General features: G+C 46.8%; 1 protein-coding gene across 1 annotated transcript; it reads right to left on the bottom strand.

Moving 5' to 3' along the window:
• Positions 1 to 21,917: 21,917 nt before the first annotated feature.
• Positions 21,918 to 94,562, bottom strand: DDHD1 (DDHD domain containing 1). The gene is made up of 13 exons (XM_074149259.1): positions 93,845 to 94,562; positions 77,618 to 77,791; positions 69,190 to 69,291; positions 62,409 to 62,537; positions 60,521 to 60,668; positions 49,426 to 49,532; positions 48,823 to 48,929; positions 36,077 to 36,339; positions 34,036 to 34,111; positions 29,044 to 29,193; positions 27,497 to 27,749; positions 25,827 to 26,000; positions 21,918 to 22,468 (listed from the first exon to the last, which is right to left on the bottom strand). The coding sequence occupies exons 1-13, from the start codon at positions 94,560 to 94,562 to the stop codon at positions 22,287 to 22,289; spliced, it is 2,583 nt and encodes an 860-aa protein (XP_074005360.1). The 3' UTR covers positions 21,918 to 22,286.
• Positions 94,563 to 106,455: the final 11,893 nt, after the last annotated feature.

Genomic DNA, 106,455 nt, shown 5'->3' with positions numbered 1-106,455 from the left:
GTGCGTTAATAAAAGCTTTCCTAAACTCGCTCCGGGCGGAGTAAACCAGGTTTTACCCATAAACAGCGCGGAGGATTTGGGCTAAAGTGACTTGATGATCTTAAAGGTGTCTTCCAACCAAAATATGATTATCTGATTCTACGGTGCTGCCAGAGGGAAATCGGGTAGCGCTGCCTCGGACGGTGGGAGGACGGACAGCAGATGACCTCCCCCTCCAAAATCCTCCCGGGGCCTTAATCCCCATCGGTGTGACCCCCCCCCTCTCCCTCCCTGCAAACTTGGTGGCTGGAGCATAATTTACAGGGCGAGGGCTTGGGAGGGCAGGGGGGAGCTGTAACAACAAAGCCTTCACAGATTGTATCTCGGTGTTCTTCCAGCGGGGAAACAATAGGGCAATAAATGGAAAGGGTTACTCTCCCTCTCCCAGGGCTTTGGACGAAGTTCCCAGCTGATGCAATTCAACACGGCTCCGCCGCCACCGGAGCTGGTAACCTTTTACTACAGCTGATTGCACGTCCTCCTGCTTCCTCGCCCTCTTAAAACTGTTTGCGGAGTTTCTCTTTTCCCCCAGGAGGGGAAAAAACCTTTCTCTCTCTGCCCTCTCCATCCCGGCCGGGGCTGGATGCCACCATCCTGGGGTGGGGGGGTTCTCCATCCCTCCCAGCGTGGGTGTGCGGGGAGGCGGGCGGTGGGAGCTCCAATGCTCGGCCGAGACGCAAAGCAAGGTCAAAAATGCCCCGGCGAAGCTCTGGCGTCAGAGGCAGCCAAGCATCCCGAGGGCTCTTCCCACTGTTTGCAAGAAGTCCTCGCTCCGGCCGGGCAGCAATAGCCAAATAAGGTGCGGAAACGGCGCCGGCGGCTTCCATCGGGACAGGGATGAGACCTCACAGAGCTGCCGGCAGCGCAGCTCCCGGCCCCCCGCTCCTCCTGCCTCAGCGCCGCCGGAACCGGGATGCTTTTCCCCGATGGAATGGACTCAACCGGGCACCTTGGGGAAAAGGGTTACGAAGCTGAGAGGCTCCTTCCCCGTGGCGGGTTCATTCGACTCGTTTTGCCCTTTTTTATTTATTCAGGATCTTTTATTATTATTTTTTGCTGTTGTGGGGTTTTTGGTGGGGTTTTTTTTGGTTTTTTGTTTTTAAACTGTTGTTGAAAGCAGTTGGTTTTCCTGGAGCTGCAGGCAAGCCGGTCTGACTGGCTCTTTCCAGGGTGACCAGCCATGGGAATCTGCCCGGTGCATTTGGGTGACGGGAGCTGGAAAAGCTGCAGGACTGAGCACCCGTCTCCATATACAGAGGCAGAGAAATTCCCCAAACAAAATTCCGTGTAAACAAAAGCTCCATCTCCTCAACTGCTCCAGCCCTAACCTGGTGGTGGGCACAGCCCCTGCTCGGTCCCCGTCACCCCTCTGGGTCACCCGGCTCTCGCTATTCCCCGTCTGCAGCTTCTTCCTTAACAAAGGTGAAGTTTAAAAAGAAAACCTAAAACAGGAGAAATGCAGATGCCTGTTTTTTCCCCCGGCGCTTTTTGTGCCTGACACCTCCCTGCCCGTGTGCTCCTCTACAACCCGCTGCCACCGGCACCGCTCCTTTTCCCAAGGGGTTTGCAAAGCTCTTTTTGCTTCTCCCTGAGTTTCACTCTGAGCTCTTTACAGACATCCCTCGAGCCATGGGGCGCTTGGAGCCGAGTCCCTTCGAAAAAAAAAAATGTGCTACTAGAAATAAACTTGAACAGCAGCACAAACCAACTTATCACCTGTTCCCGCATCTCCAGCACCGCGTAACGGCAGGTGAGGGAGGTTCAAACCACCTGGGTGGTTTCCTCCATGTGTCTCTTCATCTCCTTCTGCCTCCAAGCATCTTTTGGACGTAGCCAAGGTTCACTTTTCCCGAATGACCATTTCCCAGCAGAGGGAAGGTCGCGCTCCTGGCAGAGGAAACGTGCTGGGTAACTCCGCTTCCTTGTTTATTCCTGGCCACATTCGTTCTTCCCCGATTTTGTCATTTCGGAAATGTCCACGTGACTTGGCTTTTTCATTTTTCTGAATGTATGTGCAGAGTAATGAATCTCTCACAGATAACGTGTTGTCCAAACGTGCAATCGCCCGGTATCCACATAAAGTTATTCAGCATCCTTGCGATGGAAGGACGGGTAATATTTGGGATTAAGGTCTTGAAGATGCACTTGAGATGTGGAGGTTTAGTCTTTCTAGATTGTAGTAATTCCCTCTTGTGATCTCGCATGGATTATTCAGCATCTCCAGACCTCGCTGCCTCCTTTAGGACAGAGCTCCAGCGATGCAGTCCCACCGCTTTGCTCATGCGTAGCCTTCCTCCAGCCCCATCACCTCAGCTGGATGAGACGTTTCCTTCTGATGAAGGAGGGCAGAAGAATTCCCAGGACTTCATCTCATCTTTGTCCGTAAGGGGGTCTCAGCACCCTTTCCTGGGCGGGTTCATAGCTGGGGGTGGTGTTTTTAGGTTTTCCCACTGGCTTGTGGGGACAACAGAGGTGACGGCAGGTATCGGAGCTGGAGGGACGTGTGGGCTCCAGGGCTGAACACAAAAGGCAATGCTGCATATCTTCGCAGAGCCTGAGGGCCAGGAATAGGTCTGTAGACTCAAGTCCTCGTGTCTTCAGGATGGGACGTTTTTCCCAGTTACTCCAAGGAAAGCTCAGGCAACCTGATATGGAAATGCAGCTGGGTGCTCCAAGCAAGAGGTACTGATGCCAAGATGGGTATCCTTACCTAAAATGAGAGCCATGGACCTTAGGAGGGCCATGTGGCTGGCTCTCTCCTCCTGATGGCCAAGGACACATGGGATGAAGAAGATTTGAGACTGTCACAGCCATCTGGCTTGGTCCCTTGTGCCCAAAGTTTACAAACCACATCCCTGCAGCTGGAATAAATCCTAGCTTGCAAGAGATAGCTACATTCAGATAAGAGACACGAAGCCAGAGCGAGCTACCTCCTCCCTTGATAAGTGAAGCCAAGGTTTCGTTGCCCTGCAGCTACAAAATCACATTTATTTCCATTCTGCATGTGCCTACCATCTGCCGCGATGCACCGGAGTCTGCTAGGCTTGTGCCGCAGGACAAACCCTGCCGCAGGGCTCTCCTCTGGCCCCTCTTCACCTTTTTTTTTTTTTTCCAGGAATTGGGGTCCATTAAGCTTTTGAAGCCTCAGGCTGGGAGGTTTGTTTCCCAGCCTCTTCCTCCGCAATCAGCTCTTCTCCGCTGGCCCTCCTGACTCGACGAGTGTCAGGCATTAGTTTCCTGTTGACATTAATCCCCGTGCCGACATTTATCTTTTATCCTTTTTCTATCATGCGGTCGTGTCCTTCTGATGTTTCCGGTGACCTCCACCGAGTGTGACTCCTGCCTTGGCCCAGAAAGGAGGCAACGTGCCCCAAATCATTCTCTCTGGTTGTCCCCAGGGTCAGAAGGGTCCTTGAAGTTTGTGCCTGAAGGGGCCAATGGGTCCTGGAGCACCCTCTTGACATCTGGGAGTTGTTAGCAGAACACTTGAAGCCATGTGATGGAGAAGTTGGATAAATCCCAGGTAAATTCTCTGAAAAGCTGCTTTCGGGGCTGAAAATGTCCTTCCAGCTCCCTGCCTGGTGCTGAGTGTCTCACAACAGCCATGGACCCCAGGACCATGCCCAGGAACCCGTTCCCATTGCTGACCTTCCTCTGCATCGCCCGTGCCTGGCTCCTGGGTTTGGTACCCCTTATCATCCTCACCTTGGACTCTTAATGTCACCTTGTGACTTGCAGCAGCGGATTACGCTGCTCTGCGAAGCCCGTGTTTTACTAAAGGATGGGGCAGAAATGCTGCACAGGGAGGCAGGAACATGTCCCTCCCAGCTGCTGCCTTCCCTATCCATCTTTCAACCAGCCCCAGGACCCCCGGTGATGCTGGACCATTGCCTCCATCCAGCCCACCGTCAAGGTTTGCAAATTCTTTTGGCAAAACCCATCCCAAACGTAGCTTTCCTTGGCCACTTGCACCGGCTCTCAGAGAGTGCTCTTCCACGGATGCTTTGCATGGGGCTGTCAGCAAGCGGTCAGTGTAATTCATTTTCAAGAAACCCAGGATGGAAAATGCTGTGTTTTGATGAGGTAGTCCCAGAACGGGATCGCTCTGTAGAGTTTTTTGGCTAAAAACGACTTTGAAGTGTACTTTACCGCACTACTGATTTGCACTTGCCCATGAGAAAGGGGGTAACTCCAGCCTAAAGGTTCAAATATCTCATAGCCCTCCTGTACTCCCTTAACATACAACATATTAAACCACTTTCTATTGTCCATCAGATATTTTGAGCCTCTGCCACTCCCGTTCTGGCTGTTCTCCACCTCCAGAAAGCCTCCTATTCATTTGCCTTTACAAATACAAAGTACAGGCTGGAAGGCTGAATTTCTCCCATGGAGCTGGGGCTCAAAGAAAACCCAAATGTCATGCAAGGCTCAGTCGCCATCCCTGGAGCTGGTGACTCCGGGGTGTTAAAAGAAACACCCGGTGTCATTTATCCGCTGCTAGTCAGCAAGAAGAAAACCTCAAAAATCCCAAATAATTCATCTGATGGCTCTGACACCATCATCTGCAGAGCTGGCCAGCAGAAAGTGTCTATTTGGAAGTGATTTACTGGGAAGCAGTGGGAGAAAATAAAAAATGAAGGTCCTCAAATCACACAATCAATTATTCATAGCTGCTATTCAGGCCGTTTCTGGGAAGCCGCTTGATGGGAAGTGGAGCTGCGGGAAAGCACCCTACGCTGGCACCCAGCGCCCTGTAGATCTGCCCAGGTTGTGAAGGAGGGGAGGGAAATAGCCCCCAGCACCCTGCAAACCCCCTTCTGGTGCGTTTGCCGGCATCCCCGAGCGCTAAAGCATCAACCCCCAACCCCACCCCGAGCCCTGACATCGACGCTTCCCGTTATCTCTCCAGCCCCAGCTCTCCCCTCCCCAACGGTCCGGGGAAACTGGCTCCCAGCCCGGGGGTTTCTCCTCTATCAGTGCAGGGAGCAGCCGGCGAAGCTCGTTCGTCACGCTTCGTTAGGGGGCCCGAGGGCTGTAGGGCATCCCTGAGACATGCCGGACCATCCCCCCCTACTATGGACAGGCTCTGGAGTGGGGTCGAAATCACCCCAAGACACGTTGGGGTCAAAGACAAAGCCCAGCGAGAGCAGATCCGTGTCCTGCCCAGGCCTGGAGGTTTCCCCGCACCAGTTTTAATTCATTGCTTGAATCCCCCCACCCCGTGAAAAATTTTGCTCAGGATAAGATGGACTCCCCAGGGGACTCTTTGACCCCACAGCGTTGCAAAAATCACCAAATTGTGAAATAGAGTAGCAAATCCAGCCCTGGGGACTGGCTGTCCAGTGGTGCTCAAGGGACATGAGGATGGGGAGGGACTGGGATGATTCTCCCGCTGTAGAAACCCCAGAAACCCCAGCCTGGGCCACCCATCCCCTCTGGCCAGCACTGGGATGCTCCATGCTGGCTGCACCACCCGTCTGCTTGGTGCCAGTGTCCTGGTCCCCACCCCGCGTCCCCAGAAAGATGCTCCGAGATGGGTTTATTCTTTATCTCCCATCACCAGGGGTACAACAGCAGCAGCTTGGGGGGTGAACGGGGAAACCCAGACACCCCCTCACGATATGAAGAGCAAACACCGGTAGGACACACTCATGGACCTATTCGCTCCCAAATCCCATGAGCTGTGACACACTTGTGGACCAATTAGCCCCCAAAACCCCACACCTCCCCTTTGTGGGGCATCCTGAGAAGGAGCTACGTGGCCCTGGACCTCCCCGGGATGACCTGCCCAAAGCCCCCAAGCCCAGCTAGAAGAAAGGAGAGGCTGGCAGCGATGTCCCTACAGAAATACCGCCACTTTGTTCCCATTGTCTGATCCGAAAAACATCCAAATCCTCAGGAATAAGGGACTCAGAGCAAGCCGCGCCGGCGCAGGGGGCTGGGAGTTCCTCAAGGCTGCAAAGCCCCAAAGGCCAAACAAGAATAGCAGCAAAGCCCCATAAATCACACCCGTCCTATAAATCACACCCTCCCGATAAATCCCACCCCTGCTGTGGGAAGCTGGAGGAGGAGAAGGAGAAAGGAGGAGAAGGAGAAAGGAGGAGAAGCGAGGAGAAGGAGGAGGAGGAGGAGGAGGGCACCAAGGACGGAGCCGCTGGAGTTTGGCCGCCTTTTCTCATGCGCTGCCAAAGAACAAAAAGCTCTGAACGAGGGTTTTTATCGAGACACACGTCAGAGCTCTGCGCAAGCCGGGCTGATAACAGGCACCTGAGCAAAGGAACCGCCGCGAACTGGGCACCGGGGGCACGTGCGCCTCAGGAGGGCATTTGGCCACGCAGCCCTGATGGAGCCATCATACCGGGCAACTTGGTCCTGTGTGAATCACCCAAATTTGCCCCAGACCCCAGGTTGTGGGTGGAGGGGGAAGAACCGAGCATCGTCCCCTATGACCGCTTCACTTGGGCATCCCCACAGCCCCCCCAGACTGCTCTTCTGTCTTGTTTTTAACTAAACACGAGCGTACCTCGACTCTCCTTGCTGGGTTTGGGGTGTTTGCTGGACTTTCCTGGGCAAATCTGGGTACAAATGGCTGCAGCCAAGGAAACTGCGGTAATTTTCTCCCCATTTTACAGATGGAGATGCTGAGGCTGGAGATGGGATGGTGACCGACAACCACCGAGGATGTAGCTCCTCGCTGCTGCCTGGGTTCTCTGGTGTGGTTTGGTAGGATGGAAAAGCACAACCGCCCCCGTGTGAGGGTTTGGGTCAAAAATAATCCCAAACCACTTCCTTTTTCCAGGAAAATAACGCCAGGAGGCTGCAAAGAAGCAGGAGGGTTAGTGCACCAGTGGATGCTGGGCTCAGATCTCCCGGCCATCTCCATGTTTCTCTGCTGGGGTTTGCTTTGGCTCTCGATGCTGCGCTGAAGTTTTCTGAGCTGAATCAAGGGATTTGAGGAACATCAAGCAGAAAACAAAGGCATCTATTAAAGGGGGAGGGGAGTTGAGACCTTTTACTTGCCTCTCAGACACTCAAGATGCCACACGTAGCTCCAGTGGCCGAGCACGTTTGGGAGCCTGTTGCACCGGGGGAAGGTGGAGACGGAAGATGCCCCGGCAACTGGATGGTTTTGTGCTTTTTCAGCTTCAGTTTTCACCGGAAAGGTCAGATGGAAGCGGGATGGTAATGCAGATAGTGCCGGAAAAGTAGAGACAGAGCAGATCGGAGTGGTTGAATAAAGTAGATGTTATTAAATCTGTCGGGTGGAATGAAACTTCCCCTCCGAGCAGAGCGGTCTAAGCGATGGGCAGTTCCCGTAGGAAGGAGAGGTGAGATTTCAGATGGTCAGGAACGGGCAAGGTGGGGGGATTTTGGGAATTCTCAAAACCCCACCAAAGCACAGAACTGTGGTGCTTTGTGAGCTCCTCGAAGACACACAGTGGTCTGCAGCCAAGGGCACTGTCCTCCTATATTTTCTGGCGCAGCCCCGTGTCACCTGCAAACTGGGGACAGGCAAGCTCAATGGGGTCCCAGTTCATCAGCAGTTTGTGGGGAGACAGGATGCTGACCGACGAGGAAAGATTAAAAGAATTGAGGCTGTTTACCTAGAGAAAGAAAGACGGCAGATGACATCTTCAGGTAGATAAAAGAGGGTTTATCTGAAGAGAGAGGGATGGAAGAGGGAGGAAACTCTGTTCCCAGTTTCCACAATGGAGAGGCAAAAAGCAATGTGCAAATCACTTGGAGAAAGGTCCAGGGAAGATCTTTGGGGAGGTGGTTTAGGTGTAAGAGAGTGAGGGAGGGGAATCACCATTATCAGAGGTGATTATCATTTTTAAAGCTGAGCCAGAAAACATGTGTCCCGGGTGGTCTATGCGCCTGCTCCGTGCCAGTGGGGCTCTCCCACCTTCTCTCATCAGTAAAAGCTTTTGGCGGCCCTTTGCTTAAACTGGAGGATGCTGGAGTTGCCGCCTGATCCAAAGAGCTTCATTCTCTCCAAAAGACAGGTTTGAAATTAGTGCCAGGCACAGATTTGGTCCAGTCCCTGCTTGCAAATAAATCTCTGGGCTCCACTGGATGCCGAGTCCAGCACTGAGGATGCCCCAACCCCACCATGCGCTGGAAGGATGGCTGTCCACTCGTGTCCTTGCAGCCCTGTGTGGCTGTGACCTCAGGATGGAGAGCACATGGCCGCTAGACCATCCCATGGACCAACAGAAACACCAGTGACACAGCCCAGGTGGGAGAAGAGGGGTGGCAAGCACTGGGGGACCTGGACCCTTCATCCCCGCTGCCAGAAAGCTGGTCTGGGATCGCTCCTGAGGTGTGACAGCACGATACCCACGGGATCAGCCACGACGGGAGAAGGCTGGTCACATCTTGGACCTGCTGCTCCCTGGGGAAAGGCCACGACAAGATTGTGGTGCGTGTTTTGCAGCCTGGTTAAAGCTGCAGCTCTCGTGCAGTGGCCACAGCGAAGAGTCAAACCCAGTCACTAGGGCAAGAAACTGCAGAAACCAGCTGGGGCTTGGAAAAGAATGAAAAAAAAAAAAAAACCAACCAAAAAACCAGCCAGAAACTAACCCGCCGCATTGAGAGCTGACTGTAAGCGACGGTTGTTTAAAACATGGCAGAGTATCAGAGGGCTGGAGGAGCTGGATGTGTGTGCGAGAGGAAGGTAGTCGGAGGTGGGTGCCAGTATTTTCTGGCAGCGTTGGGCTGGAAATATCCTTCAGCTCCTTAGATAGCGAGCCGGAGATTACGATGCGAAGGAATGCACTGCGAGCTGCTGCTGCGCACGGCCGTGGGAGGGTGGGAGGAGAAGCCAAGCCCCATGGCAGCGTGAAAGGAAACAGCCTGGAGACACGCAGGGAGGAGGAGAAAATCAGGTCAATGCTCTGAAGTGGCTGAACAGGGAATCGGGAAGCTCTGGGGAAGGAGACCGGTACAGGGGGAGATGCGTCAGGTGAGAGGAGGTCTCCATGGCAGGGAGATCATAGAACTGTGGAATCACAGAATGGTTTGAGTGGGAAGGAACCTTTAAAGCCCATCTAGTCCCACCCCCCTGACACGAGCAGGGACATCTTCAGCTAGACCAGGTTGCTCAAAGCTCTGTCCAACCTGGCCTGGAATGTTTCCAGGGATGGGGCATCTCCCACCTCTCTGGGCAACCTGGGCCAGTGTCTCACCACCCTCAGCATCAAAAATTTCTTCCTTATATCTAGTCTGAATCCACCCTCTTTTAGTTTAAAACCATTACCCCTGGTCCTATCAAGATGGGGTGGTGGTTATTCCCCATGTGGATGTCATGGTTTCAGCTGGGACCGCTGCTCTGCAGGTGGCACAAATGCAGCAAGAGCCCAGGACCCAAACCAATGAGCGGGAGAGAAGTTTAGTGCCACCTTCTAGGGGTTGGACGGGGGCACTTGGCAGATTTGGGATCCCAACCCAGGCCCCCACTGCCCTCCCATCTTGGCCTGTCAAGGTTTGCCACGACCCCACTCCCCCAGGTGCTGGAGAGCACAGTAAAGCATTTATCACCTCATTTGGCTCCCCAAAGCTCTCTGCTTTTGGGAACCCCCATCTCTATCCGACAGCCCAAATCCTTAGACATCTGCCTGGCATTGCCCAGACCCTCGGGGGTCTGTGGCACCCCACATCCAGCACTGTCCCCCCACGCTGGAAGCCGTGCAGATGGGGAAAGGCAAGTCCCAAACGCTTCTCCTCGGCAGGGAACCAGAGGGAGGGGAGGTGATGCAGGAAAGCGTCTCAGCTCCGTATTTGAATGCACAGCTGGGAAAAAGATATTCCCAAGACCTCACTCGTTTTCCCAACTACACGGAAACATGGCAATGGAGAGGAGGAGAGACCTATTTTGGCTGACTCATGTGCTTTTCCTCCCCAGGGGGCTTTAACTAAGGTCCTGAGAAGCCACTGCTGTTTATACAGAGCTTGCAGCCTCCAGCTCCTTATTTTACTCACTTTTAAATAACACGAATGTTGGGCTCCATCCATTCCTTTGGGAGATTTCCTTTTTTTTTTTCTTTTTTAAAGGCAGAGTCCAGGAGATGTGCTTCCAGAGTGTTTTTTCCAAGCACCAAGTCCCCTGGCCCTCTCTGCTGGGCTGTGGCGTGGCCAGGCTTTGCTTATGCCTCTCCGGTGTGTTTTGGGCACTGGAGGTGCTGCCAGCTGAGCAAAGATGGGTTATTCCAACATTTGTTCCTTGTAGGAAACACCTCTGCCTCCCCCTCCATCTCCCGAGTGATGACACCGGATGATGACAGCGCCAGGCCAGGAAAAAACAGCGATAGCAGCACTGGAAAGAATAATAAGAAAAAAAAAAGAAAACCCACAGAAAAAAACCCACTCAAAGTTCTATCAAATCGCATGGGAATTAGGCACCATCTTGCTCAAGTCACTCCTGGATCTCAAAGGAGAAGTTACTGAGGCCTTTTGGATAACCAGCATATGGAGGGTTGGTTATAAATGACGTGTCCTTCCTCGAAGAGACCCCAGCATGAAGATGGGACTTGTTGCCTGAGTCCTGGAAGCAGGGCTGGCATCTCAGGTAGCTTTGCCATGTGACACCACAACTGCCACCTTTTGCACCCAAACGGCTTGTCGCCTCAGTGTGACATCCCAAGGGGCAGAGGGAAGAGCAGCTCAATGCTTTGAGAAGGGACAGGGAGGATCTGACTCCCAATTTCTTTTCCCTGGGAGAGATGCCAGGATCAGGCAAAGCCACCCTGTGGTACCGATTCACCCTTGGGTGTCTTCTGCCATCAGCCCACCATGCCCTTGCGTGTCTTCTGCCATTGACCCAACACCCAGGGACATGCTGCTGGAGAGTCACTCAGCTGGAATAGCTTTCTCCGTGGCATCACACCAGTGGAGTCACTGCCAAGAAAACTCCCAGCGTGGTCAAGCCCGGAGTTAACTTTCCAGGCAAAGTTGTAGGAAACGAGAAGGGCTACAAGGGAGAGAGCGGAGGCTGGCGCGTTCCAGCTCTCCGGCATCTCAGAAGATGAAACAGATGGGGATTGTCCTGCGAGGCAGAGCAGTTTTTTTTGGGGGGGGAGGGGGAAGAAATATGCTTCTTTGCTTCTCAGCTGCTCCAGAGATCATGGGTGACATTTCCAGCAGGGCAAGGCACGCTACACGGTCATGTCCCAGCTAATACAAGGAGTACATGGGCTCGTTTCCAAGCCTTCTGGCTTTGGGCCAGTCACTTAACTCCCGGCATCTCGGTTCCTCTAGCTGGAAAAAAGGCGAGCTGTTCTTCCTGGCCTCTCCTGGGATGTTAGGACTTCTGGAGGTGAGGATGGGGTGTACACCTACAGCCCTACCACAGCAAGCTGTCAGTCCTAGGGTGTGATGGATGCTGGTTTTCAGGAACCCAGCCCCACGCTCACAGGTGCAAACCTGTTTTCTGCAAGGTCAGGTTCAGGAAACGTCATTTGAATGATTGATGGTCTGCTTTTTTTGGGGGTGGAGAGCTGTTTCCTTCTTTTGGCCAAGCGCTGGAAACTACCCACTGCTAAAGACAGGATGCTGGGAGCACTGGGTTGACAAACACCCATGCTCCTAACTTGCCCTCTCTGAGGAAATTTGGCATCAGCGGTGAAGAGAGGTCTGGGGGAGGCCTGAAAGCAATGTTTAAAAGAAGTGAACTGAAAGAGGGGAGATTTAGATGAGATATTAGGAAGAAATTCTTGACTGTGAGGGTGGTGAGACACTGGCCCAGGTTGCCCAGAGAAGCTGTGGCTGCCCCATCCCTGGAGGGGTTCAAGGCCAGGTTGGATGGGGCTTGGAGCAACCTGGTCTGGTGGGAGGTGTCCCTGCCCAGGGCAGGGGGTTGGAATGAGATGATCTTTAAGGTCCCTTCCAACCCAAACCATTCTGTGATTCTATGATAAATCAGAAAGGGACACGGTCTGTCTGTCTGTCTGTCTGTCCCTCTAAGCTACTTTGCAGCCAGCATCTCCCTTCCTTAATTTAAATCGCTTTGCAACCAGATCAAATGCCAAGTTCACCCAATCCAGAAGGGAGATCTCTTCGAGATTCCCTTGGGCTTTTCCTAAACCCTGTCGGGCATCAGAACAGGACTGCCCGACCTCTGAAAAACCCTTCCTGGGGCAGGAGAGCTGCCAAAACATGCAAAGCACCCAAGAACCAGGTCGGCATCTCGCAGTTCCCTCTGCTCTCCGGGAGACCCGAACCTCTCCTCCCAGGAGCTGGGACCTCGCAGAGCCGATTCGCGAAGCGAACTGCAAACTCGAAAAAACCTTATGTCAGGAAGAAGTCCCAAGGCATCCTAACCAGAAACATATTTGGGGAGTGAGTCAGTGGAGGGGGAAGCAAAAAAAAAAAAAAGAAAGTTGCACCCTTTTACTTGATGAAAAAAGCATATGGCAACAGCCAATATTGTGAACAACATTCCCCAGTCCGGCAACCGAGCCAGAAAGACAACTCATGACTCAACCGTTGCATTTCATCCAAATCTAAAGAAAAAAAAAAAATAAAAATAAAAAAAAAAAAAAATCTCATTCGGGAGGGGTATCTTCAGGGAGAGTCAGCAAGAACCCATTTAGGCGTTTAATTAACTAAATTGTTTGGAGAGGGTAAAATTACTGCGCAGAAGCTTTTAGGCTCATTGGAAAGCCCTGATTTAAACACAGCTCAGGCGGCGGGGAAACAAGTGCACTCTGCAGGCATATATAATGCACAGAATATAGATGCATCCACGCTCGCGTACACAGGCGTTCTTTCCCCAGCCGCCACAGAATAAACTCAGGAGGACCTTAACGCTGAGACAGAAACAGCTTGCATCCAGAGCTCCCGCTTCCCCCAGAAGGCTGCGAATATGTCACCATAAATCATAAAGCCAGGGAGGCCAAGGATGCCATCGCGGTTACGAAATATCACTAGAAATCGGCCAAACGTTTACTGCAAAACCCCCTACGACTCCGATTTTTCTCTGGGTAGCCGGACTAAAAGAATGGGAGGCGTTGCAGGAGGCAGGACCGGCACGGTCTGCAGATGTTTTTTTCAGGCGCTGCGACTTGCAAGGGCTACTCGGAATCAAAATTCTCCCCAGACTTTCTTGACAGTTCCCAAGACTTTGCGGTTGCAGATGTCAGAGCTGTAACGCTCGGTCAGCCCAGTGACATTGGGAAAGAGAGTGAATAATCCCTAGAAAGTCACCCGGCGATGCTGGGTGGGAAGTTATCGCCTGCAGGAGGTCAGACAAGATGCATTGGTCCCTCCTGACTTGAGCCATCCATCAGTGGCCAGGTTTGGGTGGCTGTGGGCAGGGAAGGGAAGGCTGGTGTTGCTGCAGCGTGGAGCTGCAGCCCAGGTGCTCCTTAGAGAAGCTCCAAGGCCAGGTTGGATGGGGCTTTGAGCAACCTGGTCTGGTGGGAGGTGTCCCTGCCCAGGGCAGGGGGTTGGAAATGGATGACCTTTAAGGTCCCTTCCAACACAAACCGTTCTATGATTCTAGAGGCTGCCCACCAAAAACAGCCTCAGGAAGGGGTTTCAGGACCTGGAGACGCTTCTGGGAGATGCCACCTGAGTGGTGGGTGCCTTGCAGGACTGTCCCCAGGCTGAGTGTGGTCACCGGGGCAATTCAATACCACTAGGAGAAGCCTTGCCACGGCAACGGTTTGGGTGAGCATCCAGTTCGGGTGTGAAGGGATCACTCAACCCCTTCAAGAATAAGAGGGTGCTGGGGCAGGCACAGGACCGAGCCCCTCAGGGGAGAAAGGGGGCTCTCATGCTGCTCGCTGACATCCGCGTCTCCTGATGGCAGCATCAGGCTCCAACATGTGTTGAACACGTGCTGGCTGATACTCATCAGGCTGCTCCACAACCCTGCCAAGCTTCGCCTTGATTTAATCAGCGCTTCTTCTGCCTGGGTTTTTTTTTTTTCCTTCCCCCTCTCCTTCCCCTCCTCCCCCCATCCCAAAGGCAGACGCGGTTCTCTCTGACACGAAGAAGATGGCAGGTTCCTTTCGTGACAGGGGAGCACGCATCCCTGGAAGGAACATTTCTACCCTCTTCCCTTTTCTGCAACCGCCACAAAGCGGCCTCACCTCCCTCCCTTCCCCCTGCTGATTTTTAATACTCCAGTTTATATGAAAATTGAAAAAAAAAAAAACCCAAAAAACCCACCCCACACTCAATGGCATGCAAGGGGCAGTCTGGTGAGCATAAAGGAGAAAACTTGGGGCTGTCCCATCTGAACATCCCGCTTTGTAAACACAGAACATTCAGCTGGGAAGGGTTTTAAACTGCAAGAGGGGAGATTGAGATGAGATCTCAGGAAGAAATTCTTGACTGTGAGGGTGGCGAGACCCTGGCCCATGTTGCCCAGAGAAGCTGTGGCTGCCCCATCCCTGGAGGGGTTCAAGGCCAGGCTGGATGGGGCTTTGAGCAACCTGGTCTGGTGGGAGGTGTCCCTGCCCAGGGCAGGGGGGTTGGAACTGGATGATCTTTAAGGTCCTTTCCCACCCAAACCATTCTATACTGTTTCAGCAAAGCACACAAAGCTGAACACCAAGGCCACATCCGAGATTTAAAGATTCCTTTGCCAGCAGCATCTCACCTTACAGAAAGCACAGGGACGAACCGAAGGACCCGTCGCAGTCCGGTAGCACTAAAACTCGTTGGGGAAATCACTGGGGGGAACGTAGGGGTGGCATCGCCGGGACACGCTCCTGCGAGAGACCAGCTGGGAGATAAATGGTGTTTATTTTGGAAGCGGTCTGCTCTGCTTCGCAAATAGGTCTAACCATTTCCTTACTGAAAGCACACCGAGCAATGCCGAAAGTACCTTAAGTTATTTTTAAACTTAAGTATTGGTTGCTTAAAAGTAATTCTGAATGTGAAAATAATTTCTGATAAATCCGGCAGTATCAAAGTTATCAGAGCAGGACACTGGCGTTTTTAGATGGAAAACAGGCATGCTCCTCATTTGGCCCTTCCGCACGACGGAATGGGAGTGGGGCGAAGAGGTTTGTGCACGTTTCAGAGGGTTCTCTGCATCTTGCAGAGATTTTTACCATTTTGCATTTCCATGCCGACGCACAACCACCCCGGGAGGTGGCGGGGGAACCCACATCCCTGCCCAACCAAAGCAGAGGGCTTGGGGTAGCCCCACAGCAAACCCTGGTCGGGGGGAGCCCCTCTCCCTCCCTGTGGGCTGGATTTTGCAGCACCGTCCAACTCAGCATCCGGGTTTCACGAGCATCACCGCCCCGAGACCACAGTCATTGACACCACCCCAGCCATTGCCCACCCCCACCATTCCCAGTGGCCTTTTCCACTGTTGAGGGTTAACTGAAATTGTCTCCATCCCCAGCCTGCTGGGTCCTTACCCTGCAAAACCTGGATATTCCGAGTCCAACCCCCCCCTCCCACCCCCAGTGCATGTAGTGACTCAGTTCTGGAAACACAGGCTGTGAAAATACACCCGAGACGATGCGGTCCCTCAGCCTTTTCCCGATGGGAGCACAAACTCCTTCCCAGTTTTGGGAAGGCGTGAAAGACAGCGGTAAATGGAAAGATACCACAAATTCAGAACCAGCAGAGCTGCTCTCCTTTTCCCCTCTTCCCGTGGCTTCAGTTTCCAGCCCCTCTGGGCTTTGCAGGCAGGCGGACATGAACACCGCCACAGAAAAACCAGGACTCAACCACAGTGTGATTTCTCCATTCTGGAGATTCAAGGGTTCATGGCTGGCCAACTGGCAACCTAAAGGCCAAAGCCTTTTATCCCCCTGCCCCCTAAATCTGTATTATACATATTCATCTAAGAAAAGGTAGGAAGAGCAACAAGCGCTAAAGGCGCTCAGAATATGACCCCAAACTCACCTAAATCAAGGGAAGACCTTTGTTTCATCAAGGTTGGGAGAAGATGCATAAGCAGGACCACGCTGGTAGCTTGAGGTGGTTTGTCACGTTACCGGTTATATCATATTAGAGAGAAAAAGATCTGGATTCATAAGGCACTGGGTAAGATTAATTTCTACTTGAAACAGCTATTTTGAGTTCAAAACCCCAAGCTAAAGGAGCCTTCGTACAAACTGAAGGAATTAGTAAAACCCCAAAAACCTGAGATGCTTTGGCACCAACAGGCTTGAAAATCGTGTTTTGAAGTGGAAGTCAAGGATCTTCTTTATCAAGGAGAACAGTGAAATGTTAAGACCCTTTAAGGAGCTGTTTTCTAAGTATGGGACCACTCCGAGATGAGACGTGGACTTTCAAGATGATATCGAAAGCCACAGAACCAGCAAGAAGCACAAATTGGATGTGGTGTCCTCAGAGCTCGAGTCTGTGGAGAAGGCTCCCATGTCCATGCTTACAATCGATGAGGCACCAGGGAACGGGCAGAGTAGCTGCAAGAAATGCTATTTTATTTAAGAAACAAAGAGAGGACTTAATCTGTGGCAGATGCCCACAGAATTGTCAAAGGAAAAGCCTGTCTTTGGGTAAGTCAGCGAGGATTTCCAAACCGCAAGAGATTGCTCCTGGGACATCTCATGATTGCAGGGGACTCAATGGCTTCTCACTCTCGAAGGGAAAGGATCGGCCAAGGTCTGCCACTCAAGAGCTGCTGCAACCGCAGCTGGGGAGACAGGGCATTTTTTTGGGGAAAAAAAGCTGATGTTGGAATTTTCTTTCTAATGGGAGCAGAGAGCACCGACCTCCGGGGCGATCTGGAACTTTGAAAGCCAGGCACTCCTCTCCATGGATTAGGACATCTCCTCTTATTCCTTGGAAGAGGAGACCGTGTCAACACTCTGCGAGCTGTGCGGGCAGTTTTAAGCGCTTCTGCAAAAGGCACGCAGAGAAAACACAAAACGTTGTGACATCTGTAGCAAAGCGTGGGTCAAACGGGCCTTCAGGGCGGCAGGAGAAACCCAAGGAGCAAGGAACCGGTCTTGGGAGAAGCCAGCCCCAGATCCACACACCAAAATCCACTGGCAATGACAGAAAATGCTTCCTCAGCCCCAGAGCGAAGCTGACCGATGGGAAACACAAACACAGAGAAGAGAAAACACGCAAACCCATCCCGAAAATCTAAATACACCCACCCGGGCTTCCGGGAGAAGATTCAGGGATCACAACTTGGGCTTCAAGTGGGTTTCAAAGTTCCACTTCAAGTCTCCAGGAGGCACAAGGTCAGGCTCAAACACTCGCGAAGCAAACGGCAATTCCAGCGGATGGAAATCAAAGCAGAAACGAAAACCGGACGCTTCACAAAAGGTGGAATGTGTAAGAAATGAGCTGTGCTGAAAAACGCCCGTGGAAGAGAGAGGGAAAAGCCAAACCAAGAGAAAAGTTTGCTTTTGTGGAAAATGATTGGTCTGGTGGGAGGTGTCCCAGCCCAGGGCAGGAGGCTGGAACTGGATGATCTTTAAGGTCCCTTCCGACCCAAACCATTCTATGATCCTATGATTAATAAATGCAGATCAAACATGGAACGCGAGAAGAACGTCAAGGCCAAAGTCCATCGGATACACCAGAAAACAGGTTTGTCGCACGGGTGACGTTTATTTAAATAAAGATTTTAAAGCTTTTCGCAAGATCAGCCAAGATAATCGGCACCGGCTCTGGGGAAGCAGTGAAAAGTGGTCACCACACATGCAGATGGAGAGCAACCAGTAAGATAACGTTTGGAAAAAGGAAAATAACTCAGTATATCTAGATGATGGATGATAGATTGTGGCTGCCCCATCCCTGGAGGGGTTCAAGGCCAGGCTGGATGGGGCTTTGAGCAACCTGGTCTGGTGGGAGGCGTCCCTGCCCAGGGCAGGGGGGTTAGAACTGGAGGATCTTTAAGGTCCCTTCCAACTCGAACCGTTCTATGATTCTATGATCTTTAAGGTCCCTTCCAACCTAAACCATTCCATGATCCTATATGTGGCCACCTATTGCTGGGTCTGGGTGTGTAAACGCTCATTGAACCCCTGAGGGTCACGGATTGTAAGGTGGAGATGGAGGAGGTGACCCTGTAAAAAGCCCTGGGTCCTGGGCTGCCTAGGGAAGAGTGTGGCCAGTAGGTCGAGGGAAGTCATTCTCCCCCTCTACTCTGCACTGGTGAGGCCACAACTGGAGTATTGCATCCAGTTCTGGGCTCCCCAATTCAAGAGGGATAGGGAACTACTGGAAAGAGTCCAGCGAAGGGCGACAAAGATGATTAAGGGATTGGAGCATCTCCCTTATGAAGAAAGGCTGAGAGAGCTGGGACACTTTAGCCTGGAGAGGAGAAGGCTGAGGGGAGACCTTATCAATGCTTATAAGTATCTCAAGGGTGGGTTGAAGGAGGAGGGAGCCGGACTCTTTTCAGTGGTTGCCAGTGAGAGGACGAGGGGCAACGGGCACAAGCTGGAACATAGGAGGTTCCACTCAAATATGAGAAAGAATTTCTTCACGGTGAGGGTGACAGAGCCCTGGAACAGGCTGCCCAGGGAGGGTGTGGAGTCCCCTTCTCTGGAGATTTTCAAGCCCCGCCTGGATGCAGCCCTGAGTAGCATTCTCTAAGCAATCCTGCTTCAGCAGGGGAGTTGGACTAGATGATCTATACGGTCCCTTCCAACTCTAAAAAAATTCAGTGAAATTCAGTGAAAATTCAGTGAAATCACCCACACTCCGACTGCTGAAGAAAAATTACTTGCGGAGTCAGAAAGCTCCAAGCTAATAACGGAAAAAACAGGAAACAAGGCATTTAAAATAAACTTGCTGGGCAGAGGGCACACAAATATATGTTAACTATCTAACTGCAAACAGTTGACACAGTGATTCATGAACTCAGCTCCAAAAAAAAACCAATCCCCACCGATTTAGAGGTGGATAATGAGCACCGGGACGAGAGAAAACCGTGGAGGAGGAAGAGGTGGCAACCAGGCGTAATATATATACACGGGAATGTGAAACATTCAGTTCAGCCTAATGCCCCTAATTAGGAAAGGAGATAAAAATAATTGAAGTTGGCCAGCTTGACTATCATGGTAAAATAAAGCAAAGGGCCTCTACCTCCAGAAACACGGGCAAGAAAAGCAGAGAGCGACCGTATGCAGGGGAAGGGAGGTTGCGGTAAAACCCATGAGAGAGCAATTAGGAGCAAAAGGAAGGAATTCAGTAAAAAGAGGGGGAAAAAAAAGAATAATTAAAGCTGGTTATCTGCCAAAATGACCTCGTAGCAAAAAAACTGTAAGCGTCAAATTTGGATAGAGTGCTCAAGGCCAAGTTTCAGAAAACAGCGCGGTATCAGGCAGACGACCGACAACGGCGCAGTACGTTTCCCTTATCTCGGTTTCTCAAGAAAAACCACCAGTCAACACAGCTTGTAAAGCTAAACATCATTCTTGCAGAAGAAAACAAGTCAGTAATTGGAAGCCAGGACATTCCAGCTCTATATTATGCCACGAACCATCTGACCAGAAAGTTTTGAGCGTGAAATTTCGACTCCAGCGTGCAGAGACGTGACCCTACTCGAATCTTTCTTCCACTGCGGGACAGAAAACGGGGCAACCCTTTCCCTAACAACTTCCAAATTCAATTATCAAATAGTATTTTTTAACTTTGCAGGAGGAGAAGAGATTTTTTTTTTTTTTTGAGGATTAAGAAGATGAAAGCCTGCCCGCAGCGCGCTTAACATCTTTGCACATTAGAATAAATGGAGATTTATTCTTTCGAGGTGTGTTTTATCTTTGTAGTTAAGCTTGGAGATTAGTAGATGCTCCATGAAGGTACAAATTAGAACAGAATCGTACACAGAGACGTCCACTAACTCGGGGAAAAAATGCAAAGTGATGAAAAGGTGTTGGTCCTTATTATCCCTTTTCCTACCAGGAATATGATTTACTTCTCAGTTCTGTCTTCTCCCTGATTTACCAAGGGGTACGGACATAAAAGTAGGATCCCATCCCTTATATGGAGAGCAGTCAGCAAGTACCAGCATGTTCCGATGCGAAGGGAACAGCTATTCCATAAATCTGAAACATGTTCTGGACAACAGCAGAGTTTACACAGACCACAAGAATTACAGGAATTAACCCCCTTTTGTTTACAGCGTTTAAAAAAGAGATCTAGTGTGGATCCAGTAGTGTAAGGGGATATCACGGCAGTGACAACTCACAAAGGACCGAAACACAAACCATGCACATTTGGAAATGTTTTGCACGTTCTAAATATAAAAGAAGATCCTCCTTTTATGTTCAAGTTCTCCTAATTAGGAAAAGCTGATTAAACAACTTATCTGGAGAGCCAGTAATATAAACACAAGCCTGTTTTCTGGAGCAGAAGTGTCAAGCTGCTTTCTCTTAGAAGGTTATTTTAATTTTTTATGGTTGTTCACCAACCGAGGTAAACGTCAGGCAGGAGAGTGACTGACAATTCCCCGAGGATAGATGGATTTTTTTTCACAGCTCCACACTGAAGCGAGGTCCTTTATACCATCTGAACATCTTTGCTGGGTATCGGTGTATTTACAGCAGTGCTGTTCCTGTCATCTTCTCCCCTTCCCATCCCCTTCTGCTCCTCCCTTCCCTTTCTCTTTGCATTGTTTTCCCCCCCTTTATAATTATTCCTAAATCCGTAATCCAAACATACAGCCCTAGCTCCCAATTCCTTCTTTATAATTATTCCTAAATCTGTAATCCAAACATACAGCCCTAGCTCCCAATTCCTTCCCTGTTGCACCATGCACCAGGGACACAAGCCACAACCCAAGCAATATTATTGGGGAAAACAGCCACCTTTTCCCCCCAGAATTTCGGAAAGGGTCATCCAGGTGGTTTCCACATCTCCAAGCCACCAGCTGATGTTGCCGCATCTGTTATACACCGAGAACACCACTATTCACCAACGCCACAGCCTGATTATTATTATTTTTTTTAAACAAAAGTTTAGATCCTGCAGCTCCCACATATGCCACACAGATCATAAATACCTCAGCCGGAGGCCACAGATCTGATACTTCTGCTCCAGAGCCTTCCGTGCCTGGCGATGACCTTTTAAGTGTTTCATCTGGAGAGAATTCCCTTTCATCGCAACCCTTTTCTCTTGACTTCTCCTGAATTAATTTCAGATACAAACCTCATCCAAGCTCTCACCGAGTTCAGTTTGTGCTGCTCTTATTTCCTCGATAGGATCCCTGCACATAAATATACATATATTTTTTTTTTATACAAATGCACACGCACACAAACATACATTTAATAAAGGTAAGCAAAAGAGAGCTGGATCCTCTGCAAACCAAGTCTAATGTGAGGTCAAAACCTTCACGTGTCTGAGAAACACTTGGACACTTAAAAAAAAAAAAAAAAAGGCAGTTACTTACCTTTGAGAAGAATGTGACTGATGTCATTTGTGTGAAACCACAAATATTTATTTTTAATGAAAAAATACTTAAAGTGTGCCACAGTGTCCATATATTCATTTGAATAGTAGTACAAAGATATGTATTTCTGAGAAAAAGTCTTAACACTGTAGAAAATAAATGTGGTTCTTAAATTATGTCAAAAGAAACCAGTAAAAAAGTAATGTTTTATACACTGGAATAAAACGAAACAATTAGAGATAATAATAAATTATAATTACAGTATTTCAAATATTTGCTTCATGCTTTTTTCAGCATTAGTTTCTAAATGTGTCACGTATAATACACCCTCAGGAGCCGGCTGTCAGAATGGTCTTCCAATGGTACTGTGGATAATAGGATGTGGAGCTGAATAAAGTCCTAGAAAAATGACACCACCGTTTGTTATTTACTGATACAGAAAACATCAGAACATGGCAGTTTTAGGTTTGTATCTAACATATATTTTTGTTAATGGAAATTAATTTAGCTTTTTTTTTTTTTTTTTTTTCTTTTTAAATCAACTAATCTTTTATACTTTAACGAACTAAACAGCAATTATGGTCATTAACAAGTATGTCACCCAAGCACACTGCACAACCGTGCTTACGGGATGCTACACGTCGTATCGGCTTTTATACAGTCAGAGTTCACAAGAATTTGGAATCATTTCAGGTGTAATTAAGCACTGCAAAGTGTTTAAAACTATAAAGTGCTTTCAAATACAAATCATTTTTGCTCTTTAGAAATAGGAAAAAACCCAAACATGCATTTAAACCTGAAACCTCCATGCCATAAATACCACAGCTCAGCAGTACAACGTCAGTTTTGTGCCATTTTGTTTTAAAATTTCCTTTCCCATCCCGCCCCACCCCCAGTCAAAAATTCAAATAGCGTCTAAATTGGATTTGTCGGGATCTTCTTGGTCGTGTTTGTACATGAAGGTTAGAAGGAAAAGAGCAATATCCAGAGATGACCAATAGGCAGTGTGCGATGTGACTGCGGACCAGTATCTGCTCTCCACGAGACCTTCCCTGAGCTCGAAATCGATCCTGTGCTCCAGTTCCGCTGGAAATTGAACAAGAGGCAAAAATATTGTTAGAATTCACAGAATCATAGAATCGTCCAGGTTGGAAAAGACCCTTGGGATCACTGAGTCCAACCATCAACCCCACTCTACAAAGTTCTCCCCTACACCATATCCCCCAACAGCGCATCCAAACGACTCTTAAACACATCCAGGGATGGTGCCTCCACCACCTCCCTGGGCAGCCTGTTCCAGTGTCTGACCACTCTTTCTGTGAAGAATTCTTTCCTAATGTCCAGTCTAAACCTACCCTGCTGGAGCTTGAAGCCATTCCCTCTCGTTCTATCGCTAATTACCTGTGAGAAGAGACCAGCACCAACATCTCTACAACGTCCTTTCAAGTAGTTGTAGAGAGTGATGAGGTCTCCCCTCAGCCTCCTCTTCCTCAAACTAAACGGTCCCAGCTCCTTCAATCGCTCCTCATAAGATTTATTCTCCAGACCCTTCCTTCACCAGCTTCGTTGCCCTCCTCTGTGCCCGCTCCAGCACCTCGATATCTCTCTTGGATTGAGGTGCCCAAAACTGGACACGATTCTCCAGGTGTGGCCTCACCGGTGCTGAGTACAGGGGGGACAATCACCTCCCTAATTATAGATCAGCAGAAGAAAAAACCCCACCAGCACGTTTTTCCATCGGTTTTGGGTTCCGCTTCTACTTGCTGTATATAAAATGCTCCCAATATCTGCGTATTTACATTAATAACAGTACACTCACCTAAGTCAACTGTGATTTTTAATAATATATTCATACATTTTTTACACACATGCATTTAGCACAAGCCTAAGAGTGGTGCTTAGTTCGGGGGCGGGGGAGAAGGGAGGGGATGTACCAAACTAAACCTAAAGCTTGGAAAAAGCTGGCATTTTATAAAGCAGCTGTTTTCCTTATAGTAACTATATAAATACATTTGTTTATGCTCTTTCTGATAACTACGCAGAAGCATCCAGCGAACGTTGAGGCCCCGCTAGGAAACACCGACTTTCAGGAGGTGGACGCTCAGAACTTTCCGAAACAAATGGATATTTGTTGCATCTTTAGTGGCCGTAACGAGGAGACTACACCCAGTATCGCAAGCCCTTTCTGAAAACCAGCCGTCCCCCCTACACGGCACTACCCCTTTCAATTTCCAGATTATTCCAACTATATTTCAGCAGTTCTCCTCTCGGTTCAATGGCGGGTTTGATTAATACCACATTCAAAGCAATTTTCACTGCATGTTTAACTGGGCCAATGGCTACCCCATTGTTAAGGCACTTTAGCGGTTAGAGCATCTCTACGAGGAGCAATAGAATAAAAGGGACAAAACTGAAAGCCTGCTTAGCTACAAAAGCCGAAACCCCATATTGAGTAAAAAATGCAGCCGTTTATCAAAGCCAGTTTCAAGGAATTTGAATTCTTGGCTCAAGGAGCGGGTGAAGGGAACATCGCACAAGCACTGCCTCGACAGCTCTCGGGGAACGACGCGTCCTTCCCCAGGAGCAAACCGAGGAGAGGGAGACTGAGCCTTCCGATACCAGGAGATGACCGCAACCATTTCCATGAAAACACATATATTCCAAAACCCCGGTGCCCCTGCAGGAAGGGACGCCCCGGACGACTCTAGGACAGGCCGTTACAGAAGCTTGGGCAGCAGCCAAACCCCACCACAAGCCCAGCGAATACTTTGGCCATGGATTGCATCATTCCTGCACACAGGCTGAGAGAGTTGGGGGGGGTTCAGCCTGGAGAAGAGAAGGCTCCGGGGAGACCTTAGAGCCCCTTCCAGTCCCTAAAGGGGCTCCAGGAAAGCTGGGGAGGGACTCTTGGTCAGGGAGGGGAGCCATAGGATGAGGAGGAACCGTTTTACACTGAAAGAGGGGAGATTTACATGAGATCTTAGGAAGAAATTCTTTATTATGAGAATGGTGAGATCCTGGCCCAGGTTGCCCAGAGAAGCTGTGGCTGCCCCCATCCCTGGAGGGGTTCAAGGCCAGGCTGGATGGGGCTTTGAGCAACTTGGTCTGGTGGGAGGTGTCCCTGGCCAGGGCAGGGGGTGGAACTGGATGATCTTTAAGGTCCCTTCCAACCCAAACCATTCTATGATTCAGCTCTCAACCTCACTGGCCACCGCTCCATGTCTTCCCTCTACAGAGCAGGGACGGGCTTTCAGCAGAGAGGGATGCGCGAACCATGCAGAGGCCCTTGATGTGCCAACCCCCACTAAAAGGACCTCATCCGAGCTCCACGATACTCTCTATCACACTACTCTGTTTTCCTCGGGTTTAAAACAAAGTCTCTGTCCTCACATACTGACTCAGGCAGATTATCTGCTGAAATTAGCAGCGATGAATGGACGGCAACGTATCATGTGAACGCTATCACAAGATACAACATACTTGTGACTCCTTAGATTGCAAAAAAAACCCACCCAAACCAACCCCGCATTGCAACAGTGCCAATGAGAAGTTTGGAAATATCATCAAGTATGAATTTCTGTAAAGGAAGTACCTATGTTTTTCCAAAAAACCAGCTGCTAAAATTTCACTTTCTGTTCTGGACGGTTCAGATCAGGACAAGGGCAGCTTCTGTTTCCAGTCATACATGCCTTTAAATCCAGATTGCTTCAGGATTGCAAAATGCATGGGGAAATTTAAATAAATATTATGATAAACTTAAATATTTTACGATAACTGGTGAGTGGGATTCTCTGCAGCAATTATATTGCTTTTCCTAGTGAGAGTCTAGGAACTAGCAACAAGCGACAGGACAAGAGGAAACGGCCTCAAGTTGATCCAGGGGAGGTTTCGGATGGATATTAGGAAAAATTTCTTCACCGAAAGGGTTGTCAAGCATTGGGACAGGCTGCCCAGGGAAGTGGTGGAGTCACCATCCCTGGAGGTATTTAAAAGCCGGGCAGACGTGGTGCTGAGGGACATGGGTTAGTGATGGTTTTTGTCAGTGTTGGGTTGATGGTTGGACTCGATGATCTGAAAGGTCCCTTCCAACCCAGACAATTCTATGATTCTATTATATGAACTACTGATATGAAGATCTCATTAGCCAAAACTCATTCGCGCATATAAATGTGTCAGTTGTGTGTATGTATATACAAACACATACACAGATAAACCTCCTTTGAAAGAAAAAAAGGATCAAAGGGAGAACAAAGAGTCAGTCCTTAGACAGTCTTAACAGATTCAAAAAGCAGGAAGGGATTCAATTTTTATCACTTTAGAGCAAACCAACAAAATTAAATAGGGGCATATGTTGTTAGGGTATTTCCAGCCTCCCACAACATACAGCTGGAGCCCACCAAAGGTCTTCTTCCCACGGGGTGTGCACGGTGGACTCCTCACTGACCTATGGGTTCCAGAAAGCCCGAGCTGCTGTGCGACAGCGGCGGCGTCCCAACAGTTGTGGCCTTCTTCTCGTCCCCCTCGGCTCCCTCTTTTCCCGGCTCGGGGGTGGTTGTACTTGATCGACCGAATCTGGAGAAAAGCATCCCGCCGAGGCCCTTCCCGATACTCGCGGCTCCTGCGTTCGGCACGGAAAGGGAAAAAAAAATAAAAATAAACCAAACACGCACAAGGGCAGTTAAATCAAACCGCAAATTAAAAGTCACTGCAGCACCCATCAATTAGAGTTGAGTGACAGATAAAGGAAAACACTATTCATGCTTTTCGAGGGTGGGAACGGCTTATCTGACTTAAGCGTACGCTGGTTATCGTGAGACTAATCTGGCGTACAAGCAAAAGCTATAATTTGGAAACTGTAGTTAGGGAGAAAAAAAAAAAAATAATACATGAGAACACTTCCGCGGCAAGAAACCTGGTACTTTTAAGGATATGTTGCAATTCCCCTTTCATAAAAAATCTAAGACTAAGACAAAAATGCTTTATAACAATATATAAATAAATATATAAATGCTTTATAAGCGTCCAAGGCCAGGCTGGATGGGGTTTTGAGCAACCTGGTCCGGTGGGAGATGTCTCTGCCCAGGGCAGGGGGTTGGAACTGGAGGATCCTTAAGGTCTCTTCCAACCCAAACCTTTCTGTGACATTGTTAGTACCTTCTGCACTTAAAAATCCCCTCGTGACATTTAAGACTCTCCTCCCATTAAGGGTCCTTATGTTGGCATCACCCTTACCGCCTTTTGGAAATGCTTTATCGTCCTTTAAAAGGACTATTTTGGTTGCTCAGGAAGAGGGGTGTGAAAGTTAGGAACAGATCTGTCATGTTTTCTCCTGACTTTGCTGCCACCTTATGGACAAGATATTAAAGTTACTATAGGAACACAGCAAAAAGCAGCCCTGCTCTGAAATACTGCCTATTTCCACTTAAGGACAAAACTGCTTTTATATACTTTACTTATTTGATGGAGAAGATTCCTGGCACTAGGTCACATTAGCCTTCTTCCAAATCCCCACATAGAGAGCTAAAGAAAAGCCTCGAGTCAACAAAAACAGCAAGTGTACGCTCAAATATAAGCTCCAGTGAAAGTGAATTTAAGCTCACTTAAACCAGGGCTTATTTTAAATCAGAAAGCCAGAAGGGGACAGACTTCATACTAAACCAGCCTGACTTTCCTATTGTAAAACCATGACTTAAATGGAACTGTAATGGTTTACATAGAGTGATTTTTCCTCCTATTTGCCAATACCAGAAAATGTAGTCACAAAACAAGCTTTAAATTATTTCATTTTTTTTTTCCATGAAGTACAGTGGAAACTGTTAAATCACCAGGATGTTACTTCAATAAGGCAAACAACAAGAAGGCAACAATAGCATAAACTCCCTGACCCACATCCTCTCCCCTGCAAGCCTTGACTCCCGTGTACGTAAACTGTCTTTTCTTCAAAGTAAATGTTAATTGGGATTAAAATAAGCCGTACGTCTACAGGGAACAAACCGAAGCAGCCAGGAATAGCTTGCTTACGGCTGCACCTCAAACAGTGACGTTCTACGAGAAGGTCCTACGTAAAAAAATAGTAATAATAATACAAAAAAAGAGGACATAAAGAACAATTACCTAATATACTTGCTTTGCCGATGTTTGTTATAGACTCCCCGTAGTGGCGTCGAACCATGACGGGTGAAGTAGTTGGGCTGGGTACAGTCGAAACGCTTTCGCCATCAGTAACTGAGGTAGGTTCTTTTGTCGGGTTGAGAAAACTTGGCTTCATGTGCTCGTAAGGTAGAGGGTTTGCAGTGTTGTACCAGTGGATCTGGACAGGCGAAATGTTGCTGTAGTGCTTCAGAATTAAAGGTTCTAATCTATAGGCCTGCAAGGGTAAATCAGAAAAGAAAATCCTGGGCGTCAAGACTGAAAAATCACATCCCCATCCCATACAGAGTCCTCCCCAACCTCAAATCCAAAATATCTGTAATGATTGAAGCCTAGAAAGTGACAGAATGGTGGCGTTATGTTCTGGTTCACTTTTACTTTCACAGCCTGGGAGATGTATTAGTTGCTTAGCTGCTCGTGAAGGGGGCTCCAGGAGAGATGGGGAGGGACTCTTGATCAGGGAGGGGAGCCATAGGACAAGGGGGAAAGGTTTTAAACTGAAAGAGGGGAGATTGAGATGAGATCTCAGGAAGAAATTCTGTACTCAGGGTGGTGAGACCCTGGCCCAGGTTGCCCAGAGAAGCTGTGGTTGCCCCATCCCTGAAGTTGTTCAAAGCCAGGCTGGATGGGGCTTTGAGCAACCAGGTCTGGTGGGAGGTGTCCCTGCCCAGGGCAGGGGGGCTGGGGTTGGAACTCGATGATCTTTAAGGCCCCTCCCAACCCAAACCACTCCATGACTATGATTTACACACGTTGCTATGAACACACAAGTTATTCTTAACATATGTTTGTTGTTACGCATTGACAGAGCAAATTTTATCTACTGTTAAATGGATTCCGCAGAACACAACAGAGAGGGAGGAACCGGCTACGTAAACATTTTGTTTGATGACTCCTCATCGATCCCTGTACACATCATGAATTGGCATGCTTATTAAAAAAAAAAAAAAAAAATCATTCTCTATCGATTCTTTATTTTTCTTTGTGTACTTAGATGTAGGAAAGCATTCTTGGATGGAAGGAGAGGGCACAGCTGTGCCAATACCGCCCTCCCAAGCACTCTCCCACCCACGAATCTGTTACTCAGGACTCTTGGGGAAAAAAATACTGTCTTTATTTTTCTGCAGTATCTTGTAAACTGCTTATGAAGCCTTTTTTAACGGCTGTAGTATCTTCGGACAGGTGATGTGTAATGGAAGTCAGGAAGTTAAACACAAGTTGGAACTTGACTGAGAAGGATTATTTCTTATGTCTTTGGAAAAATAAAATAAAAAAGCTGTGCTTATAAATATGAAAAGAGAGGCAAAGGATGTGGTATTTAAGGCAATTTTTTGTAGGAACTGTCATTCTACAGTTACAAAAAACAAGACATTGTACAATAATCATTAACAAATAGTCCTGTGCTGGAACATACTTGTGTTGATTCACACGCTTTGAAGATCACACATTATCACGCAGCTGAGGCTTAAAAGCAGACAGGGTAAACGCTTGCAGTTGCAATTAAAACTCACCACTGGATCTGTCGGATGAAAAATATTTAGTAAGCGGTTACATATTGTTCTGGGCAGAATATGGTCTTGACTACCGCTGTTTCCCGGACGGATGCCACGTAACGCCAAAAACACTGCTAAAGGAGATCCCATACAGAAGAAATTCTCAACCTAAGGAGAGATTTCACCCACATTAGTAAGGATGGAAATAATGCATTCTAACATGGCTGGATTTGAATCCTCTCTTTCAACTGACATATCATTTTCAACTGAGGGACTCCATAATAAGTTCAAAATGGGGAAGGCCACTATAACATACATACGATAACATGAAGGTTAAGTTTCCCATTTCCCTTTGCTGTGAGAAGAGAGTGGTGCTACATAGTTGGAAAATGGAAAAACAAGTCGGATATTTGAACTAAAAGAGGTCTACCAACACTGGAAAGGCCGGAGCAAAAAGAATTTGGAAGCCGCTAAGGACACGTGATGAGTTTCACAAGACTGAAGTCCGACTTCTCATGAAACTTCCCGAAACTTCCCACACCTCCTAAACTTTACCCTAACCAAGTCCTCCATGATTTGCTTTGCTACACACACCCACCGAGGGAAGCAAAAAGATGGGCAGAGGTGGTGCTTAGCGATGTGGTTTACTGACCAAACGTCAAACTCTGTAGTCAAAAATACTTTTGTGAGTTCAAAATTACTTTTTAAACCCTTCGAGTATTTTCTTACGCGAAAAACAAACGTTACCATTATCAGACCTTCACTGCATCTTTCCCGATAGTAGTGCCAAGTTTGCAGAGCACTACAACTGGGCAACTCCTAACGCTCTGCTGCTGCTTAACCAGCAAGAGAAAACCGCTGCATTCTTGCCGAGTGCACGGGGAGGACGCTTGGTTTCCCATGTGCCTGCATTGTATGTCAGCGCATGGAGCGAGGGTGGAGAAATAATGGTCCGTTTCATCTACCAGATGCCAGCACCGCACAAAACATTCCTCCTCCTCCTCCTCCTTCTCCTCTGACTTGGCACCGGGACCCCACCTCTTCCTTCCAAAAGAATGCGCGAGTCCCAGTTCAATGGAAAAAAAAATAATTAATAATAATCTAGGTCTTCAGCAGAGCTATTCGATGTCATATGGTGCAAAGCCCTGCTGTCATCTACATTGTCACTCCAGCCTGGTGCAAAGCTCCTCTCCTTTCTTATAATCAAGCTTTACACAGACCCTGACATTTTCACAGTTTGGACAAAAAGCCTTCTCATCTTCAAATACAATAGAAACAGATATTCACAGTGCAGTCCTTTAAACCGAATAAATAACCTTTAACCCTGTCCATCTGATATTCCTGTCTCGAGCATCTGAAGCACACAATTATGCTATTTCTGCTTCAGAAAGAAATCAGAAAGTGACTGCCAGCAGATGCCTAAAAGGTATTTTCCTTGATTCACCTTAGGCCACTCTAGAGCAGGCAAAAATCTCTAAAGGTAAATAGTTTCAGTGGTTACATGGCTTTTGCCCCATCATTTCTCTCGATAAACACACGATTAACAGCACCCACAGACAGATGCTCTCTTCTCTCTTCTTTCTTCGTTCTATGATTCTATGTGGATGCCCCATCCCTGGAGGTGTTCAGGGCCAGGCTGGATGGGGCTTTGAGCAACCTGGTCTGGTGGGAGGTGTCCCTGTCCATGTCCTGGGGGTTGGAACTGGATGATCTTTAAGGTCCCTTCCAACCCGAACCGTTCCATGATTCTATGATTCTATGATTCTCGGAGGGCACTGTTCTTTGCTATGTATTTTCTTACACACACAAGCCTCTCAACACCATCTTCCAGCTCTGGAAATGCTTACAAAGACGAAGAAAGCACTCAGTGGGTACCTTAACGGGGGGCATCAGACCAATACCAAAGCAGTGAGCACTAAAAATCAAAAGCAAGTCTTCCAAAAATAAAGTCCTTTAAATTGCAGCCATTAGACTCCGCACTGATGCAAAGCGGCTGAAGAGAAGGCTGACGTGCCATGAAAACTACTGGGAAGGGAGGACTCAAGTCTTTCTAGAAAGCTTTTAGTAATTTTGGTGTTTCTCCTAGAAGCAGGAGTGGGGCACTTCACATACCCTCCTGTAAAGGTTTAACGACACGACCTTTCAGGATAGCACTTTCCTCCTGGGTATGATTCACAAGCAGAAGACTTAATGAATTTATTTGTATTTTAAGCAGAAGCCGAGCCAGTCAGTCATCCATTCACCTTAAGACCGCAGCGTTTTAAAAATAATAATAATTACAAAAAAGAGCTGGCTGAGCCAACAGAAGTGAGGCAGCGCAGCTGTGCTGGGCGTAGGTAAGCGTGGGGCACAAACGCCTGTTGTTCAGCAGCGATGTTAAAGCAGAAGACACAGAAGGTGACTACAATTTATGTTTCTGTGCTGCCTTTCAGCCTGGAGGATCCCAAACGTTCTTCCAGAGCGAGGAAATACCACCTCCTGTGGCCAGGAATGTTCTGCAGCCTTAGCAAACAGAGGGAATAGAGACTTATACTGGTATTACACGAGGAATTTAATTGGGCAGTTGTGTGTTAAACTACTACGGCACACTTCTGCCTTCAGCTTAAAGGCCTCCTCCTCTCAGATAAGGCTGCACGTCAGCATCCCATTAAGCTCTCGTAGTTCTCGTACATGTGGTTAAATCAATAGTATCTTATAAATAATTTGTGATAGTTATCAACACGAACATCACTGTCAGATGATGCTACAGAGAAACCACAAGCTCAAGTACAAGCTGCAGCTTCTTACAGAATAGTTTCTGTAGCCCTGGGCGAATGAGAAGTGCTAAGGGATCCTGAAGCACTTTCGGCCAGCACGTTGTCAATTCTAGATTTAAATGAATGTCCTTTTCAGTACTAGGGAGCAGCTGTGGTATATCCTGCCCTCCTCTTCCCCGGTGTGACTGAAACTCATCCTACAAGATGCTTATTTTCATGCACTGCAGAGTCATAAAGAGGTAGGTATCGCACCGTTCCCTGTGTTTTCATGTTCTTCAGCCCCTTTAGCCTTTAACTCCAATTCCTCTTACATAGCTGTCTTGCTGACAGGGAGAGCGTTGTGCTTCTAAGCTCTAAATTTACTACGGAGGGGTTGGCTTTGCTTTTAACCCACGCAGCTCCTATTAATTTAGCAGTTTATTCACTTATGGTATCTGGAGAAGTAGAGGAAGAAAGACAAAGACACCTCACCCTCCAGTTCCCATTCTGGTGGCTCATCCAATATATTATTAGTGTACAAGAGACTCCGTATCTTCAGCTTTGGTTGTGTTTTTTTCCACCCCAAAAGGGTCAGTCAATCGCACAGGTAATTTTCTCTAATATTAAATGCCCACCAAGTTAGCTGCTGTATTTATTCTTGCACTTTGTCTTGCTAAAAGTTACCTCTGTGCTTGCTCAACATCAAACAAGCTTAACTCTGCAACCTGGTCTGGTGGGAGGTGTCCCTGCCCAGGGCAGGGGGGTTGGAACTGGATGATCTTTAAAGTCCCTTCCAACCTAAACCATTCTATGATTCTATAATGTAGGACGAGTGACTCTGTCTCATCCTGGGAAGCTTTAATTTGTTTCAGTCCATAAAAGAGGCAACACATCGACAGTGGCCAACCTTTTTCATTCCAGCTGTACATCCCGTTTTGCGGTGTAATAGAGCTGAAGGAGATGAGGGACCAAAGACTCCAGTCTCCCGCGTCGCACAGACCAAATTAATTAGCGGATCAAGCATTTATGGTGAATAGCAACTCATGATCAAACCAGAGCTCTGGCCTGCCGTGAAGAGCCAAGGTGCGGCAGTTGGTACCTACAAAGCTGTTAGTTCTCTTTCAACGAGCTGGAAATCCTGCCTTGGCAGAAGCACTTTGTCATCACGTTCATGGAAAGCCTCCCTCTCTCTCTCTGGAGCTCGCTACTCAAGCAATGGGAGTCTCTCGTGTAAAGCTTCACAGAAACACAACATTTTCCTTTCATCACAGCTAAGAAAAAGGATGTGCTGCAATGGAAAATTACCTAGCAGTAATTTGGATTGATACAGCCCCTCTTTTCTTTCCCCTTTCTTTTCCCCTTCTTTCCTGCTCCCTCTAAAAAGTATCTGCTCAAAAAAAAAAATCTTCAGTTTAAACACAACGGAGTGAAGAATAATCTTTCACAGAGCTGGAGGAGTATCAGCCAGACTCCAGCTTCCTTGATGGTAGAGATAATAGCGCGATACATGCTTTTAAGCAGTGATGAAAAGGAGAAGGCTATGACAAATTGAATTATGGTTAGTTTCCTCTTTTTTATGGCTCAAGATTGACCTTGGCTTCTAGGAGTCCTTCTGAACTCAGAAGGAAAAAAAAAAGGCAAGTTAAGAAACAATAATCTATTTTGTTCCCATCTATCATGTCACATTTTTTCTGGTTTAATATTTTGGGATATGGTCAAGCAACTCGAAAGTGTTGCACGTCCCACCAAGAAGCTAGAAAACGCCTTTTCCCAACGACAAGAAATTCTAGCAATTTGTACAGCTGATTAGCAAGCAATCTATTTCATGAGACTAAGAGTAGCTCATGCTAAATGTCAGACCCGAATAATTTGGAAGGAAAATCCACTGCTGGAGGAAATTCAAATCAGATTTGCTCAGAGATGTGACATGGTGGAAGTAGTCCCCAAGGAAAATGGATTAGTCAGCAAAGCAGAAGTGAAATTGTTTAAGATATGTGATTAATGTAATTTGCCAAACGGCTTTTACCTTCCCACACGGTTGTATGTGTGTGTGTGCAATATATTTACATATAAACATATATATTTGTAATGAATAGTAATATACTAATACAGTAAAATATTGACAGACATGTATACACACTTCATACATTAAAATTATTCTACCAATATCATGTCTAGGGAAATGGGGGGAAAAAATTAAGTAGAATAACTCATATTGCAGGTGCATTTTCACAGCAAGTAGAATATTCAGTAAAATCCTCTCGAACATACATACCTTAAATTTTAAGACCGGTGGTTTTGATATGGTGGATGCCTTTAACCCATGTAACCTCTCTTCTATCTCTCTCAACCTAGAAAATAGAGATCTTTCTGAGATCCAATAAAAAACGTAGCCTTAACCTCTCTGATCCAAACAGGCATTCCTGTGGGGTCCAAAAGTTTTGGCTGCTGGGAAGAGAGAGTGATGGTGTCAGTATTTCTCGGAGGCATTCCAGCTGATTAAGAAGCAGTGTATGTGACACCCTGTTTCTCCGACCACAGAAGGAATCAATCAAGACATGATGGTTCTCTTGTTCACCACCCCAAGCATCTGCCCACCCTCCTTCCTTGGGAGTAGGTGACTCATCTGTTTTCTTGGTGCTTTTTGCAGCCAAATCACCTGTCTTGGTTTGTTTTTAGTTTCTTTGTTTTTTGGTTGGGTTTTTTTTTTTTCGGTTGGTTGGTTTTTTTTCTCTTGTTAAAAAAATCCAACCAAAGCCACAGGGAAGTCCGTGGCTCAAACATTATGGAGTTCTGTACTGTGGCAGAATATCTGCAGGACAGTGTCCCACCCTTTCAATTATCATTAAAAAAGGTTTTTCACCTGTTCTTCTAGTTAGCCTGAATTAAAAAAGCAGCTACAATATAAAGCACTCATACGGACTGGTAAAACTGTCCCCAATCCCAGCACGAGACCATTTTTCCCTCTTCAGAGCAGGAAAACACCATCCCCTCGCATTCCACAAAACCTTTATGCAAACAGATACTTTAAGCTTAAACTCTGCTACCCTGAATAGAAAGAAGCGAGTCGGGAGCTGAAACTTCCCAAAGACTTGCCAGTGCTTTCAAAAAAGTTTCTACGCTTTAACAAACGTGATTCAGCCTTAAAAAAAGAAGGCACACAGAATTCTTGTGAACTGCTGTCAAAGGTTCCCGAGCCACAACCTCACACGCTCTATGTATGTTATTCTACAAATATTTACACACGCTATAACACACCCTACTCAGGCACAAGCATTTCCAGAAATCCACTATGTGTTTGCCAACATCACAACAGTAGAAATCCAGAATTTACAGGATTTCAGCAGTATATTTTCTATCATTTCAGACTAAATTGCCTTAAGACAGCTCAAGAAACGGAGAGTCGCTCTTCCTATACAGAGCTGACGGTGTCAAAGGATATTTGGATTACTGTGGATGGAACTTGAAGCACTTTGGAGGAAGCCTAAGGAGCTGTAGGGCAAGACTGAAATGCTAATTTTTCCCTAATTATACGCTAGCGATATGCCTGAAGGGTCATCTTACCACTGCACAGCTTCATTAGGTTTCTTACTTCCCTTCTCTCAGCAAGACTGCACTTTATCCAGCCTTGGAGCTGATAGAGATGTACCAGTCCCTAATTACACACATACTGATTCTGAGCACCGCAGGAATTCCGATGCTGTATTAATGCTTCCAAGGTGCCACCAATACTAAGGTGGGTTTCAAGAAAGAACCAAAAAGAACCGTGATCATGATTTATCCTCATCTCCCACTGGAAAGATTGAAACTCAAGCTACTATTTTTAAATTCTCTATCTATGGGTGTCTCATAGCACCTCGATATCCAGGTTAGAAGAGGGAAGTGACCTTAATACTGTGGAGACATCACGATGATCTAAAGGTCCCCTAACTCTGAGAATCCCCACCAACACTTGCAAGGCACTGGAACGGAGATCCTGTTTGTCACGGTGGGCAGCGCTGCTTCACGCTCCCAACAGCACAAACATTTCTAGATGGCAGCAGCAAAAAGCTGGTAAATGATCCACCATGGACAAGTAACCCTATCAACCCAATCACAGCAATGACAACATCTGCATCCAGCTGGTGGAGCTCAATTTCCAGGCTGAGCCTAGGAGAGAACTTCTCATTTTCCTCTGGAATCTTAGGAATTTCACTGCTCGGGTTCTGCTCAGTATTATTGCCCACCTGCAAGCTACGGTGGGTTCTGGAAAGACTCAAAGGGCGTCATCTAGGGATGTGGTTTTCTCCTTTAACAATCAGAACTGGATGCATTACCGTTGTTTAGTTATGTAAAGTTCTTCAAGTAAACGTTGCTCCTCATAGCTCATCCAACGGTCTTCAAGCTCCTCCTCCTCCTTCTGCAGCAACTGTTCGTAAAGCCTGACCGGGTTCCAGCCAGTCATGATGTCGTAGGTGATGACACAGCCCAGCGAGTGGGACACAATCGAGACTTTCCCTCCTTTCTCCTCAAATTCTGGGTTCCGGGAGCAAAAGAGTGTGTAGAGCCGGTTCAGCTCCTGCTGCAGCCCTTTCACCAGCTATTTCAAGAAGGAAAGGAAAGAAAGTTTAATATCAACATCTTATCACTCCTGTTATGTTCATGTATGTTCAGGTACTACACTGACCAGCTTCTTGAGCATCTATCTAGGATGAGCACCATGGTCTGTTCACTTGGGCTGGGAAGATCATTGAATCATAGAATGGTTTGGGTTGGAAGGGACCTTAAAGATCATCCCATTCCACCCCCCTGCCATGGGAAGGGACACCTCCCACTAGACCAGGTTGCTCAAAGCCCCATCCAGCCTGGCCTTGAACCCCTCCAGGGATGGGGCAGCCACAGCTTCTCTGGGCAACCTGGGCCGGTGTCTCACCATTCTCATAATAAAGAATTTCTTCCCCAGATCTCATCTCAATCTCCCCTCTTTCAGTTTAAAACCCTTCCCCCTCGTCCTATGGCTCCCCTCCCTGATCAAGAGTCCCTCCCCATCTCTCCTGGAGCCCCTTTAGGGACTGGAAGGGGCTCTAAGGTCTCCCCGGAGCCTTCTCTTCTCCAGGCTGAACCACCCCAACTCTCTCAGGTGGTCCTCACAGCAGAGGGGCTCCAGCCCTCCAATGACGAGCAAAATCATGGTGAGCAGCAATGGTTTGGTTGACTGTCGCTGACTCCAGTGGTTCACCTCACCCCTCCAGATCCAGTAGCAATCACCACACAGGACTTGTGGTGACCCTACAACTGCTACACTACACTGTCCATAGCATTATGTTGAAAGAAGCCATTAAATAAATGACAGCTGTGCGTAAAGTACTTAACAGCATCCTCGGAGGTGAGCAATAGCAAGGAACTTGGATTTCACTAGTGATCCATTAGCACCACAGCGACTATTAATACAGCTGTATGTCCATTATTGCTTGTTTCTCCCCCAATTTCTCTACCTTTTCACAGCACCAAATGTTTCAGCTCCTTTTTTAACCCAAGGAGGCTGGAAGGAGCCCGAGCCACCCATGATCTGGAATCAGCTCACATCTCTGCCACAAGCTCGGCACATAATCCTAGACAAGTCATACTCCCTCTTCTCCATTTATCAAGGCGAGGCAACATCATTCCTACCTCACTGCGGGGGACTGGGGAGATAAATCCACTAAATGGGTTGGAGGAAAATATCCTCAAATTGCTTTTGGACCTTCGGAAAGCACATTTGAACTCGCCAAGTCTTTCATTATTCTGCCCACCGCTTGGCTACAAGAAGATGCAGCTTTTCTGTCCTACTCCCCCCTCCCAGCACACTGCACCTATTGGAATTTTTTCTGAAGAAATCAGACTAAAACGGTGTCACTAAAGAATAAAAAGCTTCATCTCAGGCAAAAGGAAGATGTAGGAGGAGAAAATGCACAAATGAGACAGGCCGAGCCAGAACTTGAACATTTGATATAAACAACGTTAAGAAAACAGTTTTCTGGTTATAGGTTTTTTAGGGGGAAAGGTTTTTTGAAAGGTTTTTTTAGGAAGGTTTTTTGGGGGGGAAAAATCAGGAATGCAACATGTTTCTCCATCATCATAGACTAATGCTATTGTACTACTGCAATAAATGTATATTGGTCCTATGTTAATTGAGTCTCTGGGAGGCTCATCTGCTTCAAATCCTGCACGAGGGTACATACGCATAAAAATGTTCAGATTGACAGAAAGCATTTTTTAGGGAGAAACGTTGAAAGCCGTGAGATTTAGGAAGGAGGCGATACAAAAAAAAAAAAAAGGCAGGTTTGCTTGTGAAACCCAGCGTGGCAACTGAGCAATGCTCCCGGGCTACGGCACAGAGGAGGACAAACCAGAAATTGCAAATCATTCCCTTGTTAGCAACAGGAAATTAAAGCTCTACAACATGTAATTTGAGCATGATTTTTCAAGAGGCTGAATCATCACTGGATATAAATACGAATGGCACCGGGGCTGTCAGTGTTTGATACACATTTTACCGAGCGAGGATCCACACAACAAACCCCGTGCCTAAAGCAGCGCGAAACGACGAACAAAGCCTTGCAACCGCTTGGAGAAATAAGTTATCGTCATTCCAATTTTCGGAGTATTTTTTGACTGCGACGCTGCCTGCTCCTGCGCTGGGCTCTATCCAGACCTTGGGCAGTACTTTCACGCGTGAACAAACAGGCAGAGGTTTTAGCTGGACCAGAAAATAGAAATGAGGACCCAGCTTTGGCTGACTGGCATCTTCTCCGTTTAAAAAAGGTTTATGATGAAAACGCACAACGAAATAGCAGAGATCTCTTGAAATCCAAGTGTTTTGGGATTCCTGCCAGGAGCTCTGTGAAATGAGGGAACGCCAATATCCAGCAGTTTGCGTGGCCGGCTGCCGAGGTACCCTCCGAGGGAGCCACCACACATCGTCCTGACGTTGGGGACCTGGGCAGGGAGCCCAGGACCCCCAGCCACACAGCAGATGCTCTGGATGGAGGGTTGGCTCCTGGTTTCAGAGTGAAAATGCCAAGGAAACTAGTGCTGGACTGCTCATGCCTTCCAGCATCCCTCTCAGTACAGCAGGGAGATGAGTAATGCCATCTTGTATTAAAAAAAAAAATCCTAAATAAGCTGTATGAATATATCTCAGTGTCCCCAAATTTTTTCTCTGGTGGGAAAAGTAAGATGCAGGACAACTCAAAGGCTTCCCTCGGTTTCTTGTTGCATAAAAGCTGTTTCTCCCAATGCCCTGCCCAACTTGCTCAACAGCCCTGTACCCTACTCTCCTGTACCCTATTCCTGCACAGCCTGTTTCCCTGGAAAAGCAGATATCTTCCAGGAAGAACGATACTATATCAGTCTCCCCCACAGCCCATAAGCACAGAGCGGGTAAGAAATCTTCTGGCATCACGGCATTTCATTACAAAGGTCTCATTCTCTTGCAATCCAGGGGCACAAGATAGAATATTCTCGCAAAGTCCTGATTGGACACCGAGTCCAACCCTGTTTTTAACTGTCCTGCTCCTTAAAAACACACTGTTACCGAGAAGTTCGGCAAAAACACGGGCAGCAACTAAAAAACTGTACGTGGATTTCCAAATACTCCAAATCACTGGGGTCAACTAACTTAACTGTAGAGCAGAAGGTCTGCTGTAGTAAAGCCTCCAGATTTCCAGGCACTGCGAATGGTCTGGTTCGCTGCTATGACAAAAACCAGGAGCCCTCCACCTGCAGTGAACGCTTACAGATGTTTTTATTTTGCCAACAGTTCTGTATTAGAAGCTGAAACGTTTGGTATATAGTTTAAAAAAAAAAAAAAAAAAAAAAAAGAAAAGAAAAGCATATTCATTTTAAGCCCCAGCTAAAAAATTATTTGGTTAAGCAGTATATGAAGCTTAGATAATATTTAGTCCTGATTTGCTTTCTTAGTCTTATAAAACATACAACAGTGTAACCTGTAAAAGAAAAGCTTGGTTTGAAAAAAAAAAAAAAAAAAGGGCTTTAGTCCAGCAAGTGTACCTTCTATACCTTTTATACACCTTCTATAAACACCAATTAGCTTTATATTTGTTAAAATCAGTGACACTTTTCATTGAAATTAAACATGAAAAAAATATAACTACCTTATCAAATTGTCTCTCCTAAATTGCATCACTGTAATTAAAAACAACGTTTTAAGAGCTGATTTATTTTTTTTTTTTTAATCCGCAGCTTGTCTTTTTGCTCACCCAGAGCTTGCTGATGGCTTCTCCTGCTCTCACTGCACCTACATCCAGTGACTTCCCAATTAAAGGAGCCCTTTCCCCACTGGTTTCCCCAGTGCTTCTGCCATCCCCAAGCCTCACCGCCTGCCGGTCTGTGATGTGCTTAGGAAGCACCTGCTTTTTCTGCCTGAAAACAGGAAAGCAGGAACCATCCGGGGGGGGAAAAAAAAAAGGTTTAATAGTAGAATGCAACATGACCAGAGCTCGCTCTCTCGTTCCATCTCCCCTCTTGCCTCCTCCCTCCCAGCTCCCACCTTATTTTGGGGACCAGGGGGACTGGACATTCAGAGAACTGTTTCTGAAGCCCCCGCAGCAGTGCTCTTCTCTGGCAGCCCCTCCAGCAGGGCATTTGGCAGGGCTTTCCCCACAAGGAAATCCCAAGCACAAATCCAGGCTGGGCAGAGAATGGATGGAGAGCAGCCGTGAGGAGGAGGACTTGGGGGTGTTGGTGGATGAGAAGCTCAACACGAGCCAGCAACGTGCACTGGCAGCCCAGAAAGCCCCCCACATCCTGGGCTGCATCCCCAGCAGCGTGGCCAGCAAGGAGAGGGGGGGATTCTGCCCCTCTGCTCCGCTCTGGGGAGACCCCCCTGCAGTGCTGCCTCCAGCTCTGGGGCCACCAACAGCAGAAGGACATGGACCTGTTGGAGCAGGGCCAGAGGAGGCCACAGAGATGGTGGGAGGGCTGGAGACCCTCTGCTGTGAGGACAGGCTGAGAGAGTTGGGGGGGTTCAGCCTGGAGAAGAGAAGGCTCCGGGGAGACCTTAGAGCCCCTTCCAGTCCCTAAAGGGGCTCCAGGAGAGATGGGGAGGGACTTTTTACAAGGGCATGTAGTGATAGGACAAGGGGTAATGGCTTCAAACTGCAAGAGGGGAGATTGAGATGAGATCTCAGGAAGAAATTCTTTGCTGTGAGTGAGCAAAGACCCAGGTGGGGTGAGACCCTGGTGAGACCCTGGCCCAGGTTGCCCAGAGAAGCTGTGGCTGCCCCATCCCTGGAGGGGTTCAAGGCCAGGTTGGATGGGGTTTTGAGCAACCTGGTCTGGTGGGAGGTGTCCCTGCCCAGGGCAGGGGGTTGGAACTAGATGATCTTTAAGGTCTTTTCCAACCCAAACCATTCCATGAAAAAGGCTAGAGTTTCCTTGAGTTGCTGCCTAACCCCCATTACCATCTCCTAAGGCCTCCTAAGGCTTCTCACACAGACTAAACAAGCTCAAATATCTCACAGAAGAATACATGTGGCAGCAGTCAATTGAGTAGATGTTTTTTTTTCCTGTACAGCTGCTCCCACAAACGCTGCTCCGGCTGCTGATCTGCTGGCTGCTCCCTCGCCCTCACCAGTGAAATGCAGCACGCTTACGTGTCTCTTCCTGAACAGATGAAACCACTGTAACAAAGGGAACGCTTCCTATTTCTTCAAAAAAATAGCCATATCAAATCCCTTCCTCCCAGCTGACCTTTCTACCACAGCATTACTTTAGCATCATCCCGAGGACACTGCAGAATTTGTAAGAAAGGTACAGAAAATCTTCCAGCATTTCTATTTCCTTCCCCAGAAAAAAAGTCCTTTCTCCCTGTTCTGATTTTTCGGGAAAAATTTCCTAAGCAGCTTTCGCAGACCAATTGTTTCAGTACGAAAGTTTAGTGCGGGATTAAAACGCTAGGAGCCTTGTAGATGTCCCACTGCGGATACTCATCGATACCCAGAGAAAATGAAATGCAAATAAAGCAGGACTTTGCGATGCCTGAAGCCTTTAATGCAAAAAAAAAAAAATAAAAAAATCTCCAAGCCTGGTTTCACGACAGGTCATAATCGGGCACGTGAAGCACCTCACAATTCTCGTGCTGGGGAGAGAGCCCTCAGGTACTAAATTTCAGACCTGCTCCACAGACACTGGAGACACAGCCTTTATACAGTTTGCCAGAGCAGCATCCAAGAAATGGATGCTTTTCCTACATGTTCCAGTCTGGTCCCAAAGGGCAAAGGAGAAAGTTGATTTCCAGCAGTCGAAGATCTCAGCAAAACAGGGGGAATGGAGAAAAAACGTCACCGGACAACTCAGTAGATGCCGTACGGTGCTGTTCCCCTGTGAAGCTCTTCTAGGAACGTGTTTCATTTTTGTTTCATGGAAAGGAGATGGATTACTAGTTGCCTGAAGCTCCCTTTATCAGCTGAAGTTTTGCCAATAAATCTTCCATGCAGGAAACCCAAGCCCGCAGGATCAAGTTGCTCAGAAGTCATCAAGCTTATATTCTGACAAATTGAGGTTAAACGCTCTACGCCCTTCACTAACCAAACTAAAGGCAGCGTAAGGAGAGGCCTTTGTGCTCAGAGCACCAGCCTGACAGCCGTGCAATTCCAGGGGAAGCCGAAAACCAAGCTGTTGACCAAGGAACGGGTTGGTGGACATGATGGGGCCAAAAATCCCCTCTGCTTTCCAGTAACAGCATCCTGTGCTGAGCTGGAAAAAACCCCAACCTTTAAGTCCCCGGCACCGGCAGCCAACCCAGCTGTTCTGATGCAGAAGAAGCTTTGAGGGACACCCACATAAACAAACATCCCTGTTTCTTGCAAAGCAGAAGGACGTCAGCTGTGTGTGTGGTGGACAAACACCTCCTGGACCTACACCAAGGAGATCCGGGCAGGAGGAAGAACTTCCTTCCCTGCCCATTTTTGCGGGCAGATCGCTGGGGTCAAAGGGGCTTTTCAGTGCAGACCAAATGTACCGGGGTAGAAAATGACATTTTTCCCTCAATACGCAGGAAATGAGGGTTTTTTTTTTTCAAGAAAACAAGGAATACAATCCCGTCCCCAGCTGGCACCCTGAGCTCAGAAGTAATGCAGAACTCACACTGCTCTTGCTCAAATCCTCAATGACCCACTTGCTGCCAAAACTTGGATACAGCACCCCAGTCCCAACCTCTTTGATCCATCAAAGCCAACAAAAACACTTGCTCTCCTCTTGGCCTCTGGGAACCGTCCTCTTCTGAGGCCGCTCTCAGCTCTGACCACCCCTTTGCTGTCTCTCTGCCATCTCCACAGGACCCTCACCCACTGGACAATCTTCTCACATGAACAGCTTGAAGCCCAAGAGAAAAAAAACCTCAAAAAAATAGCAGACAGCTACACATGAAAAGGGAGTGCAGGAAACCTGACCTCTGCATCCCCCTCCAGCTTGAATAGCAGGACTGTTTTTACAGGCTTCGTGGGAAAGGAATTTCAAGAAGATCTGAGGAACAGCGAGTTTTGCAAGCAGCTCCCTCCAAATGTCAAGAGAACTTCAGGAGAAAGGGCAAACTCGTTTGAAATTCAGCAACCAGGCACTAAGAAGGTGTGCGAGCCAACTGGAGGTAGAAGGAGGCCCTTCAAAGCCAACGGAGGATCCGCAGCTCAAGGACGGATTGTAAAGGACCATGAGGAAAGCAAAGACAAGGAGTGTTTTCTTCATGTGAACCAGAAGAACGTGCCAGCACACAACGCAGGGATGGTGAGACTGCTGACCCTCCGGAATACAACGGTTGTCATGCTCCCTGACGGCATCACTGATGGATGCCAGAAGATTGTCACAACAACAGATGAGAGGCCAGAACGGGATTTTAGCTGCGTGAACAGACTGGAAGGGCTGCGTGTCTTAGTGATGTTACACAAAAAGGATCTGTGGATCCGACCAGAACCGCGTATCTCTCTCAGCATCTCTCTTGCTGTTGAACAGTTGAGTCTAACCCATTTCAGCCTGGAGAAGAGAAGGCTCCGGGGAGACCTCATAGCAGCCTTCCAATATCTGAAGGGAGCCTACAGGAGAGCCGGAGAGGGACTCTTTGTCAGGAGATGTAGTGACAGGACAAGGGGTAATGGTTTTAAATTGGAAGAGGGGAGATTTAGATTAGATATTAGGAGGAAATTCTTTCCTGTGAGGGTGGTGAAGCACTGGAACAGGTTGCCCAGGGAAGTTGTGGCTGCCCCATCCCTGGAAGTGTTTAAGGCCAGGCTGGATGTGGCTTTGAGCAACCTGCTCTAGTGGAGGTGTCCCTGCCCAGGGCAGGGGGGTTGGAACTCGATGATCTTTAAGGTCCCTTCCAACTCTAACCATTCTATGATTCTGTGATTCTAACCAAGTCACTGCGTTCAAGACTAAGTTCAGGTTCAGGCAGGTCCAGTAACCCATCATTTTATAAAGCTGCAAATACATTCAAGGACAATCAAATGAATTAATCGAGCCATGAAAGTGCTGTCAAGCAGATCCTTGGCTATTAGGTTCAACAGAATAAGCAAAAACAGTGTTAAAATAGTCTCAGTTAAGAACTTCCTGCTTCATAACCCTCTCATTTTCAAACACGCATAAAACAATTGCCTTTTATTGCTGAAAGGAGTGCATAAGGGAAGGACATTTCCAGCTACTCTGCTCTTGCGAGACCCCACCTGAACTACTGCCTCCAGGTCTGGGTCCACCAAGAGCAGAAAGAAATGGACCTACTGGAGTGGGTCCAGAGGAGGCCACAGAGATGCTGGGAGGGCTGGAGCCCCTCTGCTGTGAGGACAGGCTGAGAGAGTTGGGGGGGTTCAGCCTGGAGAAGAGAAGGCTCCGGGGAGACCTTAGAGCCCCTTCCAGTCCCTAAAGGGGCTCCAGGAGACATGGGGAGGGACTCTTGGTCAGGGAGGGGAGCCATAGGATGAGGAGGAACTTTTTTACACTGAAAGAGGGGAGATTGAGATGAGATCTCAGGAAGAAATTCTTTGCTGTGAGGGTGGTGAGAGCCTGGCCCAGGTTGCCCAGAGAAGCTGTGGCTGCCCCATCCCTGGAGGGGTTCAAGGCCAGGTTGGAGGGGGCTTTGAGCAACCTGGTCTGGTGGGAGGTGTCCCTGCCCAGGGCAGGGGGGTGGAATGGGATGGTCTTTAAGGTCCCATCCAACCCAAACCATTCTGTTTCTATGATTGCAAAACATCATACCGAAGAGGGATGAAAGCTCCAGTAAAAGTTAATACTCATCCTGCATTTCAATAGTGTAGTCATAAATTCCCCTCTTTAATACATATATAATAGCAAACCATCTAGTCGTTTGAAGATGGACAATGAGGTCTGCCCAAAGGAGAAATGCTGGGTTGGCTGCATTACACTGCATCCCCCCTGCCCTCCTAATGCCTATAAAGCACCTCCAACACCAAGCCCGCAGCCACCACATCCCAGACCCTGGCTTCTTCGTTTCCTCTCCTAAGCTGGCCAGAAACATTCAATATCCACCCACATTTCCCTGCTCTTCAGCTGTGGCGGAAGTAACCCATAAATATCTCCTACTAATCATAGAATCATAGAATGGTTAGAGTTGGAAGGGACCTTAAAGATCATCGAGTTCCAACCCCCCTGCCATGGGCAGGGACACCTCCCACCAGAGCAGGTTGCTCAAAGCCCCATCCAGCCTGGCCTTGAACACCTTCCAGGGATGGGGCAGCCACAGCTTCTCTGGGCAACCTGTTCCAGTGCTTCACCACCCTCACAGGAAAGAATTTCCTCCTAATATCTAGTCTAAATCCCCCCTCTTCCAATTTAAAACCATTACCCCTTGTCCTGTCACTACATCTCCTGACAAAGAGTCCCTCTCCGGCTCTCCTGTAGGCTCCCTTCAGATATTGGAAGGCTGCTGTGAGGTCTCCCCGGAGCCTTCTCTTCTCCAGGCTGAACAATCTTCTGAGGCTACTGCAATATTTGTGCTAAATCTTTAGAGACCTCGGGATGATGGATGTAAATAATATTTATCATGTACTAAAGGCATTTTCTGCCAAGACATATATCAATAATTTACAGAATTACAATTAGCCTGGAAGTAAGTACAGTGAAGATCAGTAAAATAAGCACTTAACAATATAATGAAGGTGACAAGCCTAAATTTACTATGCATCAATTAGTCTTTTTAATCTCCGTTGCAGCCATTTATTATTAAAGAAATATGAAGCTACAATGACACAGATGTGAAACCAAGTCACCCACCGAGGACAGTAAAACCCAAGGTTATGTTACAGTAGATGGCACTAGCAAGGTCAGAATTAAATTATTGTTCACTTAGAAATAGGAAAGCGTGCATCAAAATATCAGTTTATTGTGCTTGCTTCCTTGTTATCTGTGTAATGTTTAAAGAGGGATTGTGCTTTACTCATGGTGGACCATGGTACAGATGAGGACCACTTGCAGCCACAGCTGAATCTGTTGGCTGCCGGCCTCCTCCGGACTGAACTGTGGGACCAGACTGTCTGAGATGTTCTGTACTGAATTATTAATACCTGTCTGGTATCACATCCCACGTCAGAAGTCAGAGGCACCTTTTGGATAGTCTCCTGCCCCGCTGCAGAAGACACAATGCTTGAAATCAGAGAGGGGGTGACCCACCACGCTCCTGTAATGCTGAGCAGAAGATAGTGGCTGAAAGAAGATAGTGGCTGCCCAAATCCCTTAAGGAGCTGTTTAAAGAGTGGTCAAAAGCTTTAAAGAAGCAGTTATGTTGCTTCTAGATGTGGGGGAAATCCTTGGAAGTAGAAAGAAAATTCACACCAAAGTCTTGTTGAGGGTTGTCAGGCGAATCTGAAGCTTTACTCTTCTCTGGGCTGAACTCACTGCGTTGCTCAATTTGTTTCACAGAGGCCCAGCAAAGTTTAATTAGCTCCTTTTGAGGTACTTTTAGGATTTCTGGATGGAAAGCATTAGGAGTACCCAGAGTCTACAAAGAACCAGGTCAGCGTTATGAAGTGGCAAGCAGGAATACGAATTCTGAGCGACATCCGACCATGTGAATACTTGAAGAAAAGGCTCGTTTCTGAGCTGGAATGAGCAAAGTGCCACAAAGCACTCAACACAGGAAAAAAAACCCAACTATTTTTCCAGAAGAACACTCAACTTGATCCTACCGTGTTTAAACTCTGCGAAGTCAGGTCTCAGAAAATAAAATGGGACAAGGAAGAGTAACCAAAAAAACCCCACCCTAAACCAAAACAAGTCTCCTTTCTGTAGGCAAAATAAAATAGTTTTTGCATATTTTTTCACCTTTAATAACTATGAGCTTTGCACAATCTCTAACCAAACGAGCAGAAGCAAACAAGAAGTCCCATCCCTGACAACTCACCGCCAGAACATGAACTCTGTGGCTCAGTGAACAACAAGGAAACCCGCACCCCAAACATTTTGGCTGCCCCACCAAAGAGGCCTTTCAGAAACCCGTTCTTCAAGATTTTAACATTTTGTTTATAATAGCATTTTCTTTTTTTTTTTTTTTTGGACAAACACTTGCCATCCAAATTGTACAACTTCGCTTTGAGAAAGTTATAAGATTCATCGATGCAGTCGGAATAGGGTACGGTAACGACCGACCTGTTGCAAGTATTTCAAGAAAATTCACTTGATTCAGCGACAAAACCAACTTAAGCCTTTCGTGATCAGATCTAAGCACAGCCACAGCACAATCATTTTATTTGTCGATTCTTGCACTTGAGGCATGGCCATATACCTGCAAAACTACAGTTAGTTCTCTTGAGCAATGAATCACATTTGTCACGCGTTGTTGCCAGCATACCTGAACTTCCCTCTGCTAATCCATTTCCCAGGAGGTGCCCACAGACACGCCAAGCCTCTAATGCAGTTTAAAAAAAAATAATAAATCTATTTTAGAGCTGCCAGAGACGTTTTCATTCGCTTGCCATGAAAGTTCACGCTGGTCTCAGCTCCACAACAGACAGAGAAACACGATACACGGCGGAGAACCCAGGAGCCCTGAACTTTGCATCCCTGAGCAACAAGAGGGGCACAGCTTTGGGGACACCTATCCCTAGTGATGGAAGCTTAAAAGGTTCCCCGCGATCTCACCCCCCACATTGCTGCTACCAGGAAAAGAAGTATTATCGGGTAGTTCAGGGTTTAAAATTATATTGCCAGCCTAAAGGACTTAGAGATCTATCTCATTTTAAGGAAAGGGGGCATCAAATCCACAGCTAAATTTTGAAAGTCTCTCTTCTCCCCGCCCCAGTCTAACCCTCCACAGAGCACCAAGGCCGCAAAAAGACTACCATTATATATATATATTATATAATATTATATATCGATATATAATGTAGTCAATACATAAAACCCCTACAATTCCTATAGAAACTAATCCTAAAACATCCCCCCAGAGGTTTCCCAGTAAGGGTGCCACGGAAAGGATGCTATTGGGGCGATGCACTGTACGTGCTTCACAGGCTGCTTCGTCACTCTTCGACGCTTTCCCCCTCCGATTAATGGGGTCCCCCCCCAGCACAGACGTGGCGAGGTAAGATGGGAGGTTCCACGGTATGAACTGTCCCCTCACAAACAGATAACCGAGGGCTGGCTGACTTTTCCTGCAAGGTGAGTGGACGCAAACGCATTGAAACTGGTTTGGGGATGTTTACAGATGCTGCCATCCCATCTGACACAAATCAAGCGACAAACGTTCACAGATTTTCTAAGAGGTATGAAGAACCTCAGCTCTATGGACTCCCATGGCTCTGAACGTGCAGGTGCATGAAAACGCCGGAAACCTTCCCATTTCTAAGCTGCTGATACAGACCCATTTCTGCTCTAAATAAATTACACTGGTTGTTCTTTTTGCCGTTTCCCTACCCCTCTCACTCTTAAAACTCTGTATTTTGATTAGTATGATAACTATTACATACTTGCAAAGATTTAGAAATCTTTATACAGCATCCCTCGGAAGGAAACTTCGCTTAGATTCCTAAGCCCAGTTTGTTTCAGACTCTAAGTAAAACGTATATAAACACACACTTACTTCATCTCTGTAAAGAGGACTCGTATAATACATGATATCCATTGCGCTGCTGTTCAGCATATCCCTTAAACCTCGTACTTTATCTGGAGTAATGGAGTCCACTGTGTCTGGAAAAAAAAAAAACAAACCCGAGACTGGAGTTACATGCAGGAGAATGATAAAATCCAACCAAGGCACGTGTAGAGAACACGAGATGGACCTTCTGGGGACAATTTTGCAGCCTGCAGTTACGTCCTTCTCTACAACTACATGAAAGGCCATTGTAGAGAGGTTGGTGCTGGTCTCTTCTCACAGGTAATTAGCGATAGAACGAGAGGGAATGGCTTCAAGCTCCAACAGGGTAGGTTTAGACTGGACATTAGGAAACAATTCTTCACAGAAAGAGTGGTCAGACACTGGAACAGGCTGCCCAGGGAGGGGGTTGAGCCACCATCCCTGGATGTGTTTAAGAGCCGTTTAGATGCGGTGTTGGGGGATATGGTGTAGGGGAGAACTTTGTAGAGTGGGGTTGATGGTTGGACTCGATGATCCCGAGGGTCTTTTCCAACCTGAACGATTCTATGATACTGGAACGGCATAAGAACCATTAAGTAAGTAACGTACCTCCATCAAGGGTAAGTTTTGATCTCCATTCAACCGGGAGAAATTCAACATGCGTTGCTAGATTGGAAAAATACTTTTCTTCTACTTTTCTTGCAGTATCTCGCATCCTGTAAAAAAGAAAAAAAGAGTATGTTACATGTTCCTGTAAAGACTGCTATTGGTGCTCTTATCAAATAAAGGCAGTGCATCCAGGAGTAACACATTTCCCACATTACTACTTTTCAATATGCAACGCATACTTATTAACATGGGTAATTACCTCAACCTCATGCTTTTGTTAAAGAGCACTTCAATTCTCATATAATGAAAATTTCTCTGCATTACATGCTCAAAAGTGTTAAAAAAACCCTTAAATATATTACACTAGGGGCTTAACAAAAACCACTTAAATTCGTTTGAAAGACATCTGGTAGTTTTGGTGGGTTTGGGGTAGAATGCGACTGAAAATTAAGAATTTTACCACTGCCCTGAAATCTTGAATCCACTTAGAATCTAACAATTTAGACCAGTATGTAAGGAAGATAATTCAGTGCTTTTAAACACAAAGAAAACTCCTAAAAATACTGCTTGAAAAGTCAGAATTTGATTTTAATTTCACATCTCAAATTGGCAGGCTTGAGAGTTCCCAGAGTGGGAAGCGGGATCATTTATTAGCGTTTCAACGTGCAGCAGCAGAGGGACAGGCTAATTGCCCTTTTTAAAAGACTTTCCATTTTTTAAGCATATCTGAACATGAACATAGAGGCACCTCTCTCAAGGGATGCAAGAAACTTGCAGTACCTAAAAACCAGAGTATATCTGACCCTTTCTGGTATCTGGGGGAGAAGGGGAATAACAGTACGTTATATTCTTTCAAAAATGCTACTTTATTAGTGTTGTGTGAAAGACTAATCAGCATAAGAAGAAAGTCAGCATGAAACTATACAAGATAGTAAAATACCCAAGCATTCTATCACACATGTTCTGCAACCAAACTGAGACAGCATTGTATTTGCCTTTCTTTCCTGTACATGAATCTCGGCTCCCCAGGGTATTAGCGTTTCTGAAGATGAGCCCAACAACCTCAATCTGACCGAGGGGCAGCAGTGCTGGGTTTCCAGCAGCTGGTTCCCAGTTCCAAGCATCACAGGGTTTTTAATTTCTGAGACAAAACCCAGAGTTTCAACACTGGTTTCTTTTTTCCCCACATTTTCAAAGCAACCCCTTTTTAATGATTGTTACAACCAAAGGCACAATGACACTAATCTCCTGTCTGTACTTCTACCAGTCTGAATGCAGGTTAGTAAGTTTAACCCCTTCGCTGAGACACTTTCCTTGAATATATTCATGCTCTTCTGTTCTCTTTCAATAGAAATCATAGAGTCATTGAATGTTGTAGGTTGGATGGGACCTTAAAGATCATCAAGTTCCAACCCCCTGCCCTGGACAGGGACACCTCCCACCAGACCAGGTTGCTCAAAACCCCCTCCAACCTGGCCTTGAACCCCTCCAGGGATGGGGCAGCCACAGCTGCTCTGGGCAACCTGGGCCAGGGTCTCACCACCCTCACAGGCAACAATTTCTTCCCCAGATCTCATCTCAATCTCCCCTCTTTGAGTTTAAAACCCTTCCCCCTTGTCCCGTGGCTTCCCTCCCTGGTCAAGAGTCCCTCCCCATCTCTCCTGGAGCCCCTTTAGGGACTGGAAGGGGCTCTAAGGTCTCCCCGGAGCCTTCTCTTCTCCAGGCTGAACCCCCCCCAACTCTCTCAGCCTGTCCTCACAGCAGAGGGGCTCCAGTCCTTACAGCATCTCTGTGGCCTCCTCTGGACCTGCTCCAACAGGTCCATGTCCCTCCTTTGCTGGACACAATACTCCAGGTGGGGTCTCACCAGAGCAGAGGAGCAGAATCACCTCTATCAATCACCTGATTGCACTCCTGATCTCATAGTCTCCAGTCCAGCGAGACGGCAGAGCTTTAAGTAAAGCAGAATGCCCTTTCCATGATGAGGAAAAAAAAAATTCAGTGAGAGGATCTGCTTAAATCGGGGTTGATTTATGGCCCGAAATGACCTAAGCCTTGCAAAGCACAGAACAACCCTTCCCACCACCACCCCTCCCAACGCATCCAAGAACACTTATTCCAGAGCCCAACTTCAGCTGCAGAGATTTTCTAGATTATCAAGAAGATAAAAACCTCAGTAAATACATGAAACATTCATAGAATCATGGAATGGTTTGGGTTGGATGGGACCTTAAAGATCATCCCATTCCACCCCCCTGCCATGGGCAGGGACACCTCCCACCAGACCAGGTTGCTCAAAGCCCCATCCAGCCTGGCCTTAAACACTTCCAGGGATGGGGCAGCCACAGCTTCCCTGGGCAACCTGTTCCAGTGCTTCACCACCCTCACAATAAAGAATTTCCTCCTAATATCTAATCTAAATCTCCCCTCTTCCAATTTAAAACCATTAAAAAACCATTTAAAACCATTCCTGGAGTCCCTGAGTATCCAAAACACAAGAGAAACACACCCATCTGAACAACATCAGATGATTACTAGCACAAGGACCTAAAATCTGAATGAATATTCTTTGGAAATGCTAACGATTCTTTGGTATTGCCCCGGGCAGCTTAACTTTCTCTGCATGAAGGAGGATGGTGGCCAGCTGAAGTGAATTCAGAAATAGTTAAGTTTAGCAGGAACCCAGCCAAGCAGCAGTCTAAAGCTGTAAAAGCATAGAAACGTGGTATGAATAAAGCAAAGAATTCCGCACAACAACAATTACTTTAAGTGAAGGAACCGGTAAATAAACTGGTCCTAAAAAAAAAAAAATCCAAACTCTTTACACATCATCATCAGCTGTAAACTTCATGAAGAAATAGCTGTTAGAGCTACTGACACCCCCATCTTCAAAAACTATAGCTACAGGGTTTTTTCCTGTTCCAAAGAGCCCAGGTCTTACTAAATCTATTCACATAGGATTTTTTTTTTAACTAAAAGTCTCCTTTCTAAAGCTAGTTATATGAGTTTGGAAAAACCAGTGAGACCTAGCAATTCTGCCAGAGCTTTCGGGAAAAGCTTCAAGTCTCCCCTCCTAAAAGCTCTGCCAGCTTTGTGTCCTGACCCCAAAGTTTTGTGAAATGCAAAACCTAATTTTAGTGGGATCTGGAGCGGTTCCCCCCTTGCCTTACATCAGCTGAGGTTGTGCACGGTCCAGCCTCCGGGAGAACAGTCCCGATTTCTGCTAGAAGGGGTTATGGACAAACATTGAAAAGCGCTTGGGGACATTAGAAAACCAAAACCCAACTCTGTGCAAATCTTCTTCCTTCTGCCTGGCAAAATACATTCCGGTAGAAGTTCAACAAATTTTTGTTAGCTGGCCCCTCATTTACAAATGGCACTATTCAACATCTCCCACTGATTTCGATCAACAGTTTTATATTATAAATTCTAATAAAAATTGTGGTGTAATTGCCGAACAACGTGCCAAAAGCCCAGGCCTGCTACACACTTGCTTCTCATAGAATCATAGAATCGTTCAGGTTGGAAAAGACCCTTGGGATCATTGAGTCCAACCATCAACCCCACTCTACAAAGTTCTCCCCTACACCATATCCCCCAACACCGCATCTAAACGTCTCTTAAACACATCCAGGGATGGTGGCTCAACCCCCTCCCTGGGCAGCCTGTTCCAGTGTCTGACCACTCTTTCTGTGAAGAATTGTTTCCTAATGTCCAGTCTAAACCTACCCTGTTGGAGCTTGAAGCCATTCCCTCTCGTTCTATCGCTAATTACCTGTGAGAAGAGACCAGCACCAACATCTCTACAACGTCCTTTCAAGTAGTTGTAGAGAGTGATGAGGTCTCCCCTCAGCCTCCTCTTCCTCAAACTAAACGGTCCCAGCTCCTTCAACCGCTCCTCATAAGATTTATTCTCCAGACCCTTCCTTCACCAGCTTCGTTGCCCTCCTCTGTGCCCGCTCCAGCACCTCGATATCTCTCTTGGATTGAGGTGCCCAAAACTGGACACGATTCTCCAGGTGTGGCCTCACCGGTGCTGAGTACAGGAGGGACAATCCCTACTTCTGCTGGTCACGCTATTTCTAATACAAGCCAGGATGCCATTCTGCTATTAGGTCTCCTTCTTCTGGCTTTTTAAAAATAAATATTTTGAGCTATTTTATTAGATGGCAAGTCCCTCTACTCACTTGCGAAGTTAACACCAACTGGAGTCATAAATCCTTATTTAAACAGGCGGAGAATTCTTCTCCTTTCCAGTACAAATGGATGTTGAAGTATTGACCCCAGAGCAACAATTACTTAAATCTACACACCAAACCGCACGGTAACAACTGAAATTTATTATTTCTCGAAGGAAAAAAAAAAATAAAAAAAAAATCACTCAGGTGCAGATGCAATGCATATTTTAGAAAGTTTTTTGACGTATTGCTATTTTCCATGCAAGGAGGAATGGCCTGAAAATAGATACTTCGAGACTCGCCATAAATAAAATGTGCTTGGCTGCCTTTCTCTGATTGAAATAATAAATAATAAAACTGTATTTTCACAGGTATCCATCCTTGCTTAAGCAAGCATTTTGCAGAGATATTTTAACATATTTACAATTATTGCTGTGGTTTTTGTTTGTTTTGTTTTTTTTTTAATTTTTATGCTACTAATTTGACTCTTGTGGAGCAATCACAAATACTGCATTAAAAACGGGAGAGCTACAAACAAGTTGGCTTCAGCTGGATCACAAATTTTGTAAAATGACCTTGATAGCTGGTAACAGAGAAAAACGCCTGAAGGCTTGAAGATGTTACTCATTTTATTCCCAAGTCATCTTTGCAGATTCTCTTCCACCAGATGATCCATAGCCAAGAAAAAGGGAATTTTTTTTTTTTTTTTATTTAAAAAGCATTATAGCAGTAAACTTCTTACTCTGAACTCTTGATTTCAAGAGATAGGGTGATGGGGTATCTCCACAAAAAAACTAAACTCTCACTCCTGCCTGCAAAACCGTGCGGATCCACTCCTGGATTTAGATCCCACAACTTGTAAATTATGCTCCGAAGCATTTCCCAACCGCTTCCACCTCACCGGAGTGACCCAAACGGAGGGCAACACTCACCGCCTCTTTGAGGAAATAATACCACGAGTTATTGAGGAAACTCAGGGCTGGCTTGAGCTAAATTTGGTAAACTGAAGTGAGAGTAGCGGGCGTGAGTAATAAAACCTGAGATCTGCTCAAGCCAGAGGAAATGAAAGGGAGGTTGTTTTCAAACCCTTATCCACGCCGCAGAAATGCAAAGTCAAGTCTAACCCTAGGCGGATTTCAAAGAGCAACTGCAAGACACAAGTCATCTTCTGGAAGGTGTTCCTGCCTGCGACGGGGGGCTTGGAACGAGATAATGTTTAAGGTCCCTTCCAAACCAAACCATTCTGTGATTCTATGATTCCGCCACTGTTCTTCAGGGATTCACCCGCTCTCAGACCAGACACATTAAGACCCCTGCTCTAGGACACAGAATCATCTAGGTTGGAAATGACCCTTAAGATTATCAAGTCCAACCATCAACCTAACACCACCAAGTCCCATAAAACCATAAACCATATCCTTAAATGCCACGTCTACATGTTTTTGAAATACCTCCAGGGATGGGGACTCAACTGCTTCCCTGGGCAGCCAGTTCGCTTTTGGGCTACCATCCGCTTGTGTGCACACTCTCAGCCTGGAAGACAATAGGTTGGTGAAATATCTTTTTTAAATGAGTCTGTAATAAGAAGAGGACAGAAATAACCCCACATGTGGCTTCCTACAGATGGGCTTTAGCACTTGCAGAAGTTGTGGCGAATGGATTTGCTCCGGGCTTGGATAGACATTGGCAAATTTGCAGAATGAGAGGCGAGACATATGCAGACTCCTTTTACTTTGGAAGAAAGATGGAAATTCCAGCCTGCAGACAAAGCAAGCACGATGGTGATTCACACTTCAACCTTCTCAAGAATAACGGGACTCGGCACGATCAAAGGAACTCAAGCCTCTCGGTTGGTTGAGGATTGTGGGATCCCCATAATTAGTGAGACACTGGCTTTGGCATAGAGCAGACGAGGCACTCCCTGTCCCCGTTGTCATCTCCTGCCTCCTCACCACTTGTTCCCACCTTCCAGAGGGGGTTCCAGTTGTTTGGACCAGCCACAGTGATCCAGTTTGCAATGGGTCCGTACAGAGATTGGTGCTGGTGTGGGCAGGGAAAGGGCAGCACTGGGCAGAAACAAGGGCTCGGGGTGGGAGGGGGGGACAGGAACCAGAACAGACCTAGAGATACATCTAAGCCCCAAACAAGCTGTTATAGCTTCCACCCGAGACGCAGTCATGTTAGATAATTAATAAACGTACACAAAACAGGCTCTTATGAAAGTACTTAATGCCCTAACTATCACCTTTTACCTCTTGGGCTGAACTTCTCATTTATCTTGTAAGACAAGCTCAAGTTGAAACCTGTAAGACAGTTTTTACCATTTGGAGACTTAAGACCCCACCTGGAATACTGTGCCCAGCTTTGGAGTCCTCAACACAGGAAGGACATGGACCTGTTGGAACGGGTCCAGTGGAAGGCCACGAAGATGATCAGAGGGATGGAGCACCTCCCCTATGAAGACAGGCTGAGGGAGCTGGGGTTGTTCAGCCTGGAGAAGAGAAGGCTCCGGAAGGATAAGAGATCTCATAGCAGCCTTCCAATATCTGAAGGGAGCCTACAGGAGAGCCGGAGAGGGACTCTTTGTCAGGAGATGTAGGGACAGGACAAGGGGTAATGGTTTTAAACTGGAAGAAGGGAGATTTAGATTAGATATTAGGAGGAAACTCTTTTCTGTGAGGGTGGTGAGACCCTGGCCCAGGTTGCCCAGAGAAGCTGTGGCTGCCCCATCCCTGGAGGGGTTCAAGAGCAGGCTGGATGGAGCTTTGAGCAACCTGGTCTGGTGGGAGGTGTCCCTGCCCGTGGCAGAGGGGTTGGAACTCGATGATCTTTAAGGTCCCTTCCAACCCTAACCATTCTATGATTCTATGATTAATTTCAGAAAAACATGCAATTATTACCAGCACCAAAGAATGGAAAACAAGCACGTAATAAGTATTTAATGCCACGTAAGCATTTGAATGGAAAACAAGCAAAAATACCCAATATTTGAAAAGTGAAAAATTACAGGAAAAATTTTTACAGAAAATTTTGATTTGAGATTCTAGCAGCATGTATTTAATGCACTGAAAGGCCTCTGAGAGGCTCTGCACTCTGTCAGGGCCGCCACACCGCTGGAAATTCACCAAAATAGCTATTCTGAAGTAATTATTATAATGATAATCCACAATTAAAATGCTTTCTAATGGGACTTGCAATAAAAATGTAATTGGCGATTATGGAAGACCAACATGACGTTGCTTTGGGCAGACAGCAATTTTTGCAGCCCAGGCAAATACAATTTTCGAATCAAAACAGGAGGTTCAGACAGAGGCAGACAGATACCAGCTTTAGGGTGAGAACAGCCAAGAAGCGTCATTACAACGTTACAGCTATTATGGAAATAACGCACAAGAGTTACTCCATTCAATTTTCGAGCACAGGAGCTGATGAAATTTAGAGGGTCAGCCTAAAGGATCTGACCTTTACCTACGTCAGGTAAAACAACAGGGTATTTTTAAAGGAGGCTAAGAAACATGGATAGTAACATTCCTAAATTCTATCTAATGTATGTAAGAAACCCCATGCCACCCCCTGCCATAATCCAGAAGGACAAGTTCAACAAAACTCAGAAAGAGATTAGGCTTCAGTGCAAAAATATTCCAAATAACAATAGGAAAGTGCGCACAGTAAAACGAAAGGATATCCCAAAATGATTTTTTTTTTTTTTTAAAGTTAATGTTGTACCTTATTACCTAGCAATGCCAGAATACTGTATCTGACGGCGAATTAAAAAAAAAACCTCCAATTAACTACATCATGCCACAATATCTTAGTTTATATTACACAGAAATGCAGAATATACTCTCTTCTTCCTGAAATAAGCCGTCCCTGTGCTGCTGGAGCGGCTCAGAGCACATTATTCTGTTCATGTCAGGGGAGCTGAATCACTGCTCCGGCCCGGGGGAGGTACCGTCTCTTCCCAGACGAGTTCCGCAGTTAATATAATATCAGCGCTGACAGGAGCAGCTTGTTGTACCAGCTGCCGAGCTACATTTAGATAATAAATGTGTTTAACTACACTGTGAAGAAACAAAACGGTGTCACATCTACCCAAGGCCCGTTCGTTCAAGCATCCGTAAAAGGCACCTTTTCCATTTACCCACTCAGAGGGCACCCTGCGACCGCAGCATCTAACCACGCTAATGGCTAGACTGAACTCCATCCCTTAATGAAATCAGCACATATAATTTTAAATTACCCTGGAAGCAGAGCTCTGTTTTCACCTCCGTAACCAACCGGATCTGCCTAACGATGCAGACGCATCGTGTGAGCTGCACCAATTTCTTCTCGAGGTGGTACCCTGAAGACAGAGCTCTGGAAGGGTCTCTCACCGGCCTGGGTTACAGACAGTAACCCATGTCTGGGTTATAAACTGGTTTTTTGCACTTTTCTTTCTTTTAAGGCCATTTGTTCAAGGGAGGCTATGGTTTTGTGCTATGAACCGAAGTTTTGCTCTCACCCAGGTTGAAATAAATGTGAAAGTTTTATCCCAGGGTAGACCGAACCCCCCAAGAAGCAAAAATAAATGTACGTGGCAAAGACAAAACACACAGGGCTGTTTTTTGTGGATGGTAGAAAGGGAAAGCACCTGAGAAAGCATTCCCTTCTGGAGATCCCAGAGTCCCTCCAAGAATCATAATCAAAAAACCGCAAGGTGTTATGGAGTTTGCCTCGTCCAACCTGCCTCATCGCCCGTCTCTCCCCATCTGTGGCCCAAAGTCCACAGAGAAGACTGGTGGCACTCTTCGGAGGAACTTCTGCCAGATGTCCTGGGGCCTAAACCAAAAAGCAACTTTCTGTTTCTAAAGGAAAACACACAACACCTACCCAAGGGGTTCCCACACCAGCAGATGTCTATCACAAGAGACATCCAAGTCCTTCAAAGCCAGCCCAAGTCAACCATGAGCTCTGAGGGCTGGTAGTGCCTTCTACATCTCCTGGTGGTACCCAGGTATTGATAGGGGAAGAAAGGAGCAGTGACACTGATGGGCAGACCTGTGGCTTAAGTTACAGATTTAGCATCGCTTCAACTACAGGTTTCCTACTAAAGAATGTGCATTTAAAAGGGAAAAAAACCCAACACTTTAAGTCTTTTCTCCTTAGCTTCTACTTTAAGGTGTGAACAGTCAAAAAATATTTCTCCTTATCCATCTTACCATTTTTCAAAAGGCAATATTGGACTCCCTGTGTCCCTAATGCAAATGAATGTAAAAAAAAAAAATAAATAAATAAAATACACACATATATGATGGATGAAGGTGCTAACAGGAAGTGCTAGTACGGCTTGTAAGAGCTGCCACCGTGCTGGCCTGGCAGACATTTCCTCTAAAATCTCTTCCTAGAACATATGGGATGTTTCTCAGTGACAAGTTTTAAGCTCTCAAAAAAAAAAAAAAAAAAAGGACTTCAATCTAAAACGTTACTTTCATTTGCAGATTTTGTACAGAATACACAATTTATGCCAATAATTAGCATTTTAAAAGGCTGTGCAATACTGTCTGCTTTTTCTTGAGGATATGAGTGAGATTTACTGAGGCACAAAAACTCTCGTTTCCCTTTTAGATAAAAGATTGCACATAACTGGCTGTCAATTATATCAGGACTTCTTATGGAATGAACACCTATGAGTTGAAGTTAATCCACCCGTACAGGCCCTGTGTGCATGTTCGATGGAAATGGGGTAGGGAGAAAGAAAAAGCGGAAAACCTTAATGATTCCATGGCGGAAGTTTTACTTCTCATCCCTGTTCTTAAGGCAGAGAGATCACAGAAGCGTTTTGGTTGGAAAAGACCTTCAAGATCACCAAGTCCAACCTGTATTTAGGGTATTTGCGTTGTCAGCGTAATTGCATTCCTACAAAAATTTAAGTTTTAACATTTATTTTGGTGACTCGTTTCTGCTTTTTATCAAGGGCTATGGATTGGTTTTCTTTGGTTTTGATTGCTTGCTCTTAAACAACAGGGATAAAAGAGCAGCGAAGCGCCCAGACAAGGGGAGAAGCAGGTTGGTTGCTTTGAGATGACAAACGACACGGCGGTGAAATCAAGAGGTCTGCTCGACCACACCAGCGGACACTGGAGTGGAACAACGAGCTGAAGGGACACAAGAACCTGCTGACATGATGGTACACACCACAGCGACGGCAGATAAGCCCTGACCTACGCTGCTATTCTGGGTTTAAAGAGGTTCTCAAAGCTCTTGCCACAAGATCAGCAACCCCAGCTCTACACACACTGTCACAAGAGTCACCTGTCACCGTTTCTGTCAACTTTGAAGGAACGTGGAGCTGGTCGGGACACACATACTAAACCACCTGCGCAAGACTGATCTGCAATTAACACTTTTTTAGCCTCTTCTTTCAGCTAATGAAGCAGTCCTTAACACCCCCTCGTCCCCCTCAGTGCTGTCATCACGACTTTACAATTTCTTCTGACATTGAAAACTCTTTCCAGGTACAGCATTCTCAACAGCTCCGGAGTTTCTCTTCCCATCCACCAGCCTTCAGAATTAGCTCAGATGTTAAATCAAAACCCCGTTTGTCTTGACAAAAGACATTCAATGAAAAGACCCGGTAAACTGTCAACCACAGCTTCTAGAAATTCATGGGCCAGTCCCCTAAAGGTCACAAACGTTGGTCATGAAAACAGAACGTATCTTTGATCTTCTCGCTCCTGCAGCTGCTCTCACCAAGTCCATACATCCAAATTAACACAGAAAAGTAGCACACCCACAATATAAAGACTAATGATTTAGGGGAAGAGGAGGAGAAGGAAAGAAGAAAAGATACAGCTTAAAGCAAAGAGTCTGCTGTTATTTATAACATCAGCCTCATACTCAGGCTAGAGTTGGTACGGCAAATATTACAAAGCACTCACATAGCCGTATTTTTGATGATCCTTCCTTGGTCCATTTTCTGCCCAATACCATGCACAACAAACACAATGTGACTAGTTTGTGGTGGCTTGTCTTCTAACGTGGCTTCTTCTACATAGCCTCTATGTAGCCTTGTCCCACTACTTGAAGCTGTAGAAAAAACACGATCCCAGATCAGTTACATTCGACCAAGTGCAACGGTCTTACACGTTGACAGAAGCTTGACTTGTCTCAGACCAATACATTAAAGTATTCTGAAAATAAGATTATACATTAAAGGAACAGCATCTGTTTTTTAAATATCTGCAATTTTAAACTCCTGGGAGGTTTGAGCAACGGGGTGATATTGTGTCAGTCAGCGTATTAACAGGCCGTTTCCACTGTAAAGATAACTAATTTCAGAGATGTTTTGAAAAACAACTTTTTAGACAACAGCTGTGTAATTGTCCGTCGACTTTTACAACACAATACCCTTCTTCTGTGTGTCTCAATCAATAAACTCCCCCCCTTACATCTCCACCTTACTTCCACTGCATGGAGGGATCATGGAAATGGTTTAAGTGTTGTCATTCGTTCTCTGATCCAGTTGAAAAGCTTTACAATTTTTTCATTTTGACAGGGAGAAACCTATGCTCTATTTCAAGCTGATCTAACCTCAAATTTCCCCACACGTTCAGTGACCAAATCCCCCAAAAAATCAGTTCCCTGGGGGAAGAAGTTTTCTCAGTGCCCCACAGATGGCTTGAGAAACCCACTGGCACAACGTGTCTCCATCCCCCTCTAGTGACAGACCCACGGAGAGGACCACAGCCCTGCCCAGGAGCCCAGCAAGCCCTTCAGATGGCCACAGAGAGGAAGGCAGCATCACTCCCCGCCATAAAAACTGAAGCAAAAAACTTGTTTTGTTTCTAAGGAGGAGGAAAACGCTATAAAATCACTAAGGGCAGTTTTTACACAGGACAGGTTTTGTTTATCGTGGGCTTCTACTTGATATTTCTCTCCCCAAACTGCTTAGGATGATCTTATTTATTACACACTGTCCAAATCATGTTCTGCATACAGAATACTTCGTTTCTTCCGCAACTAAAACATTGAATTATATTCATTCTGGGCAAACGTTAATTAAGTATCCACCCAAGAGCCCTGTGTGGTAAGAGGGCATTAATTGCAGAAGAGAGGCATGGAGACTAAAGCCAAACCTATTACCCCATCTTGTCTCTTTAGAGACCAAGGAAGAAAACAGCTGTGTATATTCTTGTTTTTGCTGTTGTCCAGCAGAGCGTAGAAGCACCACGACAGAGGGGACAAGTTCCAATTTTCTAAGCTGGCAATAATCTGCCTTTTACTTCAGAGAGAGACCATCCTCCCTTCCCACCATCTCAGCCTTGCTGGCTTTATAACTGGTAGGTTAGAGCTTAAATGAGTCCAGGTTCCTACTGGAAACAGTTTCTGTCTAAAAGCTTCACCCTTCCTCTCGGTTCATACATCTGTTTAATGAGCGGAAAAAAAGGCAGGAGGTGGTGAGAGGGGAAGGGATGATGGTGTATTTAAGGAACGCATCACAGTATCACAGCGGTAAAATTCAGGTTGCAAAGGGAAGCGCGATTCTTACATCGTAGCTGCTAGACTCTGCCACTGTAATGTTTTCATATACTATCTGCTGCATCCAAAATAATAATAAAATACATAATAAAAATAAGTCATAGCCTACTCACATCTAGTTACGCTTATGTACAACAACCTCATGTACTCTTCTGTAAAAACCGCAATGGCCAAAGGGGGCTGGTCACAGATTAAAGCATCAAACTCGAAATATCCTTCTAGAGTTAAAGTAACAAACTTGAAATACCAGTATTTCCAATATTCTTTACAAACTCTGAGAAATATTACCTTTGGAAAACCCCAACTTTTGTGTAACAGTTCTTGCAATTTTAGATGTTGTTGCATCACTGTAAAGATACACTTCATCCACACTGTGCCAGTCCACGTGGTTGCGACTCAACTTTAGACTATGAATAGCTGCAGCAAAAAGGAACAACATTTAATTTAGATGGGTAAGAAGAAAAAAAAAATAAAAAGCCTCTTCAAACACAGAGAGAGAAGAGTAATCTACACATAGGTTAAAATCTAGAACTCTATTATACCTAACTCTGTATTACTTCTTACCTTGAAAAGCTTTTTTTTTTTTTTTACATTTAGGATTAATCTGAGCAGGACAAGCAGCAGGTTGGAGATGACCTTTGGGGACGTTTCACGTCATTCTCCTCCCACCCTCATTATGGGATGGCAGGTTTCCAAAATACTCTCTTTAGCTGAAAACAAGAACCAGGGGGAAGCAGCAGGGCAAGGCATCCTGAGATACTGCAGGTTGGTGGGATGACCAATGGTGGTTGCCCCGTGAACTCTTATCACTAGAAAAAGAGCAATTTCACTCCTATTTTCTCTCTCCTTGTCCGTACAGCGAGATCCCTGGGTTTGATGGTTCCCTGCAGTAAGACAGAGGCTTTCAAGGCTCCATTACTAGAAGGCTCCGTTGCGTTTCTCTCCTTTCAGAAATATCTGGGAGCTGGAAGCGCAGTTCAATGAGAAAGCCTCTGAATGAGTAATTTCTGGCACCGAACAGAATCCAGCTCTTTCAAAAGCCACTAAAAGCTCCAGTGGTTTGGGTTGGTTGTTTTTTTTTTTTTTTTTTGTGCAATTATTGTGTTTTCCAGATTTGGAACTGATTGAGCTCTGGGACCAACCTCATGACACGCTGCCTGATTGTCGGGATGAAGCACGGCAGGCACATTATCATGCAAGTCAGAATTTCTCACCTAAGGCTTAAGAGCTTGCTTGAGCCAAGCAGTACTGCAGCCCTACCACTAGAAATTCAGATTTCACCTGCGTTTGGAGATCTGCTGCTTAGGTCTCATCTAATGTGGGATACATAACATTAGGAGAGCTGACAACAGCAATAGCCCCGTGACCAAAAAAAAAAAGTGTTATTTAACTGTCACTGGTCTTGCCAGAAAGTCCAAAGTCATGGAAAACACCCAGAGGGGCTGTTTGGGGTTTTTTGGTTTTTTTTGCCACAACAAGCAGAGCTCTAACCTGTCCCCTACTTGAAGCCAGTCAAATGAATTTTTTATACTCTTCTAAAAACATTCCGAGAAAGCCTGAGCCGTCACGATTTCATATTTTGACCCTGCTACAGCACAAACCAGCCACGTTAACCCAGATGTTGTGACCTTTCTCCCGTAGTATTTTTTGCTTCTTTGCCGAGGCAGACAGACCTGCCACAGTCTGATGAAAAACTAAATGCGGTCTGGAAGAAACAAGGGGATTAGAAAAGGATTACCCCTTCTGTAATAGCAAACAACTGATTCACAAAAAATAACTAGAACTATATCACTGTTTTATAGCGATAGAGCAAGAGCAGGAAAGGAAGTAAAGCTGACTCTGAAGAGCAGACGTGTCAGCTTGAGATAACACTGGCCAGAGAAAGAAGCAATCCAGTGAGAACTCAATGAACACGCAATCTGATTTTTCATGAACATTCCTGTGGGCTCAGAGATGAATCCATGTCCAGAAAGGACCCAGGCCCTCTTGGCGTGCAAGAATATCCCTTCAAAACACGAGTGACATTCCACTTGATGACTACCGCTGTGCTGTCTCTGTCCTTTCATAAGAATCTGTCCTGGTGATGACAACGTCTAGGGAGAGAAAAATGGTACATCCTTGCAGGTTTGCATGGCAGAAACCCAACTGAGAGAAGACCAGGAGAAAGTCTTCTTCTCAGCCTGGAGAAGAGAAGGCTCCGGGGAGACCTTATAGCAGCCTTCCAATACCTAAAGGGGGCCCTACAGGAGAGATGGGGAGGGACTCTTCATCAGGGAGGGGAGCCATAGGACGAGGGGGAAGGGTTTGACAGTGAAAGAGGGGAAATTTGGATGAGACATGAGGAAGAAATTCTTTGCTGTGAGGGTGGTGAGACCCTGGCCCAGGTTGCCCAGAGAAGCTGTGGCTGCCCCATCCCTGGAGGGGTTCAAGGCCAGGTTGGAGGGGGCTTTGAACAACCTGGTCTGGTGGGAGGTGTCCCTGCCCAGGGCAGGAGGTGGAACTGGATGGTTTTTAAGGTCCCTTCCAACCCAAACCATTCTATGATTCTATGACCTGCCTGGCTGAGATCAGTTGCAGGAATAAACAATCCGCAAGCCATGTGTGCATGCATATCTAGGCAGGGACTGAGGTTCTCTGTCCTTGTGCGCTGGAAACACTCTTTAGGTAAAAAAAAACAAAAACAACCTGCAATAAGGTAGCTCTTCATGAGGGCCAACACTGCACCGAGGATGTGAAGAGATTCTCGAGACTCTCAAGAGCTCAGCCAAAAGGAGCTTCTGCTGCTGGCAGTCCCAGGGTGCATTAACAGTGAAGCAGGGAACAAAAAAGGTGTTTTTAGAGAGGATTTGATAGCAATCTGAAAACAATCATCCTAAAAAAAAAAAAAAAATCAAAAAATCAAAATGTGCCAACCGTGCTTTCCAGGTACGGGATGACAAGGGGCTGCCTTCGCTGTTTCGATACTGAACACGAGGAAGAGAAAGTTACATTTTCCTGAAGATGATGAGATAACTTGATTCACATTCTCTCTTCAGGATGAATGGTGACTGTCCTATAAACCTCTTGCATGCTGCAGAGGTGGTCAAATTGACGACTCAGGAGCTTTTCACACCAAGAGATGTCACAGAGCGTCAGGAAGTCACCAAGGCATGTCACAGCACGGCTGAGGAAGCCAAGCCGCAGAATTCAGATTAGGCAGTGGGTACGGCACAGGGGAATGCTCTTCTTGTTCTTTCCTCTGCCTTCTGGGTCCTTCAGGAGCACGTTTTCTACTGTTGTGGATTCTCTCCAGGGCACAAGACTAGGATGTTGCTGAGCTTCACTGAGATCTGACTGCGGCTACAGCATCTCTGAATGCCAGGCACAGAAAAACCTGTAAATCCATGGGACAGGAATCTCCCTCTGGACCAGACGTCTTGCAGCTTTGTTTTCACATGAACCACTTCTCTGACACTGACAACACGCTCAGCTTTCTTAGTAGGCGTCTCCATAGGTCCACCTTCCCCAGTCGCAGAAAACCCTGGGTATTTATTCTGCTCACTGCTTAGTTTTCTAGTTTGGGACTGACAGCCAAGCCCATGGAAGTGAGACCAAGTTTTGCTTTTCTTTGTAGCCAGAAAGTAGAAATGAAACATTTTTCAGGGATTTCCACCACGAAAGACACCAAGAGTATGAGTATGTGGAAGACACAACCCCGCTGTAGATGGAAGACAGCCAGGAGTGAGGAAGCCATGCAAAAAACAAGGAAAGAAGCACAGGGGAAGGGAGAGGGATCAAGAAAGGACTTCTTTCAGCTGAAGAAACCCATGGTTATTATCACACAAATCTCCAGCTTCACCAAGACAGATGAGCACTGAGGGAAAAATCCCTCTAAAAAGATGATGTATGAAAAATGAAGTGATAAACAAAAAAAAATACAGAACACATATTCCTAAAGCCTTGAAGAACCTGATCTCAATTAGACTGCAGAAACTCTTCTCGAGTCAAAATAACTGGAGAATAACCGAGGAGCAGAAAGCCTGCGCTGGTTTTTATGCTCACAGCACACAAAACCCACGGAGAAGCTGGGGATCATAGAATCATAGAATCGTTCAGGTTGGAAGAGACCCTTGGGATCATCGAGTCCAACCATCTACCCTACACTACAAAGTTCTTCCCTACATCATATCCCCCAACACCACATCTAAACGGCTCTTAAACACATCCAGGGATGGTGACTCAACCCTCTCCCTGGGCAGCCTGTTCCAATGCCCGACCACTCCTTCTGTGAAAAATTCTTTCCTAATGTTCAGTCTAAACCTACCCTGCTGGAGCTTGAAGCCATTCCCTCTCATTCTGCCATTAATTACCTGTGCCAAGAGACCAGCACCAACCTCTCTACAGTGTCCTTTCAAGTAGTTGTAGAGAGTGATGAGGTCTCCCCTCAGCCTCCTCTGCCTCAAACTAAACAGTCCCAGCTCCTTCAACCGCTCTTCATATGATTTGTTTTCCAGGCCCTTCACCAGCTTCGTTGCCCTCCTCTGCACTCGCTCTAGCACCTCGATATCTCTCTTGGATTGAGGTGCCCAAAACTGGGCACGATACTCCAGGTGTGGCCTCACCGGTGCTGAGTACAGGGGGAACATCCCTGCTTCTGCTGGTGCACTGCCAGAACAAACATCCTCCCAGCTCAAGCGCTCGAGGAGCCGAACACCTCCAGCACCAGACAGACAGGCACTCCAGCATGGCATCTCACAGCGCCAACAGGTCAAAATTAAATACCTTTTAAGGCAAGCACCTGGTTTTTCACTTGATACTTTCATCCAGCTGCCAAGACCAAAGCACGGGGTGATTTTCTTCTCCCAGAGTTTGACTATGGCTCAAGTCAAAAAAAAAAAAAAAAAAAAAAAAATCAATCTAGAGGAAACTATCTTTGAAGTGCTAAGAGCTGATATTACCTCCATCACCTCCCCAAAGGCACTGTCGCTCCAGTCAGGGCTAAAGGTCAGACAAGGGATAAGTACTGTCTGAAAACCTTTTCTGCCTTCTGTGTTTTTTTTTTTTGTTTGTTTGTTTGGGATTTTTTGGTTGGTTGGGTGGGTTTTTGGTTGGTTGGGTGGGTTTTTGGTTGGTTGGGTGGGTTTTTGGTTGGTTGGGTGGGTTTTTGGTTGGTTGGGTGGGTTTTTGGTTGGTTGGGTGGGTTTTTGGTTGGTTGGGTGGGTTTTTGGTTGGTTGGGTGGGTTTTTGGTTGGTTGGGTGGGTTTTTGGTTGGTTGGGTGGGTTTTTGGTTGGTTGGGTGGGTTTTTGGTTGGTTGGGTGGGTTTTTGGTTGGTTGGGTGGGTTTTTGGTTGGTTGGGTGGGTTTTTGGTTGGTTGGTTGGGTTTTTGGTTGGTTGGTTGGGTTTTTGGTTGGTTGGTTGGGTTTTTGGTTGGTTGGTTGGGTTTTTGGTTGGTTGGTTGGGTTTTTGGTTGGTTGGGTTTTTGGTTGGTTGGGTTTTTGGTTGGTTGGGTTTTTGGTTGGTTGGGTTTTTGGTTGGTTGGGGTTTTGGTTGGTTGGGGTTTTTTTGTTTGGTTGAGTTTTTTTTTCCCCCCAGGGATTTTTAAATTCATCTGCCTTGCAATTAATAAGCAGTAGTTTTGGCACAAAAACCTGCCACATCATACAGGCAGCCGAGAGCATGATTTGCCCGCTGCCGTTCTTTTTTTAGACGACTCTGAAGTCATGCTAAGTAAACCCGAGGTAGAGCTGTAGAATTTAAAACCTTTTCTTATTTATTTAAAAAAACAAATACAAAGCTATTAAAACGGCTATTGCTCTTAATTAAAAGGGCCTGTCTCACATTGCTGTCATTTTTATATTGCACTTCACCGCCTCTCAATTCATCAGCGTCGCTATTTGATACATAAACACCTATCTGTAAACTTTTTAATTCAAGCACATTCATTACCACAACTGAACGTGGAATAAAAAAAAAATACAAAATAATTTCAAAATTACAATCACAAAATAAAAGGCAGAAGCCCTTTCTAACTGCTCAAGACAGTAGTTACACTTCTTCACCTTTAACAGACTTGAGATCCGTGTGTGAGAAGAGGCAGGAGAAAGTTTAATAGTAAACATTTTGATTTGGGGCATTTTCATTTGGACCCAATTATAGAAAAATACAGTTAAAGGAAGTCAAAAGGCAAACATTTATGCACGCCAAAATAAATTCTTGTATTTTACACTATCCCCAGGAGCTAAAAGAATACACGGTATGACAAGAGTAACTCTAAACCTACCATGTGCATTTACATTCTAAATGGAGGGAGGGTGCAGTTTTCAGAAGTCTAGTTCCACAGCCACTGAAGTCAATAAAAGTTTAACCTCTACTGGCTCTAATGGTGGCAGTGAAAGACCAGTGACAAGTACTTTTGAGCCTCCTGCGATCATCAATGGCTCCTCTAGGATCTACTCCCACTTTCTGAAACAAATTAGCACAGCACCAGCTGCTGCGAAGTTCAAAGTTTTCTGCAACACAGCAGCGTTTATCACGTATTTCTACGCAGCTTCCCCTTTTTATAACCTATGTCCAAAGTCTCATTTCATTCCAGTACTCATAAAAAAGTTGCAGTAAAAATCATTTACAATATAAAATTATAGATGCAGGCATTATCAAAAAAAAAAAAAAAAGTGGCAAACAAAACACTATCTAGTATAAACCCTCTATTTCTTCTCTGATGTAATTTATTTTATACCAGGCCTGCTGTGATTCTAAAAACGTTGCTTTTAGTTTACTGAAAAAGCCAAACCACACATAAAGAGTGTAAGAAACAAAATTTTACGGTTTCATCACAATTATAATAAGGATTACTTCACGATACCATTAGCATCTACTTTTCTCTGATTCACACCACTTCTACTTTTCTTCTAAGATTTATGATGCTTTTTCCTTCCCTTTTGAAGGAAATGGCATGAATACAGCTCAAGAAATCGAAGCATGTAAATCTAACACATTTAACTGATATAAGCAAACTAGAATTTAAAGCTTCCTAAGCCAGAAGCACTACAAAAAAAAAAAAAAAAAAAAAGAAATCTACAATTACTGTACCTTGGGAACGCTTGCGCTTAAGACATGCAGCATCTGAATTCTCCTTATATCCTCTCCATTTGAACAAAGAAGGGAGGGAGAAGGGAGGGAGGTAGTAGAGAACTAAAAGTAAAAACACTGAGCTTCAAAGTAAAATTTTTAAAAGGGGTGTCATTTTTTTTTCATTAGCATTACCACTTTTAGGAAAAAAAAAAAAATAGTTGGCACATTTTCTGAAAAAGTATACACACTTTAAAAACTGGTTTTGTAGCAAAAGTGTCAGGTCACATTAGTCAAATTCAATTTCTTCACCCTTCATAAACAGTTATGGTATCGCCTCCGAGCTGCAGGCATTAGTAAAAGACAGCTGGAACAGTGTAATCAGACTCACCCAGTGCCTTTGTAGAAAAGCATAAATACTCTATTTGTATTGGGTAGAACACAGTCGCCCTTCTTAAGTAAACACTAAACATCTGGGGAAAAAACCCCAACAACTCAGTTTTAAGCACAGCTTTATTATTTTCCTTAAAGAGCGTAAGAGGATCATTAAGAGCTAGAGTAGAGAAAATAACCAAATATCCTAGCGTTACCCTGTTCTGTAAAGCCTCAAGAAGCTGCCCCCCACAGTGAAATGCAAGTCCATAACTTTTATTAGACTTTCAATTATCTTATTTCACTCCTTGTGAGAATATTTAAATATTACCCAGTGATCCAACAGATCCCTTCTCAGGGAGTTATGTACCGGTGCTGTGTGATTATGGAAGGACTACTTTAAATTAAGTGAAGGCTGCTGCTAATGAACAGATAAAGTTATGTGGGTGGAAGAAGCTGCTCTTGGCACTTACACAACAGGAGACTTGTATCGACTGTTAATTGTAATGATGGAGACCTTCTACACTTCCCCAGGGGATCCTGGGCAAGGCTGAAAGTCAAGTCCTACAAATCTACATCTTCTGCGTTACTGCTCTGTGGGCCCTCCCTCATACAAACAGTCTTCGTTTCAAATTGTTTCAGCCTCAAGAACCTGATACAGTCAAGAGAGTGTGTTTAAGTCCAATGAGAAATCAAGATTCTCCAGCCTGGCTTCTGAACCTACAGCCTGCAATGACCTGAAATGAGCTGGCCCGCTGCAGAGTGGGGAGAAATACAACCGGATGACATATTCCCTTAAAAAACCCAGGAGCAGTTAATGCTCTGTGATCCAGCAACTTATGCCAGTACAAGAATATCACAAAAGTGCAATATTCCAGGCTTGTGTCAAGGGCTTCGACTGCCACAGCGATGCTGGTCCAGGGTCACACCTCTTCACACCCTCAGCTAACAGCTCTGTCAGCAGATGTCTTAATACAGATGCAAGCAAAATATATTACTATATTACATCATTTTTCTAGAGGAGAGGAAAATCAGGCTCGTAGCGACTGCACCTGGAACTCGATGGAATAATTTACAGAATAGTTTGCTGGCTGTGGCAACTCAAGAAGAATATACACAGGAAAGTCAAGTCAAGCCTAAGGAAAAAAATATCTTTCTTATGGCGAGGGTGAGAAAACACTGGCACGGATTGCCCAGAGAGGTTGGGAAGTCTCCACTGTTGGAGATACTCAAAATTCCACTGGAAACATCCTGAGTAACCTGCTCTCGTTGACTCCGCAGCTTTGAGCGGGGAGGTTGGAGTGGAGCATCTCCAGAGACCCCTCCTGATCCGCACGACTCTCTGATCCTATGAATACGACCTTCCCATCCAAAGGTTAACTTAGCCAGCTGCGACAAAAAAAGAAAAAATCTATAATAAACTTCTTATGAAAATATTATTTGAAATCTAAGACAAAACAAATCAACTATTCCAAATGCAACTTTTACAGTGTTTGTGGCATCTAACCATATGTTGCAATTCTGTAGGAAAACCCAACCAACTTATGATGTTTCAAAATCAATGCATTACAAAAATTAATTCTGACTCACAGGATCTTTTCTACGTTTCTTATGACCTATCACAGAATGACAGACTTGACCACAGAATAATTTCTGCTGAAGGGACTGCTGGAGTTCGTCTGCTCCAATCCTCACACAAAGCAGGATCAGCTTCTAAGTCAGATCCAATTTCAAGCTTGGATCCGGTTGCTCAGGCAATTTCCAGCTGAATTTTGAGCATCTCTCTGTGCAAATAAAACGAACTATGTCTATTCCTATCTTAATATCACGTATATTAAGTTTTCAGCTTCACTTCATCCTAACGAAATGAATATACCTGAGAAAGATGATGGAGTGACAGGTACTCAACTGTATTTATTATAGTAACAGCTAACCAAGTATTTTTAAGGCAGAGATCATGGAATCATTTTGGTTGGAAGAGAGCTTTAAGATCAAGTCCAACCATTAACCCAGCATTGCCAAGTCCACCACTAACCCATGTCCCATGTCCCCACCACTAACATGCACCACGTCTGCCCAGCTTTTAAATACCTCCAGGGATGGAGACTCCACCACTTCCCTGAGCAGCCTGTTCCAATGCCTGATAACCCTTTTGGTGCAGAAATTTTTCATAATATCCATCCTAAACCTCCCCTGGAGCAACTTGAGGCCATTCCCTCTTGTCCTAGCAAATGTTAAAGCTGTTAGAGGATATTATTTATACCAGGGACCACTTTATGACATACCCTGTGAACCACTGCTCTGTGGGCTTGAATGGAAGAATCAGAAGAAGCCCTCATGAGGCTGGAGCAGTGGGAAGTCTCACCTGTTGCCCCCTCCCCAGGAACATGCCGAGCACTTGCTGTTCCTGCTCTGTTCCGCTATGCAGAAGACAAGAGGTGACAGCTTTACCACGAACGAGACAGCTGTGGGTCCTGCAGGTTGAACCTCCAGCTGAAAGCTGGACTGTGTGAGAAAGGCTTCTTGTCCATCCTTGACCGCCTCCCTGCACCTGAAGTGGTGGGCACCCACCTGCTAACAGCTCCTCTGTCCTCCAGGAACTCACACCAAGGGGGTATTTGGGCTCTGGCCACAGAGCAGGAGAAAAAAAATCAACACTGAAGGTGTGACTTTGACCCTCCATCAAGCTCCTCTTGGTCTGAACATCACTGTCTTTATTATGGTTAAATATTGTTAGCAAAATATCCAGTCTGAGAACCCTTTAAGAACCTGCTGTGATCCCAGTTCATGATCTTCTTTTGTCTTACAATGGCCTTTATATTACTGGTATCACTTCAGAACGCCGCTCCTTCGATAGACAGCTTTAGACAGGTCCTGAGCTCACTGCCTTCAGCATGCACAAAAGTAATTTCTGAATCTTACGTTATTCTGTACGTTTTAAGCTTACTGATTGCTAAAAAGGTATTATGATACCCTTTCTGTACTCATTTCAGAATGGTTTCAGCTGAAATATCGCTTCAAAGAACAAGTGTTAAAACCTAACTCTTTCTCAGAAATATTTACAGAATTATTTTACAGTGGTCATATATTTAAGCGTAATCCCTGGGTATATGCAATCCAAGAAAGGTCAGTATTTCTGCACAAAGGCACAGAGATATAACCAAATAAACACCCCAGCTATTTCCACATTTTAAGGGAGGAAGTTTGCATCACGTATTTAAAATTTTGAAGCTAAAAATTTAGATCAAAACATCACCTTACATCTTGCCTCGGTATTAATTTACGTATGTTAAGTTTGAAGGATGAATTGTTCTTAAGGACAATATACAAAAAAAGCCTACTGTCACCCAGATGAAAAAAAAAAACACCAACAAAACCAAACAAGTACTGGATAAATTAATTTGAGGCCTCAAAAAACCCCTTGCAATGTCGTCTACCTATCAACAGAGCGGCAGAACAACAAATCAGGCTGGGAAGCCCACAGATACGGTTACAGCAGTGCAGCATCTCATTTAGGGGTTTAAGGTGTCGGCATTCGGCTGTTTAATTTAGCACAGCCTTGAGCGGCAAACGCCGAGCTCTGCTCCTCGACACAACTACGAAATGACACCGTGATGGCTCTTCCTTTTGCTCCGAAAAATTACCTTTATGTAATGACAAGCCAAAAAGATGCCTTCCTGAACCTGCCGATATTCAGATTTGCATATGTGCAAATTTGGGATTTGCCTTAACTCAAATCCAGGCTGCGGACATTCGGTTTCAGGAGGAAGCAGCAGCAATGCAGCCAAACCCCTACATTCCTCATCCTGAGTGTGGTTTCCTTCCTCCTGCAGCCGTTATTGGTTACTCGTGTCCTAAAAGAAAGAACAGCAGCATCCTTTCCTGTATCTATCAACAACAAAACGAACTGTTTAAACTGAAAAATGTACATGGAATTTGGCCAGGATCAAAGCGGGCTCTGGGGTGACAAGAGTGCGGTCAAGCGACGGAGGAGACGGGTAAGGTCCTTGCAGCATTTGTTTGCTCCAGGACTTTGGCAGCGTCCATCCCTCTGGTCTGGGTTTAGGCTCCTGTGGAGTTGATGAAAAGAGAGGCTCGTGTCCCCAGCACCTCTCTCTGACGTGCAGACATGGTCTGTGGTGGACTGGGGACTTGGCTGTCATACAATCATAGCGTGGTTTGGGTTGGAAGGGAGCTTAAAGATCACCCAGTTCCAACCCCCTGCCCTGGGCAGGGACACCTCCCACCAGACCAGGTTGCTCAAAGCTCCATCCGACCTGGCCTTGAACCCCTCCAGGGATGGGGCAGCCACAGCTTCTCTGGGCAACCTGGGCCAGGGTCTCACCACTCTCACACTGAAGATTTTCTTCCTGAGATCTCATCTAGATCTCCCCTCTTTCAGTTTAAAACCGTTACCCCTCATCCTATCACCACATCGTCCCTTGTCAACACCTCCTGTGCCTGCTGTACTTCAGACATCGCTGGTCAGGGGTAGGTGGCCTTTGACAAGTGTTACAGGTGCCAGCACATTGAGAAACAAACATCCCTCCTGAAATCTCAGCAATTTGACTAATTTTTACAAGCAGCAGGTGGAGCTCTGGTATTTGGGAGCCACGTCTATGAACCCCTACAGGACATACCCTACTTGGAGACAAAGCCAGGTCAGCTGGATATGGCAAATCTAAAGGTCACATTAACCCTTTTGGAGAGCCCTGAGAAATAAAGTGCCCCATTTCTGCCTTCTGCCGTGACAAATAATCTCCCCGAGAAAGCCAGGCCAGCACTGAGACCAAGAGCTCAGCGGACCGCTGGAGAGGATCAGGCACCAAGGGGAGTCAGCGGCATCAGGCACCATAAGCACAGTTCATTTTGCAAGACATGAAACTAAATACTTTGTAAGGATGAAAATCGAAATACCACGACAGTTTGCTCAGCAGAGGTCTCCAGGCTGCCCCGTGGAAAACAGAACTTGGGAAATCATTCATCTAAACGCTGTCATATGTCTTCTGTTACCTTCAGCATTTACAGCTCCACAGCCCTGGGAGGTGGCACGAGCTCTATGTTACTTAGAGGCCACAGGCTGGAGATCCCTATTCTCAATCATTTTGCACTTTCGGAGGAAGGTTTGCTTGGATTAAGAGTTTTATAATGGGGCATTTATTCATCAACATCCACTCCCCGACAGCAGCCCTGGATGAAGCTTAGGGATTTCCTTGTTACCACGCTGCAATCCAGGAGCAGAATTAATAAATCAAATTATTGGCGTGGGAAATCACGTTTTTAGAGGGTAAGGGTACCCTACTAAAATGTATCCCAAAACTAAAGATACGAGGAAAGAGGACGGGCAACGCCTGCTGAGCAGCTGCCCTTCACAGGTAACGTACATAGTGCTCGCTCTTAGTTTTTGCACAGGCAGACGGGAAGCAGCACCACTTGCCCTGGGCTTAAAAAAAAAAAGGGCAATTCCATCGCCAGCAACGCACCGGGGCAAGCCGCTCAAGAGCTGAGGGTGTTAAACCACCTAGTAAACCCGCTGGCAATTCTTGTTTTCTGCACAAAAAGATTGCAGAGGAACAATAAAATAAATAAATAAATAGAATACACGCTGCAAATGAATCGTCAGTTGAGTCTTGGATACTCAGTTCCAGGATCTCATACGCTGCCCCCAGTTAGCAGGCTGAATAAGAGAAAATTATCCACAACAGGAGCAGCAAAGTGGAACTTGCTTTTAATTTTTCATCCTACCGTCAGCCTTCAGAGCACGGTTGGGGTCAAATTAAGAGCCGACAGGTTTGTCTGCTGCATATCAACAAGATGCTTGTTGACAAGCTGGTTTTTCGTTATTCATCATGCAAATTGGCACGTTCATATAAGAAAGTAATTACTGTCTAAGTACTAAGAGACTGTGACAGCAGATTGTATTAATTTTGCTGGTTTTTCATCATTTACAGTGCTTTATGGTACAGTCACTTCGCCCCTCAGTGATATTTACAGATCTATTCTTTCACTCGTCTTAAATAGCAGCTACCTGTAAACCTTGATGGGACCAAAATAGGTTTCAAAGGGGATGCAATTACAACAAATCGTAGCACTTAAGAAATTTATAAACTGAATTCAGCACTTCTCCCACTAATTATGTTTACTTCACCAGAGAACGCAAGTTGTAAAGCTGCTCCCGGTGCCACGTGCAGCTGGCAATCACGGATGGCAGCTGATCAGAGATAATATTGAGAGGCATATTATAATGACAAAACCACTTTTCACACTTACTGGTAGCTATAATTTTCCTGCAACTTTCCTATTACTACTGAAAAAAAAAAATACGTTGAAAGTTATTGGTGACTTGACACCTATTCCATTTTGAAGTGACTGCATGCACAGCTTAGGGATTTTTTTGTGTGTGTTTTGCCTTATTTTTTTTTAATTTTCGCTTTGGAAAAGGCACTGATGCCTGAATTTGGAGTTTCTTTTTCTGATTTTTTTTTTTTTGATGTTTTTGTAAGTATCAGGGATTATACCTTTCTCATCACTCTTCCCAACCTCAAATCTGAAAACTTCTGCTCCACAGACCAGATGTTTTTCAATAAAAAAACCTGAACTCTCTTCTTTACTCGATAAGGAGAATCCAGGTACAACTGAACCCATCCTCCTTCCTTCCTTCCATCAGAGGTGAAGCTACCTAAGGCTGGAAGCACTCAGCACCCATAAAGATATGTTTTCCAGGCGAAATCCCACTACCCTACCACAAAGAGCACCGCACTTACGGCAGGGGGAAGCTGTACTAACAAAGCTGAGCTTCGTACCAGCACAAGCACACACAAGTACAGGTTAAAGCGCCTTCCAGAAGGGTGGTTGTACTGCCAGGGTGCTGGGGCTCAGGGGTCACAGGCATTTTGCACACCTACCTGACAGAGCTGTTAAAGCAGACGACTGTACTGCAGGCTTGGCCGGAGAAAAAAGATCTTTTGAAGTGGTAAAAATAGAAAAAATAATAATTTTCACAGAGACTTCGTTAGCCTTGAGGGGAGTTAGAAACTGAACTACTCTCTGTACTGTTGAAAAATCTCCCTAAGTCAACAAATGATATTCTGGTTTTCGTTACAGTAATTACAGAAGCAGCCTGAATACTGCCTTGCTTCTAATTTATTAACAAGCTTTTACTTGTTGTGTGCTCACGTAGCTCACACACAGGAACTCCTGCGTGCTCATGGCCAAAACACGGCCGCTCCTACACTCCGTAACTGCTTTCTACGAAGTTGAAGTTTAAAGAGATTAAAAATAAAGTTGCTTTATAAAGAATAACACAACTCAAACCCTACCAGAATATACTGAGGCCTCTGTACTTGCAGCTCTTGGTTTGTAGACTGTTCACCAAGTGAAAGCCAACACACAGAAGTGAAGTGTGAAAGCCAAACATACTGAATTTTCACTGTACTATTCTTATTCTGATCAAGCAATTCAACTGTGTACATTATATAATAGATCAGTAATTTCAGAAGGCCATTCTTAAAAATGTTAAATGCGTATGACTGAGATTCCCGGGAACACAAACTGAATGTCCTCACCCTGGTCATTAAAATGTAAGGACTTCCATTACAGAATGAATGCCCAAGATTTACTATGGCTGAAAACTACTCTAATAAATTCACAGACTGAACAAGAATGGAAAATGAAATGCGATTTGTAAAACTGATGCTCCCTTCAGGGCAGAATTAGGAACGCTGGCCAGAGAGCTAACAGCCACTTTGCATTTGGACACTGACTCTTCTTGTCCCATCAAGAGATTTCAGTTTGAAATGAGATTTCAAACACAATTGAAAGATGCGAAACATGAATCAGAACGGGAACAAGAAGTTTATCCATGAATGTAATATTTAGTGTTTATCAAATGTGCTGCAGCAGGAAATCCTACACCATCAAGATGCACTGAAAAATGGGAGAGCAAACTGATGCCTGTAATAATGTTCCCCACTATGTAGGATGGAAAAACCATTATAAATCACATTCTTACTTAAGCAAAACAGTCCCCAGCTGTCCAGAGAACATACTATAAAAACAGTGATCTAAGCAATCTTACCCTCCTTCCCATCAACAGGTTTTGATACTTCCATATCAAAGCTCTCTTGCAGCTGCTGGCCTCTGAAGCGGTTGAGATGCTCCTGTTCTATTAAGTTACTTTCCTCCTCTTCCAGAGGTTGCCACGTACCATCGATAAACCACTGTCCACGCATTACAGGGATCTTTTCTGTTTCTGAAAATCAAACCAGAGATATTTTTTTTTTAATTTTTTTTTTTTTTTAATGCCACAAATCACAAAGTGACGGCAGGGAAGAGGGAAGGGAATTCCGTTTGGTGTTTTGATGAAGAAGGCACCCCCCCCTCTGCTGGGTCCCCTAACGAGGTGACCACAGATGCCTGGAGAAAACACCACCATCTTTTCCCACAGGGCTGAAATGAGCAGTGAGAGTCGTTTAAATCTCCAAACACCCGAGCTAGGGAGGAGTGTGTGTGAGGATGTGAGAGATGGACAGAAAGGTGTAGATTCTGTAAAGTTTATTAAGGCTTAAGTTCAAACAACAGTCCAGCTTTAATGGGATACACTCCTCTCTACCCAGTTGCCTTGAATTTTCAAAAGATAAAGAACTTTGTGAGACTCATGCTCCTCTATAAAACTTGAGTGATAACGACCATTGGTTTCAAAGTTACCAAGAGGATGCAGACTGAGGAGGAGATACAAAACCCCATGTGCTGACCCTGACTACACAGAACCCTGCCTCCTTTGGGAATTGCACTCACAATAACCCAAATTACACATCAATTAGCATAAAGGGTGATTTTAAGGATGAAAGGGTTTTTGGTTTTTTTAATTAAAAATCAGTCTTTCACCGAAGGCCATTTTCAGTCACTGCCATTCCAGTTTCGGCACCCCAAATGAGGAACTGGGTGCCCAGCGTTTGCTGTTCACGTGAAAAAAAGAGAAGTCTCTACAAAAACTCTATCCTGGTGCTTATTCTTCACCAAACTGTGTTTTATACCCACACTAATTACTGGGGCTATAGAGAGCAAGAATCCTCCTCTTATACCCATCCCTGCAAGCAAGCGGAGATGATAATATCCGTTGTAGCTCAGAATTTCTCCTCCTACATCTGGAAAATCAAGAAGGAGGAATGCTGTGTGTGTCCTGTGCTCCACAAGCCTGTAGGACCCCAATCTCCAACCTCATGGGACCAGCACAGAGACAGGTCTGCTGAGACCCCAGACCAGTGGGACCACCGACCTCCAGTGCACGCTAACCCATGCTGTTCCGTACTGTGTATGTATAGAGTTGGCCAAAAGCAAGCTCAACCGCAAAAAAGGAGGTGGGAAAAGATATAGGCTTTCCTACTCAAAGATCTGCTCCTACCTGGAAGGTGGGGAAAAAAGCTGGTGAGGACAACTTAGCAAAGAAACAATAAATGCAAAGAAAAAGTACATGAAAATTACGTTAAAAAAACAAACAAAAAACCCAACCAAAAAACCCAACCGAATAAGAAACAACAGGGAGCACAGAGATTTCAGAGTTACTAAGCAAAGGAAGGAATCTATTGGACCTATCACCAGACCAGTACAAACGCAGCAGGGCAAGGTGACCCAGCCAAGGGTGGTGGCTTCTAGCCCGGCCTCATGGCTCAGTCAGCACAGCCATGAGCTCAGGCCGCACAAGCATCTCCTTCGCAGAGCACCACACTGGGAACCGGCATGTCCCACTACACCTGATGGTGGCTCAGAAGTCTCTGCGCTGCCCTCCACTGCAGATACACCACTAGTGCTCGTTGTGCCCATGGACACCAGTATCACAGAATGGTTTGAGTTGGAAGGGACCTTAAAGATCACCCAGTCCCACCCCCCTGCCCAGGGCAGGGACACCTCCCACCAGACCTGGTTGCTCAAAACCCTGTCCAACCTGGTCTTAAACCCCTCCAGGGATGGGGCAGCCACAGCTTCTCTGGGCAACCTGGGCCAGGGTCTCACCATTCTCATAATAAAGAATTTCTTCCCGAGATCTCATCTCAATCTCCCCTCTTTCAGTGTCAAACCCTTCCCCCTCGTCCTATGGCTCCCCTCCCTGACCAAGAGTCCTTCCCCATCTCTCCTGGAGCCCCTTTAGGGACTGGAAGGGGCTCTAAGGTCTCCGCGGAGCCTTCTCTTCTCCAGGCTGAACCCCCCCAACTCTCTCAGCCTGTCCTCACAGCAGAGGGGCTCCAGCCCTCCCAGCATCTCCGTAGCCTCCTCTGGCCCCGCTCCAACAGGTCCATGTCCTTCTGCTGTTGGTGGCCCCAGAGCTGGAGGCAGCACTGCAGGGGAGGTGTCTCATAATGATGAGCAAGGAGCCCAAATTACCACTGAAGTATCCTTTCACTTGGTGCTGGTAACTGGTGTTCCCCCAGTTACCCAAGCATTCCAGTGACTGGGAATCCTGCAGGCAACCCTACAGTTGCTTTAGCAGTTTGGCACTGCTCAAGTAGCTACTCCAGATAGAAGCCAATTGTTAGGCGCTGAATTTCGGATGCTGACGATCCATCAGGTGAATAAAGGGGTTGGGGTGTTCGAACCCTGTGATTATTTAATGGATATGAATCCACAGGTATCAGAAGAACTAAAGATCTGAGCAGCTTTAAACTGCAGAAGTTAACATTCACCACAAACGATGTAGAAAATTCAATCGCCTATGAAAATTTAAACTAATTTTGGAGTCTACATCCCACCAGTGAAGCGCAAAACACGAGTATTTAGTTTTCCCGAAATTCAAGTCAAGCACAGCAATGTCAATAATCACCATATACAGCCACCTCTCATCACGCACTTGTCTTAACCTTTGCTGGATTCCCCTATTTTTCACACCTGTCAGAGATCCGCGTTTTTTCGGATACGTGGTGATACACCCAGATCCAGTCAGGCTGCCTTTACAAACAAAGCGCCGTCTGTAGGAAGAAATGAAATGCACGGAATAGGCGAGGGCAGATAAAGGATGCCATTGTCACCAAAGCCATGACACGACTACGTCAGATGTTAATCCGTACTGGGAAAATCTGTAAGCAATTCCTTAAGTCTTGACTAAGCATTCTGACGAGGCTCCATTCATCGAATCCGTAAAAAGATTATTATTTTTTTTTTTTTTTTAAAAAATCACAATAATGATATGAATACTATTTTGTACTCCAAACCACATGAATACAAGACACCTCTTTTTCAGTTTTGAAGGGCTTTAAGTTTTTCACGTGGGAATTTCCACCTACAGATTTCTAAAATTCTAAACACAGAGCGTTAAAATAAACATTTTCAGGCTCTTTTTGCCTGCGAGTAACTTTCCCATAGTGGTTCTTTACAAGAGCACTCAACAGCAGCTCTCAAACATACGATGGGCAGTGCCTTTTCCACAAAGGCTCAGCCAGGAAAAATTGGCACGTTTCAAATAAGAAAGAAAAAAATTTATTGCAAAATCTTTCCAGGATAGTTTAGCTTGGGAATAAACTCGTATATCTGGCTCTGGGTCTGGAAAGGGCATTTAGATGGAAACATAAATCACTTCCAGATCCAAAGACAGATTGTTACGGGGCTTTGAGTTCAGAATAAGGATTTAAAATTCTGTTTTCCAAAGCTCGGTGGGATTTTAGGGGGGATCCAAGAATTGCCTTTTTTTTTTTTTCTTCCCCCCGCTCCCCTTTAAACCAATGCACTCTCTGTGTGCAGCCACAGCACCTGAACCACAAGCTGGTCTTGTTTCAGGTTTGATCGCTGTGCTACCAGGAAACCTCCAGAGAAAAAGTACCTGGTAGACAGAGGAAGCGAGTAAATGAGATTTCCTTCCATCAGAGGCAAAGGGTGGTTTAAAGAAAACTGAACTCTGTCTTTCAGAACCAAAAAAAAAATCAAATTTGTGATCACAGTAAAGTAGGAAAACCCAACTTTCCCATTAACATCTGTTCTCAAAACTCAACAACGATGGCTATAATATTTTAAGCGTGTAATGCTGGATTTCAGCCCGGGTCATAGTCAAACTCCAATCACCGTGATGATGATCTACTGACGCTAAAAGTCACCAGCTCCAAAAGCAAGTGGCATTTCAGTTAAGAAAGAGTGACATATATACTAAGGGCAATTGCACTGAATACCCCTGGGTTGGGCGAGGAAACGAGGCGACCGCAACACAAAAGGAGATTTTTCAGTATAACCTGTGGAGTGTGGGAAAGAGCAAAGGTGTGCCTTGATAAATACAATTCCTCTGTTTAATCTCACACAGGTCCTGTTCTTTGAAGATTTTTCTGCGATTCATCCAGAGAACACGATGCAAGCTATTCGAATAATTACCATTAAAAAGCGATGAAGCAAAATTGCCATTTTAGCACCCAATTTCACTCACTCCTATTAATTTTCAATAAATTCATTCACGCCTTGGATATTCAGATTATTTTAGAAAGCTTAGACTACATTCTTCCAGTTATTTTTGGTTTACGGGAGAATCAAATACATGGATATTTATCATGTTGTAATTTAACGGTTTTTTTTGCCCCCAATAGAGAATTCCACACCTATAATATAAAGTGTTATTTATCTTTGTCCCTACAATCTTGATCCCTAGGAAAGGATTTGCCTCGATTTCTTTACTGCCTTGACTCTTACGCCATAGAATCTGCAGTTGGCAGCACTTCGAACTGAAAGATACCAATATATTTGGCCGGTTATAAACTTGCATGGTTTATTTATCCAAGAATTTCTAAATAAATTTGAATGGCAGGGATTACGAGCCGATGAAAAGCTGTTTATTTTAATTAGTCATACATATTTTACCACTGTTAGAGGAAAACAGTTTAAGAGATCTAGACTGCAACAAAGGATTTGTTTATTTTTTTACACAAAAAGGTCTTTTTTTCCCTGAAAATCCAAAGAATAAAAGAATACAAATGCTGTAATTAATGCGGTGGGACAAGAACATCAGCAATTTGCGCTATGGTAATCACCTAAATCCTCCGAATAACAGAAATTATGTTAAAATAAAAACTGCATGCAATATATAGTATACACACTGAATTTCACTGAATTTTTAGAGTTGGAAGGGACCATAAAGATCATCTAGTCCAACTCCCCTGCCGAAGCAGGATTGCCCAGAGCGTGTCAGAGCATGTTACTCAGGGCTGCATCCAGGTGGGTCTTGAAAATCTCCAGAGAAGGGGACTCCACACCCTCCCTGGGCAGCCTGTTCCAGGGCTCTGGCACCCTCACCGTGAAGAGGTTTCTTCTCATATTTGAGTGGAACCTCCTATGTTCCAGCTTGTGCCCATTGCCCCTCGTCCTCTCACTGGCAACCACTGAAAAGAGTCTGGCTCCCTCCTCCTTCAACCCACCCTTGAGATACTTATAAGCATTGATAAGGTCTCCCCTCAGCCTTCTCCTCTCCAGGCTAAAGAGTCCCAGCTCTCTCAGCCTTTCTTCATAAGGGAGATGCTCCAATCCTTGAATCATCCTCGTTGCCCTTCGCTGGACTCTTTCCAGTAGTTCCCTATCCCTCTTGAACTGGGGAGCCCAGAACTGGACGCAGTATTCCAGTTGTGGCCTCACCAGTGCAGAGCAGAGGGGGAGAATGACTTCCCTCGACCTACTGGCCACACTCTTCCCTAGGCAGCCCAGGATTCCGTTGGCCTTCCTGGCCACAAGAGCACACTGCTTGCTCATTGTCATTTTGCTGTCTACCAGGACCCCCAGATCTTTCTCTTCAGAACTTGACTCCAGCAGGTCCACCCCTAACCTGTATCGGTGCCTGACATTCTTCTTCCCCAGGTGCAGGACCCTACGCTTTTCCCTGTTGAACCTCATGAGGTTCTTCCTTGCCCAGCTCTCCAGCCTGTCCAGGTCTGGCTGGATGGTGGCACGGCCCTCCGGGGTGTCAGCCACCCCTCCCAGTTTGGTATCATCAGCCAACTTGCTGTGCAGTAATTTATATATATAGCCCAGCTACTCCTTTTTTTTTGTGAAGGCCTTTAAGCCGTGTGATCACATCCGATATAAATCACATGAAAAAGCCAACTATTCCATCAGAACACGGTGCGAAGAGTAATAACTGAGCAGAATTTGCCTCTATTTTCCTTCTCGCACTACTACAGGAACACTCGAATTTGTTTCCTGCCACCACGTTGGTTGAAAATTTATCAAAAATTAAATACTGTACAGCTCAGAACTAGGAAAAAAGTTGCAAAACCAAGAGGATACAGAGATAATAACTAAAAAGTTAACAAATAGAGCTTAAACAAAAAGCCCACAGGAGGTCTGTTTAGGAATTACCAACACCAGCTGGAAGATAAAAGACGGAATAAAATTGTAAGAGAATAAGATTCAGCGGAGCTTCTGTTCCATCGCTTCAAAGCTGAGGTCCTGTTCAGATGGCTTGATGGCAAAGTTAAGGCAGTATTCACTCAGCAGCCTCGAGGTGACCATAACAATTTACCCACAAATATAACATCCAAAGGCTCAGAAATGTAAATTAAAGCTTATGTTTTGCCGAAAGGGACAATCCCGATTTCCCAGCTCTCCAAGCCCAAAGCCAAGAGGTTGGACAAGAAACACCAGCTCATAAAACGCAGTCAGCTCGAGATGCTTTTTCGTGCAATAATTTCGGATTCCTGCTTTTCTGCGCAGTGATTTCTGGTCCTTAAATTTGACTTCCCCAATTACTACAGTTGCAAACAATTTGCAGCACACGAGGGTAACACCTGCACAAGCTGAAGGTAACTGCGAGACTACCCTGTGACTATTTTAAAGCTATTTAAATAACGAAGGGAAGCGCCCACACATTTAATTAGGGAAAAAAAAAAAAGGGGGGGGGGAGGGGAAATGGTCACTTTTTATTTTATTTCTTAAAGACCTGCTGAAAGTGCTGAACATCTTATGTCTTGGTGCATATCTTGGAACATCTCGTGTCTCAGCACTTCAAGCAACTGTAATACACACAAGAACCTCAACGTCGACACAAATCGCTGAAATAACGGATTCCACAGTAACATCAAGGATGACTTTCGGAGACTTTTTAAAATTTCCTATCCATTCCCATTACATCAAGTCTAAAATTATATTTTGGGTAAATTCACTACTGTGCAGCTCGTAAGACTTTTTGCTCATAGCTGGGTTTGTAGAGTCTTGTGAAGGAAAAAAACCAAACAACTACCAAAAAAAACAAACAAACAAAAAAACCCAACCCCACCAAAAAAAACAAAAACAAAACAGTCACGAGGATAGGAAACTTAATTATGAGAATAGACTGTTACAGAAATCGACCATGAGATTAAAGATTCCTACATTTTACTGCCAGTGACACGATCGTGCTTGCTTGGCGAACAAACAGGTGTTATAAAAAATAGCCCAAAATTAAAATTTCACTATTTCATGTTTGCTACGTAACATAACAGACTTTTTGACCTTTTTTTTTTTTTTTTTTTAAAATAGCTTAATGTTCTTTAGCTTTATGGCTATTCCCTAACATAGTATTTCAGAATAGAGCAGGTTATTGCCATTTAAATAAATGGAGCCACTTAATCAAACCCTGGGTGACCTTCCTTTGTTTAACCACAAACACAGGCAATCCCTTCAGCCCTTTCAAAAACTACCAACATAACCTGAAGAGGAGTTCAAGGGTGAAATCCCGGCCTCGGCAAACTTAGAGCTATGTGGATTTACAGCGCCAGCCTTTTATTTTTTTTTTTTTTTTTATTTATTCAGCGTCCGAGATGAAAAGAGATTTCATTCACTGAGCGGTAAAGGATATTATTTTGCTGGGCCACCGAATGGTTCTAAATTGCTTTATTGAAGCAATTTCGAAATCACAGGTGGAAGTTCCTTTGGAGTTTCGCAGCGACTAAGCACATTAAGAGCAATCTGACTGGCACAGATGGGATTTTCTTCCCAGAGTCTGATCTATGACCTACACAGATCAGCCTTAGATGCAGCACGGGAGAAACATGCACTTTGGTCCACTGAAAACGTGAAATTGCCGCTGTTTTACCAAAGACCATCTCAAGTATTCACAGAATTGTCCAGGTTGGAAGGGATCTTCAAGATCATCTAGTCCAACCATCAACCTAACTCTGATAAAAACCACCACTAAACCACGTCACTAAGCACCCCATCCTTTAAATACCTCCAGGGATGGTGCCTCAACCACTTCCCTGGGCAGCCCATTCCAAGGCTTAATAACCCTTTCCATGTAAAAATTTTTTCCATTATCCAATCTGAACCTCCCCTGGCGCAACTTGAGGCCATATTCAAGCAACAGCTTGTAATTGTTCTTCCCTGAACCATTTTTTAATCAGTTTACCCAAACTGAGCAATCTAAAATAATAATGAAAGGCTGGTCTTTTGGGCTGGTTCGAATGCCAAACACAGAAGGAACCCCTCAAAAAGAGATGAATGCCCTCAAAGTCCTCTCTCATCTCAACTGCCGTACACCACCCCAAAATACAGTGTGTATCACGGTTTTTAAGGTGGATTTTTCTGGTTTAAGATAATAGTTTAAAATTAATACCTCTACAATTGCTCTTGACACAGAGCTGAAGCTGATGGTCCAAGTCAAAACTCTAAATCTCACCGCACCAGCCATGTCCGTGATGAGCGAGAAAAGCTCATTAAAAACCCTTGGACTGCTGACACATGAAGCAAGGCTGCGGATTTAAGTTTAGAGCTTTATTTTTATTGAATCCTTACCAATTAAAACACCTCACCAAACTTCAATACCAGTACTGGAGATGCTTCACTTCACACCACCGGCGTTTGCTGCCGGGGTCGGGAAGCTGCAGGAGCAAAGTGCCTCATCAGCTCTTTTCTCACCCAGAGAAACCCGCAGTTTTTTTGAAACCGGATTAGGGTGAAAGCTAAACCGACCCACAAACCACCGACTGTGTCACACGACAAACATGTGAGCACAGGCTTAGATCCCACCGAAAGTCACGGGGCGTTTGCACAATCGCACCAGCTTCAGCCCAGCGTGAGCTCTCCTGGCAGGCGATGATCATGTACGTACAGTTTGAGGTTTCCTATACAGAAATATCTTTTTTTTTTTTAAAAAAAAAAAAAAGCAAGATTTTTCCTGTGCAAACCTCAGACCTACCACTAATGAGCAAGATAAAGATATTCCAGAGCACACTGACCTTTGCTCTCATCTTCTCCTCTGCAGGCATTTTTTTTTTCTCCTGGCCTCAATTCCTTTTTCTGCCTATTCCACCCCACCTCCTGATTTTCCTACACTTTCATCTCCAGATTTTCTCCTTCATTTTTTTTTTGCCCTATAGGAGTTCCCCCCCCCCCCCCAAAAAAAAAAAAACAACCCACCACCCAACAAATTTTAATCTCTTTCATCTTAAATATCACTGCCCGGGACCCCACTCGTACCTGATGCTCCCTTCATCCCAGCACTCACCAACCATCCAATTTACAATCTCTGAAGCTTCTAGTGTGGCTTCACCTACTTGCAACCTACTCAAAACCACTACTTCTACTTCATCTTCCCTTTTTTTTCAGCCTTACGGATACCACCGAAAGAACTGCTCACGCTTCTTGTTTTAATTTCTTGCTCCTTTGCAGATTTTTCTCCCCTCTAGCCCTTCTGCTCGCTAACTTGCACGGTATCAGCTCTTGCAGATTCGTGTCGTGCTCCTCTCACAGTAAAAAGATCTGCCCAAGGTGTCTCTTTGCCTCCAGTATCAGGTTTTTTCCCTAGAAAAGAATTAAATTCTCCTCTACGCACACATACACGCAGAATTTCACCTCTCATCTATCTTTAATCTAGCCTTGTCACCTCCAAATTAAATCCCATCCTATTCCTTTGCTATCGCCACAGCTGAATCGGTAGTGAATCCTGAACTAAGTCAGAACAGAACTCCTGATCCTCCTCATCCCACAAACGTTTTTTGCTTTCTCAGTTACAATAGATAACACCCTGTCACCCACAATTTGCAACCCAAGTATTCCCTGCATCTCTGCCTCCTTCCTTGTTGACCACATCCAGCAGGAAAAATGTTGGACCACATCAAGGGCAAGCACAACTCGCTTTCCAAGCTGAATCCATCCTACTCTGCTGTAGCTGACACCATCCACTGGAGAGCAATTCTGCTATCATTTACAGAAGCAAGACAGTTCTGGGCTCCCCAGTTCAAGAAGGACAGGGAACTGCTGGAGAGGGGACAGCAGAGGACCACAAAGATGATGAGGGGCCTGGAGCATCTCTCTCATGAGAAAAGGCTGAGGGACTTGGGTCTTTTTAGTCTGGAGAAGAGAAGGCTGAGGGGGGATCTGATCAACACCTATAAATATTTAAAGGGTGGGTGTCAGGAGGATGGGGCCAGTGTTTTTTCAGTGGTGCCCAGTGACAGGACAAGAGGTAGCGGGCACAAACTTGAACATAAGAAATTCCATCTAAACATGAGGAGGAACTTCTTTCCTGTGAGGGTGGCAGAGCCCTGGAAGAGGCTGCCCAGAGAGGTGGTGGAGTCTCCTTCTCTGGAGACATTCAAAACCCACCTGGACACGTTCCTGTGCAACCTGCTCTGGGTGGACCTGCTCTGGCAGGGGGTTGCACTGGATGATCTCCAGAGGTCCCTTCCTTCCCTCCCTCCCATATCATTCTGTGATTCTGTGACAACAGATTCATTTTGCTTAAATAAAAGCTGAGGACAGGGAAGAAACTTGCCCTCAAAGAGACGTCCAAGCAAAATGCTGCCATCTCCCACCTGTTCTAGCAAAAGCATCCGAAATGTCACAAGTTCTCTCTGCTGAAATAAAGTACCAGTGACCATAAACACAACCAGAACATACAAACAAACAAACGTAATTTGTGATTTAATACACAGAGCACTGCAAGTCTAAAAATTGTTTCTTCTGGCTGGTCAAAACTAAGCTACAAGATACTTTTGGAAGGACGGAGTGATAAGAACAGAGGCAGAAAAGTAAAACCCAGGCAAGATTTTGAGCAGGGAAAGTAATGCTTGACGTTGCCGTGTAAACTATCAGTATTTTTATTTGCAAAAGAGTAACATATCTGGAGAGAAAAGCAAGAAAATAGTTGTCAGGAATTCAGCCTTTGATCAAAAGGTCCTTTACACAAAGGAAGCTATCGACCAAGTTCAAAGACTGTCCAACACACCAAAACCAATGTTCTAAGCACGCTCTAAAGCAACTAAAAACGTGTTCTGCTGCAAAAAACAGACTAAAACAAACGCAAGCCGCAAGCATACCGATAATCTCTCGATTCCAAACCCTTAATTTTCCTCTTGCCTCATAAATCTGTTTTAATACTATTTGTATTCCAGAATACAAAGCCCATACACTGAGCACGCGGCCTCAGAAGTATCAGGCATTGATTAACGCAGCCAGGCAAGAGGTTTAGTGGGGCTTCAAGATGGGTTCCGGGGATGCCAGGCTGCAAAGCGTCAACCTATAAATCCCACGCTGCCAGCTCCAGGGAAGGCACAAGCACCCACAGCTCCTCCACAGAGCGGAGAGGCACCTTACAGCTCAAAAAGCGTGGGTTTTTATAGTCTTGACAGTGCAGCACAAAGAACCACCAGCGGCTGAGATACAAAAGGCTTCGTATCTTACTGCTGACCTCCACCTCCTACATCAAAACAAGCGCATGATTAAAAAAAAAAAAAAAAAAAAAAAAACCCAAACAAACCCAATCCACTAAGAAAACAGCCTTTTGTAATCAGCTGGTACTGAGCATCAGCTACTATACTCCTAGATTTCTCAGGAATTCTGACCGACTCTAAGCTCAGAGGGCAGGTAACACTTCCCTGGCATTCACCCCTCATTTTGCAGAAGCTCCACCTGCAGAGGCTTTTCACAAGGTGCTAATGATTGCCTCTTCTTCCAGCTTACAAAGCAGCTCACAGAGAGCTTACCAAAGAAAACACAGGGTCTTGGATAGTTCTTTCAAGGCCAAGCTTAAAGGCAGCTGAAATAAGGGCTTTTTTTAAGCTGCTCATTTAAAATTTGTATGCTGTATTTACAGGTATTTCCAGGCTACAGTCAGTAAAACATCTGTAATATCAGCAGAGCAGAAATTACTTTTACCTCTTCGCTTGGGGATGGTCCTAGTGAACAAAATGTTTTTAAATACAACAAAAGATATTTTACTTAATAGACTTCTGCAATTATTAGTCGCAAAAGCATACATGTTAAAAAAAAAACAAAAATATTCTTACCAAACCTGTGTCTGGGAGTGGAGTATTTTATCCTTCCCTAACAGACATTGCTCCGCAGACTCCCCAAATAGCTGTAGAAATACACGTTTCATGTTGCTTCTCTCCACATACCACCAGATTTTACAAAAGTCCCACTTATTTTAAAAACTACTGTTGCAGGACAGATGTCAGCCAAGGTGATGAGCGTCCCCAATATACAGTCAGAATTGAAACTGGAGAACAAGCCAGGATGAAGACGACTACCTGGAGAGTGAAAGCATTCTAAGAAAACACTGCCTGGGAGAACTAAATACAGGCAAACTCGACAACGTAACCATCAAAAAGCAAGGGGAAAAGCAAATACCAGATATAAGGCAAGAGCTAAATGGGACAAACTCACAGGCCGAGGAACAGGAGAGTGTCACCCCCAAGTCCACAGGCTGCAGATTTAACGGACTCACCCAGGACTTTGAAAACTAAACCGAGCACACCTACAGAAAAATGGCTGTAAAACATCCCTCTTCAAAGATCAAAATGTGGCATCTAAAAGGCATTCAAGGAAGGCATTCATACCTGCTCTGGGCAATCCTGCTTCAGCAGGGGAGTTGGACTAGATGATCTTTATGGTCCCTTCCAACTCTAAAAATTCAGTGAAATTCAACCGGAAGGGCAGGCGAGGGCTGGATAATCCAAGAAAATTCAAAGAGAAGACCCACTATAAAATATCACTCATCCTTACACCCACAGAAGAGCAGAAGCAGCTCAACTCCAAGTTACTCACTTATCTGGAAGCCTACACTAATCATTTTCATCCTCTCGCGCTCTCTTTGCTAGTTCTGCAACGCTAATTAAGTAAGTCCCAGAGGTCACAAGGTAAGGATAAAATTCTCAGTAATTAATCTGCTCAAATTGTAACTCAGTCTGATATTCCTGACGTTACGGACGAATCCTGTGATGAGCTTAGAATTTCTCAAGACGTGGAATGAAAGAATATTTCAGCACGTGCCGAGCTACAGTCAACGTTTCCCCGTCATGAAGACGCCACAATAGCTGAAGAACTGTCAGCGCGTTCGGTGTTGTGGCCGTGAGATAGGAGCCTTCCCTCAAATACGGCACATACGTGGAAAAAAAAAAAAAAAGAACAAAACAGGCAAGAATAACGAAGATAAAAAGCTTTTGACCTTTGCCCTGAACCGAAAAACGTGAATCAGCAGAAGCAGACAGCAGCTTCTGCGCTCTTTAACGTGCACCTCAGAATTTTTTTTTATGTCGGCTGTGGTTATTAAACCTCATGTTTGTGGGATCAGAGTGCGAGATTCTCTTCCCTTACTCATGGAATTTGCCCGTGTGGGATCTGGTTTGCCACCACCGGCTCCCTCCCACCCTACGGCGAGCCAGCGTCGTAGCTAGATACACTCTGGATCCAAAATTACATGCACCCTGCCAAATGGGAATAATTTTGGGAGTAACAGCTACACCAGGGCCTTCAAAAAGATGAGGTGGAATCCCTGGGATCTGACCTTGCTTGAAAGAACGGGAGAAAGGCGAGAGAAGTTACACACACAGGGAGCAGAGGCAAGGAAACGTGCAAATGAAGGAGGGTTTAGAGCAGAAGACACCGACAGACCCTTCAAACACCAGAAGTTTATCTTAGTCTTGTGAACGAGCGGACTCGCTAATAAGAAAAGACTTGAGCACCCTCCTTAATCAGCTTTCTGAGGACTAAAAAACATCCCCGTCGTTAGTCTTCTCAGGCCCGTGAGTTTATTTCTCCCCTGCCCAGCGCCTGCCTCTTGCTGCTAACCTCTGGGAATCTCTCCTTCCAGGCACCAGAAGCCGTCTGGGCGCAGCGTATGCTGTCATCTGCAACATCTGCTCCTCAGGCTTAAGGAGGCTGAATCAGCTTCCAAAATGGACAAGGCACAGGGTCAAGAAATTAAACCTTTAAGCTGCTGACGAGCGCAGCCTCCTGCTCCCGTTACCGGGAGCAATCCTGCCTCACCTGAAGGCTCTGCTGGCTCGCTCCCCTCGGCACCGTTACAAGAGGGACGGCAGCAGTTTCCTCACCCCTTGGATGACCTGCACCTTCTCCTTCCAGTAACCATGTGGCAGACGCACCAAGTACCAGGACACTGGTCTATCGCTCGGCTGCTCGCTCTACTCCTTAACATTTCCCTTGTCCCTGAAGGAACGCACTTGGAAAGCAAGTTCTCAGGGATGGAGGGTGAGAACGGCTTGTCTGCTCCAGGGAAACCCTGGGAGACATTCCCTGCCAAAGAAAGAGGGAGAAGAGCTGAGGTACCTGCTCTTCTTCCGCCTCTGTTCCCCAAGGTTCCCTCTCTTCCAGCAAAGCGCAAATCCAAAGGGAAGGGCGGCAGAGGGAGTGTGTCACCACCCCATTTCCAAGGTGTGGGAGTGAAGCAAATACCTGTCTATTGGAAGGGCACGAAGTAAGGATGATGTGTGTATCCCAAACGCCCGTTGCATTCCTTCCAACAGAAAGGAGGAGAAGTCCTATTTCATGCCCCTTCCCAACGGAGCAGTGACAGGGAAGGGAAGATGAAGCACAACATCCTCTTCTTCCCAGTGGAGAGGACAAGGGTAGCAGAGGGGAAGCCGGGTATCAGCCCTCACTTCCATAGTTCCTCACTGAAGACAAGGGATCAGAAGCGTGTGTGCGGCGGGGAGGCAGCGGCCAAAGAATTCCTGTTCCTACCCTGCTCCTTCTGAAGGAAGGGTGTGCATCTTGAGGGAAAGGGGAGCTCGAGGCAAATATCCACCCTCACTCACCCTTTGTTTAGGAAAAGGAAAGCATAAGCAAGAAGGTTCTCCGTCACCTTCCCTCCCGCTTTCTTCTGCACGTGTCAAGAAATGAGAAGATGCCCAGATCCCCCTTTCCTCCAGGTGTATGGGCACCAGGGGGGGGGAGAGAGGGAAAGATGCCCAGTTCCCTTTGCAGCTGGAAGTGGCTGAAGAGGTGCCCAGTTCACCCTTCTCCCAAGTCTAAGACTCAGAAGACACAGCCTACAGCTCCGGGTGTGTGTGTGACACCCCCCCAAACACAGCCTACAGCCCCGGGTGTGTGTGTGACACCCCCCCAAACACAGCCTACAGCTCCGGGTGTGTGTGTGACACCCCCCCAAACACAGCCTACAGCTCCGGGTGTGTGTGTGACACCCCCCCAAACACAGCCTACAGCTCCGGGTGTGTGTGTGACACCCCCCCAAACACAGCCTACAGCCCCGGGTGTGTGTGTGACACCCCCCCAAACACAGCCTACAGCCCCGGGTGTGTGTGTGACACCCCCCCAAACACAGCCTACAGCCCCGGGTGTGTGTGTGACACCCCCCCAAACACAGCCTACAGCTCCGTGTGTGTGTACGAGACACCCCCAAACACAGACTACAGCAAATCCTTCTTTGCTCAGGTGTGTGACAGATGGGCGCTCAGGGTCCCCTTTCCCTGGACAACGATTTGTCCTGTATCCCAAGCGCGTGCGCGTAGCATGGGATGTCCAGTCCTCTGCACACCCGGGTTTGTGTGATGGGGAGTGCTCAGACCCCCATTTACCTATGGGGGTGCGCTGGAGGGGCAGGAAGGGCTACCTGGTGTCCCCACGAGAGGGGGGGTACGGGACACCCAGTGCAGTGTCTCTGTGCATACAGGGGATGCCCAGCGTCCCTTTTTGGGGACAGCGGGAGGCGAGAGGCAGCCCAGGTGCCCCCCACGGTCTCGGTGTGAGAACATCGGGATCCCCCCACACGTCCTGGCCGGAGGGGAAGGGGGGTCCCCGCGGGACGGGGAGGGGGGGACGTGACCTCCCCTGCCGGGGTCCCCGCAGGAAGGGAAGGGGAGGGACACCCCGCGGGAGGGGAAGAGGGGGGGACATCCCCGCCGGGGTCCCCGCGGGAGGGGAAGAGGGGGGGACACCCCGCGGGAGGGGAAGAGGGGGGGACATCCCCTCCGGAAGGAAAGGTGGGGGACACCCCGCGGGAGGGGAAGAGGGGGGGACATCCCCTCCGGAAGGAAAGGTGGGGGGACACCCCGCGGGAGGGGAAGGGGGGGCGGGGGACATCCCCGCGGGAGGGGACGGCGGCACTCACGGTTCCAGTAGACGGGGTAGCTCTCGGCGCTGGCCACGTCCACCTCGTAGAGCCCGCTCCGCACGCAGACCGGCTCCACCGCCTCGCCCTCCCGCGGCTCGCCCGGGGCCCCGGCGGCGGGTCCGAGGGCGCGGTAGGCCAGCTCGATCCGCAGCGAGTCGTAGCCGATGAAGGGCTTCCAGGTCTTTCGGTCCTCCCGGTAGAACCAGCGCACCTCCTCGGCGCCCAGCTCCCGCACCACCTCATAGCGGGGCCGGCCGCCGCCCGGCCGCCTCCTCTCGGGCAGGGCGGCCGCCGCCAGGGAGAAGCCGCTGCCGCCGCTCTCGCTGCTGGCCAGCCCCGCTCCCTCTACCTCGCTGCCCTCGCCGCCGGTGCCGGTGGAGTAGCGCAAGGACTCGGCCGAGTCGAAATCGCCGCCGCCGGCCTCGTCGCTCAGGCTGGGCTCCCGCGGCGGGGCGGCCTCCGGCTCCCCCTCGGAGGAGGAGGTGGAGAGGGCGGCGCGGAGTAGCGGCGGGGGGCGGCGGGGCGGGCGGCCGAGGGGATGCTGCACGCCGCGGCTCCCTGCCGCCGCCGCCGCTGCTGCTGCTGCTTCCTCCTCCTCCTCCTCCTCCGCCGCCGCTTCCTCCTCGCCGCGGGCCGGTCGCTCGTAGTAGCCGCTGGCTACTTCACCGGGCAGCTCCCAGGCGGCCTGCGGCGAGGCGGGCTCGGGGTAATCCATGCCGCAGCGCGCCCGGCCCGGCGGTGCCGCCTCCCCCCGCCCCGCCGCCCCCTCTCCCTCCCTCCCGCCCGCCCGGACCCGCGGCTGCCGCAGCCGCCGCCGGCTCCCTCCGGGCGGGGGCGGTGCCTCCTCGTCACGCGCGGCGCGACGCGGCCGGGGGCGGGGCGGAGGCACGCGGCCTGCGGGCACGCGGGGGCGGGAAGTGGGGGGGGGGGGGGGGGTGCGTGCGGGGCGAGCGGGGACACGGCCCGGGGAGGGGGGGGGAAGACCTTCGGAGGCAGGTGTAGCCCCGTGTGTCTGTGTGTGACACCCCCAAACACAGACTACAGCCCCCTCTGTGTGTGACACCCCCAGACAGTCTACAGCCCCGTGTGTGACACCCCCAAACACAGACTACACAGACTACAGCCCCCTCTGTGTGTGACACCCCCAAACACAGACTACAGCCCCCTCTGTGTGTGACACCCCCAGACAGTCTACAGCCCGTGTGTGACACCCCCAAACACAGACTACAGCCCCGTATGTGTGTGTGACACCCCCAGTCTACAGCCCCGTGTGTGTGTGACACCCCCAAACACAGACTACAACCCCCTCTATCTGTCTGTGACACCCCCAGACAGTCTACAGCCCCGTGTGTGTGTCTGTGACACCCCCAGTCTACAGCCCTGTGTGTGACACCCCCAAACACAGACTACAGCCCCCTCTGTGTGTGTGTGACACCCCCAGACAGTCTACAGCCCCGTGTGTGTGTGACACCCCCAAACACAGACTACAGCCCCCTCTATGTCTGTGACACCCCCAGTCTGCAGCCCTGTGTGTGTGTAACACCCCCAAACACAGACTACGGCCCCCTCTATGTGTGTGTGACACCCCCAGACAGTCTACAGCCCCGTGTGTGTGTCTGTGACACCCCCAGTCTACAGCCCTGTGTGTGTGTGACACCCCCAAACACAGACTACAGCCCCCTCTATGTGTGTGTGACACCCCCAGACAGTCTACAGCCCCGTGTGTGTGTGACACCCCCAAACACAGACTACAGCCCCCTCTATGTCTGTGACACCCCCAGTCTGCAGCCCTGTGTGTGTGTAACACCCCCAAACACAGACTACGGCCCCCTCTATGTGTGTGTGACACCCCCAGACAGTCTACAGCCCTGTGTGTGTGACACCGCCAAACACAGACTACAGCCCTGTTGTGTGTGTGACACCCCCAAACACAGACTACAGCCCCGTATGTATGTGTGACACCCCCAGTCTACAGCCCTGTGTGTGACACCCCCAAACACAGACTACAGCCCCCTCTGTGTGTGTGTGACACCCCCAGACAGTCTACAGCCCCGTGTGTGTGTGACACCCCCAAACACAGACTACAGCCCCCTCTATGTCTGTGACACCCCCAGTCTACAGCCCTGTGTGTGTGTGACACCCCCAAACACAGACTACAGCCCCCTCTATGTGTGTGTGACACCCCCAGACAGTCTACAGCCCTGTGTGTGTGACACCGCCAAACACAGACTACAGGCCTGTGTGTGACACCCTCAGTCTACAGCCCTGTTGTGTGTGTGACACCCCCAAACACAGACTACAGCCCCGTATGTATGTGTGACACCCCCAGTCTACAGCCCTGTGTGTGTGACACCCCCAAATACAGACTACAGTCTCGTATGTGTGTGTGTGAGACACACTCAGACACAGTCTACAGCCCTGTGTGTGTGTCTGAGACACCCCCAAACACAGACTACAGCCCTGTATGTGTGTGAGATACCCTCAGACACAGACTACAGTCCCGTGCGTGAGACACCCCCAAACACAGACTACAGTCCCGTATGTGTGTGTGAGACATGCTCAGACACAGTCTACAGCCCTGTGTGTGTGAGACACCCCCAGACACAGCCCACAGCCCTGTGTATGTGTGAGACACCCTCAGACACAGTCTACAGCCAGCTCAATGTGTGACTGGCACCTTGGACTACAGGCTGTGTACAAGAGACACCTACACCCCAGCCTGCTGCCTCATGGACGTGCGTGACACTCGGCCTGCGCCCCTCCGTGTGGCTGAGGCACCCTGAAGCACAACCCGTGACATCACAGGCGGATGAGACACCTCGAAATACACCCTGCAGCCCAGCATGCGAGTGATGGGTACCCCCAAAACACAAACCACAGCTTGGTGTATTTATGGCAGGAGCTCCTAAAACCACCCTCTGTGAGTGTGGCCAACACCCCGACGACACAAACTGCGGCTTCGCACGGGTGACAGGCGCTCTTAAAGGACATCTTGCACCCTCGTGTGTGCGTGTGTGAGAGAACTCACGTCCTGCAGCCCCGTGGGGGATTGGTGTCTGTGTGTGAGACACCCCAACACTCATCCTGCTGCCTTGGGGGGCTATGTGACATCCCCAGCACTCATCCTGATGCCCTGTGGGGGTACCTTCAACAACTCCCCCACACCCAGGGGGAGGGTAACCTGTGCAGTGAGGGTGTCACACCAGAGTGTCACAGCGATCCCCCTGGTGTGTGTGCAACCCTACCCCCCACGCCAAGGAAACCCTACGGGTTGACAACCACGCACAGGGTAACACTGTGCGTGAGATGTCCAACCCCAGGGAAACACCCCCACAGCCCGGCAGGGAGAGGTGGTCAGGTTTGTTGCTGTGACACTCTTACTCCCTCCAGCCAGGCGTTTCTCGGTTGTTTTGGGGTGTGTGAGACAGGCGTACCCCAAACACACTCTGCAAACTCATTGGGGGGCAACAACCTGGGGTCACCCATGTGCGAGAGAGACCCCGCTCCTCCAAAAGTTAGCTGTGCCCCCCCAAAATCAGAGGGGACGGGGTTCACCTCTGCTTGTTTGCGTGTGCGAGCGAGAAACACCCACCTCCATCCCCAAGACACACCTCGCAATCTGCAGGAGGGGGTGTTGAGATGTGTATCGGTGTGATAACACACCTGGCAGCCTGTAGCGGGACGAGGGAGGGTTTTACACCTGTGTGAGACACCTCCCCGTCCCCACACACACCCTGCGGCCGAGTGAGGGGCAGTGATTGATCACCTCTGCGGTGCCAGTTCACCCCCCTGCCCCACACCTCCGTCCTTTCTCATGGGGTGAGGGTTGTTGTGTGTGTGGGAAAGAGAGGGACTCCCAGAAACACACCCCAGCTTACTGGGGTGGGGTCACCTGTTTATGAGACACCCCACCACCACCACCTTTTCGCAACATGCCCGGGAGGACGGAGGCGGTGAGAGGGTTTGTGAGTGATGCTCCATCTCAGTTACACCTCCAAGGGCGAGGGACCTGATACCGCTGCGCTTGTCACATCTGTGTGTACAATGTCCCCGTCGTATAGACATCACAGCCAGCTCAGGGTGCTGGTCTGCAACCACTGGCCGTATACACCTTGCAGCCTGACGGGGGGCTGTGGCTGTGCGTTGAACCCCCAACTGCATACACACACACCCCTTTTCCTAAGGGGAGAAGAGAGGAAGAGACAACTGGATGTCACCTTTGAAGGTGAATTACCCAAAACACCCGATCCTCTGTGCTGGCCTGCGGTGGGTCACTGGGTTGTAGCCCACCTAAAAGAAGAAGCCAAGGGGGGGGTGTGTGTGTTTGTGTACAGTCAGGATGCAGGAATGAAAGTTGGTTGAGTGTCAGGTACATTTGTGTGCCCCCACCCCTAAATGTCTATGTGTGTCCTTCTCCTTGACATACAGCAAAACCCCTCTCGCAGCCCCATACGTCAGCTGTGGGGAAAAAACAGGGTACAGAGCATGTGGTCATAGAACGGGTTGGGTTGGAAGGGACCTTAAAGATCACCCGGTTCCAACCCCCTGCCCTGGGCAGGGACACGTCCCACCAGACCTGGTTGCTCAAAGCCCCGTCCAACCTGGCCTTCCAGCCTGGACTAAGTGTGGCCTCTCTCTGTGTTTTAACACACTCCATTAACAGGATTCCCCGGCTGAAAGAGGACGTAGGAGGTAGGGCGCAAACCTATTTTTGGATGCACAACGCCGTGCAATACACAGAAGTCCCCTTGTTGCGGGAGAACATAGGATGGAGAGAAGCAGAAGGCGTAGGAGATGGGGGGAACTGAAAGCTGGAGAGGGACTTTTTACAAGACCACGTAGTCTTTGTAAAAGCCACAGCTTCTCTGGGCAACCTGGGCCAGGGTCTCACCACCCTCACAGTCAACAGTTTCTTCCTAATACCTCATCTAAATCTTCCTTCTTCCAGTTTGAAACCATTACCCCTCGTCCTATCACTACATGGTCTTGTAAAAAGTCCCTCTCCAGCTTTCAGTTCTCTCCATCTCCTACGCCTTCTGCTTCTCTCCATCCTACGTTCTCCCGCAACAAGGGGACTTCTGTGTATTGCACGGCGTTGTGCATCCAAAAATAGGTTTGCGCCCTACCTCCTACGTCCTCTTTCAGCCGGGGAATCCTGTTAATGGAGTGTGTTAAAACACAGAGAGAGGCCACGCTTAGTCCAGGCTGGAAGGGCAGGTGAAGCTTTTAAAAATGTTCAGTGGTGTGTTGTTTCCCCGAGTCATTAAAGTCGCACTGAAAGACTGCACACGGATCCTTGAGTGCATCGGCAACACTTTTCAATCCTAAAAGCTCCAAGAACTCTGTTAGCATTCCCGAGCCCCCACCGCCGGAGCTTTGTGCGTGATGTTCTACCTTTTCGAATGGAGAAAGAGAGGAAAAAGAGGTGAGAAAAACAAGGTACGAGCAAGAATTCAGTGGAGGAGGCTGCGCTAGGGCATTTGACCTCTGTGTTTAACTCATCCTTTGCATTTCTAATCAACCCCACGAGGTAATCTCTCCTTGAAGCCTGCCCTAGGTTTTTCTCCGCAGTGGGGAAGAAAAAGGGGATGTTACTTACCTTGCAGATTGCTCTGAAGACGCAGATTGTTGGATTCTCACTTTTTATTCTCATTTCCATCAAAGCCAGGGGAAATTCACCTTCTTTTCTCATTCGACAAGTGTTTCACCCTTCTTCGTGTCATCCTACTCAAACTCTCCCTCGTTTTGCTCCTTGTTGGAGGTCAAGGAAGATTGTCCAAATGAACAAGGGGCACTTTAAATGCTGTCTACCTTTTTCATGTATTCTTTCAGTTTATTTGATTTATTTCTTGATGTGCATTGCTGGAGATATATGTCTGCTCTACATAAGCAACCTTCTTGTGCACAGTCTGTAGAGAACAGGCGGAAAGACCAAGCACTGGTGGTTCCTCATCATCAAGCTGAACCACAGCCAGAGAGTGTGTGGTTCCCAATGTGACTGTTCTTCATTACAGCCACCTCGGAGACCCACGGCCTGAAAACTGATTTATTAAAGGCAAAGTGAAGGGATTCCAGAGCCTGGAGCTCCTCCCAAAAGAGTCCCAATGGCTTTCACTTGGATTTTGTCAGGAAGGTCTTTGCTGGGGTAGGCTGGTGTGAATGAAGTTGAGACCCCAGACCTCTCTCATTTGAGCTCGGAAAAGGAGTATTTCCCCCTTTTTTTTCTGTTAGCAGTGAGCTCACAGGTTTGGAGCAGCTTGAAAATTTCTGGCATGACACAGGACTCAAGTTCCATCACCATAGAGTTAACAGAAAATGAAAAATAAGACCAAATTTGGAACTTCATTTACCATCAGTGGAGGAAAGTCTCCTTACAGTGAAATAATGTGGAAGAATGTGTCTATATGGAAGTTCTAAAGCAAAGTTACATTTATTTTGAAATGTCATTTGTGTAGAACCAGACCCCGTGCAGACCAGTGGATGCTGTGATCCTATCATGAGACCTTCACAGAAGACTTCCATAGCCATATATTTATACATGTTTCCTTTCTGCAGAGTTAACGCAGTTGGAAATTTCCTGGAAAAGAGGTACCATGAGGATCTCCAAAGGATCTCCCTTTATCCAAGAGAAGACGAGGTACCATGAAAGTAGGGAGTACGGGTGTAATTGAAAGTATATTGCACTGCAGAACATCTCTGAATACCTTCCAGGTTTTAACATCACTTAAAAAACAATACACACACTAGAACCCGACTCTGAATTTCTCCAACAGCTTCGCCAAAAAAACCCCGAAACCCAGCAATGCCTCTTTTTTTACCCTGTTCCTTTGCCCAAAGTTGCTGTTTGCTCCTTCGGCCACATCATTTGGCTGGAATTAGCTCACTACAAACATCCCTGCAGCCCGGTTTCCCCCAGCGTGCTCCGCTGCTTTCCAGGGTATGGACTAACCAGGAGGCACTTCTGCATTTCGAGATGGTGTCTCTCTGACCCTGCACTCTGCTGGATAATTGTTCCTAACTGCAGGACGTTGCATTTGCCCGTCCTAAGACTTCCTTTAACTAAGCTCGTTTTACCAAGTTCTCCTAATTATCCCCTCCCAGCAGCCTTGGTTTGCAAGACAAACTACTCCCGTTAGTGCAATTTTAAATAGTGTAGTCACTTTTGAAACTCTGACCCTTCACAAACCATGCAATCATCTTGCATTTTCTTGCAGATCCTAAATAAAACACAATGAACAGCACAAGCGCAAGTGCCTGCAGGAGTCCATTAGAAGCAATCTTTATTCATTGATGAATCCTTTATAACAAAGCCATTTTAAGATCTTTCCATTAGCTATTTTTAAACCATTTATTATGCACTCATATTGATTTTGTATGGTTTTTTTTTTTCCTCAGATCTGGATGCCGTGCAGCACTGAGTCAACACAGTTAACTGCTATCAGCCGTACCCGTGATTTTATTCAAGAACAAGACGAAATTTGTTCTTTGACAGCCTCCCATGAAAACTGCTGATTGCTCTTTCATTACATCCCCACTCTCCACCTCCTTATTAATTGGTACGAACCCCTTCATTATACCTAGGTCAGGAGTGGCGTGGGACTAGCCGGTCACAAATTACGTGGCCTTGCCTCAGTCGCACTTTTCAAATATTGGCACAGCACTGGTTTTCTCCTCAGAAATGGTCTCCTGGACCGTTTCTGAACACTCACATTCCCACCTTATGCGAGAACAGTCGTCTGAAGAACCAGCCCTTAAAATACCCACGTGCGAGTCCTCTAGACGCGCTGCTTTTGAAACGTTAGTTGCGCTGTTTGATGTTCTTTTTCAAGTTGCTTGAACAGGAGGCGTTTCATCACCGTTATATAATGTGGAAATGGCATTCAACTTTGTCCCAAATACAGGCAGGATATATTTATCAAACACGTCTGCTTTTTTTTTTTTCAGTTTCACAGCTACCCAAGTATATTTGGATACACTGTGGGTATTAGTAATTGGGCTCCGTTAAAATATTGTTCATCCAATTAAGCAGGGTTCCAAAAAAATCTTTGCTTACGAAGTGATATTTTCTGCACAGGAAACATTAACTCTCTGGCTCTTTTAGAAGAGACTTTGGTCAACTGGGTTAAAAATCCCCCTTGGGAGTGTTTCACCCCACTGTCAGACAAGGGAGGCTTCTCTGTTTATGTTTTTCTTTTCCTTGAACACCAGCACTTTTGGTACAGCTCTTATGTCAAGGTCAAATGCGCCTTTCACCAGATCTGAAATGTTCTTCTGAAGCCACAGCTCCACGTTTCTTTACCTCATACTGCAAGCAGCAGCAGAATATACCCCTGGCTCTAAAAGACACGAATTAGGGGGCAAGGAGAGGGTCATTTCTGTGCTATAAGATGCCGTCGCTCTCAATGCAGCATTGTTAAATTGTACAGGCTTTTTTTTTTTTTTCCTTTCTTTTTTTCTATTCCCTTTGTTCCAGGGCGAACAAAGGAAGAAAGGAAAGTAATGATCCCTGGCAGAAATATTTACCCTTTCAGACTTTGATTTGGTAAAGCCCTGGTGCTAAGCGTTCCCCTATGTGGAGGTAAGACTCTCACAAAGCCACGTGTGGGCTTTGCTGCCGGGATTTGCAAAGAAAAGGCTGAACTGGAGCTGTGCTGCTGGTGTGGGCCCAGCCACCACATCTTCTCCTGGGTCCTCCTTTTCTCTTTCTGCATCTCCAGAGGTACGGATTTTGCCCTTCTAGCGGGAGTCAATGAGAACGGGGCAACTTGTTCAGCAAGACAAGCTGGGGTTGATGGGACTAAGGGAAGAGTTTCTGGTGGTGAGTCTGCTATCACACGAACTAATATTGTCATAGAGATGCTGGATGTGAATTATTGCTCCTTTTTTCTCTAAAAAAAATAATCCCAGCCCTGCACTTGTTCCCCTGGTAAAGAAGGGGTCAAAGATGTGAAAGATATAAAAGTATCAAATGGAGGGGCTGCACTTAGTCTTCCAGCCAAGATCCCTTCAGCCACCTTCTGAGGAGTGTTTAAAAAATTTAGTCACAAGATAGGCTCACTTACTGAAATAATGTTCTGTGTGTGTGTTATCCACCTCATAGAGGTGAAGAGAAGACCTCTCTCACAAATGTGACTGCAATCCAGATGTCCATGTCCTGCAGCAGAGAGTCCTTCAAACCCAGGTGCTTCTCCTCACAGAGCACTGATGTAATCCATCTCCAAGGATGCCAAGAGCTGCTCTGTGTACGTGCTGTCCTGTAAACAACGCCATCTCATTTCTAGGATATTTCCCTTCCTTCCAGAATATACTCTTCCAAGAGAGTTTTGTCACATGTCCCTTGGCTCTGGGATTGGGGCAGTTCCCGGTATTAGAGGGGTTGCTATCATTGATTATTTTTTTCCCTTGCTAGAGGTGATGACCACATGGAGGAAAATAATGTAAAAAATGTAGTTCTTGTGGTGTTTTTTCCTCCACTTGTACCAGGATGCAGAAGGTGCCTGAATTTCCACTTTCTCCCGGTCTTTCATTTAGCCAGAGCTATTAAAATATAATCTGAGAGTAAATATATTTATTCCCATGGTTGGTTGGTTGTTTTTTGTTTTCCTTTTTCTTCCTGATGAGATACCATGAGTGTGGCCACACGGGAGGCAAATGAGTCTTGCAGTTCCAAGAGCACTAAAGTTGACAGGGGAAATTTTTGTGGGAGAGAGAGGGGTGTTGTGTAACATTCTGCTAAGTGTTGATTGTGGACTTGACCAGATTAAGGTTGAAAACAAGGGCTCTGTATTCGTACTGTGCCAACCACTACGCCAAGAGGTGAATCACACAGAATCACAGAATGCTATGGGGTTGGAAGGGACCTCTGGAGATCATCTAGTCCAACCCCACTGCCAGAGCAGGTCCACCTAGAGCAGGTTGCCCAGGAACGTGTCCAGGCGGGGTTTGAAGCACAAAGACCTTCCAGAGGAAACCATCACGGATCTTTGGGAAAATGGAAACCTGGTTCCTTTCTGTGGATGCTGAAGTAAAGAGTTGGAGGCCACTGACTCCACACACCTTGAGGTTGGCTATCGGAAAGGATACACATAACACAAGCTCACAGTCCTGCAAGGAAAAGAAAAAAAACCCTTTATCTTGCACAAAAAACCCCTGTCTGGTGAGTGGCTGAAAAGCCAAGAACAAGAGGTGGTTAGAAGTTGTCAAAAATTCCTGCAGATCGGAATTATAAGGGAACAAACCAAAAATCCTCCCTCATTCACTTGGGAGAGGGTTGGTGTACGCAGAGATGGGGTAGGGAGGGCTTTGTAGGGTTGTGGGTCTGTGCTAGAGTTCACAGGGAAGGGTCCCAAGAGCAGAAGCAGATGGGGAGTGGAGGAATTTTGAAGCCCTCTGTAGCAGAGTCCCGAGGCCTGGAGAGTTACACACAAATGTTTCATCTCATAATGACACCCAAAAGCATTGCTGGAGTTGCAGGACCTTGGGAACACTTGGCACGAGAAGTGACTCCGAGGTCACTGTGAGCGTGATGGTGTGAGAAATCCTGGCTTTACTGAGAACGACACGAGTCCTGCCGTTGGTTTCAGCAGGGCTGAAAATTTACCCGCTCCCTGTGGTTCACCCTTTCCCCTCCCAAGTGTTTATTATTGCCCATTGATCACAATCCTCAGGATGTATTTCTGGCTCAAACTGGAGGTAACACTTACGCATGATGAATCATAGGAGATACAAAATATATTACCTAGTCCTCGCAGTACATGCTGTTCTGAGGGACGTACTTAACTTCAAGCATGAGAGCAGTAATGGAAATGCACATGTAAAGTCCGGGACTGTCTTAAATATCTTACTGAAAGTCTGATTGAGAAGACCTTTAAGCCTCCAGGTCACTGTGTCCAGCTGTGGAGTCCTCAGCACAGGAAGGGCATGGACCTGTTGGAGCGGGGCCAGAAGAGCCCATGGAGACACTGGGAGGGCTGGAGCCCCTCTGCTGTGAGGACAGGCTGAGAGAGTTGGTGGGGTTCAGCCTGGAGAAGAAAAGTCTCCGCGGAGACCTTAGAGCCCCTTCCAGTCCCTAAAGGGGCTCCAGGAGAGATGGGGAGGGACTCTTGTTGAGGGAGGGGAGCCATAGGGCGAGGGGGAAGGGTTTGACACTGAAAGAGGGGAGATTGAGATGAGATCTGGGGAAGAAATTCTTTGCTGTGAGGGTGGTGAGACCCTGGCCCAGGTTGCCCAGAGAAGCTGTGGCTGCCCCATCCCTGGAGGGGTTCAAGGCCAGGTTGGAGGGGGCTTTGGGCCACCTGGTCTAGTGGGAGGTGTCCCTGCCCAGGGCAGGAGGGCTGGAATGGGATGCTTTTTAAGGTCCCTTCCAACCCAAACCATTCTATGATTCTATGAAACCTGTACATACCCGCAGAGATGCAAACAATACGTCTTGGTGAGATGACACCTCATAGTAGGTGAGTGACCTTGGATCATCTGACACAGTCACATTGCCCCGAGGGAATGTCCTTCTGACGTGTGTTTTAGTAGGTAAAACGGGGTCTGTGCTGCCTGTGGCTGTAGTACATGTGAAAATGTGCAGGAGGGTTGCGGAAAGCTGCTATGGTAACGTGAGGTCAAAGCCACCGCGCTGTCATCTGGCTGGAGCCGTCTGTCGGTCAGGTGACAGCTAGGACCAGATTCCAGCTATAAATACACCACATTTAATTCATTACGTGGAAGCGCTTTCATCAAAAGCCTGTAGTTCCTACGGGCCTCGGGATGCTCCGGCTTTGCTCTTTGCTGAATATTCCAGCTACTTTGCTCTGCCTCCGGTTGCCAGATTTATTCACTTCTCCTCTAATGTACCGTTAAAAGGTCTCCTCTTTTTATGGCGTGTCTGGCAGATGGACTGAACTGCAGTTTTCCAAGCCTGAGAGGGACTGAAGGCCAACTGTTCCTACAGCCCGGGCCAGTGGTGTGGGCAGGAGATCTCCTTTCTATTTCTGGTGGAAGTGACTGTTATAGCATGGAGTAAAGGGCCTGGCAGGAGAGGGGCCTCAGAGAGCGAGGTCTTTCCAGTTAAACTTATTTAGCCTCCATGTTATCCAAGATCTCTGCTGTCTTACGGGCTGAAATGAGACAGTCTGTACTCATACGGTAGAGGGGGATCAGAAAAAAAAAAAAAAAGAGAGAACAAGCATCTGACGTGGAAAGTCTTCCTGTGGTAGAAAATCTGACTTTGTAGGAAATCTGATTGCGGTGGGAATCTTCCAAGGACTCACATTATTGAAAAGGCCACGGGAAGAAATTTCCTCCCTCTTTATTCGCACCATCTAACTGTGAAACATACCTTTTGGTTCCCAACAATTTGGTTTCTTTTACATCAACCTACCATCCCAAATTTTCCCATTTATATAGCGCATGGTGATATATAAAGAGCATTTCCAGCACCTCCTGCCTGGGCGGTGTGGAAGGGGACACTGGGTGGCTGCTCAAGGGACTGGATTCCTCCTGCTTCTGACCTGTGGATGTGGCATAAATGCAGTAACTGAAACCTTTCAGAATATTTTCCCTTCTTCAGTGGGTCAAACCTTACCCCTTTCCAGAGTATCCTGGCTTTCCAAAGCCTT

The sequence above is a fragment of the Numenius arquata genome, chromosome 6, assembly GCF_964106895.1.
Source record: "Numenius arquata chromosome 6, bNumArq3.hap1.1, whole genome shotgun sequence".
NCBI classification, from domain to species: domain Eukaryota; kingdom Metazoa; phylum Chordata; class Aves; order Charadriiformes; family Scolopacidae; genus Numenius; species Numenius arquata.
Note: the sequence above shows the minus strand (reverse complement) of the source record. Positions and strands in the feature narration are given on the sequence as shown.

What these genes read in the sequence shown, in the direction of transcription:
- DDHD1 (XM_074149259.1), bottom strand. Translation starts at nt 94,562, where the DNA reads ATGGATTACCCCGAGCCCGCCTCGCCGCAGGCCGCCTGGGAGCTGCCC. An exon ending in CTTTACATAACTAAACAACG is followed by an intron (nt 34,112 to 36,076) that starts GTAATGCATCCA and finishes TCTATTTTCTAG; the next exon opens with GTTGAGAGAGATAGAAGAGA. An exon ending in CGGCAAAGCAAGTATATTAG is followed by an intron (nt 26,001 to 27,496) that starts GTAATTGTTCTT and finishes TGCCGAACGCAG; the next exon opens with GAGCCGCGAGTATCGGGAAG.